The sequence below is a fragment of the Antechinus flavipes genome, chromosome 5 (assembly GCF_016432865.1).
Source record: "Antechinus flavipes isolate AdamAnt ecotype Samford, QLD, Australia chromosome 5, AdamAnt_v2, whole genome shotgun sequence".
In the NCBI taxonomy this organism is placed as follows: Eukaryota; Metazoa; Chordata; class Mammalia; order Dasyuromorphia; family Dasyuridae; genus Antechinus; species Antechinus flavipes.
Window position 1 is genome coordinate 1,557,481 of NC_067402.1, and position 142,282 is coordinate 1,699,762.

Consider the following 142,282-nt stretch of genomic DNA (forward strand, 5'->3'; position numbering starts at 1 on the left):
TAAACCAGGAGTCCATGTGGGCTCTCCCAGGCACCTCCTGTCAGGTCATCCAGGTTCTCTCTAGTGTCATCCACAGGGAGAAGTTGCATCCACCAAGCAAGTTAATGGCATCTGACTCCCATTAGATGTATGTACTGTTTCTACATATATATATATATATATATACACACACACACATAAAATTGAGTTTCTCTCCAATTTTTCATGGCCATTGCTGCTTTTATTCAGGCTGGAAGCTGTGGTCGTTGTGTGCAAGATCATTTCATCTTGCTTGTAATTAGCTCCTCCTTGGACCTTTGACCCAGCCATCTGAAGATTTCTGCATGACGCCCAATTCTGACAAGACTCTCCCGTTGGCTCCAGTTGTTTCCGCCGTCTTCGGGGAGAGTGATCATTGGACGGTGCTAAAAGGTGTTGATCAAGCCCAGCCTTTCCCGCTCTCTCCTTGACTTGTTGTATCTCTAAATAAGCCCCCGGCCAGCTGCTTCGCCTCTCTCCAGGCCACGTTTTCCACTGTCGCGTTGCTCCCTTCCCCGGGACCCATTTTCACATGGAAGATGCATCTGGGTTAAAGTGATTCATGGGATCTTGCCAAGGTCTTCAGCGTTCTCCTTCGTCCTCCTTTTGTGGGGACACAAGGTATCGCGCTCTCTCCCGAAGCGGGTTGGTTCGCCGCCCTCAGGAGTGCTGGGAGACGTGTCCGGGGGAGTGATTTTGTCGCCATCCCCATGCGTCCCCTCCCATTCTGACCTCTCTGAAGAGACTTGGGGAAACCCCCTTTCTGCAGATGCTACTCTGTGATGTACCTCGGCTCATTTTTGCCAAAATGCCAAATGGAGACGGGAGTCCCTGTCCGGACTGTGGCTCCTCCCCGCTCCGGCCCGAGCAGACATCGCATCAAGCGGACCGCATTGACGTTTATGTTTCCGATGAATGCTTAGCTGCAAATGCCCCGTGTTCCGCCACTTCCCTTCTGGCCCGGGGCCGCAGCAGGAAACCACACGAGACCCGGTTCATGGTGTATTTTCATCTATCGTTTCAGGGTCACCCGTGCGCGGGTTTTACAAAGTGAGGGCTCACCAGCCTCCACCATCTGTGAAAAGGGAAGGAAATCAGCCCCGACCTACAAGCACTGTCTCATCTGATCCCCTTGACAAACCTGAGAAGCTGCTGCTTTTACGGCCATTTTTCAGTCGGAGGAACTTGGATAGCGAGCTGGGCAGTTCTGAGGCTGATGCGAACCCGGATCTTCTCACCCCAGACCCTGCGCTCTCTCCACTGCCCCACCCGCTGCCCCCAAAGAAACACAAAAGGGCACTCAGCCTGCGAGCCGGCCTCTGCCGGAGGTCCAGGAGAGAGCAGGGCGGGCCCAGGTGGCCGAGAGGGCACGGGGAGGAGAGCCGATGTCTCCATCCCATGGTCTCCGGAGCCTCCTCCAGCCAAGACCCTGCAATGCAAAGACCCTGGCTGACAGCCAGGTTTCCAGGCTTGGTGATGGCTCTGGAGCTGATGCTCCATGGAGATCCTGAGCCTGGCCAGGCACAAGGAGGGCTGGGGTGGGCACCTTCCACAAAGACTAAGGAGCTCCCTGGTGACCTTGGGGATATGATATAGGTGCACACACACACTCACAGACACATAGATACACAGATACACACCCTCACACTCTCACACACAGACACACTCCTACACACACAGACACACTCACTCATACAGACACACACTCTCACACACATTCACACACAGATACACACACAGACACAAACACACTCACACTCTCACACGCAGACACACACACACAGAAACACACACAGATAGACACTCACACATTTACTCACACACACAGACACACACTCACACTCACACAGATACACTCACACACTAACACACACTCACATACACACACACTCACTCACACGGACACACATTCACAGATACACACTCACACACAGACACATTCACACTCACACACAGACACACTCACACACACTCACATACACACACTCACACACAGACACTCACACAGACACACACACACAGACACACACACTCACACTCACACAAATACGATCCAAGTCCCTTCTTGCTGGCATCATACTGCCTTTGCTCAGTGTTCTGGGATAGGCCTGAAGTTGCTCCCTTACCCTGTGTCTGCCTCTGTGCCCATGTTAAATCCACGTTGAACTGGAGGAAGATGAATGACTGTCAGTGAGTGATGAGGGGACGAGTTACAATCTCCCTTGTCCTGGAGCACGTGGGGCTCGGGGGCAGCAGTTCCCTGGTTCACAGCTCAGGGCAGAAAGAGGAGGTGTTCAGGATACCCGATTTCCCAAAAGCTCAGAAGCCAGTGGGCCTTGGCCCAGTGTCAACCAAGGTGATGGGGAGAAGGTGAGGACCCCTGACTTTTGGTTCCAGCATAGACAGTCCGAGCAGGGGAGCCGGAGCGGATCGTCTCCTCCTGTAAATGGAAGGGGTTAGACCCAGTGGCCCCTGAAGTCTGAGCCACATTTGTGACCTATGGGGGGCGTCAAGCTGGAGAGCCGGGAGAACATTACCCTTCCCTAAAGTTGCCCTTTCAGATGTCCAGCAGGTATGTCTGGAGCTCCTTCCTTTTCAACCACCTCAAAATAACTAATTAAAAGCAAGGGAAGTGTGAAACCTTAGGGATTTAGGGCCATGATACCTGCATTGGACTGATAAGGTAAAAGAACCTACCTCAGAGGCCTCTTCCTTTTTATAAAGGAGGAGAACTGGGCCAGATGCAGCACTTGCCACGGTCCTGGATGGACCTCCCTGGGGGAATTTGAACTCAGGTCCCCTGACTCAGAAGCTGCCAAGCTTTTCCTGTGCAACCCTGTCACCCAATGTGGAGTCAGGGCACTGGGAGAGAGATTTTAGTGTAAAGAGGCTTTAGCTGAGGGGTCCAAGAAAGGGGGGGTGTCAAGGGCACGGCGAGGTGGGGATCTCAGCGTCACGGGCACAGAGAGCTGGAGATCTCAGCACCGTGGGTACAGTGAGATAAGGAATCTCAGTGTCACAGGCACAGCAAGGCGGGGATCTCAGCGACATGGGCACAGAGAGCTGGAGATCTCAGCATCATGGGTACGGTGAGATAAGGATCTCAGTGTCACAGGCACAGCAAGGCGGGGATCTCAGTGTCACGGGCACAGCCAGCCAAGGATCTCAGTGTCACGGGCACAGCAAGGCGGGGATCTCAGTGTCACAGGCACAGCAAGGCGGGTACCTCAGTGTCACGGGCACAGCCAGCCAAGGATCTCAGTGTCACGGGCACAGCCAGCCAAGGATCTCAGTGTCATGGGCACAGCAAGGCAGGGATCTCAGCATCACGGGCACAGAGAGCTGGAGATCTCTGCATCATGGGTACAGTGAGATAAGGATCTCAGTGTCACAGGCACAGCAAGATGGGGATCTCAGTGACACGGGCACAAAGAGCTGGAGATCTCAGCATCATGGGTACGGTGAGATAAGGAATCTCAGTGTCACAGGCACAGCAAGGCGGGGATCTCAGCGACATGGGCACAGAGAGCTGGAGATCTCAGCATCATGGGTACGGTGAGATAAGGATCTCAGTGTCACAGGCACAGCAAGGCGGGGATCTCAGCGACATGGGCACAGCCAGCTAAGGATCTCAGTGTCACGGGCACAGCAAGGCGGGGATCTCAGCAACATGGGCACAGAGAGCTGGAGATCTCAGCATCGTGGGTACGGTGACATAAGGATCTCAGTGTCACGGGCACAGCAAGGCGGGTACCTCAGTGTCATGGGCACAGCTAGCCAAGGATCTCAGTGTCATGGGCACAACAAGGCGGGGATCTCAGTATCATGGGCACAGCAAGGCGGGGATCTCAGTGTCACAGGCACAGCAAGGCGGGGATCTCAGCGACATGGGCACAGCCAGCTAAGGATCTCAGTGTCACGGGCACAGCAAGGCGGGGATCTCAGCGACACGGGCACAGCCAGCCAAGGCTCTCAGGGCAGTGGGAGCAACCACCTTCTCCCTCCAGGCACCATCACCTACGACCTGACCTTGTCCAAAGGCCCTCCCCCCGCCGAGCCCCTGGGCGCGCTCCTCCTGCCGAAGCCTCACTGTCAGCCTCCATTCCATCTCTTGGGTCGGCCCCGGCCGCTTCCTGGGCACTGCCTGGCTGGGCATTGGCCAGTCTCCGGAACAAGAAACCTGAGCCACACAGTAATCTGGGGTGTCTGAGACCAGAGGGCGAGAGGAGTAGGTGGGACCCGGGAACCAAGAATTCAGCATTGAAGAGGGCAGGAAGAGCATGGAGGCAGCTTGGGATTTGCATGTGGCTCTGGAACTGGTTAAAACAGAATCGATTGGAACCAGATGGGGTTTTCTGGTCTGATTTGTAAGTTCTTGTTACTGTGAGGACCCTGAGCCCATGGGAAGGGCTCAGCAGGAAGGGGCATCTGCACCAGCCTTCCTGGCACCCCAAAGTCACCTTCCTCAAAGCTCAGACACTGGAGGCTGCCGTTCCCTGCTCCCCTGGCCCATGCAATGCCCTGTAATGTGGCATGGCTTCGTGGGGCTACACAGGCCCCCACAGGGGAGCAGCACTTCCCAGGACGTGGGCAGGGCCATGTCCAATCTCAGGAATCCGAGACTTGTGGGAGAGAAGGTCCTTCTCCTAGGGGAAAGCCCTCCCACATCAGCTGGGGCCTTACGGTGCAGCAGCCACCTTTCTGGCAGATTCTTCCCCCAAATCCCTTTCTTTCAGGTGTGGGAGCCCAAGCACATTCGGAGTCCCTGGGGCCCCTTCAAGTCATTTGTGGACCTGCTTATTGTATGTGCATGTGTATATAAAGTCCTACGGGACTGGTGGGGCTCTCCTAGTGGGAGCTGAGCTCAGAGCCCTCGGCCTCCTCTCCCCCGATCCTTAGTCTTGCGGCCTTTACAGCAGAAAGCTGGCCCGTCTCAGAAGCAGACCCACCTGTGGAGCGCTGCACGCAATGAGTTAATTCCATACCGAAGCAATAAGTTAATAACCGGTGCCCTCCTCAGCCTGGGCAGAAGATTAACGAGGACCCGCGTTCCCATCCCAGGCTGAGGTGACAACAGTCCCATGGAGTTCCTGGGGATATCTGACTCACTTTTCTTAAGGAAGGCCGTGGGGCAGACACAGAAAGCCTGGGATTAGGCTTTTGGCCCCTTCATGTCGCTGGAACACGGACGAAGAGAGCCAGGATTCTGGACCCAAGGAGGGTCGATGCTTGTCTGGAACCCAGCTCTGTTCTCCTCTGGCCACAGGAGGCTTATGACGGAACAGGATTAACCCCATCATCTCTTTGTCCTCCTCCCCTTGAGCACGCCTTCTTCCTTCCGCACTGTGCCTTGCTTTTCCTTCCCTCAAATGATCAAACCCAGCACTCTGGCTAGTTGGGAGGAGAAGAAAGGGCCCTCGATGGAAAGAGCAGGAAGGTGTCTCAGTCCTCCCACTTCTATTTGCGTGTTTATATCAAGAAATCAGGGAAAGAGAGAAAAACAGGGCAAGAGTCAGTAACAAAGGAAGTAGTTTGGCTCAGGAAGCCACTGAAGGAAAAAACAATAGAAAATTAGGAGGAAAAGGAGATGGGAGATCATCAGACCAGTCCTGGGTCAGAAGGATAGAGAAGGAAAGAATGGGGACAGCTTCTCCTGTGCGCCTCTGACCACCAGGTTAGCTGATGCTGCACCCAGAAACTGAGAGCTTTCCTTCAGTACCATGTCTCTCATGGGGCCAAGTTCTCCTAAGACTTTGTTTGAATTGACACTGAGAATAGAATGGTGGTTGTCGTCAGGGAAACAATCAACATAATTAGTGACACTAAAAACAACAACATCCCAAATCACTTGGTCATCCCAATAAAGGCGAGGAGGGGAGAAAGCCTTTGACAAAGTACAGCACTCTTTTATGCTAAAAACCCACAAAATATAGGTGTGTTGTTGTTGTTCAGTCATGTCTCTGTGTGACTCCATTTGGGGTTCTCTTGAGAAAGATTCTGGGATAGTTTTGCCATTTCCTGTTTTAGCCAATTTTAAAGGTGTGGAAACGGATTTAAAAAGGTGAAGTGACTTGTCCAAAATCACGTAGCTAATAAGTATCTGAGCCCAGATTTTAACTCATAAAGATCAGTGTTCTTGATTCCATATCCAGTGCTCTGTTCCCTGTAGAGCAACCTAGCTGTTGTATATAAAGGCAGAGAGAAACTAGAGGGGTGTGTGTGTGTGTGTGTGTGTGTGTGTGTGTGTGTGTATCCCCTAATAAACAATGGGATAAAGCAAGAATGCCCGCTCTTTTCACTGTTACCTGATATAGTTACATTGATAGAGATATACTAGCAACACTAAGACAAGAAAAAGACATTGAAGGTGTGAGGAGAGGCAAAGAGAAGATAAACCGATCTGCTGGTGATAAAACGATCTACTTGGAAAATCCTTGGGAATCAGCAAAGATACTGAGATAATGAAAAGCTTCAACAAAGTTTCAGGCTACAAGATAAATCCTGAAAAACAAACACCATTTCTAGACTATAATAATAACGATAATAACGAAACAAAAAAAAAACAAAAATTGAAAGGCTAATTCATGTGAATAATCACAACGTATATTAAATATATGGGAACTGCCCTATGAAAGCATACAAAAGACATTTAGTTTTCAAATACTTTTAAAATAAAGAAAGAACCACCTAAATAGCTAGAGGAATATTTAGTACTCATGGCTGGGCCATGCCAATATAATTAAAATGACCATCATTGGCAGTGGGGATCCTTTATAGAGTCAGATTTGATAAAATAATAACAAAATTCATTTGGGAGAGCCACGGATATGAAATACCAAGTGAAATGATAAAGGAAAGTAAAGATGAATGGAACATAGCACTTCCAGATCTCAAACCATATTGTACAGCAGCAGTCATCAAAACCATCTGGTACTGGTTAAAAATGGAGAAATGGATCAGTAGAATAGGGCAGATGAGGGAGAATTAGAAATAATGCACTGCAACAATCCAGTCTTTGATAAAGTGGAAAACATAAATTATCTAAGAAAAATCTCTTTATTTGATAAAAATTTCTGGAAAAACTGGAAAGTAGTCTGGCAGAAAGTAGGCATAGGCCAATACCTTACACTCTACTCCACAACATACTCTAAATGAATACAGTTTTTTGATATTTTATTTTTCCAAATGCATGCAAAGATAGTTTTCAACATCATCTTTGCAAAATCTTGTTTTCCAAATTTTTCTCCCTCTTCTTCCCTCTCTTCCCCCTCCCCAAGATAGCAAGCAATCCAATATAGGTTAAACATGTGCTATTATTCTAAGCATATTTCTATATTCTTCATGCTGAGAAAAAAAAGGATCAAAAAGAAAAAAATAAGTGGAAAAAAAGGAAAAAGCAAGCAAAAACAATAAAAAGGTAAAAATACCTTGCTTTAATACAGATTCAGTCTCCATAGTTCTCTCTGTGGATGTAGATGAAAGCTTCCATCCCAAGTCTATTGGAACTGCCTTGAAGCACCAAATTGTTGAGAAAAGCTGAGTCTATTATAGTGGATTATCACATAATCTTGTTACTGTGTACCATTTTCTCTTGGTCCTAATCACTTCACTCAGCCTCTGTTTATATAAGTCTTTCCAGGCTTTTCTGAAATCAGCCCATTCACCACTTCTTATAGAATAATAATAATGAATACACAGTCTTAAGAGGAAAGATTATGCTATAAAAATAATTAGAAGAGAAGCAAATCATTTGTCTTTCACAGCTCTGAGTAAGAAATGGATTCTTGACCAAGCCAGTGATTACAATAGATAACATTTTTAAAAACTCTTTGATCACATGAACTGGAGAAGCTTCTCTACAGACAGAATTAAAGTTCTTAGGATAAGCAATAAAGCAGTCAAATGAGGAAAAAATCTTTGCATCCATTTTCTTAGAGAAGGGCTTGAAATCTAAAACTAGAAATACTGAATAACCATGTAAGACTAATAGCCATTCCCCAACAGATAAGTGGTTAAAGAGATGATCAAACAGCTCTCAAAAGAATTACAAAGTACTCACAACCATATGAAGTAATTGTTCAAGTCACTAACATAAGACAAACGCAAACAACCAATGATGAGATTTTACCTCATACTCTGAAAGGCACAGCTGATAAAAATGGCACTAGTCCGTGTTACAGAAGTTGTGAGTTACAGACACACTAACACATTGTTGGTGAAGCTGTGACATGATACAACGAATTTGGAGTGCACTCTGGGAGTTTGCCGTTAAGGGGAGCAAGCTATCTTTGCCGTGGAGATTCCACTGTGAGAGCATACCTTTGATAAGAAAGTGGTCCCCATATACGCCAAAGTATTTTCAGTAGTCTTTTTGTGAGAACTAAGAATTAGAAACAAAACAAGTGTCTATTAAGGCTGAACAAATTGTGATACATGAATGTCATGGAATATGACTTCACTGTAAGAATATGAACAGAGATGCATGGATTGATCTGTATGAACTGGTGCGAAGGAAAGATGGCAGAGCCAAGGAAACCATCTACCCACGGATTGCAGCCGGGTAATTGGAAGTAAATGTAACCAAATCATGAAGTTTCAACAGGACTCAAATGAAAAGAGATGAGAGGACCTCCCCCCTCCCCCCCTCCACCCCCCAACCCTCCACCCCCACCCCAGTCCAGCCCTTGAGGAGGCCCCCAGGGGTCACACCTGGCACATGCTCTCAGATTTTTCATGTATTAATTGGTTGTGCTTTTTTCCTTCATTTTTTTGTCTTAAAAAAACACCCTTTGTCATAGGGAATGGCTTTGTAGGAGGGGGAGGGATGCTTGGGATAACTGTGCAAGAAACAGAAGACATCAGCACAAACTTAGTTATAAAGAAAAAAGGGAGAAGGATCCTCAGGCCGGCTGCTGTTCCCTGGACTGACTTCCAGACTTCTGAGGGAGCAGAGCCTTGTTCTTCTCAAGATGTGTGCAATTTTCGTGACTTGGATCTGGGGGTGACCTTTGAAATTCCAGAATTATTTCCTCTCCTCCCCAGGTGCCCTGACGTGACCTAGGAGTGCAAACATCTGAGGGACCTCTGGGCATCTGGACATCTGGGGGCCATGACAGGTGGGGAGCTCAGGGAAGAGGCTCTCGGGGCTGCAGAGAACGGACAGAAATCCCTGCTGATCCAAAGGCAGTCTGGCTGTCTGGAGAAGCTTCACAGAAAGGTACCGGCCTAGGCCACCCACGGAGTCTGAGTCAGTCTGGAATGGATCTCCAGACTCTGGGATTTACAGCCATTACTTCTCAAGACAATGGAGGCTCGAGGCTCCCCCTGCACCCCGACAAGGGCAGCCCGGCTCTCCTCAGTTCCCTGGTCACTGGCCAAGAATCCAACGGCCTCATCTCCCCTTTGCTTCCTCTGCATCTCTGACCTGCCGACCACTCTCTTCTGGAGAATACTCCCTCCTCCCTGAGTTTTCCTGAAGGCTCCTTCTCAATCTTCTTTGCTGGATCTTCATCTGCATGACTACTTGACCTTCACCAAGCTGGCCCAGCCCCAAAGCTTTGTCCTGGGTCCCTTCCCTTGGTAATCTCATCCGTTCCCATGGTTTCAATTCCTGCTTTACACAGACACTTCAGCAGCTCTCTCTATCTAGCCCCAACCTTTCTCCTGAACCCAGTGTCCAATGGTATCTCAAGTTCAACGTATCCAAAACTGATCTGCCTGCCTGTTTCTCATCTGTGTATGTCTGTCTGTCTGTCCCTCTGTCTGCCAGCTTGTCTTCTTGTCTGTTTATCCATTTGTCTGTCTACCTATCAGTTTGTCTGCCTGCTTTCCTTTCTGTCTACCTGCCAGTCTATGTCTGTCTGTCTGTATATCTGTCTGCCTACTTGCTTCTCTGTCTATCTGCCTATCTGTTCCCCAACTTGTCTATTTGTCTGTCTGCAAATCTTCCTTCCTTTATTTATTTTATTCTAAACTTAAGAAATGAAACAAGAATTTCCATAACAAAGTAGGTTAGAAAACAAAGGATTGCAGCTGAAATTTTAGGGCCATTATGTACAACTTGCTATTCCTTTCAACTGTACCACAAAGGCATCATGTGACTTTCTTTTTTCCCTCTCCCCAACTTTGAGATGACTACCATTAGACATAAATCTGTGTGTACGTATTTCTATACATACATATGACATTTATGTCAGTTCTTTTCCTGACATTCAGACAGACAGGAAAACCTCATCCTCATGGCATCTTTGAAGTTAATCTGGGTATTTTTTAATAATCAAAATGACGTGGTCGCTCAGACTTGTTCTTAAAACGAAACTGCTATTAATGTAGGCCATCTTCTCTTGGTTCTGTTCCTTTCACTCTTCATTATTTTGTGGAGGTCTCTCCATGCTTTTCTAAAATCAATTCTTATAGAAGAGTAATATTCTATCACTGACATAGCCCACAATGTGTTTAGCCATTCCCCAACTGACAGGCCTCCCTGCAATTTCCAAGTCTTTGCCACCAAAGAAACCTGCTACAAATATTTGCAAACATGTGGGTTCTGTTCATTTTTCCCTAATCATCTTGGGAAACACACCCAGTAGAAATGTTGCTGGGTCAAAAGGTGTAGCCAGCAGAGTAACTCTTTAGGTGTAATTCCAAATCTCTCTCCAAACTGGATGGATCAGCTCACAGACCCACCAACCATGAATCAGTGTCCCAATTTTTCTACATTCTCTCCAACATTTATTGCCTTCCCCTTTCTACAAGATGCTTCCCAGTTTCCCCAACAATTTTTTACCAAATAATGAATTCTTATTCCCCAAACTTCAGTCTTTACATTTGTCCAACATTAGGTTACGATATTCCTGATATACTTTGTGTCTTTCTGCCTTCCTATCAGTCTCCCAGCCTATCTATCTATCTGCCTGTCTGCCTATTTGCCAACTTGCTTGTCTTTCTTCCTGTCTGTTTGTCCTCTTGCCTGTTTGTTTGTCTGCTTGCCTGTTTATCAATTTTTCTATCCATCTGCTTGTCCATCTTTTTGTCTGCCTCTCTGTTGCCCTATTTGTCTATCTGTCCATCTGTCTGTCTCCTTGTTTATTTATCTGTCTGCTTGCCTGTCTGTCACCCTGTCTTTGTCAGCCTGTCTGTCTATCTATCTATCTACCTATCTGTCCATCTGTCTGTCTCCTTTCTCATCTATCTTTCTGCTTGCCTGCCTGTCTGTTGCCCTGTCTATTTATTAGCCTGTTTGCCTGCTTATCTATCTGCCTCTATCTGTCTGTCTGTCAGTCTGTCTCTGCTTATCTGTCTGCTTGTCTGTCTGTCACCCTGTCTAGTTGTCTGCCTGCCTATCTATCTGTCTGTCCATCCATCCATCCATCCATTCATCCATCCATCCATCCGTCTTTCTGTCTGACTTAGTCTCATTCTTTTTTTTTAACCCAATGTAAACAAATTCAGAGCTTTCGTGCCTTTCTGGAATCTTGAGGACTAAGTATTCTTTTTCTCTTTCCCTCAGGCCCCCATTGTACATTTTCAGGCTAATTTCTCCCTGGCTCTTGGGGTTCAGAAGCCTTTAAATACTGCTTGGAAAGGAAATGACTGGTGATGCTTCCTGCATTTCTTCGGTGCCTTTAAACCCTGTCACTTTCTCCACGTGTGAACAAGACGGCGGCTCACACACTCACCCACTGAGCAGCTCGGCAACAAATCGGCTTCCCAAAATGTGTTTTTCTCACTGTCCTCGGCGCGCATCTTTATTTTTAGATAAAGGCCCGGGCCGCCCCTTTCCCATAGAACGCCGCACCCTCCGGGCGACACTCTGCCCGCCACCCCTCGCCTGCCCAGTGTATGATTTTTGCATTACACAGATCAGTTCTTCTTACTAACATGGCTAAGTAGGTGCTCGCCGATGCCCTTCTTCTTGCTGTATTTTAAATCCTGAGGAAAGAGGAGAAGACAAAGCTGTCTTTTAAAGCCGAGTCTCCTTTGGGAGGCAGGAGGCCGCCCTGCTGCTCTCAGAGGCCATTCCAAGGAGAGCCCTGAGAAAGCCGAGCAGCCTAATGGACATGGCTCTGACTCTTGCTTTCCTTTCTTCCTCAGCCCACGCAGACATGGGAGCCTTCCTACCAGAGGCTCTGCCTGGCCATCGACGTCATGGAAGCCTTGGGAAGCACCTGCGCAGCCAGGAGCCCTCACGCCATCGGCTAAGAGCCCTCCGCATCCCGGACCACGGTTTCAGAACAAGATGGGCCCGAGATGACTCCCGAGGGTGCTGTCTGCATCACGTTGGCGCTGCTTAACTGGTGTTTTTTCTTAGTATAATATAAACCAAGTCAAATTGTTAATGACTTCTCTGGGACAGCAAGAAGAATTTATGATTCGGAGCAAGAGTTGATTCCAAGGGAGTCTTTTCCTTGGAAACCTGAGTTCAAACCCAGCCTCAGATACCCATTAGCTGTGTGATCTTGGGCAAGTCAGCTAATTTTAGTTTGCCTCAGTTTCCTCATCTGTAAAATAAAGATACCAGCCGTTCCCTCCAGTTGTTGTGGGATCCTACGAGTCACTGTAAAGCACTTAGCACATGCGGGACACTAGTGCTGTATAAACGTCAGTGCTCCTCCTTCCTAGGTACGGTTCCGCGTGTGGGACCCACAGAATGCTCCTTAATGGTCGCGTCTCAGCTGGAAAGGAGGCGCCCAGGGCTGCGCCCAGGGGATCCGCGCTCAGCCTTGTGCCAGTGAACGTTTTTGTCAGAGAGGGAGGCGGAGACGGCGGTCTTACCAGGTTTGCAGGGAGAGGTTCAAAAGATCAGAAAGACTAAGGTCGGGAGAAGCTGGAGCGTCGGGCTGAGTCTACTAGGAAAACTTGCCATAGGGACAAGGGCAGCTGGGGGAGGCGTGCTGCCCAGAGGCCTGAGCTCTGAATCCAGGGGACTCATCTTCTTGAGTTCAAATCCGGCCCCAAATCTCCAGCTGCGGGACCTGAGAAAGTACTTTCACCCTGTTCACCTCAATTTTCCCCAGCTCCGAGCGTCTGGGGGCAAGGACAGCGTTTGGCCCCCACCCTGGCCCGAGCACGGAACATTCTCTCTCTGGGGGAAGGGAACTGGTACCAGCCTAGACTGGCGATAACACTGGGGGCCTGGCCTTGGCCGGTTGGACACAATCAGCCGAGCTTCCTTTCCTCTTAGAAATAACCCTGAGGCATTACCCAGGTGGCACAGTTCTCGAAAATGAGCTCGGGGCGCATCCTTCACAAGGGAATGAAAATGGCAGTTCAGGGAAAGCTTCTCGCCCTGCCGGCCTCGGCTCAGAGGTCAGCCCACGAGTTAGGTGAGAAACGGGGAGGGGCCCTGGGCTCCCCACCGCTGGTCTGACTACCCGTGCCCGCTTCTCAAGGCCTTGTGGGAGCTTGGGGGGCTGGGGCACCCCAAGCACTGGCAACTTGCCCTGGGAGAGCATGCAGGAGCCTGGCAAGGTGCAAGGAACATTATAGCCCTGGTATGATGGTCTCTCTGGGGGAAGGGAACCGCTCCCCGCTGCGATGAATGGCTCCGCTGGACCCCTCAAGGCTTGGGCCAGAACCTGCCTTGGCCCCCGGCCCTGCCCAGGCCCAAAGCAGAAGGCTGCTCCTCCCCAGGAGGTCCCACCGCAGGGTGTGGGCGCTTCCCCTTCCAGCTCCGAAGGGCCCGGGGTGCCGCTTGGTGGGGAGAAGGAGCAGAGGCTGAGCTGGAAGCACCGCGGGGGGAACGTGCCCAGGGCCCCAGGAACAGTCTGGGAAAGAGGCAGCCCCAGAGATGCTCTTGCGGTTGCTCCTGAGAGTCCCTGCGGCACGAGCTGCCGAGGCCGGGCTCTGCCGTGATTCTTTCTAATTGTGCGTGAAATCCGGGCCCTACCTCCCGGAAACGCTAATTTCTCAATTTCCATCTTGGAAATGCAGCCGCCCATGAGCTCCCAGGCCCCTGCTCTTAATCTGCGCGGCCGATATGCAAGCCCCGCTGTGATTGATGGACAGTATCGTTAAAGCATTACCGGAGCCACCGGCCTTCTCAAGGAGGCCCCCGCCAAGGCCGGCCGCTCACCACGGCGCCTCAGAGAGCTTTCATCCCTGGGAGAGAAGATGGAGCCATCGGCTGCCCCGCCTCCGGGGGAAGAGGGAACCGGTCCCAAGCCAGCCTGCCGCACCCCTTGGCGAAGGCCCCAAGCACCCACAGGTGCCCCAACCAGCCCCTAGCCAGGCCAGAGGAAGCACAGCAAGAGGCGGTGGGAGGGGTAGGGACCTCCCAGGCTTCTGTTCCTCCCATTACTGGCTTCCATGGAGCACTTGGGGCTGGACAGGCCAGAAGGACAGCCCCAGGTGGCCTCTGTGCACCACAGCATCCGAGAACATGAAGGGACCCCCAAAGGCCAAGCCTTCTGCCTCCTCCGCCAGCTCCAGGCTTCAGGGTCTGCTGCAGGTGCCCCGGTTGGTTCCCCCAAGAGCCAGGGGGCCCCAGCTGTCGGCCGTCCTGCTCTATCCTGCTCCTGATGTGTAAACTTTTGCCATCTTCTAGCTCAGAAGCCAGGGCCATGGAGGGAACAGAAAGGCCAGCCCCAGGCCGCCAGGGCCGAAGGCCAGTGGAAATGTGGTCGGAGCTCCTGGGAACGCTTTGTAAACGGGGACATGCTTTGCAAACCCTGGGGAGCCAGGCCAACAGCGACCACTCTGTGAATGTGGCTGCCACATGTCAGTCTCGCCCTCCCGGCATTGCCAGAGTTTAAGTCTGGGCTCTGGCCCTTCCCAAACACCAAATCAAGATGTGGGGCCTGATGGGGCAGCGCTTCCCCCCTCCAGGCCAGCACCCTCCCCCACCAGGCTCCACCTCTCCCCTCCGAGGCTGAAGCAGCCCAGCTTGCAAGAAGCAGAAAGTTCCAAAAAGGTGTCACTGTGCAGACCCTCTGACCCAGCAGTTTCTACTGGGCTTATACCCCATAGAGATCTTAAAGGAGGGAAAGGGACCTGCAGGTGCTAAAATGTTTGTAGTGGCCAGAAACTGGAAACTGAGGGGATGCCCCTCGCCTGGAGAAGGGCTGAACAAGTTATGGCACATGAATGTGATGGGATATTATTGTTCTGTAAGAAACGATCAGCAGGAGGATTTCAGAGAGGCCGGGAGAGACCTACATGATGCTGAGGGAAGTGAGCGGGGCCCGAAGATCCTCGTGCAAGGCAACAACAAGATTATGTGATGATCAGCTGCGATGGACAAGCTCTTTTCAACAATGAGGTGATTCAAGACAGTTCCAATAGACTTGTGACGGAAGGTTCCATCCGCATCCAGAGAGAGAGCTCTGAAGACTGAATATGGATCAAAGCGTACTATTTTCACCTTTTTGTTGTTTGTTTGCTTGTTTTTTTTTCTTTCTCCTGTTTTCTTTTTTCCCTTTTAATCGGATTTTTCTTGCACAGCATGATGAATATAAAAATATAGTTAGAAGAATTGCACTGACCTAGATTGAATTACTTGCTGTATAGGGAAGGGGGGAGGGACAAGGGAAGGAAAAGATTTGGGGACACAAATCTTTTTTGCAAAGGTGAATGCTGGAAACTATTTTTGCATATATTGGAAAGATTAAAAGTTATTGTTGAAAAGAAAAAAAAAAGGATATCAGATCAAGGTTAAAGATAGCATTCTCAGCACAGGTGGGAGCTCACGGCAAAATTCACGCAAACCATGGCTCTAAAACTGGTGAGAAGGGCACTAGTGCCAAACATGACCATGGTTTAGGAAGGGCTGGCTGCCCCTCCACCTGTGCCTGGTCCTTTAGGTGAAGAGGATCAGGTTAGTGACTAGCAGCTCCACCTGGTGGCTAAATCAAAATGAACAATTGATAGACGCTCTTGCAAAGTACATCCCTCCTCTTGTATTTTGGGGATTCCCCAAAGCCTCTCCATAGAGATCACAATAACTACCCCATCCAGGACTGCAAGGGAAAAATGGTTTTCTCAAGAAACAAAGGCGCGGGCTTGATTTAGGGTTCTTACTGTTCTTGATCTGCCTTCTCTAGCGTACCGATAACATAAATCGATCAATATTTATTGAGTCCACAGCATGTGCCAGGCAGTAGGCTAAGAGCAGATTCCTTCCTGGAATCTCCCAGTGGGGTTCAGGGAGCTCCCAAAGTGGGGCCGTATCAAGGGAGAGGAATGCTGAGCTCTCTCACCCAGACTCTCTGAATTCTGCAAACTATGAAGGTATAGGGAGCTTCTAGACCCAAAGAGCATACTGGGAAACTGCCCTTTTCTTCCTTGGCTTCAAAAACTCAAATGAGAAGTCAGGACAAGGAGAAAAGGAACCCCCCAAGGCCCATCCCTCCATTTCCTTTCCCGGGTCTAGGGCAGTCACTCTGCAGTCTTTTTGTCAATATGACAGAAAGAATATTTTCTCAAACTCTCATCTTTACTTTGAAACCCTGTGGCTCTTATTTTGTTGGTAAAAAGCCCGCCAAGCCTCTTCTCTGACCCCGTGCAGAGTCCTGTAATCTCAGCTCACTTGGGGCACATGAACCTTTTAGGCCATCAAGACTAAAATTGGTTCTGGAAAAGAAAATCACATCTCTGGGAAAAAGCCAGAGTCTTACAGGAAATTGTGTGAGGGGGATGCAGTTAGCAGGGAAGGAGAGAGGTGTGTGTGTGTGTGTGTGTGTGTGTGTGTGTGTGTGTGTGTGTGAGCGTGCTGTGGTGCTTGCTGCGGAAGGCTAACTCTGAGCTCCTCGCCCAACCTCTCCTCTGGTGGCTCACATGAAGATCACTAAGGAATCGAGCCTTTGAAAGCCCCCTTAGATCCCAGCACCTCTGAGGTGTCAGCTCACGCACACGGGGCCCTGAGCTTCAGTGAGTGGGTGCTCCATCAGCAGCAACATGAGCAAACTGGGGCTCCCAGAAAGTAGAAGAGCAAACAATGCCTTTGGGAGCTGCTGAAACATAAAAATACAGCTTTGGCAGAAGCACCGATGCCAGACTTTCCCATCCCTTTCCCCTTCTGTCTCCTGAAAGGGGCCCAGAGCACTGGATGACCGCTGAATATCGTGTCTGGCGGTTTGCATGTTTTCTCCCTCATTAGGCTGGGTGCTCCCTAAAGAAGGGAATGCTTTTGACTTTCGGAGAATTTCTATTGCCAACTATATGTCTGGCACACAGTAGGCACTTAATAAGTGCCTATTGACTTGCTGCCGTGGTTCCCAGGTCACCAAGCCCTAGTGACACCTCTCCATAGATGGCTGAAAAATAAAAACTCCTCCATTTGTCATTTCTATTATTTACAGGTCTGGTTGAGTTTAGAGCCCTTGGAAACCTTCGTAAGCAGGACCCACCGACAGATCATGGCAGGGACTTGAAAGTCTACACAGAACATTCCCGTCTCATTTCATTTAAGCCTCATAATGAGCCCGTGAAGGAGGCCCCGTGGATTGGTGGCTCCCATTTTGCACGTAGCTTGTCTTTTGGAAACCATGGCCTAAAGTTAAAAGAGAGTCACATCAGCCTGTCAGTAGGAGCCCCTAGAAACATGAAGGCTGTCATTGCCTTAAAAACCAGATTGTTCATCCTGTCCCCGAGTGAGAAAAAGGCTGGGAGCGGGCACCATTTGAACTTGAGTTTTGCTTTTATTTTAACAAGTGGACCAAAGGGCATTCAAGCAGTGGTGAGTGAGGCTTAGAGGTGGCAGTGGTCTCTGGGAAGTCATCTCTGCCCACTCAGAATCAGGTGGGACTGGCCTGGCCCACCAGGTGGAAGACAGATCTAATGGTTCCCCTCAAGAGAAGCGAGGCAGACCAGGAAGCAACTGTCCCTCTTTCCTCTGTGTCTGAGGAAGTTGATCCCAAAGTTTTCCTGAGCTTTAAATTTATCCTGTAGTTTCTTTTTAAATTCATTCTAATGCAGGCTCGCTCTAGATAAGGATTTAATCCATCACCTTGGTTTGTGTGCTGCATTACGTATGAATAGGGAACGATGGAGTCAAGGTGGTCATGTCACGGAGCAAAGCGATGGAGAACAGCCTCTTTCGGAAGCATTGCTCATCCCCTGGCTGGGGGTTTGAAGAGAGGCTCTCTTTGGTATCGATTTTCTATATAACCCCTGCTGGCAAGGGACCAGTTGGCCATGAAGTCACTGAGATTTGAGCTTGAGAATACAATAATCTAAGACAAATCCAGCTCTTTGAGGAGAGGGGAAGGAGGAAGAAAAGGGCTTAGAGGGCAAGGGAAGAGGGGAAACGAACAGAGAGGGGAGAGATGCCAGGCGTCCCCTGGGAGTGGCTCAAGACCAGAGCTCAGTGAGTGTCGACCAAACCTGCAATCTCTTCTATAAGACCATGAGAGATGACCTCCATCTGAAAGGACAAGAGAGCAGGTGTCTGTGACTGATTCTAAGAAACAAACCCTAGAAAGAGACAGGGAAGCCCTCAGCCTTCCATCTGTTTTTCTTAAATCTGTTAAAGAATACATTTGCCCAATTTAATATTATTTCTCATAAATCCTGCGGTCGACCCTGCCCTTGTTGCCAGATGTTCCTTTGTTGTGGAATGAGAACGTGAGGAAGCCACACAAGAGAGAGGGATCTTTCCTCTCATGAGTCTGGGAGCTTCCCAGGTCTAATACATATCCCTGCCCCTATAAACCCTATGATGTGGGTGCTGTTATCATCCCCATCTCACAAATGAGGAAAGTGAGTTGTATTGAAGGAAAGCGTTTTGTCAAAGGCCCCCCAGCTGGCAAGGGGAAGACCATTTCCCATCTTTTCTTCCTGTTGCCCTGGGCTCTCCCCAAGACCTTCTTCCAGGGAGGCCTCCATTTGGGAGAGGGCCCCACATACTTCTCTAATCTGTGTGTGATTTTTAAGCGAGAGTGTATCGAGGGCTGTTGGTCACTGTTCATATAGATTCAGGAAGAAAAGAAAAGAAAAGAAAAAAGTTCCTCATATGAGGCTAGCAGGAGTCTTGTTGGTTCTGGGATTTTGTATATAATAATAATTATAATAATGGTGATGATGTCTGAAGAACAAAAATCCCTGTCTCTTAGAGATGTCAAAACAACGAGCATTGAAAGAGCCGGTAAGTATTGTTTTCCCTATCGTTGTTCCTGGCATTTTCCATTTACTATTTATTTCTTTAGTCATATTATTTAAAAGTAGTCTTGCCGTGGGTTCCAAGTTTTAAAATACAATCTCTAGCATGTACATACTTCCATTACACCTAAAGAGACCACATCTCTGGGCGTCCCCGGAGCACTAACTCCAGTGTTCTGAGAAATGAAGGGGAGAAAAGACTTCAAGTTGGCTTCTGTGATCTCACCCTCATGCATTTCCTCATTCATTCCCTTGTAAGCACCTACTGGGTGCTGACAGGAAAGGATATGTTTTTGAGGGATACATTTCAAAATATCAGCAAGAGGGAAGGAAAAAATGACACACTTTCTCTAACCCAAAAGGCAAACAAACTAATAGCAGTCATTACTTCTCACAGGAGAGAATATTCCCTTCTCTCCTGACCCAAAGATGGTCTGCATCTTCTCCTCCAAGCCTCATTGAGAAAGGACAGCCAGCACCCAGAGGAAGGGTCTCTTTCCGTAGCTCTAAGAAGGGTTTTGCCAACAGAAGACTACAAGATTTCAGCCACAAGACTCTCCCTTGAGCCTTCTGAATACTGACCATAAAGATAGCACTAACCCCAGCAGAGAGAAGTGCTAGATCATAGGCTGTGCTCCAGAAAAAAATGCCTCACAGACATTGGCCAATATTACCCAAGAGTCCTGAAAGATATACGGACAACGAGAATGTGTCCAACTGCTCTCGGATCATTGCTGTTGGACAAGTCATCAAGCAGAGAGAGGTACGGTCCCCAAAGGTACTTCTATAACCTCCACTGACATGGAATATGGGCAATTTGGAGGCCAAGGAATCCAAGGGGAAGGGGACTCCCTAAAATAAAAATATCCAGTAGCTGAAGGTGGAAAAGGCGGCAGCTCCACACTGAAGTTCACTGGGCCAACCTCTCCAGAAAGATGCTGTACCTTGGGGAGAGTCCAGGAACCCATCAGCCTGCCTGACCTCCTCCATAGCATCAGGCCTGGTGATGAGTGAGCACAGCTGCCAAGTGATCCAGTACAGCCCAGGATGGGTCCTGTCAAGGAAAGAATTCACACTGTGAGAGAGGGTCAGGCCAGCCAGGACACTTGGCCCACCAAGACTCCATGCCCTGCAAAGAACCAGCCCACCAGTCTTGGGTCTGGGCTCTTATTCTGGAACTACATCGATGGGGGCTCAGCTCTGGGCTCCTATTCTGGCACTACATCGATGGGGGCCCAGCTCTGGGTTCCTCTGCTGGCACTACATTTATAGGGTTCGGCTCTGGGCTTCTGTAAGTAAAGTCTGCTTATGGGTGTCCCAGGGCTCCACACCCATTCCTTCATGACAATAATTTGCTCTCTTGATCCAAGTTGGGCTGAGGTTTCCTGGGCCATGTCGAAACATAGAGCCTCCTTCCCTTTCTGGCAGGCTGCCATCAGGGAATGCTACCTGCAGCAGGGGAGAGGTGGATTAAGCACCCCATTCCAGAAAGCAGGATCCTGGGCCCCTCTTTGGTCTCAGCAGCAGAGATAGAAGCCCACAGCCAAGGACCCGGCACCAGCATCCCTGTCACCTCCATAGATGGCATCGTGAGCGCTAAGCTGGCAGAGTTACCAGAGGCCCCAGGCCCGGCTGCTTAGAAGAGCCACATGCAGTGTTGCCAAATTCTGGTGTTGCCCAAGTTAAACCAGAGCTTGGAACTCACCTGGTTCAAAGCTGTCACTGTGACCTAAGTATTTAAAATGAATAACATTGGTTTTCATTGGGACCATCCCACTGGCCCTCCAAGCCCTCTGGATTTTCAGCGCCCACTGGGTCTAAACTGTGCCACAGAAAGGAGGGCTGTTCCCACTCTCTTCTTCCTTGACAGACTCTGGAGACTTTTACTTCCTTTTATGCGCCATTGGTTCCATCAGGTGCTCACTCCAAGTAGATGACTCCTTCTGTGTCTGCTCCTGAAGTTGGGCATGGTTGAGAGCTCTGACCCTGGAGGATGTTGGGAATGTAGCTCTTGCAGACTCTGGGGTCTGTCTTGTCTGGCTCTCGCTCATTGTCTCGCTCCCCTCTTTACTTCTTTCTTCCTCTCCTTCTCTCTCTGTTCTTCCCCTCCCTCTCCTCCCTCTCTCATTTCTATCCTCCTTCTATTTCTCTTCCTCTTCTTCTTCTTTGATTCTTTCTCCCTTTCCTTCTGTTTCTCTATCTCAGTCTCCCTTTCCCCCCCTTTTCTCTCTTTTTCTCTGACTCTTTTGTGTGTACAGGTGTGTGCATGCACACGCGCGTGCGCACACACACACACACACACACACAGAGCTTCAATGAAGCCTGCCCATCCATGCGTCCAGCAGTTCATCCATCCATCTGTCCACCTAGTGGTTCATCCATCCATCTGTCCATCCAGTAGTCCATCCATCTGCTCATCTAGCGGTCCATCCATCCACCTGCCCCTCTGTCCATCCAAAAGTCCATCCATCCAGCATCTTGGGCGGAGGCTCGGCCTTCTGGCCGCCCAGTGGGGCGGGGGCAGCCTGACACTGCCCTGGCCTGGTGAGCGGGTGCGAGTGGAGCCAGGGTGTCTGGCTGCAGTCACCTCCGGCTTTCTTCTTGCCAGAGAAGCCCAGCGAAGGCGCCGCCCTGCTATTATTCTCCAGTCTGGATGGGCCTGCTGCCCATGGGGGGCGGGGAGGTGCATTTATGTGAAACTGTGTCGGGGGGTGTGGCTCAAGCCACCCACTCTGCCCGTAAATTTGGGGGAAGAGAGCCCTTTTGCCTCTAGGAGTTCAAGAGCTACCCAGCGGCCTTGCTGACAGAAAGGAATGGCCAACAGCCGTGACCGTTCAGGACCCTTTGCTGGGGAACCCAGGGAGCCAGCAGTGGGTGCGCTGCCTACTCACCCTGGGGACCCTTCTCCAAATGGCCTGGCCTGAGACAGAGGGTGTCGGAAGCCCGAGGTAGAGAGTGTTGGGAGCTTGAGAGAGCGAGAGGGAGCTGGGAGGTCCTCAGTGGGGGAGGCCTTCAGTGGAGGCCTCTTTGCCAACTTCCCATTACCAGAACTGTGCCCAGGGAGTCTCCAGGAATGGGCATCCAGGGAGCCAAGCCCAGGGAGCCAAGCCCAGGCTCTTCCTTTTCTGCATCATCTTGTTCTTGAGACTTTCCTGAGGGATGGACCCTGATGGTCTAATTCTGACGGGGAGAGCCAGACCCACCTCCAAGGGCCCCAAGCAAACCTTTTACCTATCTGCCCACGTGGCCGAAGCCACTGGATCTCACATCCATTTCTCAGCTTTGTCCCAGCCAGGTCTCAGCTCATGTTGGTGCTTTCTAATGCCGCCTCCTGGAAGCTTTGAGCAAACTTATCTAGGGCTCTAAAGTGTGCCAGTGGGTCCAGAGACTCCTTGGGAGAGTGCTGGTCTGCTCTCCTCTGTCCACAGACACCCTTCCTCTCCCAGCACACACGCGCGCGCGCACACACACACACACACACACACACACGTGTACATGCAGAGATTTCTCTCCTCCTGAAACTGGATACTTCTCCAGCCTGTCTCCTCTTCGCCAGAGTCTATACCACCCTTGGGGATGCCTCCTAGAGAAGGGGACCAGAAGCCTTGACAGCCATCGCCATGATTAAAACCCCCCTGGGAAGAAAATGGGAAGCCAACAAAAAGTTGTAACTCAGGCTGGATGATCAAGCTGTCCCATGGTGACTCCCCAAAGGCCCTTTCCTTATTTCTGTGGCTCCTTTCCTTTACATTCACCAGTTTTATGGTGGGGGGAGGTCACTCCAAGGAGCTGATTGGCAGTTAGGGGCAGTAAGGTGAGACAGAGGGGCAGGGAGGAGGGGCTACTGGCTCTTCTGTGTCCTGGCCTGTGGTAGGATCATAGAAAAGCATCCAGGGTTCCTTCCAATGACCCCAATTAAATCACCACCTTAAAGGCTAGAGAAGAGTGACAGGATGCACGTGGGGTTCTCCTCATTCCATCCCACCTTCAGGACTCTGCCCTGGCTCCTCCCAGGCTGATGGAGAGATGGAAAGAATAAAGGCAGGAGAGATGCATGGAAGGAAGGAAGAAAGGAAGGAAGGAAGGAATGAAAGAAGGGAAGGAGGGAGGGAGGGAGGAAGAAAGGAAGAAAGGATGGATGGATAGAAGGATGGAAGGAAGGATGGATAGATGGAAGGATGGATGGATAGATGAATGGATGGATAGATGGAAGAATATGGGTGTAGTTGTAGGCAGCAGGAAATAACAGGCAAGGAAAGATTAAAGATCAGTGAAAGTAAAGATGGTGGAAGAGATATTAATATGGAGGGGTGAGCCTTGGCAAGAAGGGCCACCTGATCATGGGAGAGGCAAAGACAGAGATGGTGGTAGAAGGCATCTGAGGGATAGGAGATAAAGAAAAGGGGAGGAGAAGGGGCTCATGGCCTCCATTTTCTGAAAACTATGAATTAACATTCTCAGCTGAGAAGGGGGCAAGTCTACACGATCAACCGTAAGGTAAAGAAATGCAAGAACTGAGCAAAGCCCATCAGATTTGGTAATGGAGAAATCATTGTCATCAGCAAAGCTAATGAAATCAGAAGTGAGATTGCAAATGATGAAAGAATAAGTGAAAGAAAAGGAAGAGGAGGCAGCGGCTGGAGATGACTTTTTCAAGAAGAGATAGGAGATGATAATCTGATGGGATTGGAGGGTTGATTGCAGCTTTCTTAAGGATGGGGGAGCTGTGGGCACGTGGGGAGGCAGTAAGAAAAGGACCAGCAGAAGGATAGAAGGTTCAGGGTCCCGGTCCGAGGCTGGGAATCAAAAGGGTGAGAATCCGAATTTCCAAGGGGCAAAGGGAATTAATTCTCTTTTTCCTTCCTGTTCTGTCTCTCAGACCAACTTCTGGTGAACAGGCAGAGAAAAAGGAAGCAATCAGTTAATCAATTTATCAAGTATTTGCTGTGTGCCAGGCACTGTGCTAAGGGCTGAGGATACAAAACAAAGGTAAGAGAAAGTCTCTTGTGAAAGGGCTTATGATCTAAGGGGGGCGATGACTCAAAAACAAATGGATAGGAAGCAGATGATGCAAGGATGCAAGGTGAGGAAGCAAAGCCTCTCAGGCAAGGGGGCGGGTCAGAGAAAATACTTGGCTCCAGGAGATGACTTGTCCAGTGTCACAGGATCCAAAGGGATGTGTTGGGGATGAAGAAGTGGGACATGGGGGGAAGCAGCAGCAAATGATGGGGGGGGTGTCTCTTGGGCCTGCAAAAGCCTCTCACAAGAGCTGAGGCTTCTCTAGAACTCCGTGGGATGGGGCTGCCCAGAGGTGCTCCTGTGAGTCTGGGGACAGGAGTGGTCTGCCGCCCGGTTTGGTGCCAGTGTGTGCTGGCGGCCACGGCTTTCCCCAGCTCATCTTCCCTTCTCTAAGATGGCAGCCGGCTCCATCCCTACTACAGTGATTTTCCCTTCCCTTCATCTCCTTCCTGATTGCCTCTTTCCTGCCCTGACTCTTGTCCTTCCTCCCCAGCCTCTGGATCGAGTCTCTCTATGGCTTGGTCTCAGGGTCAGGTGGAAGCACCAGAATGAGGGTGGGCCTCTCAGAAGTCTTCCTAGGAGCCAGAGCCCCTCTGGTCACATCTCAAACTCTCCAGAAGGCCCAGAGCCTTGTCCAAGGAGGAACCTCCTGACTCCTTCTCAGAGAAAGCACCAGGACGAGGGTGGACCTCTCAGAAGTCTCTGCTTCCTAGGAGCCAGAGCCTCAATGGTCACATCTCAAACCCCCCAGAAGGCCCAGAACCTTGTCCAAGGAGGAACCTCCCTACGGCCTCCTCGGAGAAAGCCCTTGAAAGAGTGATTTAGCCTTGAGAAAGCAAAGTTTCTGCTCAGGTTGTTTAAAAGCTTTTAGAGCCCAAATTGATTCTCCCGGCAGCCAATCTGCTGACCTCCCCTTCTTTTATCCCATCTAATCCTCTAATCTCTCTGGGATGAGAGCTCCTGCACGCCCTGAGCCCCATAATGGCCGCAGTCAGACCGAGTGGTCTCGAGGGACAGAGAAGCGGCCGGCTGCCATAATTGACAACAACGATGGGAGCTGGACGCTGTGACCGGGCCTGCGGGTCACCTTTTACTCTTGCCTTGCTGCTGGGCTTGGAGTAAGGGCGAGGCTGGGACAGCAATATCCCTGTAGTGGTCTATCCTTGTTAAATGGGTCATGTGTAGACAGCAGAGCCTGGGCCCAAACCTGCCAGAAGAAGAGGGGAGAATCGCCCCCAAGCCTTTCTCCCTAGAGGAGGGAGCTATTGCTCCTGAGGTCCCTCCCCCAGCCAAGACACACACACACACACACACACACACACACACATACACACACACAACATACATACATATAACATACACATACACAAATCTATGCACATATACACACAAACACACACAATACATACACAGACACACAATGTATGCACACACATATACACTACATACATATACACATATACATGCAAACATACATATACACAATGATACAAATATACACACATACACATAAACACAAATGTACAACACACACACACACAGAGTTTCTATCCTTAGAACTCCAGGCTCATTTCATTGGATAGCAGACTCTCAGAGCTGGCCAACCCCTTGGAGACTCTGTAGCTCCCTTCTCTCCCACCCCTCATTTTATAGCTAAGTAGATGGAAACCCGGCATTCAGAGTCAGTCCATAGTTACCCAGGTTGCCAAGGACACAGAGCCAGAACCAATGGCTCCAGGGTCCACTCCTTTTCCCACCCCCAGCTCCTGGTCACATCCCCAGCATCCCTGCCTGCCCAGCCCCCATTCACAGCATCCTGGCCAGCCCAGACTCTCAGCTTAGGCACCTTCCTAATAACAGTCCTGAAGCTGTCCTTTCCTGGAAGTCCCAAAGAGCTTCCTCTGCATATCCTGACTAGGCCAGGCCAGGGACATCCCCAGGAAGGGTTCTGGATAATTTTCAGAAACAAAGTTGCCAAGTTCTGGGTAACTTTCAGAAACAAAGTTACCAGATTCTGGGTAACTTTTGGAAACAAAGTTGCCAGGATCTAGGTAACTTTGAGAAACAAAGTTGCCAGGATCTAGCTAACTTTGAGAAACAAAGTTGCCAGGATCTAGCTAACTTTGAGAAACAAAGTTGCCAGGCTGCACCCTGAACATGTAATGTCTCACCACTGGCTCTACCAGGGTGTTGAGTCTGGGCAGGGCTGTTGCTCAAGCTGGAGTTGGCAGGAAGGGGGCTCCTTCCTTTCACCATGCAAAGAGCTCAGAGAGAGCTGGCCCACATGCAGGGAGACTCAGCAGGATGGGGCGGCTCATGGTCCCTGCAGAGGAGATCCAGCCGGTGGGGATGACAGTCAGTTGAGGCCGTATGCTGCAAGTAGAGCAAGAGTTGGCCTTGAAGTCAGAAGGACAGTAATAGTACTAATAATAGTAGTTCCCATTGCTGTAGTGGTAACTGAGTGTCAGAAGCTGTGCTGATCTTTGCAATTCTTATCTCATGTGACAGTTCCAGCAATCCTGGGAAACAGGCATTCCTAGCAGCCACATTTTACAGATGAGAAAACTGAGGAAAACAGAAGTTAAGTGACTTGCCCAGCATCTGAGGTCAAATTTGGATTCGGCTCTTCCTGGTTCCGGGCCTAGTGCTCTGATCATTGCACCACTAGAAGACAGTTCAAATGCTGAAGAAGGGCTAGACTTTCCCTTGCTCAGGGTTGCTCAGGTTTAACATCATCCTCCAGAGCTCTGGCCTGACGCTGGCCTCTCTGAAGCCTGAATCCCAGAAATGGCTTTCCTTGCTTCATTGGCCAAGCTACCAAAGCCACTCCCCTCAGGAGTTCACACACTCGCTTGAAGTCAGTGGGAAGGAGCATCCCTGCAGCCCAGAAGGGGCCAACAGAAGGTGGTGGGCCCCACAGCCGCCCACGGAAGCAGCCAGCATTCCCTGCATTGACTGTCCAGCCCCAACCCCTTCTCTGGAATCTTTGCTTATTCTCTCCACAACAGCAAGTCAAGGCTCTAGCCAGACCAATTGTCCATGACAGGCAGTTCCTGTGCACCCCGATTCGGGGAGCAAGGTATCCATTACCTACTTGGGTTTGAAGGTGGATGGCAAAGGCTTGGCCTGCTAAAGTCTCTAGGGAGATCAGGACATTTCTGGGTGGCACCTGGGCATTCTGGGGGTCCATCCCCTGGGGGGAAAGCTGGGATTCAAACCTGCATTTGCTGAGGGCTACCACCTAGTCCCCTGTGGAGCCGTCTCTAACAGGAATCCTCTACCTCACTTGCTGAGAAATCGAAAGAAGAAAACAAGGCGTTTGTTTTTATGAACCTTTGCAGGAGACCTGGGGCCATTTTCAAGCCACGTTCAAGCCAAGAACACTTGTGACCCATCAATCACATGCACGACATTACCAGCTAGGCAGAATACCCCCCTGAGGTTCATGCCCATTTTACAGATGAGACACAAAGGGGACAAATGGGGAGGCTCAAGGGTCTGCCTCTCTTCGCTTTGAACCAGGACTTTCTTAGCCCTTTATTCAGAGCTAGTTCAGACTGAGAAACGGCTGCCCCTTCTTTCCTTGGGGGTGGGGGGTAGGAACCATTAGCTTCTTGGGGTTTGCTCTGTGGAGAAGAAACCCTTCTGGGGCCCTGCCTGGGAGAACCACCCCGCCTGGGGAGGCACATTTCTTCTTGCTCCCGGCAGCCCCTCTGGCTTGTGGTCTCCGCCTTGGAGCGGGCTCCGAGGTTTGGGAAGCAGTCCTGAAGGAATGGAGAGGGCCGGCCTGGCAGCTCCAGCCCCGACCCTGAAGCCAGCAGCCGGCCTGCGGGCAGAAAGTCAGGCCCCAGGCTGGGCCTGGAGGAGGGGCGGGAGGTCAGCCCCAGACTCGGAAGCCAGGGCTAAGCCCGGGCCAGCAGACATTGGCCTGGCAGCGGCTCACCGAGGAAGTGGGAGGCTGGCCTCGCTTCTCGGGGAGGAAGGGGGGCCCTTGTCTCGGAGAGCTGGCCCTTGTCTCCGGTGCCGGCCCTCGGGAGAAGCACCCGGCCACATCCACACAGGGTGGCACTGCAAGCTTCCTGAGGGTGGGGTTGCAAGCTCCCTGAGGGTGGGGCCTCGGCACAGTGCTCCCCCACAGGCAATCAGTGACTAATATTATCGAATGAATGACCCCACTGGAGGCAAAGCCTGGAGCGATCAGCCCCTCCCTCAGGGGGCTTAGCTTCCATCACATGCAGACCAGGTACACTGGAGGGGGGACCCCCGGGGCTGAGCCCGGAAGGCTCCTGGTGGGGAAGTCCACCAGGCCTGGGGACTATTAGCACAGACAGGAGCCCGGAATCTGGTGCCTCCCCACATTGTGGCGGGCGCCCAGCGGGCCCTGGCCGGCCAGACCTGGGCTGGCAGGGGTGAACACCGTAAGGGGGAGAGCTGAGCCTTTCTGGAAGCGCCTCCCGCCCTACCCCCCCACCCCCCCACCACCCCCCACCCTGAACAGAGGAAGCTCATTCCATGGCTCCTTTCTTCTTTCTTTCCCCCAGAAGCTGGGGAAGTTTGCAGAGGCCTTAGAAGTCGGAGCGCCCTCTCCCTTGGGACCCAGGACGCAGACCTTTGGGTGCCAATCGGGGGGGGGGGGGGCACCCCCAGGGAGGCCCCCTTCCCAGCCCGGCGTGCAGAAGCTCTGGCCCTAGCTCTCCCCCTGCCAAGCGCGGGAGACTCCCGGCCTCAGGCTGCGTCAGGCCCGGGACGGCCTCCCTGCCTCCCTGCTTCTCCCGGCTTTCTGTTACTTCATGTTGAAGCTTGGCCAATCTTGTCAACTCGGTGACAACGCAAAAATGAGTCTGTTAATAGGATTATATGACTGGGGAGGAGAACGCTGCTGCCCGTGATTTATTCTGAAAGTTGATTTCATTTTAGGGAAAGCGACTCCCGGGCCCTGCGGCTGCCAGACGCAATCAGCGGCCCCTGCGAGACGGCGCTTCTGGCCCGGAAAGCCCCAAGTCGGGGGGGGGTGGGGGGGGCACCGTCCCTGCCGCGAAGCTGCGAAGCCGCGAAGCCCCTCCGGCCGGGCTGCTCCCCTGCCCTGACAGTGTCCAGAGCTCTGCCCGGCCGCCTCCCACAGTAGCTTTACATCGTCCCCCGCCCGCTTCTGTTACGCCTTTGAAATCAGCTAGAGCTGAAAACCAAAATAAACACGGGGAGGCCGGAGAGCCCCAGGCACGTGCGAGTCCGCTCAGGATGCTCCCCAGCCGGGAGGGGCGGAAAGGCGCCTTCTCTGGGCACCCACCAGCCCAGGGCCGTCTAGCATCCCTGCGGCCTCCACCGCCGGGTCCTTCCACCTCCCGGGAAGCAATTTGGCGAGCTCCAAAATTGCTGGGCTCTTTGGACGTAGGGGGAGTGGGGGGAAGGGCGTGGCCTGTTCTAAAGCCCTCCCCCAAGATTTGGGGTGGGGGGAGCTGCTGGAACTATGGGGGAGGGATCTGGTGAGCCTCTACCGCCATTCCCGGGGAAAAGGGCCTAGGGAATATGGAGGAGCATTTGGGTCTGAAAGAAGCCCGGTTTCCTCATTTTCCAGAGGAGGAAGCTGAGAAAGTGCAGAGAAGGCAAGAGCTCTCTTCAGTCCACACAGCTACCCGGGGGAAAAGCTGGGATTCAAACCCGCATTTGCCGAGGGCTACCACCTAGCCCCCTGGGAGCCAACCGGCTCTAACAGGAATCGTCTACCTCACTTGCTGAGAAATCGAAAGAAGAAAACGAAACGTTTGTTTTTATGAACCTTTGCCAGGAGACCCGGGGCCATTTTTAAGCCACGTTCAAGCCAAGAACACTCGTGACCGACCAATCACATGCACGACATTATCAGCTAGGCAGAATACCCCTCTGAGGTTCATGCCCATTTTACAGATGAGACACAAAGGGCCCCGCCATGCTCACCTGGCCCATAACTGCTACGATATTCTATTATCCCCAGAATCCCCGAGGCCTTCGGGAAGTTGAGATGAATCCAGGCAATCCAGAGGGCAGCCCTCTCCAGGGAGCCTTCAGCCTGGGGTCCTTAGAGGGGCAAGTGATGGCTATTCCTTTGGGGATTGGAGGAATCACAGCGAGGGATGAGGGTTCCGAGCCCCCAACAGCTGTTCCCTATGTTCAATCAACCACGGAACATTGTTAGCTTTTAGAAAAAGGGTTTACTGGAACAGGTGTTAGAAAAAAGCTCCCCTCCATAGGAGCTTCCGTCTCAGGGCTTAAACTCACATTGTAGAGACACGATGGGGCACATGTGTGCTAAAAGGTCTCAGAGCGATTCTCTTCTAGCAAAACGTTGGAAACTGGGGGGTTCCCATCAGCTGCGGGACAGCCGACTAAGTGGTGGAGGGGATTTCGAAGGAATGCTACCGTTCTCCCAGAACAACCTGGAAAGTCTTCCCGGAATCAAGCAAAAGGAAACGTTCTGCGTACAGAGAGCAACCCTGGAGAGGGATCGGCTAGGAGTCACTTTGCTCCTCTCAGCCACACGACGGATCCCCAAGGACTCTGAAGAACCCGCGATGACAAACGCTATCCGTGCCCAGAGAAGAAATTCTGCAGGGTTTTTTTGGGGGAGGTTCACGTCTATTTTCTCTCACAGCATAACTTCACATGGAGGGAGGAGGGGAATTCCAAGTTTTAAAAACAAATGTTAAAAGATCGTAACTTAAAGGATATAAACGATTTTCAGATGAAGGAATGAAGCCAGCTTATATGGAAAATCACTATTGATTAGAGAAATGCAAATTAAAATAACTCTGAGGGAGCACCTCACCTCTCAGATGGACCAAGATGAAGGAAAAGATAAATGTTGGAGGGGAGATGGAAAAACTGGACGCTGATACATTGTTGGTGGAGTTGTGGATGGATCCAACCATTCTGGAGAGCAGTTTGGAACTCTGACCAAAGGACCATCAAACTTGGGCACACCCTTTGATCCAGCAGAGTCTCTACTGGGTCTGTATTTACACTTAGCTGCTCTTTTGTTGCGGCAAAGAATTGGAAAATGAGTAGATGCCCATCGATTGGGGAAGTGACTTAACAAGTTATGGTATACAAAAGTAATGGGATATTCTTCTTCTATCAAAATGAGGAACAAGCTGATTTTAAGAGGGCCTGGAAACTGATGCCGAACGAAACCAGCAGAACCGGGAAAACATTGTACACCGTAACAGCAAGATTGGGTGACGAGCTACTATCAGAGAACTGGATCACTGACCCAAGGCAATCCCAATAAACTTTGGATGGAAGACGCCGTCTGCATCCGGAGAGAGAATCGTGGAGTCGGAATATAAATCAGCGCATGTAGCTTCACTCTTTTCTGCTTTTTTTCCTCTCATGGCTTTTCTCTTTTGTTCTGACTTTTCTCTCCCAACATGATTCATAAGATGTGTGTGTGTGTGTGTGTGTGTGTGTGTGTGTGTGTTTAATGAATGTACATGTACAACCAGAAAAAAATAAGAAAGAAAGAAATTTTTAAAAGAGAGAAAAATTGTAACTGGGGGAAAATCAAAATATGAAACAAATAGAAGACATGCTCCATCTCAAGTCCTGGCTTGGGGAGTCCTTTCTGCCCTTTGTGAAGCTCTCCTTGAAGGCAGCCATCTTCCAGGTTCTGTCGCCGGTTTAATCTGAGGTTATTGGAGCTGAAGACAGCGCCATTGCCAGATGATCATCTGCCTCCACCTGGAGGGCTTACTTTGTTCTGGGGAGCCCCCTCTCCCCCACATCTGTCCAAATTCCTTTTACCAGGCTTGGCGGCTGCTGGCCCAGCTCTCCCAGGTCCCCCAGCTCCCCTAGCTCACCCCAGCTCACTCTGGCTCCCCCAGCTCGCTCCAGCTCACTCCAGCTCGTCCCATTGCTTCCTAGAATCTCTTCAGCCCTTGCAGTGCTCCTGAGGTCGCTGTCTGCCCACAAACACGGCAGTCTTGCTGTCCCATCACCTCCGACTGTGGCTGGCCCTGGGGGGCTCGGTGCTCTCTCTGTTGCTCCCACGGGTCTGGACTCACAAGGGCATCTGGACCCAGAGTTGGGAAAGTCCTTCACCCGGTCTCAGGAAAGCCCCAGCATGCATCACACGGCACAAACATGCATTCACAATGCACACACGTGTGCACATACAGCCAGATGCACACTTGACCCTGAATCTGTGAACAGTGGAGCTGGGTGAGGGCACAGCGACTCACGGTGAGCTCACTCCTGAGGAAGAGGAAATGGGAGCTTCCCAGAGGCACCTCCCGCAGGCACGGGGAGCCTGGGTTTCTTCTTCCAGCTCCCCAGAAGGTTTTTCATCCCCCGCGGTGCCAGCCCTCGGTCGTGGCCGGGAGCCCGCTCTGCCAGCCTTCTGTGTGGTCCGTGCCCCTCCGGGCCTTCCTCGGCAGTAGTGTGACAATACGGGCGGTGACATGGCCCTTGGGGGCTCCTCCCCGCTCCTGACCGGGAGGAGGCAGAGGCTGGAGCCTGGGGTTCAGGGGCCACGGGGGGGTCACGCAAGTGCTGAAGGAGCCAGCCTGTCCAGCTGCCCTCTGGATGCCTCCGCGGCGAGTCCCTGTGTGCTGGGGGGGCTCGGAGCCCAGCGGCGGCTGCTCCTGCTGGGCCCCTTCTTGGGTTTCTGTGGTCGCTAAGACGGTGCATTCTACACAAGAGCCAAGATGGCTCCAAACCAGCCTCCGGAGCTCGGAAGAGAGCACCCCCCTCCGAAATGGGAACCGCCCTCCAGAGGAGCCCAGAGCCTTGAGGAGGGTCTGGCCATGGAGCTCATGGGCCCAGAGAAGCCCATTGGGTCTGCTCCACACCGGGGCAGAGCCGGGCAGAGGGGGCCACATGGGCCTTCTCCCCCCCAAGAGCTCCCAGGGCACCGTGACCCAAGGGCTGGGCCAGGCCTGGGGTTTGGAAAGAGGGAAACTGAGCTGCCTGTGGTTTGTTGTGAGATGCTGGGAAGGGCCAGCGCCAGCCCCCATCAGCCCTCTCCCTCCCGGCCGCACCCCTGGCCCTGGAACCCTTTGGCCTTTGTTTGCACAGCAGCAGCTTGGAGGGCTGGCGAAGCCCCCGAGCTCGGGCCCCGTGGGGCACGGCCCAGGCCGGCCGCTGGCCTCCCGCCACCACCTTTCACTGAGGCCGTGTTCCTGAGAGGGAGGCCAGTGTTTCTGGGCCAGAGCCTTGGCCAAGCTTGGAATAGCCTTGGCGCCCACTCCAAGGGGGCGGAATGGGGGGGGGGGTGAGCTGCTGCTGCTGCCCACACACACGTACACACACTCACACACTCTCACACATACACAATCACACACTCACACACTCTCACTCACACACACACAATCACACACTGTCACACACACACATGCGCACACACACATACAATCACACACACACTCACACACACTCTCACACATACACACAGTCACACAAACACTCACAATCACACACACTCATACTCACAGCTCACATACTCACACTCATACATGCACACTCACACACACTCACACTTTCACACATACACACTCACTCTCATACACACTCTCACAAATACACTCACACACACTCACACATGAACAGACTCACACACACTCACGTACTCACTCTCATGCACACTCACACATATACAACCACACACATTCATACTCACACACATACACACTCACACACTCACACACTCTCTCACACAATCACATGCAATCACACTCACACACACACAATCACACACACTCACACACTCTTACACATACACAATCACACTCACACACTCACATACTCACTCTCATACACTCACACATACACAATCACACATACTCATACTCACACACACTCACATACACACACTCACATACTCTCACACACTCATACACTCACACACAATCACATGCAATCACACACTCACACACACTCTCACATATACAATCACACACTCACACACATACACACTCACACACTCACACACACACTCACTCTCTCACACAATCACATGCAATCACACACACACACACACACACACACACACACACACACACACACACAGCTCGCCAGCCCCTATTTACCCTGGCTCGGGGCCACTGTTTGTCCAAGGCTCCGGCTCTCCTCAGCGCGCTCCCATTGGAAGGAGAATCAGTGCCAGCATTTTCCGGCCCGTTTTGCTGGGCTCAGCAGAACGGCCCGGCCTTGGGCAGACAACCACCACAGCGGCATTTCCATGCACAGGAGCCACAGCAAAGGAGGCCTGGGCAGCCCCTCTGTCTGGCCCAAACCCACGGGAGGCTCTGCTCTCCACAGCCTGCGTCCCAGCCCCAGCAGGAGGGCTCCCTCCCGCCCGCCCTCCCTCCCCGCTCTGGGGTTCACCGCCACAGTCCCGCGCTCTTGCCCTTGGCTCGTGCAGAGCACAGGGACGCCTTCTGGGGCCCGGATGGGGGCCTGGCGAGGTCAGAGCCTCGAAGCCACAGCTGAACTAGGAGCAGCTGGACAACTGAAGACCTCAGAAAACATCGTGTGACCTTTGGGGTCAAGAGCAGCCTGGAAGGATCTTGAGAGGCCTGTCTCGGAACAGGACAGATCGAGGTCTTCCTCCCTGGATGTGGCTGAGCCAGGAAGGGCCAGGGGAGGCACTGAGAAGGGATGAAAAGGAGAACAGGGGAGGACCGGGAGAGGGAGAGGAGACAGGGTAAAGGAGAGAGGAATGGGAAAGCTGGGAACGGTCAAAGGAGGAAAGGGGCAGGGAAGGGCAGGACAAGGGGAGGGCCAGCAAAAGTCCTGGGGAGGGTGGGAAGGGGAAGGGAAGGAAAGGGAGAGGCAGGGGAGGGAGATAGAAAAGGGGAGGGGGAAAGGAGAGACGGCATGTGGGTGCTAGGGAAGGGCCTATGGAGGGAATGGGGGGGCAGGGAAGGAGAGGACAAGGGGAGGGCCAGGAGAAGCTCCGGGGAGGGAGGGGAGGGTTGTCCCAGAGCCCAGCAGAGGGGTCCTGATTATTTTTTGGTACCATTCACACCTGAGGGCAATAACTTCACCCTGGTCGGGTGCCAGGCTGAGGGCCTGAGGGCAAGCAGCCCCTGCATCTTCTTGGCCCTGGCTGGCAGCTGCTCTCAGTGGCATTTTGGGGAAGGAAGGAGAAAAGAGCTTCCTTGGAAACTCAGGTAGCTGGAATGTGGGTCTCCCCAAAGGGATGAATCGTTTCTGGGCTGGAGAGGAGAGACTTCTGCCAAGGGCAACTCTGCCTCAGTCTCCCTTGAGGCCCTGGAACAAGGCTGCCTCCTTTGGGAGGATAAAGCCAGATGACATTGGAATCCACCTCCCCATGCCCCCCAATGGCAGGAGGGCACGGCTGGGATGGCTCCAGGTGGGTCTGCGGGCATCTCCAAGGTGGGTCTGCGGGCATCTCTGAGTGGGTCTGCGGGCATCTCCGAGGTGGGTCTGCGGGCATCTCTGAGGTGGGCAGCCCACTAAGGGCCCAGGTAAGAACGTGGCGGCTCCATCGTCCTGACGTGTTTGGTGCTTTCTGGCTTCTACCCCCAGTATCTGCTTTTCATTTGGCTAAATCAGTCCCGTCTGGAGATTGTATATTTTTGGTTGCCTCACCCAGGCAGGCAGGGCTCGGTGTGACAGCAGGGCCCTGGGTGCCAGAGATGGGCAGGCTGGGGCTCGGGCCCTGACTGTGAGCCACAGGGGCGCAGACGGTGGCCACCGCCTGGGCCCCTCCGGGCTGGGACAGAGGCCTGGAGGGGGGCACGAGGTGGGGCCTCCCCAGGGGGAGGGAGGAAGCCACACAGCTCTTCTGTCTCCTCCTCAGGGCCCTAGAAGTGCCCTCTGGGGCCAACAGGCCCTGCTGCTGCCCTGAGAAATGAGCTTCAGGGCCAGACAGCTCACGAGAGCTGGGACACAAGGTGAGAAGGCAAACAACCCATAATGGAAGGGAGTGTGAGTGTGTGTGTGTGTGTGTGTGTGTGTGTGTGTGTGTGATCAAGAGAGAGGGAAAGGGAAAGAGAGACACGCAGAGAGACAGAGACAGAGACAGAGAAGAGACAGAGACAGAAACAGAAACAGAAACAGACAGGCAGAGGGAGAGACAGAGACAGAGAAGGATAGAAACACAGAGAGAAACAGAGATGGAAAGAGATAGAGACAGAAACAAAGAGAAAGAGACAAAGAAAGAGACAGAGACAGAGAAGCAAACAGAGAGCCAGAGACACAGAGACAGAGCAAGAAAGACAAAAAGAAGGACGGAGACAGAGTTGTGCTGGCAACAGTCCAAAGAGAGCCTTCTGACCGGGCCCTCAGGGCCCTGGGCAGCCCCCTGGAAGAGCCCCCTCAGGCCCTGCTACAAGTCTGGGAAGAGCCTGTCCCTTCCCTGCCCCCCCATCCGGGGCCCGCAGGAAGAGGAAGACCTGGCCAGCAGGGGCTCTCCCTGTCCTGGGCACCCTGGGACCATCCTCCTCTTGGATCCAGCCCTGGTCAAGGCCCCCTCCCCAGGGAGAGGGCAGCAGGGTTGCCAAGCAAGGGCACTGCCTCCCAGACGGAACTGGCTCAGACCAGGCAGGGTCCCAGGGTGGGATCCGCAGGAGCTTCGAGGGCTCTCTCCCCCAAACGGCTCGCCCTGACCTCTGCCCCCTTCACTGGCTATTCTATAGTCAAGACATTCTTTGCTTTGAGGCAGCCAGGAGGCCTCAGGGGTACCAGGTTGGTTCTCAAATACTCAGGACAAGGTTTCGAGTTCCAATCCAGCCTCAGGCACTTCTTATCTGAGTGACTGAAGAAGTCACTGAACCAGAATCTGCCTCACTTTATCATCAATAAAATGGGATGGAAATCCCTCCCAGGGTGGTTGTGAGGATAAAAGGAGACCATATTTGTAAAGCATCTGAGCCTCTCATGTCCAGTCTGGCCTTCCGTCCACTATTCTGTGCCATGTCTGTGAAAAAGAAAAAGATGATCCTCCCGAGTTCCGGACCCCTGGTGCCGGGAACGCTCTCTTGCCTGCAGCAGAGCGTGGATCATGCTCCTTTGGGCTGCAACATCCATTTTAATCACTCCTTTTCTTATTTTGAGTTCCAAAATCTCCCCCTCCCGAACCTCTCCCATTCACTCAGATCCCCTCCCCCTGCTCTTCTCCCATTCACTGAGAAGATGCTCAGGACAATATTGGTCAGCCTCATGGAGTCTCAAGCGCTCCCTATTTCCCTATTAGCCGCGTGTCCTTCTGCCCGGAGGCCCACGTCCTCTCAGCTTCCTGGGGTGGAGGAATAGAGTGAGGAAAAGACAGAGGGATGGTGGCTCAGGGGAGCAGGACTGGGGAAGCTGACCCACTTCACGAGTGGGATGTCACGAGTGGGGCAACGATAGCTTTTCCATGGCAGATCGCACCTAGAACAAGTCCAGATTGTTTCTGTTCATGTCACATTGGGCCTGGAAGCAGGAAGCTTTGGAATCAGATCTAGAATGATTCCATATCTGAGCAACAACTAGGATTCCTGTGGCACACCTAGAAAAAGAACCAGGGAAGGCTAGGACTGGACTCTTGGTAACCTTCATGGTTCTGGGAGGACCTGAGAAATTAGAGGCACTTCGCAAGGGTTATTCCTCAAGAAAGAAAGAAGGAAAGAGAAAATGAAGAAAAGAAGGAAGGAAGAAAGGAAGGAAGGAAGGAAGGAAGGAAGGAAGGAAGGAAGGAAGGAAGGAAGGAAGGGAGGAAGGGAAGGAGGAAAGGAGGGAGGGAGGGAGGGAGGAGGAAGAGAAGTAGAAAAGAGGGTCATTGGGGCATTTTTCTGATGCCCAGAAAAGAACACAAAGTCAGTCAACAAGAAATGCAGAGAGGCAAGACAGCTCTGAAAGTCACAAGCTAAATTTCTGATATTCTGGAAAAAAATAACCAGCCATGTGCACAGAACAGAAATCTCCAGTTTCGTACGTGACTCACATGTTCTATTACATCTATGGAGGGGTCCATTGTATTTAGTAATTATTTAAAAAGCAGAATAAAATGCATTTTTACAGATTAAAAAAAAAACCACAAAAACTATGTCCTAACAAAATGCTTCCCTCTGGTTTTGTTAGGGTCCTTCAGAGTACCTGAACTGAGAAAACTGAGAAAAACAAATCCTTCCATTTCTGTTCTGGGATCTAGAGTAAGAAAATTGGAAGAAATAACAGTTTTAATTCAATAATCCATCATTTATCAAACACCTACTAGGCCCACAGCCTCCAAATAGTGGGAGATGAGAAATGCCCGTAGGGCGGAGGGCAGGCCTGAGGTGAGTCTGCCGGCCACAGCAGCACACATAGGCAAGAGGCCAGAGAACGGCCGGTTCCATGGAGGGACTAATGGTGCCATCAGCATCAGGGAGACGGTCCTCCACGTGGGCCAGGCCACATAGGGAGGACTTATGGAAGGAAAGGGCAGTTGGGGCAGGACGAGCAGCCTGCCCTTGACGGGCTGTGATGCTTGTCACCCGAGGGTAGAGGCCCACAGGAGATGGGAGTCACTAATTCACCGAGCGGGCAGGGCACTGAGGGGCCACAGTCAGCCCACAGAGGCACCTTCCAAACAAGTCGACACAAGACAAGGAGCCTGAATATCGCTGGGAAGGCCCTTGAAGAATTCCTTGACCTTTGCCTGAGACGTGGGTGTGTTCCCCAAGTGCAACAGGTACCAATTTTCTCCCCAAATTTCATCCCCTCCTTCTTCAAAGATGATGCAAGGGTCCAAGCCCAGGCCTGTCAGGCAGGGATGATGCTTCCTGAGATGGAGGGTGTGGCCCTCCTGCCTGGACATCCAGGAGGAGCAGCATCTCTCCCCTAGCTCGGCCCTCTCCAACTGGGGGAGTTTGCCATCTATTCAAGCAACTCCACTGGGCCCTAAGAGCAGAGGGAGGAGGGGTGTGTACTCCCCTCAGGTACAGACATTGGGAACCCAGGTCCCTGTCCTTGATAGAAAATGCCAGGGGCTTAGAATGAATAGAAATGGGATCCAAGTGAATAATTAGCCTAGTGGATGCCCCATCGTGCCCATTGTGAGGAGCCCTCCCAAATGCCTCCCCTTGGACGTGTCCAGGAGGGAGCTGGGATCTGCCCAGGTTTTCCTTCTCTGCCATGGATCCCCATCTCTCAGGGGTCCAAACAGTTCAGCCCCCTTACCCACCTCTACAGAGCTGCTCCTCTGACAAACAGCCCATGGCCCATCCTCAGGCTCGGGCCAAATGTCCTGCCTGCCTTGGGGGCGGCCTCTGGAAACCCAGAATCACCCCAACATGATGAGAACTGAGATAACAAATGGCAGTCTGTCATTTATTCTGAGAGGTAAGAAGCACTGGCTCACTAAGGTGTTGGGGAACATCATGGAGAGTGTCCCAAAGAGCTTCCAAAAGAACTATTCACTGTCTCTTACTGTCTCTTCATTCACATTCATCTCTATTTATTCAAAGGGGACCAGCCTAACCATTCACACTGTAAAAGCAAAGTGGATGAAAATACCTGTCATCTTGTTGCTGACATTTGGGTTCTTGGCAACGTATTGAGTCAGTCCATCAACACTGACATTAGGCAGGCTCCAGAGAGGGACAGTGGATGAATCCTACTTGACCAAATGGCCCTAATCTGCTCACCACCCCCAAGTCTACCTCCTACTGAAGAGAGATCTATGAGTGGTGGGATCTGAGGCTCTCAGGAGAATCCATGCGTGAAGGACCAAAAGGGCAATGGGATTAAAACGGTTCCACCTGTCACAAAAGAGACTGAGGCAGACTTCACTGGGACTTCAGCATAGGGTCCATGGTCCCCTCCAATCTTCCCCATGATCTGAGGGGTCTCGGTAGTTGGCAAACCCTGCTCTTGAAGTTCAACACTGACCAGTCAGCAGGGAATCACAGATTGGGTGAAGCATGGGGCGTTCTGCGGTCTAAGTGGCCATAAGATGGCCCACTGCTGACCGCGAGTGGTCCAAAGGCACAAAAATGAATGAGGGGATTTTCCATGGAGACGAGCCGCCTTTGTCACGGGGGCTTGGGCACCACGACAAGGAAAAACAAGGCCGGAGGGCCTCGGCTGGCTTTGGGTGATGAAGCACGTGAGTCTGTCATCTGCAGCTCTCAGCTCTGGGCCTAATAGACAGAAGTTATAGCACTTCTGAATTATATCAAATGGATTAATGCTGCTCGGAATAGAGCAGGGTCCAAATGAATTATTTCTCCCACTGGGAGGACGCCTAGTGAAGGTGAGCTGGCTGTTCAGGCAGCATAGTGGCCTTCAGACCTCCAGGGAACAGGGACAGAAATGGCATCATCAAGAGCAAGAGCAAAGAGGAGAAACATCTGGTCACAGGGCAACGAGATGCAGAGGAAGCCTCCCTCCTTCTGCCTCTACCTCTCAGCCTTCCCCTAGATTCAGATTCCGCTAGAAACTGTCCTGCCCAGGACTCCAAGGAAAGAGAAGGTCATGGCAAGGCCGTGGAGATGGCCAACTTCCTCCTTGATCCTGAGGGGAAGGTGGCCCAGAGCTCACAAGGCATTCTGACACTTTAAAATGAAGCAAAAAGCCTCCAACAAACATTGATTAAGTACTTATAATGTACCAGGCCCTATGCTAAGCTCTGGGTGTACAAAAAAGCAAAAGATAACCCCTGGCCATCATCACTGCTATTATTCAACATTGTACTAGAAATATTAGCTTTAACAATGAGAAAAGGAAAAGAAATTAAAGGAATTAGAAGAGGCGATGAGGAAATAAAATTTACTCTTTGCAGATGCTATGATGATATACTTAGAGAATCCTAGAAAATCATCCAAAAAGCACCTGGAAACAATTAAGATCTTTAGCAAAGTTGCAGGATATAAAATAAACTCACACAAATCATCAGCATTTCTACATATTACTGACAAAGACTATCAGCATTTGAGATAGAAGAGATAGAGATAGAAAGAGAAATTCCATTTAAAATTACTATAGACAAAATAAAATACTTGAAGGTCTACCTGCCGAGACAAATCCAAGAACTATATGAACACAACTACAAAACATTTTTCATACAAATAAAGTCAGATCTAAACAATTGGAAAAATATCAATTGCTCATGGGTAGGCTTGGTCTGCTTGTTCAATGCCATACCAATCAAACTGCCAAAAAATAATTTTCTAGAACTAGAAAAAATAATAACAAAATTCATCTGGAAGAACAAAAGGTCAAGAATATCTAGTGAATTAGTGGAAAAAATACAAATGATGGTGGTTTAGCAGTACCAAACCTAAAACTATATTATAAAGCCGCAGTCATCAAAACCACTTGGTACTGGCTAAGAAATAGAGTGGCTGGATCAGTAAAATAGATTAGAAACACACAACATAATAATCAAGATGTATAGTAATCTAGTAGTTGATAAATCCCCAAACTCCAGCTTCTGGAATAAGAGCTCATTATTTGACAAAAATTGCCAGGAAAACTGGAAAATAATACGTCAGAAACTCGGCATTGACCTACATCTCACACTTCATACAAAATAAGATCAAAATGCACACATGATTTGGGCATAAAGAATGATACCATAAACAAATTAAGAGAACAAGAGATCGTTTTTTTTTTTGGAGAAGGAAGAAATTTATGACCAAAGAACTAGAGGACACTATGAAAGGCAAAATGGACAACTTTGATTACAAAAAATTTAAAAGGTTTTGCACACAAAAAAATCCCAACAGAAACAAGATTAAAAGGGAAATACAAAGCTGGGGGAAAATCTTTACAGCCAATGTTTTCTGATAAAGGTCTCATTTCTAAAATATTTAAAGAACTTGTCAAATTTATAAGAATACAGGATATTCCCCAAATGGTAAATGGTCAAAGGATATGAACAGACAATTTTCAGATGACAAAATTAAAGCCATCTATAGTCATATTAAAAAAAATGCTCTAAATCACTATTAGGGAAATGCAAATTAAAACAACTCTAAGGTACCACCTCATACTTCTCAGATTGGCTAAGAGCAATCTGGAACAATGCCCAGTGCATTCCCTTTGACCCAGCAGTGCCATTACTGGATCTGTATCCCAAGGAAATCGTAAAGGAGGGAAAGGATTCACATGTGCAAAAATGTTTCTAGCAACTCTTTTTGTAGTGGCAAAGAATTGGAAGATGGGTAGATGCCCAAGAATTGGAGAATGATTGAATAAGTTGTGGTACATGAAGGTAATGGAGTATTATTGTTCCCTGAAAATTGATGAACAAGCTGATTTTAGAAAGACCAGGAAATATTTACACTCTGAGTGAAACAAGCAGAACCAGGATTTCATTGTGCACAATAACAGTAAGAAGGTACAATTATCAACTTGGAAAGGCTTGATTCTTCTCAGTGGTTCAGAGATCCAAGGCAATCCCAATAGACTTTGGATGGAAAATGCTGGGGAAAAAACTGTGGAGACTGAATGTAAATCAATACGTGCTATGTTCATTTCTTTTTTCTGTTTTTTTTTTTTTAATCTCCCATGAATTTTTTCCTTTTGCTCTGTTTTTTCTCTCCCAATATGATTGATTCATAAAGCAATGTATATTAAAAATAAACAAATTTGCTAGAATAAAAAAGATAACCCCTTCCCTCTAGGAGCTTACCATCTAATGCAGGAGCCAACATGCAAATGGAGCACTAGACAGGATAACGCTTACCTGTGGCTCCATGGAGAGGCTACACCGAGTACCATCAGGGCAGATGGGCTACAGCAGATTGAACATGACTGATGGACTCATAACCCCCTACTGAGCTAGGAGGCTACCCCAAACCTGTGAAGACTTTATTATTATTATTATTATTATTATTAAAGCTTTTGTGCTGACTTTTGTCCTATCACTGGCCTTCCTTGATACTGAGAGAATGAGGCCGGTGAATGTGTACAGTCCTGCTTCACTTAAAGCCACTTCACTCAGAAGTCAAGATGGCATCCTGTCCTTTTAGAAAGTGACAACAGGCAGGATGAAGAGGAGACCAAAGCAAGGCCGACAGGAAGAGGGCTGGGAAAGTGACCCCCCCAAGGCAGCCTCAGCCAAGACGAGCAGACGTCCTGTTGCATGGACAGAGGCATTCAGCACATTTTCAAACCAAGATAAATGTATTGGACATTAGCACTTGATCGTTAGACAGGCCCATGATTTACTGGGTTATCTAATTAGCCCCCTCCTTACATAAGCCTTCTGCAGAAAGAAGAATAAAGAAGAGAGCTGATGGTGAGGGATGCCGGGAGCAGCAACGTGGGAGAGCTGGGAGAGGTGAATCCCCAGAAGGAAGAGCCATGAAAAGAATAATATTAGGAATCCAGAGAGCAGAGAAAACAGCCAAGGGGAGGGCGAAGACTAAAGCCCTCATGGCGAAAATGAGTGGGAAACGGCGTGGGATGCGGTGAGCGATGCGCGTGGAAACAAGGAGCCAAACGTGCCGATGGGTGGGCACGGCAGATGAGGAGCACGGAGGCCCTCTCGCTGCTCCTGGCATAGAAGCAGCACTAATTAGCTTAATGAAGGGCTCCGTGGGGAAATAGCCAGCCTGGCCTGGAAAGGCTATTCCTTTCGACAGGAATGCTGTTTCAAGGGGCTCAGAAGCCATGTGTCAAAGGTGATTGGGGTTGATGATGTTCAGAGCAGCTCGACTTGGGGGAAAGGGATGACATCGCTGAAACACCGCAGAGTAAAACTTCACTTTTCTTTTCGATAAAATGATTAATTACTCAATTTGCTCCAAAATCCACTAGAGATTCTGGACATTTCCATGTTCCCACCCTCTGGACACAGCCTGTTCCTACCCTGAAGGCTTCCCCCCCCAGCCCTGCTGCTCCCATAGCCTCCACTGCCACCCCAACAAAGGTGTCCAGCCACTGATTTCCTTATCTTTGGCAAAATCAAACTCTGGTCATCTGCTCTGGAGAAAGTCAGGTTCTGCTGGGCAACTAGCACCTGCCTCCTAAATTTGGGATCTCCAGAGGTTGCTGTTGTGACAGGTGTGTGTTGTGGGGGGAGGGGGGGAGGAGCCACCCATAAGACAGGGACTCCAACTTCTTACTCTGAACTTGTGAGCACTTCTCATTGCGGGATGGCTTGCCCACTCCCACCTGCCCTCAAACTGCCGGGTCTACATTCTCAGAGAATCACGCTCATGGTTACATTCAGTGGCTATGGTCTTAGAAGATAACCCTGTGGTGGGAGAATGCGCTCTCTCTCTACTCCAGCTCTTGAGTCCCTACCAGTTGCTAATATTTAAACCAAATCGGCAATGTGGCACCACATTGAAACTTTAGGTCCTAAATATAACCATTTCTTTAATAATAAGACTAAAAATGATCTCACAGGCATTCACCTACAAAAACAAAAGCAGGGATAATCAGTACCTTGCAATTCTCACATAAATCCTGGTCATGCTCTCCCACAGTGTACTCGGTATCTGAGAGAAGTCACACACTCCTGGCAAGGAGAACACGAGGGAGGAAAACCTATGGAATTCACAACTCTGGGATTATAAGATTTGTTTGCTACACAGCAGTAGGCTCACTGGGGCATGGATGGGGAAACTTTAGTCCTCTTCTGCAGGAAAACATGGGAATTTTGCAAGAAAAGATTAAAGTCTTCCTATCCACGCACCAGTGATTCTAATGCTGGCCATGTGTACCAAATAGGTTTAAGACAGCAAGAAACGTTTCAGACAAACCACAACGTACAGAGTAGCAAATAGCACGTCAGATTTTTTCAATGTATTTATTGTGTTGATCTTTTTTTCCTCTCTCAAAAGTATTGTTATATGGGAGGAGGAAGGGAAGGAATACTTGGAATACTATGATGATGTAAGAAACAGAAAATATCAATAAAATCTTATTTTATTTTAAAAATGTTCAATAGTATTTTATTTTCCCAAATACGTGTAAAGATAGTTTTCAATATTCGTTTTTATAAGACTTTGTGTTCCACATTTTTCTCCCTCCCTCCCTTACTTAACCCCTCCACAAGACAGCAAGTATCTGATATTGGTTAAATATGTGTAATTCTTTTAAATATATTTTCATATTTGTCACGTTCTATAAGAAAATTCAGACCAAAAGGAAAAAAAAAAAACACGAGAAAGAAAAAAACAATTATGTAGGTGAAAATACTATGCTTTGATCCATATTCGGTCTCCGTAGTTCTCTCTGCGGATGCAGATGCTCTTTCCATCCCAAATCTATTGGAATTGCCTTGAATCACCTTATTGTTGAAAAGAGCCACATCCCACTGCAGCTGATCATGTGTACAATGCTCTCTTGCTGTGTACCATGTTCTCCTGGTTCTGCTCACTTCACTCAGCTTCAGCTCATGTGAGTCTCTCCAGGCCTCTCTGAAATCCTCCTGCCGGTCATTTCTTACAGAACAATAATCTTCAATAACATTCACAGACTGTAACTTAGCCATTCCCCACTGCTGGGCAGCCACGCAGTTTCCAGTTCCTTGCCACTTCAAAAAGGGCTGCCCCAAACATTTGTGCACACGCGGGCCCTTTTCCCTTTTTATGATCTTTGGGATCCAGGCCCAGTAGAGACACTGCTGCATCAAAGGGTATGCTCAGTAATAAAATTTCCTTAAAAAAATAAAGATGGTCTGTGTCAGGGGAGGGAAAAAGGAATAACTGTGAGGACTCCAATACTTAACACTTATTACTGTGTGTTTCTGGGCAAGTCACAATCCCAATGTCTTGTGGGGGTTTGGGGGGAAAAGACACAGAGAGACAGAATGACAAAGAGATAGAGAGACAGAGAAACAGAGACAGAGAGGATGAGAGAGAAAAGAGGCAGGGGAAGGAAGGGTCTTCATCCCAAAGCGCTTTCCTTCCAGTTCTGATTACAGCTAGCTCCCCACTTGTCTCTGCTTCTTTGCCCATTGAGGACCATGGGGCCATGAATCTCTGCCCCTCATCCCTGCAATGAGTATCCTGTTCTTGGGGTGCACTATCCCCCAGCCTGTGGCTCCTGGCCCACTTCCCCCACTCCCAGGGAAAACTGGCATCCTTGGGGCTTGGCGTCTCCACCCCTGGCTGCCAGCCACGGCCTGGCAAGCCCAGAAGGGCTGAGGCAGAAGCAGAGCAGGGCCCGGGCCCTGCCCCGCCGTTGTCCTAGGAGGGCCCCGTGGCCCACACCTCCTTCCCCGTCCTCCCAGAAGTGCACGTTGAGTCCCAGGCGTTTCTGGACTTCTTTCCCGGAGCCTCCTCAGAGAAAGTGCGCCAAGGAGGCTGAGGGTGAAGGCGAGCATCCTGGATGTGTTCCTGTCCTTTCCCACCAAGCCCTTCCATTGCATCTGGGCCCCTCGGGCTCCCCGTCGCTCCCTTCAGGGCGGGGGAGTCTGAGGACAGCGGGGCCCCGCTGAGGCTCCCTCCTGGCCCCAAGGTGGCAGCTGCCCCAGGGATGGCGCCTCCCCCAGATCCCTGCCTGGGCCGTGTCTTCGTTTTGTTCCCCGAGCCCCTCCAGCTGAGTCGTTCTCACGATTCCCCCATGGGAACATGCTTTTATTTCGCGGAGGACGTTCCTCTTCTCTCTGTCGCCCACTCAGCAGCTTCCCGGCTGCCTCTTTTTCCCTCTCCTGCTCGGCCCGAGCTCATTTTCTCTTCCTGCTGAGGGGGGGGAGATGAAATCTGACACCGAGTCTCCTCCTACTTCTTTATTAAAATTTTTACATCAACATACAACTTCAAGGAAAAACTGTGGGTTCCCAATTCCCCTAATAATTCCCAAACGCTTCTCAGCCAGAAGAAAGCTCTCCGCTGCCTTTCCCTTCAATCGGCCTCTTTGTTCTATAGACGGGAAGGGGGAGCAGCCTCACCTGAGACACCCCCAGTCAGCGCCAGCTGCTCACCTTTCCCCTGCATTTTGCGCCCGGGATTCCTCCGCTCCGGGAGGCTTGTGAAAATCTTCTAATTCACCGGCTAAGTGGGGGGGGGGGGAGGAAGGGGAGCTCCTCTCCCAGTGCTCTTTGCTCCCAGGCCTGAAGGAAGCCCTCCCCCATCCCTCCCGGTGGGAAGTCGTTCCCAGTGGAGCTGGCCCCATCTCTCCTCCCCTGGCCCAGCAGTGACCTGCCCAGCCTCGTGTCCGTGCGCTCAGAGACAGACCAGCTCAGAGCAGAGTTCTGAGTTCTCTCATCCCCTTCATTCTGTGCCATGTTCACGTCATCTCTCTCCTTCTTTCTCCCCTTTCTGGATCCCTTCACAAGGTTTAGTCATTCTCCCGATTCCTCCAGCCTGAGTATCCCATCATGGAGGTCTCTGATGGAAGGCTCTTCCGCACCCTCGCCCCTCCCCCCTCTCGTTCTGCATGTGATCACTCAGCTTTCTCCCCAAAGAAAGATGAGAGCTGTCTGGGCAGTGGGAGCCACCAATCCTGAGAGCCACTTAAGGGATCTCAATTTTTGTGGATTGGGGGAGTGAGATCCCTTTCCCCTCAGCCACTCATGGCACTTGAGCCCCAGAGCTTGCCTGAACTAACGCCAAACTCTCTCCCTTACTCAAGAACAACGCCGCGAAGGGACCTGGAATGCACTGACCACAAGACTATTGAAACTTTAGCCAGTTCGGATTTTTCAATCTTGGCGCCCCTTCTGTCTGACCAACCTCCCCATTAAACTGCAAGAAAACCACGAGATCTTCCAACAGGTTGGGAAGGGGAGCCCAGGAGGGCTAACCCCCAGACTGTGTCTGCTCCAGTCACTGGGAGGGAGCAGAAGCAGGACATAGAGGCAGATGCTTCTCACCAAGGTTATGGGACCTCAAGCACCCAGAGGAAGGTGGGAGCATTCTGTCAGCCCCTGCAGGACTGCGCCCCCCACGCCGAGCGTCGGCACCCCAGGTGCTGCTGCCTCACAGACACCCAACAACCGCCTGCCGGTGCGCGGTCTGGGCATGTAGGGGGGCCATGCCCGTCCTGCTGCTAGCCCTCCCGTCTCAGCTTTCTCACACCTAGTGGTCCTGGCACCTCTCCAGGCACCTCCCCTGTGAGAGACTAGCTGGACTTGCTCCAAGATCTTTTCAGTTGACTTTCTCTCTTTGGTTTTGACTTCTCTCTATGTGTTACTTTCCCCCAATAGGATGGAAGCTCTTTGAGGGCAGAGACTGTCTGGTTTTGTCTTGGAATCTCCAGCAGTGCCTGGCACAGAGTGGGCCGTCAAATGTTTATTAAAAAGGTGAAGAATGACTAGATGATGAAATGGGTGAGGGTGATGGGAAGGGTGAACACCCAGCAGGCCATTCCAGGACTTCTTGGGCTTCAGTCCAAGGACCAAGGACAGATTTAGGGGGTCTACATTTCCATTCTTAGCTTGTCTTACGGGTGGTGGAGGCTTGCATTATTAAGAGTCAATAGGAATCAACTATAACATTTAAAGAAACTCAACACCGGGTATGCAGGAAATGGTTTTGCAGAGTCTGTGCCCCTCGATTATTACTCAGTCATTCGGTGAGCCAAGCCCTGTGTTAGGCACTCAAGAGGCAATGAGGGAAAAATGGAGGTTTCTGCCTTCAAGGAATTCCCATTCTCTCTGGGCATACAAGAGATGTCTGTGTAGGGATGTGCACAAAAACTCTGTAAATATATATGAAATAAATATAAGTGAACCTGGGGAAGAAGCTAATAGCTGTGTGTGAGAGAGAGGGAGCAGTGTCCCAGAAGGTCCTTTGTCATTCCTTGCTCCTCAGCTGTGGACACGTAGGGAACAATCACCCAGGCTTCTCATTGCCTGAACACTTCTTGTTCTTGGTGGACTGAGATCCAATCATGTTATTGGCTGAGGCAGATCTGGCTTTAAAGGATCTTGAGTGAAAGTTCTTTGGAGCCTTCCTGGAAAAGCCTTTTTGTACTACTAGCACGCTATAAAAGAGAAACAGGCTCTAAAGGGAAGGAGTAATTCTTCCACTGCTGTAATTCATCTTCTGGCTTCTCACTTTTATGTGCCCAAATCCTCTTCTTCCTTCAAGGTTCAGCTCAGGAGCCACATCCTTCATGAAACCATTAACTCAGAAATACTATGATTAGGTCTATGCACCAAAGAGATCCAAGAAAGAAGGAATCTTAATAAAAAATGGTCATAGCAATTCTTTTTTTTAAAGAAAGGAATTGTAAAATGAGGAGTACTGAGAGGTGTGTAATGGTATCTCAGAGTTGTCTTAATTTGCATTTCTCTGATTATCAATAAATGTTTCAAATTTATGTATCTATTTTGTATATCTATATAAGCAGAGTCATGCAAAAATTTCTTGGGCTTTTGAAAAAGGATTGTGAGTGGGAAAAGTTTTAGAAGCCTTGACTTAGAGAATGTCTGACCAAATCACAACATATGTCTACAATGGGATATTGTATTGAAAAGAACTATTTTAGAGAAACCCAGGAAGACATTTATGAAGCAGAATGAAATGAAACAGAACCAAGACAACAATGTATACAGTAGCAACAACTTTGTAAAAAACAGATGGAAAAACTTGAGAATGTTAATTCAGTAACCACTTATACCTCTCGAGGATTGACAACAAAAAGGTGATGGACTCAGGGTCCAGAGTGAAGCGTGCTCTGGGACATGGTCAATTGGGGCATTTATTTTTCTTGACTATATTTATTTGTTAAAAGGATTGATTGTTTGTAAAGACCAAATTAGCCCCCTTAGAATCAACCGGAATCAGGATAAGCAAAAGTCCTTGGTCTTTATTCTTGATCTTTAGGGGGAGAAGTGAATTAGATGGACGCAGGATCTCCACGACCTTCCTTCTCTTTGGCTACCGACAAAGAGCCTCTGACTAGTCTTACTCCATCCCCTAATCCCTCCAACAATTCTGTAAACACCAATTATCTAGCCAACACAGAATAGTGGGAAGGGCCATTTTCCAAGCATATGCTAATAGGTATTGTCCAATCAGTAATTAGCCTTAAGTGCTCAGTTATCCCACCTTGGTGCATCAACTCAAGAGTTTCAGCCCTTTACACTTGTAAACATTTTCATGTTTCCTGTTAGTTTGCTTGCATTTTGTTTTCCTTCTCAGGTTTTTTTTTTTTCTTTCTAGATCTCATTTTTCTTGTGCAGCAAGATAACTGTATAAACATGTATACATATATTGGGTTTAACATGTATTTTAACATATTTAATATGTATTGAACTACCTGCCATCTGGGGGAGGAGGTGGGGGAGAGGAGGGAAAAATTTGGAAGAGGAAGTTTTGCAAGAGTCAGTGTTGAAAAATTACCTATGCATTTGTTTTTGTTTTTTTTTCCCATTTATTTATTTTAAATTTTATTTTTTTAAAATAACTTTTTATTGACAGAACCCATGCCTGGGTAATTTTTTACAGCATTATCCCTTGCACTCACTTCTGTTCCGATTTTCCCCTCCCTCTCTCCACCCCCTCCCCCAGATTGCAAGCAGTCCTATACATGTTAAATATGTCACAGTATATCTTAGATACAGAAGGTAGAAATAACCCGGGAAGAAAAACAAAAAATATGCATATGTTTTGTAAATAAAAAAACTTTAATAATAATAATAAAGGATTGGTTCTTGTTGTCCTTGTTTTGCTTATTGGGGGAAGAAATTGGGGAGGAGTGAAAGGTTGATTAATGATAGAGTTTCAACAACAAAGAGGGAGGAACATGAGAAGGAAAAAGAAGAAATAGTAGTAATAATAGTAATGGTAATAGTAGTAGTAGTAGTAATTGTTCTTGTTTGAGAAGAAGAACAAGAATAGCAAGAAGAAAGAGAGTAAGTTCAATGAAATATTTTTGAAAAGACGAAAAGGAAACACAAACCAATGGGACAACTTTAAAAGTAAGATGTTGGATTTATTATATTCTTTTTATAAGCTTCCTGTACATAAAAATGATTTGTGTTTCCACACATGGTCCTTTTTTTTTCTTTTTTATTTCATATGTGGAAATGTTCTTTTTGGCATTTGTTAAATGCAGAATACAGCTGCTCAATTAAATCAAAGTAAATGGAAACAGAAACCATTATCCTGACTGTTCCAAGCAAAGCAAGCAATGCTGGAACCCTATGCACAGATCAGTTTGGTTCCTCTGAGTGTCTCTGGAGCCCAGCGTGTCTGTAGCTCCCACTTATTGTCCCAGAATTTCCCCCAACCTTGGGAGTAGCTTCCCCCTAGCATCAAGCTCAATAAACCCTAGAGTAAGCTGAGATGCTCAGGGTAGGTGTGTGGTCAGTGTTGCTGTTTTGATCCCTGAAACATAAGATGGGAGGAACTACCCAAAGAAAAACAGAAAGGGGGAAGTCAGTGAAGACCCCAAGGCTAACTCTCTGTAGTTTGCTTCCCTGGAAGAGGGTCGCCCAGCCTGCAGCTCAGTGGATACCTCGGCAGCATCCAAGGGGACGTAATTCAGCACAGAGTGTAAAGGACAGACTTCTCCAGATCAGTTCCTCATCCATCTCCTCTCCTGTCACTGGGAAAGGAAGCCCATCGAGATGCTGTAGAAATGGTGCCGTGGGCATATCATTAGTCCAAACGGATTCAGCAAGAGACCAGATTCTTCCTGACTGCTGTGCTCTCCCGTGTTCTTGTACAAATGTTCACTCTGGGGAGTGAGATCTGGACCTGCCGGTGAGGAAACAGAAGGAGGCGATGAGTTAAAAGGCAGATTCTACATCTTCTTGGCATGGGCTTGTGCCAGATTTCTGGGGACAGTCTCTGATGCTGCAGCCTGTCTGCCCAAAGCATCCTGTCACTGCTCATGTATTAGTCAAAACTCATACAGTATCTTAGTCTTTTTCACCATGCTAATTAAAAAATAAAAAAGATCTAATTGGATCTAATTCTAACTAAAGTGGAAATGATTAATAGGCTTAACCCCTCCCCTCTCCCCTCCCCATCCCAAGTGGTTTGCATTCTAGAAAGGATACTCATTTAAAAAAAAAAAACTAATTAGTGAAGTGTAGGAGGTAAAGACCTTAAATGGCCCATAACCCCAAGCCTTTTTAATACAAGTACCTTCCCACACTTTCTCCCACAAGCCAGAAGGGCAGGACTCAGCAGCTGATAGTTAACTTTCTCTCATAGGACGTAGAGAGTGCAGCTGAGAGCACTCCCCCAATCCACAGGAAAGTGAATGGTCCAAGCTCCCATCTCCTCAGCCCCGGAATATTCAATAGCCTGCAGGTTGGTGGACCTGCCCCAGATCTTTCTAGCTTGCAGAGTGTTCTTAAGGTGCAGATTCAAGCCTGCCCTCCATCTCCTGCAGGCTCATCCAGTAAACTCCAGGACCCCCCTTCCCGTGACCTCTGAGGTCAAATCTCAAAGATACCCATCTCCTACTTTCTAGTCTCCTTATACCTTCCTCTTCCTCCCTCGCCCCCCCCCCCCAAACCACACATCCCGTGATGCTGGCCTAAGAACACTCTTGTTCAAGGAGTCCCTTGACTGGGTGCCTTTCCAGGGGCTGTCCCTCATCCGTGCCCAGAATTCTCCTCCTCCTCCCTTCGGCTTCATAGTTCCTCTAGCTCCCTCTAAGCATCATCTAAATTCCAATTGTCTGCAAGACACCAGAGGCAGCCAGGAGATGTGGGGCTTAGAATGAGGAAGTCCCGAGTTCGAATGTAGCCTCATATCCTTAGCAGCTCTATAAGTCATTTCACCTTTGTCTGCTTCTGATTCCTCAATTGTAAAATGGAGATAATTGTAGGACCTACTTCCCAGGGTTGTTGTGATGATCAAGAGAGATCCAGAAGTGCCTGGTACACAGTAGGTGCTACATAAATGCTCATTCACTTTCCTGATCTGCCCCGATGCTACTTCAATGCCCCGAGATAATATTTGTCAAGTATGTCAAGAACAGTACATCCATCCATCCACGTGTGTTTCCAGATATGTCACATATATATAATGTAATTGTCTGCACATCGCCTCTTCCATTAGACTTTGAGCTCCTCCAAAGCGGAGATCCGTTTGTTTGTTTTCTGCCTTTCTCTGTTTCCCCAGCCTGAGCACGGTGCCCGACACCTGGTAGGTGCTGCATAAATTTTAGCGGTGACGACGATGATGATGACGACGACCACGTAATTGTTGAGTTACTGTTGGAAATGTGGGAAAGCATGGGAAACAGAAGGGGTACGGGGGAGGGGGCGAGGGGGGGTGAGAATTCCTACACCCAGACATTTTGGATAGGGTCTCCAAGAAGGAGGCCAAGGGAAAGCAAAGGTGCTGGGCGGGCTAGGAGTGGGGAGGAACACTGGGCTCAGGAGCGTGGCCACTCCTCAAAGCTGCCCCGGGGTAGGAGGGGTAGCCTTCCAACAGGTAGCCCCTGCCCGAGAGTTGGGAGTCATGAGTTTAGTTGAGCAGGAATAACAATAATAAAAAAGGAGGAGGAAGAGAAGGAGAAGGAGAAGGAGGAGAAACAGGAGGAGAAGAGGAAGAGGAGGGGGAGGAGGAAAAGGAGACATGTCCACAGAATATTATAGAATGCCGAACACTTTACATTATCTCCTTTCATTTATACAATGACCTTGCAAGACGAGAAAGTGCTACTATCGTGTCCATTTTACTGAGGAGGAAATTGAGGCCCTGAGCTGGGGTCGCAGGATGTGGGAAGCAGGATTTGAATCCAGGCTTTTCTGACTAATAGCCAGCTGGACCAGCCGGAGGCAAATGAGAAGTAGATGGTCAGGCGAGGCCGCGGGAGTCTGCCGGCACATCCTGTAACTCTCAGGGAAGGCACAGCCCCGAAGCTGCTGGTATTCGGTGCCCGCGGATGTCTCTGTGCCTGCCCCCGGTGTCTCTGTGCCTGCTGCGGGTGTCTCTGTGCCTGCCGCGGGTGTCTCTGTGCCTGCCGCGGGTGTCTCTGTGCCTGCCCCCCGTGTCTCTGTGCCTGCCCCCGTGTCTCTGTCTGCCCCAGACCCGACCCCAAGGCTCCAGGGCTGTAGGGAGAGGAAAGGCCTGAAAGGGGACACCGGGAAGGAGCAGCGAAGGCGGCTTGGCCAGGGCCTCCTGCTCCAACCAGAGAGAGCCTGTGGTCTCTGGCACCAGCTCAGAGGCCCCTGCGAAATGCGGGAGCTCCTCGCTCGCAAGGAATGCGAGCTCCCCAGACTCAACGCCTTTATTTATGTCTAGAAAGCGAGGGCGGGGTGAGCGCGGCTCCCAGAGACCCCCTCCCGCGGGCTGCACCCCCAGCCTCCCGGTCTGGCGGCTGACCCAGGCCGGTTCCTATTCCCGGGGTGCTTTCACCCCCCCCCTCAGCCCAGGGTCCTGCGGCCTCCATCCCTCAGTCCTCTGGGGGTGGAGGGGAGGGGGAAGGGCTGGGGCTGAGGCTGGGAGAAGCCCGCGCCACGTGAGCAGCGGTGGCCGCTCTGTACAAGGCCCGGCACAACTTCAGAAGGACAAACGACCCGGAAGGTTAAACATTTGAACGGGCGCGTCCCCGGCCGCGATTCCGGCCCAGCGCGGAAGCCGGGGAGATCGTTCACTAAAGCATTAGTCTGATAAATGGCACGAAACCATGTACGCCCGGTGGGCTCTCCCGCCGCCTGGTCCAGCGACCTCGGGGGAAGAAATCCCTCGCTGGAAGCTGGAGCGAGAGGGACTCTGGGAAGAGGGAGGCAGGAGCCTCGACCGCTGAGGGAGAGGGTGGGAGCGGGCGGAGGGATCCAGAGCTGAGCTCAGAGGCCGAAGGGGGCAAGCCTGTCCCTGGAGAAGGGGGGACCCGGAAAATCCATGAGAAAGCCGTCAGGCAAGGAAGGGAAGGCAGGCTGTCCCCTAGGAAGGCCCAGGGTCTCAGCAGGAGGCGGGCAGGGACAAAGGAGAGCATTCTCAGCCGGGCAGAGGGAAAGTCCGAGCAGCCAGGACACGGAAACAAGCCCGCCAAGGGTGGGAAAGCGGGGCAAGGTGGGAAAGCGGGGCAAGGGGCGAAGAGGACAAATAACGGACCAACCCCCAAGCCGCAGCCTCCGGGGAGCATTTGGAAGGAGTCGGGCAGCTGGTCCAAGTTTGGGCAAGGAGCTGCTTGTGGAGACAGGGAAGGGATGAGTTTCAGGGACGGAGGAAGGAAAAGATGACAGAATTCTGGAATATTCCGAGGCTGCAAACTGAGTTTACATTCTGGGAGAAGGAGCGAGCGCCGCTGCCGCCCAGCCGAGAGCCAAAGATAACCCCACAGCCGCATTCCTGGGAGATGAGGAGGGTAATGGAGTTAGCAGAAACCCCCAGCAAGAGGAAGATGCGGGTCCCGGGCAGATCCCGGCCCGGCCGCAGCCCTCAAGGCGACTAAACGCAGTATGGGGAGGGAGGGGGACCCACAAGAGGCAGAGGCCCTAGCTGGAGGAGCCCCCTCCCCCGAGACCCCGCTAACAGTGAGAGACTGGGGGGGATGGTCAGAGACTCAGGCCGCAGACATCTGGGGGAAGGCGGGAGCCCTCCATCTCCCCGATCGGGTCCTGCTGCCCATGGCCCCGGCGTCGGGCCAGACTGATCAGGACACGGGTGAGCAAGAGGAGCACGTGTGGGCCCCGGAGGCCGTGGGGGACAGGCAGACTGGAAGGTCTCCCAGAGTGCCTCCCAGACGGCTGCTGGCCCAAGCCAAGGGGAGAGCGGCTCCTTCCGCAGACAGGCTCATCCTCTGGCAGGCTCAGGAGGAGAGAGCCCCGGAAGACCCTGAGCTGCCTGGGGAAGGGGAGGCGCTCCCACCCACACGAGCGATAGGAGTGCCCAGGGCACGAGCAAGTGGCAAGGGAGAGCCATTCTTGGACCTCAGCCACACCCTGGGTCCCCCTTTCTCCGGGCAGTGAGTATCAGACTGCCTCAAGCTGTTGGTGCATGTGTCTGACAGATGCTTCTTTTTAGATTTTAACTTTCAGGAGAGCAGGGACCGGCCTTAGCTGCAATTGCCCAGAATCCTTGTAGTCACAGTAGGTGCATAATACATTTTGATTGGATTTTAAGGGACTAGATAGCAGATTGATGGAAAGTCACCCCAAATTAAGTGCCGAGAAACCCGAATGAGTCCCTTGCTTACAAAACAGCCTGCAGAATGGCCAGGGATCTGTAAGGACAAAATATCAAAATCCTCTACTGTCTACTGGGGAATTGGTCCAAATTCCTGAAGAGTGAGTGGAAAGTAAAGATTCAGCTAAGCAGAATCTGAGGAGAAAAGCATACAGTCTACTGCAATAGTCTGCAAGACCTCCAGCATGCTCACCATAGTAGAATTCGGTGCTTGGACCTGGGGGAGGGAAGGGGAAGGAAAGCCTTATCAGCTTCCAGGGGGCATTTTGCCCCAGAAAGCTGAGCACCTGTCCCTGTCCCTGGGGCTGAGACTTCTAGAAGAATAGAATAGAGAGCGTCTTCTGGTCCAACAGGAAGTGATTCCACTCATCCTGAAAGATGGTAGACCATTGTGAAGCTGAGCTGAAAACTCTGAAGACAGAAATGAGAATAGCTAGTGAGAGGTAGGATCTGTTGGCAGCTTCCGGCAGAGAGAGACCCAAGGCACAGCCGGGCCAAGGCCGGTGGCAGCTGACCCAGGACATTGGACACTGAAAAGACGTCCAACTCCTCACAGTAAAGGCAGAAAAGGAGACATGGACACTTTATCCACCAGCCCGCACTGGAAAAGATCTGTCCACAGTCATCAGAAAGTTTACGATTTCCTTGGCGTAAAGCCCACATCGTGGACCGATCCCAATTAATCCGTTGTGGACATTGATTCTAATATATTGTGTAATACATGCTCTCCTAGGCTCCCTGCCCTCGAGGAGCTTCCCCCAAACTTTTTGTTTGTGGCCAGTCGACCCCAGCCGGTGGCCAGCCTCCTGGGCATGCGTGCAGGGCCCACTTATTTCTGTTACCACGTTTGAGACAGAAGAGCTAGGTTTCCTTGGGAAATGACTCACATGGCACAGTTAGCTCAGACAAGTTAACCAGCCAGAAATGGCCTCCCAAGGACTCTTCGGAGGAGCTGAATCTGAAACAATGACACTGGAGTCAAGAGGGTAAATGGGAAGAAGGGGGAGTCATTGATCGGGTACAAGACAGGGGATGAGGCAGCCAAGAGGATCTGAGTTATGTGGCTGAAGGAGACTCAGTGTTGGGGATGGGGCCTTCCAAAGTGTTTAAGGGCATCTGCCCTTGGTCACTTGTTCAACTGCCACAGACTAGCTGGGAATAAAGCTGCCTGATATGTTTTATGTCCTTAGGGACCACTAGATCTCCAAATAGCTCGTGGCTCTGCAAGGAAACCAGTACTCCCCAAGTTCAGGTACCAGTAAGATATCAGAATGGTTCTTGCATCTGTCAGAAATGAAAAACACAATCCAGGCAGAAACACCCCTGAAGCATCTGGTTTTCACACATATGCACAAGAACGCAGACCACATCCTGTATCTCACTTTCTGGAATAAGCGTCATTTCTTTCTTAGAAGCAAGTAGGGCTTCCTAGGCAGCTAACAGTGATGAAAGGAAGTCAACTGCACAGTGTGAGCTGGATACCAAATAGTCCTAAGCTTCCATCCTGATGCACAGTGTTGCTTGAGTCTTTATCACTCGATACAAATAACTGGATTCAGAAAGGAGCTCAAGGACAGGCAGCTTCGGGCACAGACAGCGAAGGAAATATGAGAAAAGGTCGGACCTAGTGCTGCTACTGACAATGGGTACCCTTGGAAGGGCAGCTAGAAAACCACCACAGGGTTTACAGAAAGACGGCAGAACATGGCAAATAGGGCTCTTTCCCAAAGAGTAGGGAAGGATGGTAGTATCAAAAGGCACCATTAAATTTCAAGACCTGATAGCAACTCTTTTGTATTCCTAGGGTTGGAAGTTCTGACTAACCACGGAAGTTATGTAGAAATTTTACTGAGTATACATTTACATATAATTCTGCCTCATAGCATCTCTTTTTTAAATAATAGTTTTTCCAATTACATTTTTAACATTCATTTAAAAGTTTTTTACATTTCAAATTATGTCCCTCCTTTTCCCACCACCCCCTCCTTGAGATGATTAGCAATTTAATGTAGGTTATGTGTATGATGTCTTGTAAAAACATTTTTTTCCATATTACTCACAGAAGTAAAAGAAGAAACAGACCAAAAGAAAAGAATCACCAAAAAATAAAGTAAAAATAATATGGTTCACTTTGCATTTGGACTCAATCAGTTCTTTTTCTGGATGTAGATAGAATGTGGATAGCATGAGTACTTTAGAATTGTTTGGAATCATTATATTGCTGAGAAGAGCTAAATCATTCGTAGTTGATCAATACACAACACTGCTCTGTGTACATTATTCTCCTGGTTCTGCTCCTTTCACTTTGCATCAATTCATATAAGTCTTTTCAGGATTTTCTGAAATCCATCTGATCATAATTTTTATAGCACAATAATATTATTCAGTATATATATCATTATATTATACAATGATAATTCATTACATTATATTACATTTTTCAGTCATTCCACAGTTGATAGGCATCCCCTCAATTTCCAATTATTTGTCCCCACAAAAAAGAGCTGCTATGAATATTTGTGTACATGTGAGCCTTTTCCCTTTTTTATGATCCCCTTGGCATACAGATATAGTAGTGGTATTGCTAAATCAAATGGTATGAAATGTTTTATAGCCCTTGGGTATAGTTCTAAATTGCTCCACAGAATGGTGAGACCATTCTCCACAACTTCATCCACAATGTATTAGTGTCCCAATTTTCCCGCATGCCCTCCAACATTTGTCATTTTACTTCTCTGTCATGTTAGCCAATCTGATAGGTATGAAGCGGTAACTTAAAGTTGTTTTAATTTGCATTTTTGTAATCAATAGTGATTTAGAACATTTTTTCATATGATTCTATATAGTCTGATTTCTTCATCTGAAAATTATCTGTTACTATTTTAAATGATTTAACAATTGAGGAATAGCTTGTATTTTGAGAAATTTGACTCAGATCTTTATGTATCTGAAAAATTAGGCCTTTATCAGAGATACTTGCCATAAAAATTGTTTCCCAACTTTCTGCTTTCCTTCTTATTATCTTGGGTACATTGGTTTTGTTTGTCCAAAACCTTTTTAATTTAATATAATCAAAATTATCCATTTTACATTTCAAAATGCCCTCTATATCTCTAATATTTGGTCACTTATTCTTTCCTTCTCCATAGATCTGACAGGTAAACCATTTCTTGCTCTCCTAATTTGTTTATGGTATCATGCTTTATGTATAAATCATGTACCCATTTTAACCTTATCTTGGTATATGGTATAAAATTTTGCATTAGTGTCCCAATTTTCCTATATCCCTACCAACATTTATCATTTTATTTTTCTGTAAAATTAGCCAATGTGATAGATCTGAGATGATAACATAAAGTTATTTTAATTTGCATTTCTCTAATCAATAGTGATTAAAAGCATTTTTTTCATGTGATTCTATATAGCTTTGATTTCTTCATTTGAAAACTGCCTGTTAATATCTTTTGATGATTTATGGTTTTTCAGGTTTTCCAGAAGTCACACTATTTTTGTCAAATAGTGATTTATTTTTCAAGAAACTGGAATCTTTGAGTTTATCATAAATTAGATTATTATGGTCATTAATAACTGTGTTTTGTATATCTAATCTATTCCACTGAAGCATCACTATATTTCTTAGTTGAGACTTTTGATGGTTACCACTTTATAATATAATTTGATATCTAGTACAACTAGGCCACTTTCCTTTGTATAACCGTGAATGTGAATGGGATGAACTCTCCAATAAAAAAGAAGCACATAGCAGTGGATTAAATACCAGAGTACTACAATATGCTATTTACAAAAAAAACATACAAGCAGCTGAGAGACACACAGAGTAAAACAGTAAGGGGCTGGAGCAGAATCTATTTTTCTTCAGCTGTATTTAAAAAAAATTAAAGCAGGGGTAGTAATTATGATCTCAGATAAAGAAAAAGCAAAAATAGATCTAATTGAAAGAGAAAAGGAAAGAAACTGAATTTTGTTAAAGTGATTAGACAATGAAGTGATATCAAGAGTAAACACATATGCATCAAATGGAATGGCATACATATTTTTAAAGGAGAAGTTAAGGAGGAAATAGTAAAAACCATACTATTAGGGGGTTTCCCCTCTCAGAACCAGATAAATATAACCAATAATCAGAAAACAACTTAAGAAAGTGAATAGAATTTTAGGAAAGTTAGAAATGACAGACCCCTAGGGATACAAAAGAATATACTTTTTGCTCAGTGGTCTGTGGAACCTACAAATAAAATTTACTAAGTGTTAAAGTATAAAAACTTCAAAATTAAATGTAGAAAGGTAAAAATATTAAAAGTATCCTTTTCAGATCATGATGCAATAAAATTGCATTCAACAAAGAGAACTAAAAAGATAGACTTAAAATTAATTGAAAACTAAATGATTAATCCTAAAAATCCTAAAAAAATATATATCCTAAAATCCTAAAAAATGAATCCTAAAGATTAAGTGGATCAAAGAACAAATCATGGATCATAGATATCCCAAAAGAACATGACGAACAAAAATTACAAAGGCCATGATGCAAGAAATAATTCAAAGGAACTACCAAGAACCTCAGAATACAAAAAATGAAATACCAACTTAGAGAATTTATAGGTAGCTTGTAGAAACAAACTGGAAACAAACTCCAAGATACACAGTGGTTAAATAATAAAAAATTATACAAATGACCAGGAAAAATACCTTCAAATACAAAGAAAAAGAAATTCAAATAACTAAGCTCATTCCAAACACATTACAAAACACAGGAGAAAATGGAATTATGTACTCTGAACAGCATGGCATTAAGGATACAATTCAGAGTTTACAATTCAGGGTTACCCACCTGCAAAGCTGAGGTTAACCTGAAAAAAATGGACATTCACTATTAAAGAGTTGTATGAAACATTCTTGAAAATATGAAATTATTTGCTTTTTACCCCAGATAATAGGAATGGAACTGCAAAAAACTGTTTTCTAAATGCACATAAGGCTACAGGGGTTATGGTAGAAGTCAGATGGAGGTATCAGTGAAGAAGTGGGTAAGGAGCATTTTACAGAACTTGGAGACTTCTTGCCTTCAGTTAAACTGATGTCTTGTGGGGCTACATTACAAAATAGGAGGCTGAATGAAAAAACAGGAGGATTCAGGGGGAGAGAGGGAATTGTGTGGTGTGCCCAAGTCAAACCAAGAGTTGGCAATGAGGAGAAGGTGACTTCTGTGGTCACTCAGGAAGAAAAGAGCTTAAGGGAATAAGTAAAAAAGGGAAGAAGATAATGAAGGAAAATGGAAGCCTTGTTTTGGTGGTGAGAGGCAGTTCCACTGATAAATGTTTATATGGGTGGAGAGATGAGGATCTTGTTCTGTTTGTTGTCTGGGGGATTTGCTACTTGGAAAGATCATTTATTCTATCTTAGGAGGAATGAGTTAGAATTCCAAGAGCAACTGGCACCTGAGGGGGAGGGGTATTAGAGAGTGTGGATCCGGAGAGATTTTGAGATAGAGAAAGTTAGCATAGTGAAGGTATAGATCAATGATGGGCTGCATAAGTAGGGATATAAGGCAATGCTTTCTTTGCAGGGATTAGCATTTTTCTAGGACTGAAACACTTTAGAAAAGTGGAGTCTGGGGGCAAGGGCCACAAGGCAGTGCCTAGAGAGGAGAGCTCGGAATAGATATCTCAAAAATTTTCATTACATGAGGAATGCAGAAATTAGGCAATCTTGAGAGTCATGAACCAGATAATGATGGTCTAGAGTAGACAAAACGAGAAGATTGATAATGAAAAAGATGAGAAAACCCTTTCTGGAAAGGGGTACCAAAAACAAAAATCTTAATGAACAGAATGAGTCGAAGAGAAGGAGAGGAAGGCAGAATCTATTTGATTAACAGAAAAGAGAAAAAGAGGGGAGAAATTAAATAACCAGACAATGGCAGGAAAGAAAAAAGAATGTATAACTAAAACTGCAAAGGAAAAGAGGTAACAAAAGGGGATCGGGGTGAAGGAAAAAGAGTCAATGGGAATAAGAACACCTTTAAAAAGATAAAACTAAAATAACTGAAGAGATAAAGTGCTGTGCTTTCAGTAGAAGAGGGAAAAATCATAACTTGAAAAAAAAAGTTCAATATTAGAGACAAACGGGGGAATCTAATTTCTCATAACTTTACATGTAAATGGATTAAACAGTCTAACAAAACAAAAAAAGAATAAATTTAAAAAACCAAAAACTTAGTTAAAGAAAAACTAAGAGGGGGGAAAGATTTTTATGCATCAAGTGAATCCCAAAAGTTAGGCATTACAATTATAAAGCAAAAACAAACATCCAAAAGGTACAAAGAAGATAAACAACAAAACCTCATGTTCTGAAAGTAGCTATGGATGACAGTATCAGTAATAACACTCTAAATGCTTTGGCATCCAAGTGTCTATAGTATTCAAATTCATAAAAGAAACATTAACTAAGGTACAAGAAGACATAGCTAATAACACAGTAGTGAAAGGAGATTTCAATATTCCCCTTTAACAGAAAGAAAAATAAAAGGGAAAATATGAAACTGAACAAATTGCTGGAGAAACTAGAGCTACAAGAAACATTTTCAGGTTATTATTTCACCCCTCTTTTACTGAAAACATAGCATTTCATCTCATTATTTTAGTTAAATCTTTTTTAAAGTGTTCCTATTCCCACTGACTCTCCTTCAACCCTTTTATCTTAGTCTTCTCTGTAAGTCTAGTAGATTCCTCCTTCCTCTCCTACTCTTCAATTCATTCTGTTCATTAGGTTTTTTGTTTGTATCATTTTTGATACCTTTTCTAAATGGGACTGCAAAATAACTTATTACATGTGTAGATATGTAACTATACATAGGTATACACATGTATACATACATACATATGTATATACACATCAACTCCACGTGGAACTTTTATAAAAACTGATCATCTATTAGGGCACAGCGAATTATAACAAATGTTAAAAAGGTAGAAATAGATCCTTTACAAACCATAAAAATAAGTCATTGGTTCAGGGACAGCAAACAAAATATATAAACCCAAATGGAGACACAGCAATGAAATCCTAAATAATGAATGAATCAAAGAACAAATCATAGAAGCAATAGTAATTATGTGGAGGAAAATGATAATGATGAAACAACATACCAAAATTTCTGGGATTCAGAAAATCCTTAGGGGAAAAATCAGAGTGCTACAAACACATATTAACAAAATAGAAAAAGAATGGATTATTGAACTGAATATGTACATAAAATGTGAAAAAACAGCCAACAAATGAAGAAACTTAAAATAACTCAAAGGAGAGGATATTAAAATTTGAAGGAGAAATGTATAAATGGGAAACAAATTATCTTCAAAAATGACAGATAAAATTAATAACTGGTTCTTTTAAAGGACTAAAACATTTGATAAACTTTTAGCTAATCTACTTGAAAATGAGAGTACAGTTGAAAATCATATCAATAAAATAGCAATTTAGCAAAGTGAAATCACAACAAAACCATGAGAAATAAAAATAATAACCAGATCATATTATGTAGTTATATGTACTGTAACTGAACACAAAAATAGACGAATACCCTTTAAAAATATAAAATACCCCAACTATCAGAAGACCAAATAGAGATCTTAAATTATCCAATCTCAGAAAAAAGAAACAAATCTTGCTATAAAAAAACTACCAAAGGAAAAAACAAAAACAAAAATAAAACTCCTGAATCTGATGAATTCACAGGAGAATTATATCAAACTTGTAGACAACAGTTAGTGCTCATCCTTTACAGATTGCTCTCAAAAATAAAGAAAGCATTCTACCAGAGTCCTTTTATAATTCAAATATAGTTTTAATATCTAAAACCAGGGAAAGATAAAATACAGAAAGAAAACTATAGGTCAATATCATTAATGAATATTGATTCAGAAATTTTAAACAAAATTCTGTCAGGCAAGCTTCAGTGATTTATCCAAGAAACCTTTCATTAGAATCAAATAGATTAATACCAGGGATTCAAAAAAGGTTCAGCATTAGGAAAACAATCAACATGATCATATTAAAAACAAATACATGCTAAACTACATGGCTTTCTCAATGGTTGCAGGAAAAGTCTTTAACAAAATACAGCACTCAATTATGCTATTTTAAAAAGCCCTACAAGGTATAAGCATAAAGAGACCTTTTTAAAATTTCATTAAAAGCTTCTATCTAAAGCCAAAAGCAAGCTTCATATGCAATGGGAATACATTAGAACCTTTTTCAATAAATGCAAGAGTGAAGCAAGGATGACCATTCTCCCCACTATTATTTGATGTAGTTCTGGAAGTGTAAGCGACAGGAATAAGACAAGCAAAATTAAAGATATAAATATAGATAAAGAGGAGATAAAACTACTCATATTGGCTGATGATATAATAGTATACTTGGAAAATCCTGAGGGATCAGCAAAGAAACCAACTGAGACCATTTAATAGCTTCAGCAAAGTTGCAGGCTACAAAATAAACCCTCAAAAATCAACTGTACTTCAATATAATAATAACAAAACACAAGAAACAATAAAGAAATTTAATTCAAATAAGGACAGAATGCAGAAAATACCTGGGGATCTACTTCCTAAACACAACATCCTTGCATAAATTCAATTTTTAAAACACTCCTTGAAGCAGTAAAGACACAATTTCAATAGGTGGGGGAATATGCAGGACTCACGGCTAGGCCACGCCCACATAATAAACCAACAATACTAACAAGTTAATTTGCATTTTAAATATCATACCAATCAAATTAGCAAACGGATATTTTTTAAAAATCAGTAAAACAACAAAATCATTTGGAAAAACAAAAGATATAAAATATCTAGGAAAGTGAAAAAGAGAAGAAGGGATGAAGGAGAACTAGCACTTCCAGCCCCCAAGCCATATTATAAAGCCACAATCATCAAAACCATCTGGGATTGGTTAAAAAACAGAGAGTGAGAGAGAGATCAATGGAATAGACCAAACTGAACCAGAAACAGTGGAACTCACTAATCCAGGGTTTGATAAAGTGAGAAATATAAATTTCTTGCAAAAACTCCCCATTTGAAGGAAAACAACAGCAGCAGCAGCTGGGTAAGCGAGAAAGCAGTCTGGCTTCGGCTTCGGCCGATACCTCATACCGTATTCCACAATACATTCTAAGGAGATACGCAGCTTTCTCATTAATCATCAGATTATTTAAAAATTAGAAGAGAAGCAGACTGTCTGCCTTTCGTACTTATGAGTAAGAGATGCATTCTTAAGCAAATGAGAGATAGAGAATTGTTCTTGTTCTTCAGTCATGTCCGATGCAGCATGACTCCATTTGGGATTTTCTTGGCAAAGATACTAGAGAATTTTGTCATTTCCTTCTCCAGCTCATTTTACAGATGAGAAAACTGAGGCACACAAGTTTTAAGTGATTTGCAGCATCCCACAGCTAGTCAGTGTCTGAGGCTGGATCTGAACTTGTGAACATGACTCTTGCCCATTGCTCTATTTGCTGCCACTCCAGAGAGACTATTACAAAAGAGTAAATTGATAACTTTGATTATTTGAAAGTGAAAACATTCTGCACAAACAACATGAATGCATCTGGGTTCAAAAAAGAATTGAGGACAAAAATCTTTGTATCAGCTTTACTATGGTAAGTATTTGGTGTTCAAGATGTAAAGCAATTAACAGACATACAAGACTCACAGCTGTCCCCAAAGAGAGAAGTAGACAATGCACGTGAACAAGGAGTTCTCGAAAGAATTACAAAGTATTCACAGCTGAATGAAGGGAGGTCCCAAACCCCCCAAACTCAGAGAAATCCATCTCCAAACAACTCCGACGCTGCCCCTCGTGCTGACGCCACTGAAAGCCAGGCAAACCCCTTCCCCTCCTCAGTTAAGTTCCAGGGGACATGGAGGGAGCTCCTCAGCCTGATGTGTCTCAGGACCTCGGCACTTGGGAGCATCTGAGGGAAGAAGTCTGTGACCTCCTCGAAATCATTGTCTGCTGCCCTCGTTTCCCTCTGGATGTGAGAAGCCTGTCCAGGGGGTTATGGGAACGAAGCAATCCCCAAGGGCTTCAGTGTCCAGAGAACTAAGAAACCCTGAGTTCGAAGCTCTGCAAATGCTGTTTGGCCATGGACAAGTGTCTTCCCTCAGTGCTCTGGAAACTCCAGCAGCCGATTCCTATGCGCCAGATTAAGTGTTTCCGTGTTAAATTAATTCATTTCTTTATTGCTTTTCTTGTCAAAATGTGCACAGTAAACTCTAAAATGTAGTCCCTTTCACAGGGTCTGAGAGGTACAGGAAGGTTTCCTGAAAGCCCGGGGAACCCAAAGGGAAGCCCCTGGTGAAACAGTCAACAAAGCAGGCTTGTGGAACTGGGAGACCCCGAATCTCAGGCTCAGCTTGGAGCATCCCCGAACCCAGCGGCACCAGTGCCCTGACGCTGGACGGCCACGTTCCCTGCTGCCTTCAGCATGAATCTGAGTGGGGGGAGGAGGGCGACTGACACAAAGAGGAAGCTCTGGACTTGGGATTTTTGAGCTTGGCTCAGCATCCTTATGCTACGTTGGGCACTTCTATCCAAGCCAGGATCTCCCTCCGGAGATGGGCCTATCCTGGGCCTCCAGCCTCCCCCTTACTCTCATTCCCATCCGCTTCAGCCTGGCCTCCTCCCAGGCCTTAACATGCTCCGCCTTCCTCTGTCATGGAACCCTGGAGAGCCCCTATTCTCTCAGTAACCAGCTTCCCTTTGTTCTAAATGCCTCTGCCTTCCATTCCTCCTTCCTGACCCCCCAGGAAACCCTGCTTCCTGGCTATCTTCTGAGGTTACTCCGTGTCCCCAAGCCTTGCTGGGCCAAGGGACACCCTCCTTCCTCACGGCCATTGTCAGACCCTCCTTCTCCTGCTCCTCCTCCTCTCTCCCCGTGGAGCACCGGCCCCTAGGGAGCAGGCAGGGTTGTTTTTGTCTCCGCGTTCCCCGCACCTAGAGGAGCACCTGGTTCCCAGGAATTGTCCAAAAAGAGTCTTTAGAATTCTCTGAAATCCACATCATGACCGACCGTTGTTGCAGAGAATGGAGGATTAAGAATCCAGCCTCTTTTTGTCTTCCCGGGCTCTGCTCAACGCCTGGCACGTAGTAGGCACTTCCTGCATGCTTGCTGACTGACAGATGCCCGCGTCCTTAGAGGGAGCTGTGGGGGCTGCGCAAAGACGAGGACTCTCTTTTTTGACGGGGATCAGAAAGGAATTTGTTTTGCTTGACTCTACAAATTGGGCATAAGGCCTTGGTTCCCCACTTTTTAATGAAGGGTTGGAAGTGGGAAGGAGAAAAAAAGACATTTGTTTATTGAAAAATTAAGTAAAGAAATGCTTATTGAATGAAAAGATTCATCTACAGGTGTGTCTTCCTCACGGGTGGGGCCCCTTCAGCTTTCCCAAGGCTGGGCCCTCAAATACCCTGATGTCCCATTCATCAGCCTCCACCCCTATGACCTCCAGCTCTTCTCCAGTTCCTCTACTCAGACACTGTCACACTTCTGAGCTCATCTCACCCGTAGCTTCTCGGCCTCCATCTTCTGGGACCCACCAGTTCCTGTCTAACCATAACCTGCTGCCGACCCCTAAGCTTGCCTCTAATTCTGGCCTTCATCCCACTGCCATCCCATGTCCCCACACTCCCCTTTGTTCTCCCAATCCATCTACCTTCTCCAGCCCCTCTTTCCTCTCGTTATAGTCTGAAGTTTATAATTAACCAGCTATTCTCTGCCCTCTGCCTCTTGATTCCTCAGCCCCCGGGGCTCTACTGCTACTCCCTCTCTCTGTTTCCCCCTCACCACCCACCTTCTCTGCTCCTCCATGTTTGAAGCCACAAACTGGACCAGCTGGATCCACCACAAGTGTATCTTCCCTAATCTCACCCATCCTCTCGGGGTAAGGCTTTCCCTCTTCCCTGATTGATCTTATCCCGTCTCACAGATTGGCTATTCCAAACCCTCCTCCTCCCCTCCTTATTAGCAGAGGTCCTCCCACTTTATTTGAGGGAGAAGACATAAGTAACTCACCCCTCCACTCCCTCTTCACTCCTCCTTACCTCCTCTGTAGAAGGGAAGGAGGGGTGAGACTGCTTTCTTCTGGGGCATGGGAGAGATGGGCAGGGAAGTCAAGCCCAGGTCCAGGGCATGTGCCTACAAATGCACAAGCCATGTGTGATCCCAGCGCCACTCTGCATAGGGGTGTGTGTATGTGTGTGTGTGTGTGTATGAGAAAGACAGAGACAGAGAGAGACAGACAAAGACACAGAGAGAGAGAGACAGAGAGACAGAGAGACAGAGAGAGACACACACACAGATACAGAGAGAAAGAGAGAGACAGAGACAGTCAGACACACACACACACACACACAGAGACAGACAGACAGACAGAGACAGAGAGAGCGAGAGAGACAGAGCCAGAGAGACAGAGACAGTCACACACACACACACACACACACACACACAGTCAGAGAGAGAAAAAGAAAGAGAGAGGTGGGGTTGGTGGCGGGGAAAGGAGATTTATGAGTGTGGGGAGTATATGTGGGTATATGTGTATGCATGGAGTGTGTGTACATGTGAGCCACAAACACACGTGAGAGTGTGTATTTACTTGTACGATGTGTACATGGGAGCCATTTCTCGCCCATCTGCCTGCCCTAAGACAGCCTTCTTCCAAATGGCCCTCAGCATCCTCTTCCTTTGAATCTTTCCTGCAGCATCCAGTGCTTAAATCCTGGAGCAGGAGCTGAGGAGCACAATGTGGGAAGCAGAATGGAGCTAGAGAGATAGGAAATGATCTAATTCACTAGAAAATTACTACCCTCCACAAGTTGTGCGCACTTTAATTAAAGAAGCCTGCCCACAGGAGCAGGGGCTCGTCTCCCTCCCGGCTCACACCCTGGGCTGGGGGAGTACCTGAACCGGGGGAGATGACATCTTTACAGCCGTGCCAAAGCTAGTTTAAACTTGAGCATGGAATCCTTGGCCTGGGGCCAAGGCCAAGCACCCACACTGTGGGTCCTCTTCCCCCAAGCACCACATGTTGGCAAGCGGCAGGCTTGGTACGGAAGGATACGAGGGAAGCGAAGGCTCAGCCATCACCAACTGGACCGAAGCCACGGCAGTGTGCCTGGGACCCCTGGTTTCTAAGACTCCTCTCCGACCAGGAGGAAGATGGATGGAGAAAACCCAGCTGTCCAATTCAGCACAGGACCTGAACACTGGACAAATGTTCCCAGACCTAATTTATGTTTACTAAAGGAAAGTCTTTCTATAAGGTCTTATCATCAGAATCTCTCTCTCACACACACACACACATACCCCATCTCCCTGAAAAAGTACTATCATAATATAAATTGTAAGTATAGATTTGAAGAAGAGCCTCCCGATTCTTATCTTCCATGCTTAAACTCGTGTTCAGTCTTCTGCAGCAAACTTCAGTCCTGAGCCTACTATAATGAAACCCAGTTCTAGAAGAGAAGCCTTTCCTATACCTCTCATAACCATGAGGAGGAGATGGATGCTCAACCAGCCAAAAATAGTGTTTGCTCAAACAAAATCAATGCATGTACAATAATAAGGAAAGTGGTTGAATGGGAGAAAAAATTTGTAAAATTTCTTGGGTAGGAATTTGGCATTCAAGATTTGTAATTAATTAACAGAAGTATGCAAGACTGAAAACCCAAATATAAAGGGGGCTGAAGGACATTTTTTAAAATAACCTCTCAAAGGAAGGATAGACAATCACTAGGCACAATAAGAAGGAATGCTCTAAATCACTAATGAAAAGAAAAATATAAAGCAAAACAAAGTCTCACCTCTACCCAGCAAATTGGCAAAGGACAAAAGAGATCATCGGTTTTGAATGGGTTTGTGACAAAATAGGCATATGAAAGCATCATTGGGGGAGTTATGGATTAGAAAAACCATTTTGGAATGAAATTTGGAATTTTAAATAAAGCGACTAATATGCCCATATCTATTATCCCAGAGATCTTGCTACTAGATTCGTGCTCCAAAAATGTCACTAGTTTTTTTTTTTTTTTTTTTTGGTTTGTTTGGTTGGTTTTTTTTGTTTTTTTTTGTTTTTAAGGCAGCTAGGTGGCGTAGTGGATAGAGCAGCAGCCCTGAAGTCAGGAGACCTGAGTTCAAATGTGACCTCAGAGACTTAATACTTCCAGCTGTGTGACCCTGGGCAAGTCGCTTAACCTCAATTGTCTCAGAAAAAAAAAAAAAAGTTCCTTTATACACCAAAAACATTATAATAGCATCTTCTCCCCCCCCCCTTCCCATCTCCCCATGGAAAGAACAACAACCAAACCAGCAGAAAACCCAGTGTTGTGAAACTACAAATGACAGGTCTGGCACCAAAGAAGTATGGAAGGATGATGCTCAACCTACTTTTTGGTAGAGGTGGAAAATCTACAATGATGGGACCCTGCATTTGTTCAGATTTTTTTGATGTGTTGGTGGGTTTTGCTGATTTATCTCTTCTTTTTTTCTTTTTCTTTTTTCTTCTTTCTTCTCCTTTTCCCTTTTCTCCTTTTCTTCTTCTTTTTATTCCTTCATTTTTTTCTTCTTCCTTCTTCTTTTAATAATTTGTTATATGGGAAGTGTCTCAGGAAGAGAAGAGGGAAAAGGAACTCTAATTCTGAGAGTGTAAACAAAATTTATCAATTAAAATGTAGTGGGAGGGAAATAAAGAGAAACAGCTATCTTTCTATCCATCTGTTTATCATCTTTCTAATAATGCAGCCCAGTGAGATTGCAACAAAGATAAAAGTGTGGGAAGAAGTGACAAGTGACACTCAAATGTAAAGTTCTTCAGCTGTACAACAAACATGCTATCTCAAGAAAGTTCGGAGTCACAATCAGCTCAACTGCATAAGAAGAGGCCTGCGAAACAAGCGATTCACTTCTAGGGCACTTCCAGGGCAAATGTCCTGAGACCTTTGTATCTAAAAGCCTTCATTGAACCTGTGACCCTAACAGAAGCATGACTGGCCTTGTCCCACAGCAGGAACCCACCCAGAAGCTGGATACACTGTCAGACGGGAGAGGCAGCTCTCCCTCGCCTCCTGCCTGGGGGTGGCAAGCAGAGGTGATGAGACAGAGAGAGAGGGGCTTCCGGCAGTGCTCGGGGAAGATTGTTGCCCCAGCTAAGAAAGCCTGGGAGTTCTCCAACTCAAGGGAGTTGTCACAATCCAGTCAAAGAGCGTGAAGCACCCACCACCCATCCTGGGCCCCGGCTAGAAAAGGAAGACGGGACCAGGGAGTCCAAAGGGCTGACTCACAGCAGAAACCCCAAACACGGACAAGCCACGAGGAGCACGGTCCTGCCCCGTCCAGCCCAACAGCAGCTGAAGCAGATGAGCTCAGCCGCAGATGAATCTGCTTAACTCCAAACAGCTGCAGAGCCACCCATCCAATGAGACAGCCCTAGCCCAGGAGGAGTCAGACCAGTTGAGCATTGGAGTGATTAGCAACCATAAATACCAAAATTCATGGTGAGCATGGGGAGACTCACCGGAGCACGGACATTTGCCCTCCGGCTCCAGCTCCGGAGTCGGGGGGTTGCTTTGGCCACGTTTGGCCACATATATTCCTTACCACCCTTGTATTTTCTCAACCTTGTTCTTTAAATTTATGCCCTCTCCTCTCTCTCCGCCTTCACCACTGCTATATGTATTTGCAGGGAAGTGCAGCCCAGCTTAGGGGAGGACGATTTGTAACTACCGTACCTGCCATGACCTTTGAATCAATACCTTTGCTAAAAACGGATTCCACTGGCTAGTTATTAAAGGGGATCCCCTTTCCCTGGTGGTAGTGGGGCTCCTGATCCCTTAGTGTTACATGGACAGCCACATAGAGTTAGCCTAGAAATGTGAATGTAGTAGCAGCCACCCCTATGGGAAGCCCATGGGCCCGTGCCATAGAAGGCAGGGGAGAGAACCCAAGACTGACGCTCGCTGCCTCTGTCACTTAGGTGCTGGTGCCGACTCTTACTGACAAGAGAGAGTAGTTGTCAGATTTTCAATGCCAGCACTAATCCTTCAGAAATTGCAAAATGGCACAAATTAGGGCTTGATTTATTATTTGTCAGTTGTCCAACCAACAAATGAAGAAAGCGCTAATAATGAAGAAGAAATGTACAAGTCTGTCATGGGCACACTTCTTTTTCCTGAGGAGCCTCTTCTTAAACACCGGCCAGGGCACACACTAGTGCATATAGCATCTTGTAAGCACTGCCATGTGCCAAGCGCCAGGGCACAGAGGCAAAGAAAAGTCAGCCTTCCTCCTCAAGGACCTTACAGGTGACAAAACAGCCCACATATGGGAGGCAATATGGTTTGGGAGGTCTCCTGAAGATGGGGAGAGGAGCACAGGGGAGGTGACTGGCTTGTCCTTCCCCAGCATAGTGACAATGTTGATCTCATCACACTAACTAGAGTGAGGGGTGAAGAGGAGGGGCCATTTCTCAAGTGAGCAACTGGAAGCAAGGTATAGCGACTGGAGCCCGGCTGGAAAGAAGGGGGTATAGAAGGTTGGACCTATTGTTTGTCAGCCATTTCAAATGCTTCATGGCTCCATTGGGGATTTTCTGGACAAAAATATTGAAGGGCTTTGTCATTTCCTTCTCCAGCTCATTTTTTGAATAAGGAATGGAGGCAAAAAGGTGTTAAGTGACTTGCCTAGGCTCACACAGCTAGTAACTATCTGAGGCTAGCTTTGAATTCAAGGAGATGAAATGTCCTGATTCCAGGAGCAGCATTCCCTCCACCAGGTCACCTAGCTGCCCCAAAGCTGATGATGTTGGCTGACAGATTGGGGCAGCTTAGCCCCAGGGGGATGGCCAAAGCTTCTCTGTACTGACACGTGCATTTGGATGTAACCTGAATCAACTCTACTAAGTAGTTCTACTAGAATGATTGGTTATTAGCAGAACCAGAGTTCTGGTGTGTGTGTGTGTGTGTGTGTGTGTGTGTGTGTGTGTGTGTGTGTGTGCCAACAAGTGTGATGGTTGGGTTTTGTTGTGTGTACAAATCCCCAGCCTGGCAAGGCTCCGATACACTTCACTCCTGTTGGTTTTGTTTTGTTTTTGACTTCTGAACTCTTTTGGAGAAAGTTAACCTGGGAACACCACCCTTTGGGAATAGTTCTCCGGGCGTCTGTCATCTCTTCCTAAAATCACAGGCCTATGGATTAGGCGGTCAGTGAGGGAGTTGGGGTCATCTAGTTTTAGCCCCTGCTTTTACAGAAAATAAAATTGAGGCTCAGAATGGAGAGGAGAGAGCTTGTCCAAAGTCACTCAGAGAGCAATTGGAAGATGTAGAATTGAAAGGCAGATCCTAAAGCTCCAGAGGCAATGCTCTCCAGATCTTCCAGGCTCTCCCCAAATCTCCCAGGCTCTCTCCAGATCTCCCAAGCTCTTCCCAGATTCCCCAGGTTGGCCCCCGTGTAGCCTCTGTGTGTGGCTGCCCAGTGCTCTGATGTCCAAGCGGGGTTTAGGCTTTGAAATCCGTCCTGCTTCCAGGCCCCCTTACCTTAGACCTGGGTACCGGAAAAGCAGGGGCCAGAGTGGGCAAAGGGGACGGTAGCTGGCTCCCTGTGGGGAAAGAGGGAGCAGGACACAGAACTAGGGAGCCACTCTTCTGAGGCTTTTTCTCGGGGGTGAGAGCTGAGACCCAGATACCTGAGGGTGGGCTAGAGAGACATTGAGTCTCATCTCCTGTTTCCAGGCTTCTGCTTTGTGTTAAATGACTACTGACTGTAGCTTGGGTCTGGAGGCCTGGGTACTGGACAGAAGGGGCTAGTGCCTTGGGCTGGAGATGAGGCTGGGGGACTCCATGGAAAGGTCCTTAAAGCCTGCCTGGTGTTGTTCTGATGAGCTCTCACACGGAGCCCCCCTTTCAACAGGGCATGAAACAAGTTTCCAAGACGAGGGTCTTTCTCTGGACTGGCCTTTGCTGGACCCTCCCCCTCCCAGGCTGGGGCGGGGGAGGGAGAGACTTCAGGAAGGGGAAGAGGAGGGCAGAACTGAGTCATTAAGAGGTTTCCCAGAGGGCAACGATGTTGGGCATTTCAGCCCCTTTACCATCTACGCCAGAGGTCTCCCCTCCAGCCGGCTTGGCAGAGCTGGAAGTCAGGTTCCTTCGGGGACCAGTATTCCTCCTTCCCAGACACATGGGGGAGCCAGGAGAATTAGGGGAAACCAAGGCAGGACTAGCCGCGGGTCCCAGAGCAAAATATTGAGGAATGAGTGGGGTGGCTCTGGCCTGGGCTTCCCACCTGCTCACTTCACTATCATACTGTACACACAAGCAAACGCACTGGGGCCTGTTCCTTCCCAGCAATCTCTGATCCGGGCAAAACGTCAGAAGTATTGGGAGCCACAGACTGCCCAGTGGCCACGAGGCGCTATGTGTATGAGGAATGGTGGGTGCGAAATGGGGGAGAGGGTCACTCACCCAATGTCTGGTAACTGTTGCCAGCCCTCAGCTCTGAACCCCGCTTTTCTTCCCCAACCCCCCTCCGACTGGAAGCCCTGGCCCACGCAGAAACCATCCCAATTTGCCAGAGCCCCGAGCGGAGTTGAAAGGAATGTGTTGGCGTGGGTACCCCAGCTACGTTGGGGAAGGGGAGGTGCAGGGAGGGGGAAGGACAGGCTCCTGTCTGGTCCATTTCACCTAGGTCTCAGTGACAGGGACATCAACTGAAAGGCATCATTTCTGCTTTCAAAGGGCCAGAGCAGATCAGGACCAAATGGCCAGACCACCCCCTTGGCCTTGACAAGAGACACCTGCTTTCCGCACTGCCCAGCCTTCTGTCCCAGAGCCCCCAATGCTGCTTAGCGGGGGACTGGATCTCAAAATGCCAAGTCCTCATGATGGGTGGAAGATTAAGACATTGCCCACTCTTTGGCCTCAGGGCCCCCAAGGAGGGAACCAGCAACGAGAGCGGACTCCCAGTATAATCCTGCTCCTTCTGGGGGCCCAGGAAGCCTTCCAACTGGAGGGGGACACTGGAACAGTCACCCCACAGGAAAGCTGTAAGGGGGGAATTGTAGGCTAAGAAGGTAATGGGAGTTTTACTGGCTTTGTAGACACAAAGCAACAGCACTGCCTAGAATTCAGAAAATGAGGGGAAAGCCCCAGACTATCATAAAATAGTCTCAAAGCAGGACGAAGCTCGGCAAGATGAAGTTCTTCTCAGAGAGGCTTGTGGGAGCCCTAGATTTACTGTGTCTGGGTATGTGCCTCACTGAAATCCCTGGGTGTGCCCTCAGTCAGGAGTGTGAGCATGCCTTATGGCTGAGTGTGTGTGCGTGGTGTGTGCACTCGAATACCCAGCAAGCTGCCTTTGTGTGTCAGGAACCAGGATGGGGAGATAACACTCTTCTTTTCAGATGTTGAGCATCAAAATAAATCTCTCTTTGGCTCACAACCTTCTCAAGTAGTCCCTATTCTGGGAAACAGGAGAAAAAAGAAAAGAAGGGAAGGGAAGGAAGGAAAGAAAAAAAGAAAGAAAGAGAGAGAGAGAAAGGAGAGAAAGAAAAAAGAAAAATGAAGGAAGAAAGAAAAAAGAAAGGAAGGAAGGAATGGAGGGAGGGAGGGAAGGAGGAAGGAAAGAATGAAGAGAGAAAGAGAGAAAGAAAGAGAGAGAGAAAGAAAGGAGAGAAAGAAAAAAAATGAAAGAAGGGAGGAAGAAAAAAGAAAGGAAGGAAGGAAGAAAAGAAAGAAAGGAGGGAAGGAAGGAAGAAAGAAAAAAAGAAAGAAAGAGAAAGAAAGAAAGGATGGTGGATGGATGGAAAAGAAAGGATGAAGGCAGATGGGAAGGATAGAAGGAAGGGAGAAGGAAGATAGGAGGGAAAGAAGAAGGGGGAGTACTGGAGCCCGGTGTTCTCTCATTTGTTTATTGCCAGCTTCTCCCCCTCTCTGCAAATCCATTTGAATAGCTTTCAAGCCGGAAAATGGAGCCGGGCTCCTGCCCCCTATTTCGGCGGCGGCCGCGTCCTGGCAACAACGCAATTTTCTATCATCAAGGATAAATGGCATCGAACAGAACATTCTGATAAAAAAGAAAAAAACTCTCTGCAGCCGGAGGAGCGCGCCGTGATTGCTGGCCTTCCTGTCTGTCATCCCTTTACAAAATCCGCTGCTCAGCCCTGAGCCGCTGCTGTCAGGGCTAATGATGTCTCTTCTAGAGGGGGCGCCTGGGAGGGGGGAATGAGGGGGACAGGGCGGAGGAGGGAGGCCTGGGGCTGGGGGGTGGCGCGCCCAGCCTAGCGCACAATGGGCCCTTTGGGAAACCCGGGGCTGCTGGGAACATAGCAAATATCTTTGTTTGCTTCCCTGCGAATTAAACCGAGCCAAGGAAGTTGGGACACAGGTTGCAGGGTGGGGGGTGGGGAGTCAGGACAAGGAGATGCTCTGGCTCCCTGTGACGGGGTGGGAAGGACAGGAGAAGAGAACTGGGAGGGTCTAGATCCCACTCTTCCAGTTTCAACTGCCCCAGTGCGAAGTAGGGGGAGAAAGAGAGCCAGAGTAAACAGCTGAGAGCTTGTGGGTTCCGTGGTGTGTCCTGCTCTGGAGCTCATCTGCCTCCCGGGGGCCAAGGGACCAAGGCTATGAAAGTCCAGCTTCCGCCCCCCAGGGAGCTGATAGAGGCTCAGAGGCCTCCTTTCTCTGGGCCCTCTGCCAGAGTCTCCAGACTGAAGTTCTAGGAACTTCTGCGCCTCTGACTGGGCTGGAATTGGAGCTGCTAGGCAAGGGGAACTTCCCCCTTCAGAAAAAGAGAGGATCAGGGAAAGAGGGGAAAGCAAATTAGAGAGAGAAAACAGCTTCAGAGGAGGACACCGGGGGTGGGGTGAGAGAATGGGCCTCCATGGCCTGGAGAAAGCCTGCTTCAGTATCACTCTAGGGCCAAGTTGGGGTCCAGGAAGTCAGGGGTAGGGGCAGGACTGTGGAGCTGTCAGGCACAAGAGGAAGAGCCATTCCCAGGAGCCATGGGGGGAGCTCCCTAGGGGAGCAGGGGGCAGACAAACACCTGGGTAGGACAAATCTTTGACTGCAGGTGGAAATTCAACAGCCTTAGGTCCAGCCTCCAGCTCTCCTCCCAACATACAATGAAGGTGACTCTCTGTGACCCTGAGGAAGCCAGTCCCCAAGAGCAGGCCTGGACTACCCATAATGCTCCCCCCCAGCGGCCTCTAGCAGGGCCCTAGGGCTCAGGCAGTGCATCCAGCCCCCTTCTGGCACCACACTCCGTCCCACTCCTCCGTGCTGACTGCCCTCCCTTTGCAGTTCTCCGGGTTAAAAAAGAAACTTGGAGTCAGTCAGCTTCCAACCTCCCCAAGGAGATTTCTGCAGGAAACGGGTATGTTAGATAAACAGGCCCTGGCAGAAAAGCGCCAGAGACTTTTCGTACAAAGCTACGACTTCCAAAATTCACAAAGGGAAAGGGGGGGGGGGACTCGCTGTCCATTGCAATCAGTCCCTTCGGAAAGCTTTTATGGAGTGCCTTCTCTGTTCCCGGCGCAGCGCGGGGCTCTCAGGACTCAGACAAAAGGGAAAGTCGCTGCCCTCAAAGAGCTCAGCTTGGGGGAGGGGGGCGACACCAAAGATCCACATAAAGCGCCAGAAGCAATGCCCATCGGCAGTGGGGGAGGGCAGGGAGATGGCACCCGAGCTGAGCCTCTCCGGGCAGCTTCGGGGCAGCCCAAGAGCCTCCAAAGAAGGTTGCGTGAAGGCCCTAAGATGGCAATGGGATGGGCTGTTCGGGGAAGAGCTGGCAGGCCTGCAGGGCCAAACCCAGCCTGGCCTTCCTGGGATTTACTGTGGTTTTGAGAGGGGGAGAAAAATGATTCCCGATGTGAGCAATTGAGCCATCAGAGCTCTGCTGCGAACATGGCTTCCTTTGGAGTCCTCAAAAAGGAAAGTGACCAGTGTGCATGAGGAAGGGGAGACATAAACCACGAGCAGCACCCCCGCCCCCAATAATTGAAGGTGCCCAAGGAGACCTGATTTCCAAGAGCAACAGAGGGCAGCAGACCTGGGTTTCAGCTGGCTTCCTGAACTCTTGTGAGCCTCTGAGAAGTCAGGAGGGGGGGCTCCCCTCTGAACCTCCCTGAAATAAGAATACATGTGGAGTAGCAACAGACCAGATTTTCAGAAAATAGCATCCTACTGTAGGAAATAAGAAACAGCCTTCCTCTGGAAATCAGGGCTCCGAGGAGCAATCTCCAGTCTCCCCTTTACACTGAACCCTGTGTAAGACAACTTGCTGCCTTGCCAAGAACCTGGATCCGCAGAAAAGACCTGGCTTCAAACCCCAGCTCTGCCACTTACTAAGCTGTGGAACCCTGGAAACCTTCATCCTCTCAGGTTCTCCTGAATGAGAGGGGAGGGGAGAGGGCTGGCAGAGCCTTCTGGGAACCCCAAAAGCTCAGCCCAAGAAGCTGCACACAAATCTAAAAAGGGGAGATCTGGTCCTCCCCCCTTCCACTTCTGCTCTTTAGATCATGATAAGAAAGACTTGACCTGCAAGAGACAGAGATGCGGGAAAAACAGGTCGCTTAGAGACGGAAGCACGTTCCCCGGCTCCCTTAACCGAACGAGCCCCGTTTTAATGATGGCTAAGACCGGCTTGCACTCTGTCCTCTCCCGGCCAGGAGGAATTTAATTGCAATTTCCCGCCCTCCCCTCCCCCCACCTCTAGGCCGGCCGAGAGACTTGCAGCTTTGAGTAGGAATTGGGTCTTCGATTTGGGCTGGGGCTGGGGAGCTCCACGCTCCCTCCTCCTAGCCCGGAGTTGCGTTCTCGGGGCCCCCAAGTTGGCGGAAGCCGGCTTAGGCTCCCCGGGGAGAAGTCGAGAAAGCAGAAGCACCCCGCTCGGCGGCCGCCGCAGGCCCGGGGGCGGCAGCCCCTGCCTCGGAGCGCGGCTGAGGGACGGCCCCGCTCTCCTTGGGCTCCCGGGGCTGCGGGCGGCTGGAGGATGGAAACAAGTTCCCTGGCTTCTGCACGGGCTGGGGGAGGGGGTGCTTCCTTGGCCTTGGCCTGGGCACAAATCGCTTGTGGGAGATGAACTAAGGCAGAGGGTGGGATTTAAAGGGAGAACAGAAAGGCTGCAGGCGGGGAGAAGGGGCTGCCGGGCCTCGCTAGCCTCCGCTCAATACACCGGCGATTTGCCCGGAAGGAATGAGTCAAAGCTCCTATCCCTGCGCGCACCAAGAGGAGGAGATGCGGGGCAAGGGGATGCTGGGGTCCCTGTCGGCGGCCTGGGGGTGAGGGTGGGCTGAGTCCAGAGGTTTCCACGCTTTCCGCGTTACGCAGATCCGCCTGACTGCCCAGGAAGGCCAGCCAGCGAACCTGGACACTGAGTCAGGAGCCCCCAGACAGATGGCAGGGAAAACCGAGTCAGGCCCGTTTCCCTCTGCGTCCCTCCCCTGGTCCCTTTTCCTTCTTCCGGGATGGTCATCTTTGGAAGTCCAGGCCGCAGTCGGCCTTGGATCGGGGGACCGAACCCTGGAAGGGGCAGCTCGTACGGCTCCGCTCAGCGCCAGACCTCTGCCTGGCTCCCCTGTGCGCTCGGTCCCCGGCCAGAGAGCAGGAAGCGAGGGAGCCATAGTAGGCTCGAGCAGGGGCCGCGGATCCCGCAGAGCCGGAGTTACTACCTACTCTGAAAGCACGGTTGCCCCATTCACCACCAAACTCTGCTTTGGGGGGGGGCTGGCTTGTGGGGGGGGGGGTGGCCTGGCTCAAGCCTCTCAGTGGCAGCTGAAATTCGTTTCTGGGAGAGTGCGGAACAGGGCGCTAGCCCGAAAGAGCGAAGGGTGCCGCAAGGGCTCAGCCCGGGCCGGGGAGGAGAGGCGCCTCTGCGCAGGCGGGTGGTCTCTAACTGACCCGCTCCGGAGACCTCACCGGAGGTCGAGTTCATCGATAGAACGGGTCTCTTTTCGACTGTCTCCCTGCCCAGCCGGTGGGGACTTGCCTTCTCTCTCCTTGGCCTCCTGAAGAGAAATCTCAGAGCATCGCCCAGTCTCCTCCTTTCCTTTTGCTCCCCTAGCCAGAGGAGGAGGGAAGAGAGAGACAGACAGAGCCAGAGAGAGGCAGAGAGACAGAGGGACAGAGAAACAGAGAGACCGAGACGGAGAGACAGAGACAATTCGAGGCAATCGAAGGACAGACAGCCGAAGAAAGCCTCCGAGGCCGCGATGGAGGCAGACAGATGCAGATTTGGTTTTTGGGATTGCAGTAAAGCAGAGGCTGGGGCTGGGCGCTCCCAACAGCCCTGCTGGAAGCCTGCCTGCTCGGCTCGGCCAAACAAGTGCGTCTTATTCCGACATCCCCAGAGCCTCCCTTTGCAGGCAGCATTAGTCCCAGAGATGCTTCTCCCCTGGAGCCGGGGGAGGAAGAAGTGCCTGGGCCCACCTTGCCTCCTGCCCCCCAGTACTCCCTGCCGTGGGCGTCCTGGAGTTCGTGGGAGCAGGGCTCTTGTCCCTGATGAGTCTAAGCTCAGCGTCTGGATAATACGCTTTTCCCCCAATGCCTCTTGCAGGCTTTCATCCTGGTAGCCCAAAGACCTCTTGTGTGCCCCTGGAGGTGGGGGGAGAGGAGCCAGAAGACCCATTGAGACAGGGAGCGCCCTTCTCAAATATTCCTGACAATGGCACTAGTGCGACCTGGAAAGGAGGAGAATTATTTTCCCAGCGTCCCTTCCAAGAAAGGGAGAGCAGCTTTTTGCTTTGCTGCACGGGGGAGTCAAGGGGAAGAATCCTTCCCCTTCCTTGGGCGCGGCCCCAAACATCAGAGAGAAAAGGAAGGGACTGCGGAGCCCCGAGCCCTGCTTTCCCCGGCCCCAGGCAGGCGCGAGTACCCTGGCCTCAAGCTTCTGAGAGTCCTTTCTGAACCTATACGAGTGGGCTGGCTTCTCTCCTCTCCTCACTTTTTTTTTTTCGTTTCTCATCCTTGCATGTCTCTTCTTAACAGTTTATTTAGCATGGAGGAACTGAACCGATAGTCGGAGAAAAATGAATGATGGTGAACTAGAGAGGGAAGGAGGGAGGAAGGGAGGAAGGAACGAAGAGGGAAGGAAAAAATGGAAACAGGGAGGAAGAGAAAGAGTGAGAAAGGGAGCAAACAAGGAAAGAAGCAAGCAAGGAAGGAAGTGGGTGCTGGTAGCAAGCAGTCTGTGACCTCAGACTCAGAGGATGCAAAAGGCTCCGACCCGACCACGGCCGGCGGCCAGTCGCAGCGTCCAGGCGATGAGAGCTCCACACTTTGACGTTTCTCTAGCTGTGGATGTTTGTCGCCAGTCTGCGCCACGAGCCCAGTCCGGTCTGGCGGCCCCACTGGAAATAGGCCCCGGAGAAAACGAGCGCCTTCCTACCCTTATCATCACCCCCCCCCCCAAATCCAAGAAAGAAGTGCGGGATGGAGGAGGGGAGCAGACGGGCAGCCCAGGCCCAGTTTCCTGGAGACAGGCGCCCCAACAGCCACCAGCATTTTCAAGCGGGCAACGCCTTCTGATGTGGCCAAGTGCGGGAAGGGAGAGGAAGGTGGCGGGCGGGGGGTGGGGCAGGTTAGGGCGCACAACTTCCCCCAGTCTGTACACCAGGGGCCCTCCAGACAGGCGGCCAGCAGACCGGGAACACACAACAGTGGGAAATTGCTTCAAGATCAGGCCTCCTCTCCCCCGCCTCCCCTCGCCTTCTGTTCCTTGTCTAACCCAGCCTCTCCACAGCACTGAATGTGAGGCGGGAGGGGAGAACGCGGAGCCTGGAGCCGCCCACCCCCGACCCCACCGGTTAGCCTCGGGCGCCCACAAGGGCAGCGCATGCCCGCAGCGCCGCGGCTCTCCCGGGCCTTCCCGGCTCAGCCGCGACTCTGGCCCGACTCCTCCAGCGGCCGTCCTGAAGGCGCGGTTCTGCCCCTCAGCCGGTCCAGCCCCGGGAATCCTGGCTAACGCCACCGGCTTAGTCTTAGCCCTAATTCAATTGTGAAGCGGATTTTTACTATTAAAAACACTGACGAGCCACACACTGAACGAATCTGGGTGAACGGTTTTAATTAGAGCGAGGGCTTCCCTACAAATCTGTACAAGACAGTGGCTGGCTCTGGAGGCCTCTGCCTTGGGAATGGGCTGACAGGAGCCGGCCTGCCTCCCAGCCCTGCCTTGGCGGGCGGAGAAGGGAAGTCCAGGAAGGGGCAGGAGAAGGCAGAGTCCCCTCCCGCCCTCCCCAGCTCGATCGCTGGCTTTTCCTCTCCAGCTCTCTGGCTCGGCCCCGGGTTCGGGCTCGGCCTCGGGTTCGGGCTCTTGCTGTTTCTTTCCCTCTGCCGCTGTGCGTCTGTCTCTAATATAGACACACGAATGCGTTCTGTGTGTGCGGGTGTGAGTGCAGATAATGGGATCGTGAATACACATGTGTGCACGACGTGGGTTCTCATCCTGCTGCTCGCTCAGCCCCACGCCCCGCTCCTCCTCCCCGCTATGACCCGAGCTGGCGGGGCTGGGACAAACAGGTAGAGAACGAAGGAAAGCGGGGAGCCCAGCGGGGGTGGGGAAGGGTGCTCTGGACTGAGGGGAGTCAGAGAGCGCCGAGGGAGGCCCGGGGACGCTTCCCCTAGACCGGCCTGTCTCGCCCTCCAGGGCCTGGCGAACTGTCACCGGTGTTAGCAAAGTCTGCTAGCGGCCAGTGTCTGCGTAGGTCATGACAGCTAACTCGGGTACTGGAGTAAATAAAGGGAGGCCAGGTCTGGCTGCAACAGCAATAGCAACCGCCGTCCTCTCCTTTCCTCTCTCCTTTTTCCTTCTCCTCTTCTTTTTTCCTCTCCTCTCCTTTTCCCCTTTCCTTTCCTTTTTTCTTCTCCTCTCCTCTCTTTTCCCCTTTCCTCTCCTTTTTTCCCTCTCCTCTCCTCTTTTTTCCTCTCCTCTACCTTTACCAACTCTGCTCTGCTCCGCTCCTCTCCTCCCTTTCCTCTCGTCTCTTCTCTCTTTTTCCCTCTCTTCTCTTCTCCTTTGCCCTCTCTCTCTCTCTCCTTCCCTTTCTCTCCCTTCCCCCTCCTCCTTCCTCTCCCAACCTTTCTCTCCCACCGCACCACCTCTCCGTATTTTCTCTTTGCTCTTTCTCCTCCCTCAGCGCCTCCTTTCCCAACAGAGTTGACCCACTAGAAGGGTCTCTCTCTTAGCGGGACAGCAGTTCAAAATTTCTGGGAAACGAGAGGCCGGAGGTAGCTACCCGGCTGCAAGGCCCCAAGAGGTTAGCAAGCATCGTAGGCTTCCCTCTGACCCTGCATTATGCTGCCTTTGCAAAGGTGAAGGAGAGGGGCTTCAGACGCACAGGGCTGAGCTACTTTTTCGCCCGTTCGTTACAGCTCCCCCTTCTTTCTCTATCCCCCAAATCCTAGGGCCAGAAGGGTGCCAGACAAGGGGCATGGGGTAGAGGCTGGAGCTTTGTCGGGTTGAAACGGAAGAAAAGAATCGGGCTCTAAAACTCGTGAGGAGCCGCACTCCACGAACCCGGGGAGCTCCGTAGTGGGCTTCCCGAGCGCTTTGGGCCGAAAACACTTGCCCGCTAGCTCCAGAGCATGCCCAAGTGCGGCAAGCGCTTGGGCCCAAAACCGCCCTCACCCTCGGGGGATATTTCCACCGAAGATCAGGCCGGGGAAAGCTGAATCTGCCTCATTGCTCGGATGGGATCAGGAAGCTGAAGCGGAGCCCGGGCTTCAGCCTCCGAGGGCCGTGATATAGCTCCCCGACACCTCTGGGGTCCGAAAGACTGGGGAGTACGGGGAGGGGCAGGGAGCCTTTGTTGTTCTCGCTCGGCGGCGGCTGAAGAACTTGCGCGGAGCCGAAGATGCTGCGAGGCATTTAGGAAGCCGCTGGACTTGTTCTATTAACTCCTTATTACAGACTAAATATAGGTAGCCGCTTCCTGTTGCTGTCAGTCTGGTCCTTCCACGGTCTGCCCGTGGCCAGACAGAAAGGGCTGAACCCAGAAGCCCTCTGGGGGAAAGCTGGGGGCTCTACTCCACCCTCGGGCCACCACCCTCGCGGACCCGTTTCTTAGCCCAAACAGCGCAGGCTTCTGGCTACGGAAGTCCGGGCTACACAAAATCTAAGGGGCCTCGCCAGCGCCCTTGGGTCTGGGGGTGAATCCCGGGGAACGCGGTGGGTGCAGACCGTGGGGGCGGGGCGGGAAGCGTGCGCCTAAAAACCAAATAAAAAGCCGCGACGGCCGTGGGAGCCGCGAAGATTAGTCTGGATTCCACATCGCTTGTTTTTCTGGCGAACTAATTCCTCTCCTCTGCTAGCTGTCACTGGGGGGTTTGGCCCAGCGGAGGAGGAAGGGCCCCCAGCGGAGGAGGAAGAGCCCCCAACGGCTCCCTTCCTCATAAACCGGGATGCTGCGTTCTCAGCAATAACCCCCTTCTCCTGGGCCTCCTAGGCTGGGAAGTCCAGGCCTCCTCCACAGCCCAGTGACATCGGGGATGTCACTCCGGGAACCTTTTTTCAGCATTAGAAAAAAAAAAAAAAGAAAAAGAATCTTAGGTGAAGCAAGACCCCCACACCAACAATCGCTGCCCTCGGCTACTGGACAGGGGACCCGGAAAACACCGCAGGCGTTGCAGCTGTCGCAGAGCTGGGCCAGGAGGGCCCAGGGGCACCTACAGAGCGCATTGCTGGAGACTTCACTTGATTCACCAAGTCCCCCATTCCCCCATTTTGCCGCCCCCCCCCCCAAGAAAAAACGCCAGCCCAGTCCCGGGCGGGAAGGAGAGTTAGGAACTTTGCAGACGCTTGTTTACCATCTCTAGAGCAAAAAGATGCCAACATAATGCCAGCCTTCCAGTCGGAGCTGGAGCTGATTTCTCTCCCCCCCCCCAGTTCGCTGATCCGCTTTCACTAGCCCGGCCCCAAGGTCTCCTGACTTCAATTTGAGATGGCACGTGGATGATGGGGCCCAATGCCCACGTTCATCCACATCCACGAGTGAACTGAGTGCATGTATGCACGGAGCCCTGGCTCCCGAAACCCAGGGTGGAGAGAGGGAACCCAGCGCTGGCCGACAAAGGCCTGGCCTGTGAAGCAACTTCCAAGTGTGTGTTTAATCCAAGGCGATTTATACAGGTGGGATTTCGTTAGAAGCAGTGCAGTAGGCAAGCCGGACAGCCAAAGGCAGCCTGGCTTCTGAGCAGCGCCCGATTCCAGGGCCTGCTGTGGTGCCCGGGAACAGGGGTTCTGGGGGAATGCACACCTCACTCACTGCCAGGCACTCTCCTTTGCCTCTAACCTCAGTTTCCCTGTCAGCCCCCTCCCCCTCTCACACTCACAAACCCGAGCAGATCACAGAAGTGACTGGATGCTCCTGGGGATAGCAGTGTCTCCCCTGGTGTTACTTCTAAAACACCACCTGCCTCCCCTCCTGATGGCCTTGGACCTTCCTGAGCTGACGCTATCCTGGAGTCTCCCTGGCAAGCCCGGAACCTTCAGATGTCTTTGAAGGACCCGGAGCCTTTTTGGCTGAGCAGTCTGCCAGGGGGCACAGAACAGTTAGCAGCCACTAGGCCTCCTGCAGGGCAGGGACACCAGCTATTGGCCAGTGACTTGCTTGTGCAGCCCCCTGGCTTTCGGGCCTTCCAGAGGCCAGCTTCTATGCTCCAGAAGCTAGGTCCTCCAGGTCCTCACTGGGGCTAGTTCCTCAGAGCCCGCAAGGCTCCCGGAACCTCTGGACCAGGTCCAAGCTGGCAAGAGCACTTGGGCCTTGGGAAGGGCTAGCATCCGACCTGGATAGCTCCGTCTTCCCAATGGCTTAGGAGGAAAAAAACAAACTTGTGTCTGGCCTTGCAGCTTGCAGGCAACGTCTGAACAGAGGGGGTGGGGGTGGGGAGGCACCTGGCCAAGGCCACTAGCTTGTTGTGTTCCTCACCACCACTACCCCCTTGACACAGTCACTGAAACCTCCTCCCCAAACCCCCAATGCTGCGGGCTGAGTGTGGGTGGGATCAAGTCTTCCTCCCCTCTCCGCCCCTCCCCCAACGCCTTGCTGAGGTCTTGCTTCTGAATGGGTTGGGAGGAAAGGGGGACTCAGAGCAGGCGGCAAAGCTTCGGAGCTACACCTGCTGAGGGGAAAAACCACAGGGAGGAAGCGCCTGGGCGGGTTAAGAGCCCACTTCTGGGCTTGAGGCAACGAACGCGCCTGCTCCAAGTGTAGCCGCCCTGGCCGGTCCACGGCTAACCCCTCGGAATACCCGCCAACCTGAAGAGGGAAGCTGACATCCTTTTCTCCCACCGTCGTCTTTCTCTCTCCCTTTCTCCCCACCCCCACCCCCTTCTCCCCAACCCGCAGGCTGCCCTGAGAGGTCTAGTCACAGCAGGTTTGAAGCGAGTGGATCAGATTACCCTCTCGCGTGTTAAAGCAGAACCCCTGAGCAAAGCGGCCAAACAAGGCCGATTGAATTCGGAGGCGCGGACGGGGAGGAGGGGGAGGGGGTAGGAAGAAAGCATCATCCCAGAAACCCTGGGAGAAAATCAAATGGACACAACTCTGCTTTAGAGGAGAGACGGAGAGAGGGAGGGAGGGAAGGAGGGAAGGAAGGAAGGAAGGAAGGAAGGAAGGAAGGAAGGAAGGAAGGAAGGAAGGAAGGAAGGAAGGAAGGAAGGAAGGAAGGAAGGAAGGAGAGAGGGAGGGAGGAAGGAAGGAAGGAAGGAAGAAGAGAGGGAGGGAGGGAGGGAAAAAGGAAGGAAGGAAGCAAAAGGAAGGAAGAGGAAAGAATGAAGGAAGGAAGGAAGGGGGGGGGAAAGGGGAAGGAAGGAAGGAAGACGGGAATGAAAGTCCAAGGAGCTCGCAGAGCTGTAGCTCAGTGGGAAGCCTGGAGCTCTGGGCCTGGCCGCTAAGTACCAGTTGGCTGGACTCGGGTGGCTAGCCCACTAAACAAAAAGAAATGCAAACGGCGTCCCAGGTTTGTGCCAGTTCAGGAGGCAAAGTGAAAGAGATCTGGAAAGCCTCCCCCACGCTGCAATATCCACTCGGCCAAGGGCTGGCTCCAGGGGGCCAGGACGACTGCAGAAGCCCCCTTCCTTTCTCCGAAGCCCGCCTGGGGCTGCGGAGTCCTCCCACGGGCACGCACACAAGCACACACGCTCTCCCACATTTTTCGAGGGCCTCCAGAGCTCTCTCTGCGGAGTCCGAAGGTAGGGACCCCAGACGCTCCCCTGGGCCGAGTGAAGTACGCGGGCCCTGGAGCTGTCTGCCTTCTTGTGTGTACGGCGCGGCCCAGTCGGGCCTGGAAGCTTGAGCTCTCCTCTACACACACACACACACACACACACACACACACACACACACACACACTCCTTCACACCACACACATGTCCACACACAGTACGAGCCCTTCCACCCCGTGCGCTCGGCAGGAGCCTGCAAATGGGACCGAAGGGCGCTGGTCGCCTCCGCACCTAGTTGCCTCGCCAGGTGGATCCCTCAGTCCGCTTTCTCGATCAGCCTACCTGGTCGCTTCCACGGGGCCCGAAGCTGGGAGCTCGGCTGGACTCAAGCGGGTCTGGAGCCGGGAATGAGAGGCACGGAGAGAAAGGGAGAGAGAGATGGGTGTGGGGGGAGTGGGGGTGGGGAGGGAGAAGCAGAGGGGGAGAGCGGAGAAGGAGAAAGAGGGAGAGGGAGGACAGGAGGAAGAGAGAGAGAGCGAGCCAGCGAGGATGGCAAGCCCCAGGCTCCTAGAAGCGCCCGGCCGCTGCTCCTGCGGCGGCGGCGGCGGCGGTGGCCGCGGCAGAAGCGCGGGGCGGGCAGGGAGCTCCCCAGCCCGTCTCTTCCCCGAGTCCGTCCATCTTTGCAGAGGGAGTGCGCCTACCACCACCTGGATGTTCCCCTATAAATCCCCTGGCAAATAATAAATGGACTAATAATAACAAGGTATGAAGTTCTTTTTATAGAAAAAAAAGGAGAGAATTGAAACTAAATGCGGCGGGGAGACAAGCATTTGATAAGAGGATAATTGAGGCGACAGCAGCGTATAATTAGAGGATAATTTATGCTATATCCACTTTTATTCCACCTCCCAAAATAAACCCAGTCCATAATCATTACAGGGAAATTGTTCGGAATTGTGCGGCTCCCATTCGAACCAAGTGCCGCAGTTAATCACGGCTCCTGATTACAGCCCTAATTGCCTCCTTCCCCCAAGTAAAAATAACTGCAAACAATAAGTGGCGCGCGCGGCTCCAGTTTTGCCATTAACGATGTTGATGATAAAATACAATCAATCGGAATTGGGATCGGAGGCGCGGCGGGGACGCGGCTGGACGGGGCCGAGGACGGACCGGGCCGGGCCGGGGCGGTACTGGGACCACGACGGGGGCCGGGACGGGAACGGGCCGAGACCGGGGGGGACCGCGACGCGGCCGAGGACGGGAAGAGGCCGGAGCCGGGACGGCAAACGGGGAAGGAGACGGCCACGGTCCCAGGCCCAGGCCAGAGCCAGGACGATGGCGCTCGGATCGGCTCGGCCCCCCTAGGCTCGGGAGGGGAAGATGGGAGGGAAGGAGCCAGTTGAGGGCATTTGTAATCAGCATTGCCAAACCACTAACCACACGGATCATTTGCATATATTTGAAAGCATTACAGCGGCTTCTGTTTTCAATAGGAAAAAATGCATTAGTGTCAGGCCTGCGTGGGGCGCTGGGGACGCGAGGAGGGGTTCTGCTCAGAGCCGGGGCTCTCCCCACCCGGAGGGAGCTCGGGATTGTTTTTTCTGTGTGTTTGTTTTGGTCCCCAGGAGGAGGGTGGGGAGGGTCTGCAGCCCCAGAACTTGTCCATTCCGCCTGCTAGGCTGCCAGGCCACCCTGGGCTCGGGGGGCTCCCTTTCCTCGCCCCTCGGGGTGCGAGAGAGGCCGACTGAGGCGGGCAAAGCTTGGAGGAGCGGATGGGAGCACCGTGAAGGGCTGGGGCCGGGGGCCGGGGATCCGGGAGCCCGGGAGGCCAAGCCTCGCTGAGCATCTACTCTCCGCTGAGGGAGGGCGGGGGCCGAGGCGGGCGGGCTAAGGAAGCTGGTGAGGCCCTCGGCCGGGGAGGGGCGAGGCCGGGGAGTGGCCCGGTTGCGTTCTTTCTCTCGCGCGGGCTGCGGGGCTCAGCTAAGGGCGCGGGCCGAGGCGCGGGGGCTCGGCGGCGCCACGCCAGCCTCCGCGGAGGGTAGCAGAGCGCCCCACACCGAGGTGCGCCCAGGGGCCGCTCTCGCTGGCGCTGGGCTGGCGGAAGGTAGGCTAAGAACTCAGAGGCACAGGCGCCAGTAGAAGCCGTGCGCTTGTGACGTCAGGGGTTGAATGACCAATGGGAAGGCGCTGCCCTTTGGAGACAAACCATTCGACTCGTGGCGTCTGCATGAAGTCTGATAGCAGAAGCGCAACTTTCGCAGAATCCACCTTAAAATCTCTGCCTTAAACGGCACCAGCCCCCGAAAAGCCAAGGGGGGAAACGGGGGAGCGCAGGCCCCCTCCCCCTCGCCTCTGCGCTCCTCTGCCAGCCCTCCCCCTCCTCCCTGCTAGTTAACAAGGCCCCGCTCACTAGATCTCTTTCTATTAAAAAAAATCGAGGGGAGCGAGAGAAAGGGAGAGAGGGGGAGAGAGAGGGGGAGAGAGGGGGGAGAGAGAAGGAGAGAGGAAAGGAGCGAGCGAGCGAGGGAGCGAGAGAGAGGAGGCCAGAGCACAGGAGAGAGCGCCGGAGAGAGGCCGAGCGGGGCCGAGGCCCAGGGAAGGCGAGCGGAGGGAGAGCACCCCGCGCCCCGCGGCCGCCGCCGCCCCCCGACCCCACCTCTGCAAGGATCCCCACGCGAAGGTGGCTGGAGAGGCGAGAGCAACGAGCGCCGCCGCTGCCGCCGCCGCCCGGGGGGGCCGGGCCCAGGCCGAGGCGGCCGCCGCCGGGGAGGAGAGCGCTCCCTCCGGCCGCCAAAGTTTTCATGATGACCATGACCACGATGGCTGATGGCTTGGACACCCAGGACTCGTCCAAGTCGGCTTTCATGGAGTTCGGGCAGCAGCAGCAACAGCAGCAGCAGCAGCAGCCCCAGCCGCCTCAGGCGCCCCCGCAGGCGCCCCCGCCGCCGCAGCCGCAGCCCCCGCCGCCGCCGCCGCCGCCGCCGCCGGTGCCCGGGCAGCCGCACTCGGCGGCACAGCAGCCGCCCAACTCGCCGGCTATGGCGGGCGCCCACTACCCGCTGCACTGCCTGCATTCGGCGGCCGCCGCCGCGGCGGCAGCGGCGGCGGCCGCGGGCTCCCACCACCACCACCACCACCACCACCACCATCAGCACCACGGAGCGCCCTACTCGTCGGGGGCGGGCGGCGGCGGCGGCGGCGGCGGGGGCGGCGGGGGCGCCTACAGCCACCGCTCGCTGGCCGCCGCCTACCCCTATATGAGCCACTCGCAGCACAGCCCCTACCTCCAGGCCTATCACAACAGCGGCTCGGCCGGCCCGACGCGGCCCGACGACCCAGGTGAGCCCGGCGTCCCGGACGCCTCCCCGAGCTCTTCGCGTCCGCCTGCCTTCCTGCCCCGCCTGCCCCTCGCCTACCTGCTTGCCCGCCTGCCCGCCCTGCGGTCTGCGGCCTCTCTGCCCGTGGGCCTTTCCGAGCCCCAGATCTCTCCGGTTCTCCCGGGATGCCGCCTCTGGCCTCTCCCCTGTTCGGGCGGGTCCTCTAGGGTCTCACCGGCGCTTCTCCGGGGCCTGGCACAGACGTGTTTGTGAGCAAACCCGTGCCTCTGCGGGGGCTGCGGGCTCCGAGGCTCGGTGCAGACACGCACCCTCAGTCACTTCCCCCCCTCCCCCCACGGACACGCTCTCGGTCCGGCCCGGGGCCCCTTTCGGTTCCTGCCGGTCCTCTCGCCGTCTCGCCCTTCGTGCTTGCCTTCCTCCGTGCTCCCGATGTCATAGCCGCTACTAGAGAGAGGGCTTCCCGCAGGGCGCCAGAGCCGGCCTGGCTGCTCCGCGGGGCCGCGGGCGGCCAGGATCGTTTGGTTCGTCTGCGGAGCCCGGCCGCCAGCCTACCCGGAAGACAACGAGAAGGGAAGACCCGGGCTGGGAAGGGTACTCGGGCCCGATTCTTGTGCCAGGCGGCACTGGGGAAAGTTCCCACGGGCTCGCTGGCGATCTCGCTGGCCCCCAGGTGGGGCACACTCGGCGGTCTTTGTTAGCCCCTGACCGCAGGAGGTGAGCTAGCAGCCTCGGCCGCAGCGTTTCCGAGGCGGCTGGAAGGCGGGCTCGGCGGGCAAGTCGGCCGGTGCTGCCCACCCTCGGCCCCTCAGCGCAGCCGGGCAGCACCTCGGGCTCGGGGTAGACCCTCTAGCCGACGGGGGGGAGGGTGTGGTCTGCGTGTTTGGAGGCAAGGCGGGTGCTGCGTCTTCCGCCGGCCTGAGCCCAGACTCGGAGAGACCGAGCAGAATCCCTGGGGGCAGCTCCCAAACACCGAGCACCCGACTGGGGGGCGAGGAGGGAAAGGGCCGTGTTGGCCCTCAACCGTGCTCGCATCTTCTCCGCCGGCGACCTGAGCAGCCTCGGGCGCGCGCCCCCCACCCCTGCGGCGGCCTGGATGCGGCCACCTCCCCGGCCCGGCCTTGGTCTAGCCGGAGGGGCTCGGCAGTGGGCAGCGCCCGGGCTCCCCGGGGCTGCAAGGATGCAGCCGACCAAAGCACTAGAGCTCTTGCAGCCCGGCTGTGGCTCTGGGAGACCTCGGGAGGGAGAGCGAGGTCTCTGGGGACGGCCCGTACTGGCTCCCGAGGATCACTCCCATAGGTCGCTCCCTCCGGTTTTTGCTTACAGATCAACAGAAAACCACGGTCATTGAAAACGGAGAGATTCGGTTCAACGGCAAAGGCAAGAAAATTCGGAAGCCTCGGACCATTTACTCGAGTCTCCAGCTGCAGGCTCTGAACCACCGTTTCCAGCAGACCCAGTACCTGGCGCTGCCCGAGCGAGCGGAGCTCGCGGCTTCCCTGGGCCTGACTCAAACTCAGGTAATTCCGCCCCGGGAAGCCCTCTCGGCCGCCCGCGGGCGGCCTCCTGGGAGAAGACCGGTTGGGGAGGGATGTGGCTGGGGCCGCCGCATGCCGCCTGGCGGCCGGGGTGCAAGGGAAGATTTAGGGGGTGTAGACAACCGAAGAGCACTGGAGAGAGAGCCTGGCCCGGCCTGGTGTGCGCCCTCTCCCCCGTCCGCCACTTCACTCCCAGCGTCCAGGTCTGCACCGCCGCCTCCCACCCCCAGCCAGCGCCGAGAGATGTGACAAAGCTCGAGTGGCGGGTGGCAGTGGAGAGCGGGCGATGGCGCCCAAGGCAGAGCGGAGGGAAGCCGGGAGGCGGCCTGAGAAGGCGCCGCTTTGCCTCCCGAAGTGAGCCATCCCCGTACGGAGCTGGGCAAAACCAAAGCCTCAACCAGCCTGCTCCCTGGCAGATGGAGGGGATCGGGCAAAGCTAACGAGGCTCCGCTCCGAGCCCTCGCGCCCAGCTGTGGCACCGATTCCCCTTTTCAAGAGAGAGAGGCCGGCGAGCACCCTCGCGGCAGCTCCTGGACCCCCGCTGTCCCGCGGGGAGGCTCCCGGGCGCCGGCCCTCGCACTGGGCGGACTTCTCAATTTGGATCCCGAGGATCCGGGAGGAAAGGGAGGACTGCCTTGGCGGGAGAGCCAGGCACGGGTATCCGGGAGCTCTTGGACTGAGGAGACTCCGAGAGCTGCCTAGAAGGCGGCCAAGCCGGCTAGTAAGAAGCGGGCAGCGCGGCGCCATCGGAATGGGCGGGTGTCGGGCAGGGGGCTCCGAGGGCCGCACCTAGCGCGAGGCCGCCGGGAGGCTTTGCAGAAGCCGGTGTGGAACCGCCTTGGGCCGGCTGAGGCCTAGGCCAGGAGGGCGCAGCGGCCAGTCTGCCTCCCCACTTGGGGCAATTGGCTCGGCTTTGCCAGCCAGGGAAAAGCCCCACTTGTTGCGAGATGGCCAGTCCAGAGGCTGAGTGTGTGTGCATTTGGTACCCATGTTCGGGCATATTGGGAGTGTCCGTGTTGTGTGCAGGGGTGCCTAGTGTGTGGATGTGTGCTGGCTTTAAATCCCCACAGCCCAGCGTGTGCGTGTGTGTCTGTATAATTGTGGGCATCTACAGATGCTTTGTGCGCCTTGTGTCCCTAGGCACACACATCCATATATTTTCACATACGCACAGGTACACACACACACACACATATACACATTATATACGTGTAATATAAAGGCCTAGCCTTTAGGCTCTCCAAGGCAGGGGATCAGAGAGGCCCTTTGCTCCTTTCCCCAGGGGGCTAGACTTGAGCTCCCTGCTCAGCCAGTCCTGTCACTCTTGGATGGGCGATCAGAGGCTGTCCCAGCCAGTGAGCGAAGCCCCTCAGGCGCTGACTCACCGTGAGCCCACCTATCTGTCCCCAAAGACCCCGTCCTCAGAATCCCAGGGAAGGCCTGTGCTGTCAGGGCTCACGGATGCTTGGGCACTGTGCACAGACAATGCACGTGGGGGCAAGGAGAGCAGAGCCGGGGAGGGAGATCAGAGCAGCGGAAGGAGCTCAGCTGAGCAAGCGGCCCCCAAAGGCCGGGACCCTCAGACCGCAGTGCTCGCTCGCTGTCTCTGCCCTCTCCCTGTCTGGGCTTGGCCAGGTCGCGAGGGGCCCCTGGGTTTGGGCCGCGGCTCTGAGGCCCGAGCCTCTGCTCTGGGGATGGAGGGCTGGCCCGGCCTTTGCTCTTCACCTCCTGGCTGACTCCTGCCTTTTGCTTCCAGGTGAAGATATGGTTTCAGAACAAACGCTCCAAGTTCAAGAAGTTGCTAAAACAGGGGAGCAATCCGCACGAGAGCGAGCCCCTGGCGGGCTCCGCCGCCCTGTCTCCTCGCTCGCCGGCCCTGCCTCCCGTATGGGACGTTTCCGCTTCGGCCAAGGGAGTCAATATGCCCCCCAGCAGCTACATGCCGGGCTACTCTCCCTGGTATTCTTCTCCCCACCAAGACACAATGCAGAGACCTCAGATGATGTGACCCCGAGGCGCCGCCTTGAGCTGGCAAAGGAGCCACCCTCGCCGGGGCTGGGGAGCTCCCGGCCCTCGGTCCCCTAACCGGCAAGCAGGCCAGGCGGGGACCGGGAGGCCTGTCGGGCTTTCCTGCTTGGCTTTTCTTCCTCCCCCCCTTCTCCTCCCCTCGCCCGGTGCAGTAGCCTCACTGAAGGGGCTGGAGCCTTGGGGAGACCCCAGGTCTCCACACAGTTCCCAGGGACTCCCACGCGGTCTGCCTGGCTGCCTCTTGGGGCACTCCGCTGGGCTCTGCCGGCCGAAACTGGTTCCGGACTTTCTAGCCTCTTGGAGAGTCCTTGGCCCCGGCGCGGGGCCGTCACTGGGTTCCGGAGTTTAGAAGCCCGCCCCCCGTCGAAAAACGAGAAAAAACAAAAAGCTGCTTGCACTCCTCCTGCGAGTGGATTTTGTGAATCCCGGACAGGCGCTAGCAACCTCCCTCTCCCTGCCCTCCTCCCCTTCCTGCCTGGAGAGAGATGCTCTGAGCCTGTCAGTCCCATTGGAGCGGCCCGACACGGGGGAGATGCATGTGCTCCAAGGGGCCTGAGCAGGACCGGCCAGACAGAGCTGCCGTCCGTCCCCAGACCTTGGCTCCCTAGGCCCGTCCCCGCTCCCTTCCCAACCCTGAACTCGAGAGCAAAGGCGGAGGGCAGCGCACCGACACCCCCTGCCGACCCGTGACTTGGCCAGGCTCAGTCCGTGAGGCGGCCGCGGCGCCCCCATTCCTGGAGCAGCGCGCTGGGGCGCTCGGAACGAGAAACTTTCTGTATATATTGTTGAATTTTAGCTGTACAGAGACTTTGTATGTTTTTGTCTTCTTTCATATATGGAGTAAAAGCCACAAAAATGCCGAGGAGTAGCCTTTTTTTTTTCCTCGTCTCTCTCTTCTTTCTCTTTCCTTTTTCTCTCTCGCTCCCTCTCGCTCTCCCTCCTCCTCCTCCTTCCTCATCCTCCCTCCCCCCTCCCTCTCTTCCCTCTTCCCCCATCCCGCCCCCACATTCTATTTTCTTCCCCATTTAAAAAAAGACCTCCCTATTATCTCCATTAAGAGAAACTAGTTTTCTGTATAACAAATAAAACAAAACAAAAACAAAAAAGCAAAACAGGCGCCCGAAAGGGGACGTGGTGGGGGACCACTGCTTCCTCGGAACGGCCTCGGTACCCACCCTGCCCTTCCCCCCTTTTCCTCGCTCCCTTTCATTCTTCGGTCCCCCATCCGTTTCTACCTTTGAAAATCAGGAGCCATACTTAAATCAGGCACGCGACTGTATCTAACAGGGAAGGAGAGGAGCAGAGAGGTGGTCGCCTCCCCCTCCTCCGTCCCTGCCTTTTCCCCTTCCCTCCCTCCCTCCCCCAAGCGCCCACTCTCCGACTCCCCCCCCCCCCAAACAGCTTCTTGTGTGTTTAAAATCAAACGAGTGGAAGCCGAGAATTGGCTCGGGCAGGTCTACACTCTCCCGGGCCGAGAGCCCTTGACCATTAAGCAGCCGGCCTGGGGCGGGGGGAGGGGAGTCACGCTGTCCGGCCAGGCTGAGTTGAGGCTCTTTGGGGGTCCGGAGCAGAGGGTGGGAAGCTCTCGAGGCAAGGGCACTGCAAAGGCCTTGGTCTGCAGAGCCGACCGCCAGCCCCATACTGCGAGAATGAATGGCTCCGGCAGCCCTGGGCGGCCTGCAAACCCTGAGCCTTGAATGCCGGGCGCCATTGATCAGGAGTCAATGGGCCGTTCGCTCTCTCCCAGGCTCCCCCCAGGCTAATGACAACCGCCGCCGCCGCCGCCGCCGCCGCGCAAAAGGACAGTCCCTATAATTAGGCACAAAGCAAAGACTACTTACCCAGAGACCCGCTCCCTTTTTGTTGCGGAACTTCCCCGCGCAGTCAGGCTTCAGAATGGTTTAAAACCGATCAGTCTCGTCATTTTCTACCGTTCGCATTGTTCCATTAGGAAAACTGTTTTCTTTTCTTTTCCCCCCTTCCCACTGTGAAACTTTGGGCTCTGCGCTCCCCAGGATCACGGCGGAACAAAGCCTCCAGCTGCAGTGCCATCCAATTTGAGGCAGACATTGGGGACAATTTAAGGGTTTTATCCACAAGAAGGTTTTTTTCCATTCTCTTAAATGCAGCCATAATTAGAGTAATTTTTCATGTAGCCCGCTGATTACAGCGTTTTTACCGTCAAAGATAATTACCTGTAATTTCCCCCCACTTTTAATACTAAAAAGCCATCTTTATTTAGATTCAGGAACAGGAAAGGCGAAACAAAAGAGGGAAATTATTCTGTTATTCATACACAAATTGCAGAGACGTAGGACCTAAAATTGAAAATTAACCAAAATTATAATGCTGAAAAGAATGGAAGAGGCTGCAGAAGTACAGCTGCTAGTGGGCTTTTACTGAATTATTCAAATTACGTTCAAGAGAAAGCTAGCTACCATACATGAAACCAACAGGAGCCCCGTGCCAAACCACTGTGAGCGCCTGGCATCCCGGACCCCGGTGAGCTCCTGGGAGCTCCAAGGACCTGGTCCTCTGAAACCTTCCCTGCCTCTTTTCTCCCTCCCTTCCTCCTGCCTTCCTTTTTCTTCCCTCCATCTTTCCTTCTCTCTCTGCCTTCCTCCTCCCTTCTGTTTCCTTCTTGCTCTGAGTCCTTGCTTCCTCCTCCTTTTCTTCTCCCCTCCCTGCTTCTTTTCTTCCTTCACCAACGGTTTATATCACAACGGTTGCTGCTCTCTTGGAGTGGAATGACTGGAGATGGGTGGCGGGTGGGAGGGATCTGTCCTCTGGGGGTCTGTAGTCTCAACCCAAGAATGGAGAGGACCCGGCCCTGGACTCCTTGAACCTCATGAGTTATCAGGGGACTGGGATGAATGACTAATTCCTTGGAAAGCCCTTGACGGTGAGGTCCAGGATGGCGAGGAAGATGTAAGCCTGGCTAACCCTGGTACCCAGAGGCAGCGGCCCTCCTGGCCTTGGTTGAAAGAGGACCTTCGGTCTCCAACAGCAGGTCACTTTAAAAAGCTGATGGCCTTGTGTGGGGAGGAGAGAAGGGCCTCCCTGGCCTGCTACCCCAAACCTCCGTCGGGCTCACTGTCTCTTGACACAGCTTGGTCAAAAAGGCCAAGGAGAAGGCCACTATACATTGGCTTCCGGGGGCAAGATCTCTTGGCTTCCCAGGAGCTCGCTGCTCTCCCATCCCTTTCCCTTCGTTAGCTGCGGGCTGGAACCAAGGAAAGCGACCCAGAGCCCGGGGAAATAGCGTCATCTATGGACAGCTGGGAGCAGCTCTTCCAACCTCTACACAGCTGGGGGGAGGGGGAGGGAGACACTTTGGCTGTGGCCTGGGGCAGTGCACTAACAGGAACGTCCACCCGTCTAAAAGACCAGCTTGTGACCTATCCCTGTGGCAGGCCTCAAGCAGCGACCTGGAAAGAGGGGGGGTGGGAGGAAGTGGGGAGCAGGCTTTCGCCAAAGAAATGGGTGCTTTTTAAGAACAGCCCCTGCACTGGGAGCCAGCCGGGAGACGGAAGTCAAACTGTACGGATGGGAGGGGCTCCGTTGGAGGTCTCTAGCCTTTGGGGCGAGAATAAAGGAGATCCAGGAATCTAGCAGACACGGCCCTCAGGAGCGGCTCCCGGTGGCCGCCCAGTCACAACCGAGTAGGCCAGAGCGGCAGCCTTAACCTGGCCAGGCAGAGAAACCCCGATCTGCCTTCGGAGCCAGCTGTCCAGCCCGAAGTGCCCAATCAGCAGCGGTTCCCTGTTCCACTACCACATGCACCAGAGGCCCCCAGACTATCAGCCAGTCATTCATCACACATCCAGTCTCGACAGAAAGAAAAAAGGGTTTGGGGGGTTGGATGAGTGAGAAGGCTGAGAGGCTGAGATGGAGAACGAGACAGAGAGAGGGACAGAGATGGAGAAGAGAGACCGAGACAGATATGAGAGAGACAGACAGACACACAGACAGACACAGACATAGACAGAGGTAGAGACAGAGACACACACACAGAGAGTGGTTGCACCTTGTGCAGAAGGTCCGGCCTTCCTTGCCTCCACGATCCCTGCCTCAGTGTCCTCATCCCGTTCCTTACCCCACCCCCACTACTTCCCCTCTGGTTTTCAGGGCCGCGGTTAGGGGCGGAGGCCTGGGATAGATCGGAAGCTCTTAAAGGACTTGGAGGCTCCCGAGGCCGAGCCCTCCGGCCTCGGAGGCTAGCTGGAAGGACGCGAGAAGGGCGCACTTACCCCGGGGCCAGAGCCTGCGGCGCTTAGGCGGCGCGGCTCGGGGTCGCTAGCGCGGAGCTGGCGGAGTAGCCGAGCACTCGGGGCTGCGGCTCCTCCGGGCGCAGCTCTCGCTCCCTCCATCCTTGGTTGAGTGAGCACAGCCAGGTGTGAACTTGTTCGCACAGCCCAGCACCTCTTATATCGCCAGCGAAATTAGCGGTTATTACTGTCACTGTTTAGTGATGGTTAGCTTGATAAAAACACACACACACTGCTGTAATCAGGACCTGGTGCATCTTTGCAAATTACAGATAATTGGAAACGTCCAGATTATGATAATAGCATCCTAATCCAGCCCGCGAGGTAATGATTCCGGAGTGTTACATGGGAAACTGTCCAGTAGGGCCGATTCAGCCATTGTTGAGACCCTCGTTGGCTCCACGAATGGGCTGTGAGAGCTGCTCACGGCTGCCGCCGGCCGCTTCTCATTTCCTGGGCACTCGAGGAGGCCCGGAGTGGGAGTGGGGGGTGGGAAGGAAGGAGCCGCGCCCGCCCCGGGGGAGGGAGGGGACCGGGGGCAGGCAGGGGGAATGGCCGGACAAAGGGCTCTGGGATTCCCCGCAGCGGCCCGGAGAGGCACTGAGGGTCCAGCCTTAGCTCCGGGCTCCCGGACTCCCTCTCGGGATCTCGCATGCCTTCTCGGGTTCAGCCTTGACGGTCGGGCTCCGGGTTCTTTTCCTGGGCTCCCTGGCTCCTTCCCTGGGAAGCTGAGCCCTGGCCGTGCAGCACCTGCCCTCCACCCCGGCCCGCCCGGCCACTTGGAATAGGGCCCGCTTGCTGCTCTGGCCTTCCCAGCGGCCCTTCTGTCCGGCCAGCCCTTTGGGACTTTCAAAGCAGAAACTCTCCCCCTCTCCTGCTCCAGGCCAAACCCTAGGCTGGCTGGTCATTTGGCAGACCCTTCAGTCAGGGACCTTTTCAGTGTTTGGGGCCCCTGTGGAATTGCCAATGGCATTAACAGGTGGGGCCGCTGGGTCTGTGCCCCTCCTTCCCACACTTTTCCCCTTCCCATAGGTCCTGAAAGACCCAAATGGAAAAATAAGGTTTTCACTAAGGTAGAGTCTGAACACAGAATCTCGGAGAGGTGGGCTGGCTGCCGAGCCCCTGGTGCCCTTCCTTCAGGGGCTCTCCCAGCCAAGGCGGCAGAGCTCCCTCCCCCACGGTTCTCAGCTAGGACCTTCAGGGGCTCTGATTACTAGGAAAGGGGAAGGCCTACGCCTGGCTTAGAATGATACCTGGGGGGGGGGAGGGTCAGCGGGAGGTGTGAGGCTCTTCCCTCCTTCCTCACAAGAGACCATCCCCACTGCGGAGGGGGCCTCCTCAGTGTGGGGCAGTCAGGCTCAGCCTGAGCCAGTGTAGGAGAAGAGGGCACTCTACTGCTTGAAACCAACCAGGCAGACCCTCGACCCTGGCAGATCCACCCAGGAAGTAGTCAGAGGCTTTTAAGGTAAATGTCATAAGGATCTGGGAAGGCACCCCCTCCCTCTCCATCAGGGCCCCTCCACCTCCACCGGGGACAAGAACACTAATGCATTCTGGTGCTTCTGCAGAGGGAGGCCACTGGAGTGGAAAGCTCTCCTCTGGCATGGTGCAGGCAGAGCTCCTGAGGCCATTGGCTGGCCTTGTCTGGGCACCCCAAGTACCACCCTACCTCCTTATAGCAAAAGACACAGCAGTCAGAGACATAGCCCCCATATCCCTACCCCAGCAGCCTCTACAACCGGTCTTCTTAGGATAGGACATGGGAGCAAGGAGCATTGAAAATTGATCTCAAGAGTCAACTGTTTGCCTTTGCCAGAGCACACCTGTGGCCTATTTCTGGGACTTCCACTGTTCTGGGTACTGTGTCCCTGTGCAATCTAGGAGGGAGGTTCAGCTGAGGGTAGACAACTGAGGGTGGGGACGGCTGCACCTGGGACCGACGGAGCCAGCCTCCCAGGGCGTCAGCTACAGACTTTTGGGTGGCTTTGACACCAGAAGAAAATTGTTTCAGGAAGCTGGAAGAAGCTCCCCAGCTCTAAGTAAATCAGAAGCTCTGGAGAACAAAGGCCAGGAAAGAAAATTGTTGAAATCCTGGGCAGCCTGGGGCTCCTTCCCAGGCCCCAGTCAATGCCATCTAACTTCCAGGAGCCTTCTTCTTGGCCCCTAGCCTGTACAGCAGCTTCCCACTTTCTGGGAGATCCTCCCATATGATGGAAAGAGAGGACTATCCTTTTCCCCTCTTTCTGCTCCCTCCTCCTTTCCCTCTACTTCTCTCTCTCTCTCTCCTTCTTCCCTTCCCTCCCTATCCACCTCCTTGTTCTAGGTACCTCCCTTTCCCTCTTCCTTCTGCTTCCCTACTTTTCCCTCCCCCTCCTCAAACTTCCTTTGCCTCCCTTCCTCCTTTTTCTTTCTCCTCCCTCCCTCTCTTCCCTTTCCTCCTCTTTTCCCCCTCTCCCTCTTTCTCTCTCCCTCCTTTCCTCTCCTTCTGTGTCTCCTTCCATCTTCTTCCCTCCCTCTCTCCTCCCTCACTCCCTCTCTTCATCTCCTTCCCCTACCTCTTCCTTTTCTCCTGTCCTTCTTTTCCTTCCCTCTTTCATTTTCCCCATAGTTATACAAAGAGACAGACTTTCTGGAGCCCACTAACATAGTCCCAACCCCCTCAAATTAGGTGGAGTGGAGGTAGGCTAGGAATATTATTTTGGAGAAATGTTAGAGAAAGGCCGGGTCAGGCTCTCCCCTTCCTCCCACTCTCCCCTTCCTCCCACTTTTTTGTGAGCCCTCCTGGACTTGAGGGGAGGACGTGGTGATCAAGGAATTGGGACTGTTCCTGTCAAGTCCATGCTCAGGTCCCGAGATGCCCCATCTCAGAAACTCCTTGAGAGGGGAATGGGGGGGGGGGAGCTGGAAGCAGACCAAATTCCCAAGGACCCAGGAAATGCCTTTCTTCCACCCCACAGCTCCCTCCTTCACTCCCGGCAAGTCTCTTGACTAAGGCTAAGTGGCCTCGGCCAGTCCCGTTGTCCACTGTGTAGGGAATGGAAACTGCTGAGGGCCCTCCCTCACCCTAAACAGAAGTAGGGCTGGATGGGGGTGCGGGGACACCACAAGTAGATGTCTACTGACACCCCAAAGCCCTGGCTCAGACAGCAGGGGAGATCTAAATGCGAGAAGGGAAGAGGGGGCCCAGGTCGACCTCCCTCATTGGCTGGATGACCTTCGGGGTTACTGGCTGGAAGTGGTGAGAGCCGGAAGGCATCTCGGGATCAGAGGTACCAGAAGTGGTGAGCTGGCATCTGAGGCTAAGTGAGGGGGGAGCACTATCTGGGGAGGGGGTGGAATTGGGACCAGCTGGGGAGTGGGAAGAAAAGAGAAAGAAAAGAGAGCCACTGGGCTTTTGGTTTGAAATTGGACTCGTGTTTGACCCGATGTATGAGCGTGCGAGAAACACAGACAGAGACAGAGACAGAGACAGAGACAGAGACAGAGGGACAAAGACAGGCAAACACCGAGACCGAGGGAGGGCCCGAGGAACCGAAACGGACCGAAACAAAGGGACGGAGAACCAGAAAAACAGGGAGCGAGGCAAAGAGAAGGAGCGCCGGGACAGGGGGCGGAGGGGGGGGCTCGGATCCAGCCTCGCGTCCCGGGGGCGAGGTCTGTGCCAAACGGGGTGCCTCTCCAGGGGCGGCTGCCGGCAGCTGGGAGGGCAGCAGCGAGCCCGGCGCGGAGGCCGAGGCCAGGGTGGGGGGCTGTGCTCGGGGCCTGCGGCTCAGCCCTGGAGCCGCCTGGCACCCGCAGGAATGCGGCTCCTCTCCGTTCCCTGGGCTGCCCCGGCTCCATTCGGAGGGAGCCGAGGCGGACGCGGGCGGGGAAGGGGGGGCGGAGGAGGGAAGCAGAATGAAGCGCAGCAAGAGAAAGGAAGCCGGAATGAGTCCGGCCCAGCCCAGCCTGCCCGGGGAGGAACGAACAAAAGGAGTTCATCCGATCCCCGCCCGCGAGATTTGGGGGGTCGGGGCTAATCCCCTCCGGCTTGCTCGGCCCTGCGGGGCTCGGCTCGGCTCCTTCTGGGCCTCCTGCTCCCCCTTTTCAATGAAAGAAGGCCGGGGAGAAGGGGAGGGGGGCTTTCTGCGCCCCCTTCTGCGGGGAGACTGGAAAGAGGAGCAGGATGGAGTGGGCAGGGGCGGTCGCCCCCCCTCTCGGCGGGGTCGGTACTAGGCGTCCCAGCCAGCCCCTAGCCGCAGGTGGGGACAGCCACGGCATGACTGGGCTTCTCTCCCCCTCACAGTGTCAACCTCAACCCACAGCGACGTGAGCTGGCGAGCAACGAGATCCCTTCAGACAGGCTGGAAGGGAGAAGGGGAGATAATGAAAGAGATCGGGAGAGACCCGAGAAAGCGAAAGAGACAAAGGACGCGGACGCAGAGAGACCGAGACACCCCGAGACAGAGACGGAGGGAATGAGACAGGGCTCCACACACACGGGCCCTGCTGGGGAAGCCACATCCTGGCGATATTTTGGGAAGAAGCCTTTGCCGCCACCGGGTTATTTTTAGTCTAGTTGCTGGAGACTCCAGGGGCCCCGGGGCCTCCCGGAGAAGCCTCATTGTCCCCGCTGTCTCCGGGGGCCGGTCTCCCGGCGCTTCTGCCGGAGTATTTTTGTAACCCATTCGCGGACCGTGCCAAAAAACTGGGGGCGGGGGGGAGCGACAAAAAGGAGATCAGAGAAGGAAATCAGAACAAACTCCAACGAACTAGCCCAACCCCCCACACCTGCAGGGCCGCGAAGGAGCCCCGCGCACTCCTCGGCCAAGTCCGAGCAGGGGAGGGCCGCCGCGACCTGGTTCCCGGGAGCTGGCAGGGCCCGCGCGGCCGGCCAGCTCCCGACGAACCGCGGTCCCCTCGACTCTCGCTCGCTCAGGGTCACGCAGAAGCGCCAGCTTGGGCTAAGAAACGCACCCCCTCCCGGCCCTCCCCTTTCTTTGTGCTCCTGGAGAGCCCCGAGCAGGGGGCGTTGAGCCCAAGAGCAAGAAGAGAAGGGAAGGGGAGGCGGCAGAAGGGGAGGCTGAGCGTATGGAGGGGAGGGTGGGGACCAGAACGGAAAATCTGGTGTCCAAAGAGACAACGGAAAGCGGTTGGTCACACCAGTAAGGGCGAGGTGTGTGTTTCACGCGGGAACACCACCCGCACCGTCGCACCCTTGCACGGTTGGAGCAGACAACACAGAGCGGGAGGGACTTCGGGTCCCCAGTCAGTCCGGAGAGAAAAATGGGCTTCCACCTGCCCCTGTGCCATAGAAATTCCCTCCAGCCTTCCCCGGCGGTGGGGGAGGACAGTCCGCGTGTCCTTCCTCCCGCTTTCTGAGTGTTGCCAAATCAGGTCCGAGCTTGGCCCGGGCCAGGGCGTCAACGAGTCACTTGAGTTCTGAGGAACCAAGGAGGGAGCAGCTCCTGTATGCCCGGGCAACGAAGAGTGAGGGGAGAAGGTGGCCCTCGGGCTTTGTGAACGGACTTCAGTGAGCCCTCCTTCTGACTGTTCTGCCAGGGCCTCCAAGCTTCCTGTTCTCCTGCCCAAGTCGCTAAAAGGGCTGATGTCCGTAATAATACGCGACTAAAAAAAAGGCAAAGCGAAACAAAGCTAGATAAATCCCAACTGGAGAGCTCTGTAGCTTTTGCTTAAACCAGGTTGGGCCAGGAGCAAAACGGAGAGAGACTGAGTCAGAAAGTGGCCACGAGGGCAGAGGCAGGGCCCGAAGCAACAGGGCTTGGAGGGTGAGCAAGTAGGAGGTGAGGGCTTTGGCACTGGGACCCATCATCATCCAGGCCCAAGCCAGTCTTTCAGGACCTGCTTTCCCATTTGGGAGAAACCCAAAGGGGGGATGGAGATGTTTGTGCAAGCCTCATCTCAACTATCTCCGTCACCACCAAGAGTCACCATCACCCACAACCAGCCAATCAACCAAGGACAGCTACCCCTGCCAGCCCTTGCCGCCCAGGGACTGGCTGACTGCTTTCACCTCTGCCATGGCGACTTTGGAGCTGCAAGTCTCTTTTGCTAGCAGGGAAACCCAGGTGGCAGGATGGGAGACGGCTGGTGCCAGGCCCAGGTAGAGACTGGGAAATAGTGGGCTGTGCAGCCGCTAGAGTCAGAGCCACACACAGTAAAAACAGATCAAGACGGACAGGCAGGCAGAAAAAAACGGGCAAAGAGAAAGGAACGAATAAAGATAGCCGACAAGCAGAAGCAGACAGACAGACAAAACCCGACAAAGACAGAAGGAGCAGGGGCACAGGCATGGGGCCCACACTGACCCCATTTCCAGCCAAGCTTTTGCTTCGGGGGCATCTGCTTTTCCAAAGCGCTGGGCAAGCTCCAAGCTGCCTATTTCTTAACGAATCAGTCATAAAAAGGACTTCAGCCTTACCTATATTATTCTATCCTTAATAATGACAACTCTGGAGTGCCCTGATTCAGTTGCCCAGCCACCTCAGCTGTGAATTCGGGGAAATGTTGCTCTCCTCGTTGGAGAGAGAGCTCCTCCAATTCCTCTCCAATGAGGGTCTGCCAAAAGTGTTCCCTCGGATACCCAATGTCGTAGCCGGAGCACTGCCGGGACAACTGGCCTAGATGAGATACCGGGAGACCTGAGAAATATTGGTCCCAGCTGTCCCCTCCCATTGTCTGAAAGAGCTCCTGCACAGCGTTGTTATTAATATTACCAGTAATGTAATAATGTGATCATTAAAAATAAAACATTAAGAATACTTGAAGCCTCTTATTTCGTTTTCTTCTTCTTGTTGTTCTTCTTCCTCCTTCTTCTCCTCTTCCTCCTCCTCCTTTTCCTCCTCTTCCCCCTTCTCCTCATCTTTCCAGGCAGAGACAAAGTAGTCCTTCACCTTTATTCTTTGCTCGGCTCTCGAGCTCGTTTGGGGCCTCGCGTAATCTGCCTAATTGCTCTGGTTGCCTCCGTCTCTGCGGTGCTCATTGTGCTGAGTCCCGAGTTCCGGAGGGCTCAACGGCCGCCAGCGCAGCCCCGCTGGGGGGACTGCGGGAGGGAAGGGAGAATTACAGCTTCCGAACTTCCCTTCAGTAGAGCTAGTTCGAGGTTAAGCTCGACAAGATCTGTCGGGATCATGTGGCCAGATCTCTAAACCCCATTAAGCTCCTCTCTGTTTGTACGTGTTATGCGGCAGAAATTAAAACACACACACACACACACACACACACACACACACACACACACACACAAAAAAAAAAAACAAAACCCAGCGCAATGTCCCAACGAAGTTATAGACGGCGGAACCCGTGGCCTCTACACTAGACAGATCTCTGTGTTCCAGGACCCAAATGGGCCGGATATTTCCCAGGGGCGCTTCCAGGACTCTCAGAATTCTCTCCCGCCTCCTCCCCCCACTCCAGCCTACAATTGCTTTCATGAATATTTCTAGACAATTATCGGGAAGTCAGAAAGAATATTTCCCCAGACATTGTGTTCATGGTGGAAATAATTTTATTTGTCCAGAATATACAGTTTAATTCCTCTATCTACACCTATTTACATGGTTAAAATAACATTGAAAAAAGTCTTTTGAAAAGTTGAGGTCATAGATTTCAAGGCACCATTGATAGTGTCCACGGATGCGCAAAAAGTTTGTCTATAAAAAAAGGGAGGGGGTCCTTTGAAATGCAATAACTTACATGCACAAGCTTTACACACGAATCGGGGCTCCGGCTGCTGGCTTTTAAACACTTCCCCACACGCATTCCTTTCTTTAATATTCCTAAAACAGCAAAACACGGACGTCCGGGAAAGAGACAGAGCGGCTGGCACGCTGGCAGGGGTCTGCTTCGGCTCTCGTCTCTCTAGTAAAGCGTCCCGGAGGTGAGCGCCAGCGGATGCTGTAGGGAGCCGTGCGGCTGGAGGTGGGAATTCAGGGAACCGGCCCCGGGGTACCAGGACGCCGAGTTCTCCAGGTAGTTTGAGGCGGGGGACGGATTGGAAGCTGCAGGGTGGCCGTGAGGGTGGTGGCCCAGGGAGCGAGCTGCTGCCCCGCTGCCCGGAGGCTCCCACACAGCCGGAGACTGCGGAGAGTTACACGCCATGGGGTCGCTGGAGCTGGGACTGTGCTCTGGAGGCATCTCACCATTCTTCATGATCTTCTTAATCTTGGACCTTTTGTTCTGAAACCAGATTTTCACCTGGAAGGGGGAACAAGTGCAGCAATGACGAGGGGCTCTAGGAGCGTCCTGAGGTCTGTGGTGAGCCTTTGCCAAACACCCCAGTCCTGCCTCCCCTTCCCTCCCATCCGCCAGCCGGGGCGGTGTGCCTCCGCCTCTGCCCCCACTCCCACTCCCACTCCCCTTCCTACTCCTCCTTCCTCAGCCCAGCCAGAGCCCGCGTCGTACAAAGCTAGGGGTTGGGAGCCAGAGCGTCATTATTGCCTCTCTCCCTGCCTCTCCCCCTTTCTCCCGGTCTTTTTTATTCTCTCTGGCCTCGGTAGCTTCAGGACACCTGGCTCTGTAGGCCTACTTCTGGCGCTCCACCCGGGCTCCACTTGTTTCCCGGGTGCGTCAGCTTCCCGGCTCGGGCAAATGCTACAGGTCGAGACCTAGAAGCTCCTGGATCCCGCTCCTCCTCCCTTCGGACTCAGACAGTCCCTCCCGTTGATCCCCGGGGTTCCTCCTCCCACCCAAGTCCCGGGCAGGAAAAGAAGCCAGAGAGCAAAAAAGGGGGAAACGGCCTCTTTTCTGCTGGCTGCCGGTGCGGGTAGGTGGATTTCCGTGTGCGTGGGAAAGCGGAGGGAGCGGATTAAAAGAAAAAAGGCAATCGATTTGCAGAAAGTCACCAAAATGACTGGGGGAGAGAGAGGAAAGGAGAAAACAAGCGCCAGGAGGCTGCACGGAGCCGGTTCTGGGTCCGGAAAACCCCAGGGGAAAAGAACCCGGGCACTGAGGGGTCAGGTTCTGAGGAGGAGAGGGGAGCAAGAGGGTAGAGGGACAAAAGGACACGTGGGGCAGGAGATGGGCGGCAGTCAGCTGCCTCTGCCCAGCCCCCGGTAAGGAGCGCTAGGAACTGTCTTCGTCCTTCAGCGGGGCGGTGTCAGGAGGTGGTCTGAGCCTCAAAGACCCCAGTGTCCCCACGCTCCTTCTCCCAGCAGCTAGGAAGCCCGACTAGCTCCAGCTCAGGGCTGTTCCTTTGTTTCTGCACCCACACAGTGAGCCGCCCCCCCCCCCCCCCCAGGTCCGGGTCCGCTCCACCAGACTGTTCGAGTCCCGCCAGCTGCAGGGGAGGAGGGCCCCTTCGTTTAGAGCTGGGGTGGGGAACCGCCAGGAGGTGGGATGAGCCCCCAGCAGCATTGCCATCGCCCTGCAAAGGCTTCGGAAGCCACAGAGATGGCCCAGAGGTGCCAGCCGGGTGAGCAGAGGCAGGGTGCAGCGCCTGGGCTCTCACCGCTCTGCCCTCGGTCCAGCTGTGGACCTAAGTCGGGGCTGGGGAGAGGGAGGGCGGCGGCTCGAGGTCAGAGGTCAGGAGCCCGGGCTTGGGATCCCAGGCGCTTTACCTGCGTCTGCGTGAGGCCCAAAGAGGCCGCCAGCTCGGCGCGTTCGGGCAGAGCGAGGTACTGGGTCTTCTGAAACCGCCTCTGCAGGGCAGCCAGCTGAAAACTGGAGTAAATCGTCCGGGGCTTGCGAACCTTCTTGGGCTTGCCATTCACCATCCTCACCTCCGGCTCCGTGGCGTCTTTGTCTAAACCGTCAAAAGCAGAGCGGGTTAAGGCCCCGCCGGGCAAGGAGGCAGCTTCCTGTGCGCCGCTTGGCCTCCTCTTCCCGAGCCTGGAGGGAAAGGGGCGCCGCGGGGCCCCGCCAGAGCCTCCCGGGCCCAGAGCCGAAGCTTCTCTTCCCGACATTCCCCACTCCCCTGACCCCCTTTAAGTGGCAGGGAGGCCGGGGCAGGCCCGAGGGATCACGGGCCGCCTCCCCTTTGTCTCCTTGCCCAGTCCGGAGAACCTGGGGTCTCCCGGGCCTTGTCCACCCACTGCCAGGAGTTCTTTGGTGACCTTCTCGGTTTCTACCCCTCATGTGGCCGGGACGGCCGGAGCCGGGCGGGCCACCGTAGGACACGGGTCCAGAACTTGGCGTGGCCTCCGCTGCCGCCGCCCTGGGAGCCAACACTCGCTGACCCAGAGGCGGCGAGCCGAGGTTTACCGAGTTCACAGAGCCGCAAGCGAGCACTCGGGGTTCCTTCTCGGAGCTGGACGGCCCCAGACAGAGGGCCGATTATCCCAGGCCCATAATCTCCCTGCAGATCTGCTAGGACACAGATGCGTCTGGTTTCTTTTACAAATAGACTTAATAAGCCCTTGGCCAAAAAAAAAAAAGCGGGGGGCGGGAATCGTTCATTTAATGAACGAAACAGAGAGTCAGTGAAAGAAAACGAGCCTGGCTGACTCCTCGGCGCTCAGTAAAGGGCAGCAAAAAGCGGGGGGTGGGGAAGAGCAGGCCGGGCCGACGGGCCGGGCCCCCCCAGCTCGCCGGCTGCAAAGAACGTGGAGTCTTCGTTAGAAAAGGGAACTGAGAGAAGGCCGGGAAAATAAACAACAAAACCCTCTGGGGCGTCTTGAGATCTGCCGAGTGTTCAACGCCAGAAACGAGGGGTGGGGAGAAGGCACCGGGAGACAAAGAGCCCCCTCTGCGAAGGAAGCAGAGCCCCTCCCGCCCCCGAGAAATAAGCTTCTCCGCGGTCCCATCCTCAGCTTGGGAGGGACCTAACTCACGTGCGGCAGGTATGTGTGCGGTGGCCGCTGTGGCCGTGCACGGACACATCCGTGTGTGCATACGTTCGGTGTGCTGTGTGTGCATGTATTTGTATAGGGTGTGTGTGGTATATGCACTCGGCACAGCTCCTGGGGGGGGGGGGGAAGGGAGGTGCTGGAGGGCGAGCGAAGGCTGTGGTTTGCTTCTGCCAGCTCAGGGGATGCTAATATTAGAAGGATTATTCATGTGCTGAGGGTGGAAAGAGCTCAAAACCCAGAAGAAAAACCTCCCCACAAAGACCCCCCACTTCTAACTGCAGAGCCGCCGCCCAAACTCCCGAGCCCGCAAACTCTGCAGCCAGATTAGGAGGGAGGAAAGGAGAGTGGGAGGGGGGCGGGGGGGCCCCGAACGCTACCTCCTCGGCCGGACACACACACCTCGGTTAGATGGCTTCTCAAGAGGCTGGGCTCAAAAAGTCAACTGCGTCCTCGGAGCTCCTGCGCCCCACTAACTGGCCTTTGCCGGGTAGATGGAGTCGGGCGCGCCCCGGGCGCAAGAGGAAAGTGCTGGGCGCCCGCAGCGGTCGGATACCCGCCCGAGGCCCAGCTGGCGCTCTCCTTGGAGCGCACTGCCCCCAGGGCAGCGGAGTTTCTCACCGCCCCCCTCCCCCAGCGCCAGCCTTCCTTACTCAAAGTTGCCGGGATTAGGATTCTTTCTGGCCAAGTCCCCCGGGGCAACCACCGTGGAGCGGGGAGCCACCTTCTCCCCAAAGGCTGGGGGCTAGCCATAGATGCATCCCACGAGCAGAAGCCCTCGGCCGCTGGCGGCTCCGTCTGGGGGCTGCCCTCTCCTCGGCTGTCATCCCGTTGCGCACCTCCTTCTCTCCCGGCGGTCTTTCTTGGGCCGCCTCGTGCTCCCTCCCCAGCCCCCGCCCGTTCCCAGGCTGTCCCCCCGTTCGGCCCGGTCCTCACCTGACTGGCCCGAGGAGCTCTGCGCCCGGCCGTAAGCCCCGCTGTACTGGGGATGGTAGGAGCCGGCGTAGCCGTAGTCCGCGTACGCTTTGGCGGGGTAGGTGCCCGGCGGCGGCCCGGCCGAGGCCCCGCTCACGCCGTGGTAGGGATACTGGTAGGGATGCAACGCCTTGCCGTAGGAGGCGGCCGGGGGCGAGCAGTAGCCGTGCGGAGCCCCCCCCGCCGGGCTGTAATAGTCGGCGTCCGTGGCCGAGGACTCCGGCAGAGTGGGCGACTCCTGGCACGGGTGGTGCATGGCCGCGGCCGTCTGGAAGGGAGCGGGGAACTCGCTGGAGCGGATGCTGGGGCCCCTCCGGTCAAATACCCCGGTCATAGTGCGGGCGCCGACGGCGGGGAGGAGGAGGCGGCTGCGGCCGCGGGGGCGGAGGCTCGGCACTGCTCGGGAGGAGGAAGCGGCGGCACTGGCGAAGGCTCCAGTTCGCTCTTGGGGCTGCTTCGGTCTAAGCAGACATGGCTGTGGGAGAGGAGGAGACAGAGGAGGAGGAGGCAGAGGAGGAGGCGGGGGTACAGGAGGAGGAGGAGGAGGAGGAGAAGGAGGAGGAGGACGAGGCGGGAGTGCAGGGGGGGGGGGCGGGAGTGCAAAAGGGGGAGGAAGAGGAGGAGGAAGAGGAGGAAGAAAAGGAGGAGGAGGAAGAAAAGAGGCGGCGGCGGCGGCGGCGGCGGCAAGGAGGCTGGGAGCCTCGGAGTCTCGGACTCCGGCAGACTGCTGGCGGGACGCAGCCTAGCCTTGGTTAAATCCTTAATTGAGCGCTTACGCACAGCGGGGTGGATCGGGTTCCATTGGCCAGAGCAGTCGGGAGCAGCGACACTAGAACTCACCCAACCCGTTCAGCTCCTTGACAAAGCTGGGCTTTAAAAAAAAAAAAAGAAAGAAAAGAAAAAAATGTGTGTGTGTGTGTGTGTGTGTGTGTGTGTGTGTTTGCGTGTGGAAGACACACTCAGAGACTCAGAGAGACAAAGAGAGACAGAGAGATTCAGAGAGTGACGATGAGAGACCCAGAGAGAGATGTGTTCCACATGCAGTGTTAGGGGGCCTTCCCTGAGGGACTGGCAGGAGCTTGTCCCCCACCCCCACCCTCACGCCCTCGTTCTCGGCTCTCTCAGACGCCCACTGGAACGCAGGCTCACTCCCGGACACTGCCTCGCACTGGAAGGCTGGCTCAGGGTTTAAGGCGCCAGTTTGGGGGGGGGGGGCGCAGGAGCTTGGGGGCTGGCGTGGAGAGGCCTAGGCCTTCCAGTTGAGAACAGCAAAGTTTTTCATTTCCCGGAGAGAGGGTGGTCAGTGGGGATCGCCACATGTCGGGGAGCTCACGGGGAAGCTAAAGAGCAAACATTTCCTTCTCAGAGACCAACGTGGCTACGAGGTCCACGCTGGGCAGTGGGCGGGAGCCCACGAGGCAGCCCCTTCGTGGGGTCACAGCCCGGGGGGCACACCCATCCCACTCCTTGGGCCACACAATGTCCTCAGCGGCTGAGGACAGCAGTGCGGGAAAGAACCCCGAGCCAGTCTCGGAGGAGCCCCTCTTTCCTCCTCTACCTCCGGCTCCATGTCTCTCGTCTGTCCCCGGCTCCCTGGGCTCCCACGGCTCCCACAAGCCCACCTTCTGAAGCCCTCCGACCTAAAACGCACTTTCAGAAGGCAAATCCAAAAGGGAAGCAAGACCCAGGCCTCTGGTCCTTCCATTTGCATCAAGAGAAAATGTGAAGGAACCAGAGACTCCGAGCCCTGGGACAGCGGGAGGGCCAACGCTCCATCCTCCCGTATCTGGCGCCACAGGGGCCTCACTATGTCCTTGGGCCAGGGGTCTTCCCATTCCTCGGGTCCCCGAAAAGACTCCGGGCTTTCCAGAACTCCTGGCTCCTGCCTCAGTCCATGGCCCAGGGCCTCTTTGTTGGGGATCTTCACTACTGTCCCTGAATATTTCCCGGCTTCCTCCCCTTTGCCCCTCTTCCCCTGCCTCCTCCCAGTTCATTTCTTAAAACCTGATAGAGTTAGAACTCTGAAGGGAGGGAGGGAAGGAGGGAAGGAAGGAGGGAGGGAAGGAGGGAGGGAGAGAAATACACGGACAGAGAGATAGAGAGGCAGAGAAAGAGAGAGAGAGAGATGGAAGGGGGGGTACTTAGTTTAAAAGGGATTTCGGATCTCTCTCTCTTTGGGCTGCACGCCCAGTCACAGCCTTTTCCTTCCCTGTTTTCCGTCCCCCTCCTCGCCCCAACAAAAAGCAGGGCCGAGAGCTGAAGGTGCAGAGGGTCCATTCCCAGCAGCTTCTCCCCGGCTAGCGCGCCTGTGTGTGAGGAGCTGGGCCCTCATTGTTTCCACGCACTAGGAGCCCCCAAAGAAGAAAAGACTCAGCGGCGAGGAAGGTGGGAGGAAAGGGAAAGGAGGCTGTGGAAGTTCTGCCTTTAAACCCAAAAGCAGACGCGGGAGACACTGGCAAGTTTGGTCCTCAGGCCGAGACCCGAGACCTCGTTGGCCTGGAACGCCTTCGTGTGAACTCCACTCGCCCAGCCCCGAAACCACAGCCGTGCCCCCCCCCACTCGTTGGTGCCTAGCGCCGACCCAATGTCTGGGGGAGCGAAAACGCTTGGGGGAGCGCCAAGGGGGCTGAGAGCGGGCTGGGGAGCCCCCAGCCTCCCGAGCCTCTACGGAAGCTATGGGACCTTTCTGCCGGGAGAGAAACTGGACTGAGCACGGCTCATGTGCAGAACCCGAGAGCTGACAGCGAGCTTCCCGCACCCCCGTGGGCCAAGCCCAATTGCAGTCTCTGCCAAAAGTGAAATCAGCTTCAGTCTCTCCCTTTCCCCCAATTCCTGCTGCTTCCTTTCATATTTTAATAACACTCTCTCTCTCTCTCTCTCTCTCTCTCTCTCTCTCTCTCTCTCTCTCTCTCTCTCTCTCCTCCCTCCCTCCCTCCCTCTCCCTCTCCTTTCTCTCCCTCTCTCTCCCCTCTCTTTCTCCCTCTCCCTCTCTCCGTGTGTCTCTGTGTCTGTGTCTGTGTCTCTCTCTCCCTTCCTCCCCCCTCTCCTCCCTCCCTTCCCTCTCCCTTCTTCCCACCCCACTCTTGCTCCCTCTCCCTTCCTCCCTCTGTCAGGGGGAGCTTCACGGACTCCACCCTCCCTCTACCATCGCCCAGACCCTCTTTCCTCCTTGCTGGCCCCGTGCCTCTGCCCCTCTTGCCCAGCAGTGACCATTGCCAGCCCCATCTCTGGCCTTCTTTCCCCTCCCTTTGGAGGCCTGCTCCTGCTCCCCATCCCTAGGTGAGTATGTTCTTGGCCCGTGACTTCGCACGTCATGCAGGGGCGGGGGCCCTCTGTCCTCTCTCCTCCGGGGTACGGTGGATGAGAGCCGGCAGGAGAGTCGGGGCCCCAGCTCGGACTCTCGATTCCCACTCAGTCCTGGCCGCCTCTTCCCTCAGGTTCTTGAATGGGCAAAGGGCGGATAGGTAACGCTGAGCAGACGCCTTTTCCTACAAAACCGGGCTCTTCTTCCCCCCAGGATCAGACCCTAGCGAACTCCAGGAGGTTGGGGAGAACCAGCCTGGACTCCCCAGCCCGACCCACCTCAAGCTTCGGGGTGGAAGAGGCTCGGAGGGAGCCGCCAGAGAGTACTTGGCTCTGCAGCCGGAGCCCAGGCGAATGCCTGGGCCACGTGCGCCACCTTGTGGCTAAGGCGAGCAGCTTTCAAGCGCAGGCCGTCTTTGGCTTGGATCCAAGAGAAGAGGGCGCCCAGCACTGACCTGTACCTGGCCATAGGGCTGCCAAATACTGCTAGACTGGAGCCCGTCTTCCTTTAAAGCAGTGGTTCTCAAACTATGGTCTAGAGACTCCTGGGGGTCTCTGAAACCCTTTAGAGGTTCTACAAATTCAAAAATAATTTTTCTTTCCAATATGGTAAATGTCTATAAACCGCTTTGGAGAGATCCTCATGATTTTTAATAGGATAAAGATACTGAAAAGAAAAGTTTGAGAACCACTGCTCTAAAGGATGAAGGCGCTCAGGCTGAAGAACGGAGAGCACTTTCCCAGAGGATGCAGCGTGGCTAGCACTCCCCCAGGCGCCTCTCCCTTATGCCCCCACATCTGCCTTCTGCCCCAGCTCCCAGGATTGCTGTAATCTCCTCCCTCCAAGAAGAGAATGGCTCTTCCCCCCTTCCCTAGAAGTTCACGCCGCCCCCTTCACTCACTGTCCATTCTCCCTGCAACGACACTAAGGACAATTCCAGGACTCCTTCCCCAGGGGTTGCTTCTGCCCTCAGGAAGCTGCAGGCTCTGCCCTCCTTCGAAGAGCAAAGTCTTTGCGCTTGTTTTCACTGCCCCTGGACAGAGCAGGCTGCTTTCCCCTGGCTGAGACCAGATTCGTCCCCCAATTCTCCACACACATATATCCATGTACACATTGCATTCTTCTGTGGGAGCCGCCCTTCCCAGATACAGACTAATAGCTCCCTCCCCACTAATGGATTGAGAGAGGACTTCAGAAATTATCAAGTTCACTTGCTTCCCATTTTACAGATGGGGAAACAGAGGCCCACAGAGTCAAGTGGCTTGTCAAAGGTCCCACAAGTAGTAATTAATAGCAGAGCCAGCTTGTCCGACTCCAAATGAAGTACTCCTCCTGAACCACAGCTGGGACATTGGGAAAGTAAATAACTTCTGTAAGATTACACAGGCCCTTTGTGTCAGACGCAGAATGTGGACGCAGGTCTTCTCATTTAAAAAAAGAGAGAGACTCCACCCGTCTCTTTCTGTCAAATCCCCTGGTAGAGTGCTAGGGGGAGACCCAGCTTAGAGGATTACTCCTCTCTTGCAGAAAGTCAGGAGATGCCTTTGTACTAGAAACAAGGAAGAAGATATTAATGTCGAAATCTGAGCACCACCAGGTATGGACAAGCATCAGGCGGCACGTCTGTCTAGTCAATCAAGCAAAGGCTTTAAATGATGGGACAAGATCCTTGATTGATGTAGAGATCTTTGCAAGGAAAGCTAGACTTTGGTCAGGGGGCGTGGTGTTGTCCATGTAGAAAATTAGTGAGTGAGTTGGCTTTGGGATGAGGGGCCCTACCAGGTCAGTGGTGAAGGCCCCCAGACCAAGCACAGTGAAGGAATGGAGTGGCTCAGAAGCCTGGGAGTGTGTGTGTGTGTGTGTGTGTGTGTGTGTGTCTGTGTGTGTGTGTGTGTGTGTGCGCCTTATTCTCTCTCACCTTGATCAGAGGAGCACCTGTGGACTTAGGGGGGTTACAGCCTGAGGAGTTTTATACTGGGGTCCCAGCAGCATCCTTGGGACAGAGCAGCAGTTAGCAGAAATGTCTACACTCCTCATCAGAAGATGAGGAAAAACTAGGCAGCTTTAGGACTATATGAGGAGCCTAATGGAGAACCTACGACATCTGGAAGGAAGGTCTTGGGGTTTTTAGGAAAAAACCAAACCAGCTGGAAACTGTTCTTCATCATGCATGCACTAGCGTCAGCCTACTTTCCTCTGGGGTTTTAGAGAGCAGCTAGGGGCCATAGTCCTTAGAGTGTTTGACTTGGAGTTTGGGAGAATTGAATTTGAATCTTGTCTCAGACACTAACTTGATGAGAGACCTCGAATGTCACTCAAACACCCTCAACCTTCATTTCCTCATCAATAAAATGGGGACAATAATCACACCTACTTCACAGAGGGTATTGTGAAGATCAAATGAAGTAATATGTAAAACACTTTGCAAACTTCGAAGCTCTTTATGTATGCTAGTAGTAGAAGCAACAGCAGTCGCGGCAGTAGTGGTAGTAGTGGTGGCAGCAGCAATAGTTGTAAGTGAGTGGTAGCAGCAGCAGCAGCAGTAGCAGTGGGGGCGGGAGTGTCCTAGTGGCAGAATATTGTGTCACAGACTTTGAAGGAGTTTTGTACCAATATCTCCTGGTAAATACCTGTTTCTTGAAGCTAATTAAATCTGCTTGGTTAATTGATGTCAACTGGTAACCATGGAATGAAACATGCTAGTAGGGATTATTCAGGGGTTCTACCTCCTAAAGCTCCCTCTGGAACCCCAAGAAGAACAAAAGCTCCTGATCTCTGGGGCTCCAGGCTGTTGAGTTAACACAACTTAGCTATTCTTGTCAAAGCATGAACTACAAAAAGAAATGGAGGATTTCCTGTCTTTACTCAATAAGAACATTGCCTTCTAAATCTCTGTCCCCCTAGTCCATACACAGACTTTGAATGGGATGGGTGCTTGATCAATGTTTAATCAATGCCGATCAATGAATAAATTCATTTCATTCATCTCCAGCAAATGGAGATGTGCAAGCGAGCTCAGGCCCGTCCAGGGTGAGACCAGGATTCTCTGCAAATCCACAGGAAGATAGCATCTGCTTCAGAGGGGAAGATAATAAATTCCTATTTCTTGTCATAGATTTTAAATTAGAACCACCTCTGAGGTCACCTAGTGTATGGCTGAGAGGTTAATTGAATTGTCCAGGTTCAAACAGGGAATAAATTAAGCGGCTGCAGTAGCATTTGAATTCGGGTCTCCTGACTCCGTGTCCAGCATTCTCTCTTCTGTTCAGTACTTTCTACAATCTTGCTTCCAGTATGGCTCCTCTAGCCACCGTCCAGAGAGCAAGCAAGTCTTGCCAACAGGGAGCCCACCCATCCTGCTGCCACCTGTACTAACTCTTGAATAGCTACCATTGAAAAACAGGTAAGCCCGGGAATAGAAGTCTTCACCTCATCTCCCATTACCTCCCAACTGATCCTGCCATCAGATTGGCCTCCAAAGCAACTTTTGTAGAGCAAGGAACTGGCTTCCACTTTAGCAAGGAAAATGCATTATCTGAAGATAATGAAGAAGCAGAAAACTCTTGCCTAAGTCTTTAGCAAGTTTTTAGATGATTGTTGCATGGGGTATTCAGAGAGAACTAGCAGCTCTGATATGAGGGCCACTTTAATCATATCATTTTAATACATTAAAACAGGCAGCCAAAAAAAAATCAATAGGAAACCATGAAACCTTCTCTTACCATTGTGACTACCATCATATCTCCTCCTTTCTCTTTTCTCTTCCTTTTTCTTTTCTTTCTCCTCCTTTTTCCTCTTCTTCTCTTTAGAAGTTTACAGCATTACTTTCCTATCACTCCACCATCTTGGGTGTTAAATTTAGAAAAATTGGTTGGGACCAGAGGAATTTTTGAAAGTTTCTGAGTCATGTGTGGTCAGCACACATAAATTAGAGAAATTGCTCAGCAGCAGTTCAAAGGTTGTATTGGGGACAATACCAGGACCAGTCAGGAATCGCAGTGTCATTTCGACCTTCTTCCTTCATATCTGTCTCCTTCTCCTCTCCCACCCGGCTACCACTCTAGTTCATCAGTTTCTTCCTGGGACTATTGGAATCACCTCCTAATTGGTGCAAAACTCTTCCAAATCCAGCCTCTGCTCTGCACAATCACTGAAGTGATTTTTCTAAAGTGCAGGTCATTTTCCTTCTTTAGGAAATCCAGAAGCTTCTTATTAATTACAAGAATCAAAGATTAACTCCTCCATTTGGCATTTTATGCCTTTTGCAACCTACACACCTTTTCAGTCTTCTTCCTTTTTCCCCTTTCCTTCGTTTCCCCCTTCCCCCTTTCCTTATCCTTTCCCTTCCCTTCTCTTCCTTCATGTTTTTCTTTTTCTTTTTTTTGAAATTAAAAAAAAATTTCCATTCCAAATTCTCTCCCTCCCTATAGTCCCTCTCTCAAATATCATGAAAGAAAGCAATAGGATAATCATTACACATATGAACTAATGCTAATCTTCATATCTGCCATCTTGTTGAAGATAGTAACAATAAAGAGAAAAAAATCTGCTTGAGTGTGCACTCAGAGGCCATCAGTGGTGAGTATTTTCCCCCCAAAATCCTTTGGAATTGACTGGTCATTGTATTGGTGGGAGTTCCCATTTCTCCCTATGGGCACTCCAATCTGGCCAAACTGGCATTTTTGCTGTTCTTGTACATGGCATTCCATCTCCCATTTCCATGTCTTTGCTTTTGCACCCACTTTCTGGAAAGTTCTCCCTCCTCTAATTTTCCTTAAAATTCCTAGTTTTCTTCAGAGCTCAGCTCAAGTGCTACCTTTGACAGGAAACTTTTCTTGATCTTGCAAATCAGCAATTCTTTCCCCAACAAATTGTCATGTACCTTTTAAAATATGTCACACATGCTACTATCTTTTGAACTAGCATTTTGGATCCTCAGAGCAAGACTATTATAGCTCTACCAGAGTTATAGAAGTAGACTGGAACAATTGGTTCCCTGCCCCCAAAATTGTTTATAGATCACAATCCTCACAAGTGTCCTTGCTCTGGGATTGCCAGTTGATATCATTCAATCCGATATAAAAATACCCCAAAAGAGCATTTCCATACATAGCAGAACACAAAAAGATGATTGACTGCATAGGAAATCTTGAATCTCCATTTCATATTACTTTATCAAAAAAGGACATCACAAATTCCACACCTGACTTTCAAAATTGTCCTAAATTTCCTTAATTTCTCTTCTGGACATTTAAAAAACATACCCAAGATTGTTTTGTTGGCATTGAGAATTAGCCACCCTCTCTCCTCCGGTTCCTAATTAAAAACTGAAAGGAAAAATTATGTAACAAGTGATGGTAGTTAAGTGATAGGAACCCAAACATTGAACATGTCTCCAAATGTGCATCTGTTTCTTCATTTTGAATACCCATATCTCTGTCAAGAAGGGATGAACAGGTTTCATCCTAGATCCTGAGGGGTGCAGCTGCTCTCTGTTATCAGAGCTCTCCAGTCTTTCCGAGCTAGTTTTCTTTACCATGCAGTTATTCTTTTATAAATAGTTCTGGTTGTGCTCACTTCACAAAACATTTCTCCATCTTCTCCAGCATTGTTGCCAATTTTCTCATCATTTCTTTTGGCAAAATCATATTTCATTATATCCCTATGGTAAAATTCCATTAAGCCCTTTCCAATAGAAAGGAGCTTCCTTAGATTCTACTTCTTTGCTTTTGAGTTTTTCCTTCTTTAGTTTTCTCTTCATTTCTTTTTCTTTGTTTCTTTTTTCTTTTCTTTTCTTTTTTCCCCATATCCAACTACTTGCCTTTGGAATGTCAAATTTTACAATATTGCCGGCACAGGATGTACTCTGATATTCATGTAACATCTGTTTCATTAGTCTCTCCCACACAGACTACAGATGCTGCTACTGTATCTTTAAGAAGCAAGTGCAATATTATGGAATAAGCAATTTAGATTTGTAGTTTTAACTCTCATTCTATGAGGTACTTCTTTCATTCAGTGGAGTCACTTAGTCAAAATCATTTCTCCATTGATAACTTCCAGATACATAAGGTTAATCTATGCACATGAATCAGTCATTAGATAAACTTTTCTTATGCTATTAGGCACCAGACATTATGCTAAGGGCTGGGAGATACAAAAAGAGGCAAAAGATGGTTAATGACCTCCATCTAATGGAGGAAACAATGACCAACAAGTAAGTACAAAGAAACTAGGTGCAAAATAAATAGGACACAATCAACAGCAGGAAGGCACTAGAATTAAGAAGGGTTAGGAAGGATTTCTGTAGAATGGGAGTTTTAATTAGGACTTGAAGGAAGCCAGAGAAGTCAGGAGGCAGAGATGAAGAGAAAGAACATTCATGGGGGACACCCAGAGAAAATGCCCAGAGCTGAGAGATGAAGGGTCTTATTCATAGAACTGCTGGGAGGTCACTGTCACTGATCAAAATACACGTGATGGGGAGTGAGGTGTATGAAGATCAGGAAAGTAACAGGGATCAAGATTATTATTGCTATTATTATTGTTGTTATTTATCCTTTTTCAGAGAGGACCAGTGAACTCAGGAAAGTGATGTCTTTTTTTGGAAATTTTTTTTTATGAAAGCTTTTTATTTACAAAATATATGCTTGGGTAATTTTTCAACATTGATCCTGCAAAGCCTCCTGTTCCAAATTTTTCCCTTCTTCCCCCCACCCCCTATGCTATGGCAGGTAGTCCAATACATGTTAAATATGTTAAAGTATATGTTAAATGCAATATATGTATACATATGTATAGTTATCTTGCTGCAAGAAGGAAGAAAAAAAACTTCAAAAGAAAGCAAAATGCAAGCAAACAACAACAAAGAGAGTGAGAATGCTATGTTGTGATCCACACCCAGTCCCCCCAGCTCTCTTTCTGGGGATACACGGCTCTCTTTATCACTGAAAAAGTGAAACTGGTTTGAATCCTCTCATTGTTGAAAAGAGCCATGTCCATCAGAATTGATCATTGTATAGTAGTCTTGTTGCCATGTATAATGATCTCCTGGTTCTGTTCATTTCACTCAGCATCAGTTCCTGTAGGTCTCTCCAGACCTCTCTGAAATCATCCTGCTGGTCGTTTCTTACTGAACAATATATTCCATAACCTTCATATACCATAACTTATTCAGCCATTCTCCAACTGATGGGCTCAGTTTACAGTTTCTACCTACTACAAAAAGGGCTGACACAAACATTTTTTGCACATGTGGGTCTCTTTCTCTCCTTTAAGATCTCTTTGGGATATAAACACTAGTAGAAACACCGCCGAGTCAAAGGATATGCACAGTTTGATAACTTTATGAGCATAGTTCCAGATTGCTTTCCAGAATGGTTGGATCCATTCACAATTCCACCAACAATGTATCAGTGTCCCAGTTTTCCCACATCCCCTCCAACATTCATCATCTTTTCCTGTCATCTTAGCCAATCTGAGATGTGTGTAGTAGTATCTCAGAGTTGTCTCAATTTGCATTTCTCTGATCAATAGTGATTTGGAGCACCTGGAAAGTGATGACTTGACTTGCAAGAGAATTGGAGTGAAGTGAGGGAAGATGGTACAAGTCAACAGCCTCATTCCCTCCTTCAGAGTCATCTGGTTTTAGTGGTCAGATAGAGATCAGGATGACTGGAGACGGTCCTGGATGCAGTAAGAGATTGGGCCTTGTGCCTCTGTCTAAGGCAACACCCATTCAATAATTAAAACTAGGTAAGAAAGAAACAAAAAAATGGCATCTTTTACCTAGTCCCCCAAAAACATTCTGGAAAAGAAGATCCTCAGGATTTCCAAAACAAAAACAATTGCTATATGCATTCATTTTGAGTCATCAAAACTCAAACAATGATCCAGTGAGGTTTGGGCTGTGGCCTATTGTTGGCTAGTCAGTGAAAGAGTCAATTGGCCTGGTTGTTTTTAATGGCAGAATGCATATAGTTATGTAGGGAAGGTTCAGTTCTTTCTCCTAATACTTTATGGCATCCATCAAATGAGAGGAATCAGTTCTGGTGCTCTTCAGAAATTATTCTCCTTGGAAGCTTGCATTTCCCTTTGTTGGGATAATGAGCTCAATTGAGGCATCAAGGTGGATCAGTGGGCAGAGTTATGGAGTTATAGTCCAGAGTTCGTTGGGCCTGGACTTAACCAGGTCTGAGTTCAACATTTCCCAGTTGTGTAACACTCGGTCCATCTTAGTTTCCTCAACTGTAAAATGGGAATAATGATATCATCTACCTCCCAGCATGACTATGAGTATCACATAAGAGATTTTTACTGCTGAGATTTCCTCCAAGAGTTGGGCTAGGAGGCTTTCCCCTCACAAAACTTTCCATGTCCTCTTTGCCCTTGTAAGTGACTGGGGAGCAATTAATGTTGGACCACAGAGCCAAGGAACAATGCAGATCTCAAATGAAAAAGGCTTCTCAGAAGCATGGTCTATTTTGGGCACGAAGATGATCATATCAGCCATTGGCAGAGGCGAATAAAGCTTGAGAGAACTGGCTGAAGCCTGTTAAAAAAAAAAAAAAAGACAATCGGACAATGCCCAGGTAGGTGGGGGTTGCTCGAGATCATCTGTCATAACAGACATTCCCCCAAATGGGGGCGTGTACTGGGGCAGCTTCCCTTCACTTTTGACAGTGCTATCTTTTCTTTGTAGACTCGTTTGACAGTATTTCAGCCTGACATCATGAGATCATCTCCTTTGACTTTCACCTGAAAGCCTCAGGAGTTGCCGGTGATGTTGTGATGCAGACGCCAGGAATGAGAGTGGAAAAATGAGCAAGTCAGGTGCTCCTTGTGGCACTTGGAAAGCAGCTCTCAGTCTACTGGATGCCCTGGACTCTTAGGGCATTTACTTAGCCTTCTTTGCTCCATGGGGTCTTAGACAATATCACAGGAGTTGACACTGGCCAATATTTCCTGACGAGGCTTTGTTTCTTGGCTCCTGCAGATTCTTTTAACAAATGTACAGTGAGTCAACACAACACTGAGTGCAAGGAAGTGAGATGGACGCTGGAGCTGCAATGATGAAAGTCCAATGGTTCCTGCCTTCAAGGAACTCACATTCTAAGTTCGCAAAGAACTAGAGTCTCCATAGTTTGTAAGAGAATAGAGCCTGACCTGATGTAGAACTGAAATGTTTTTGCTCTGCAAGAAATGATGCAAGAAGGGGCTGTCATTGAGCCACTTTAAGATGAAGTGAGTTGGACATTTAAAAACCCCTTGCTTCCATCATGTTCCTTTCAGATTATCTGGAAAAACCCATAACATCTGGGCCACCGGGAGCTGGCAATGGCAAATCATGCTTTTGCCATATTCCCTGGCAGAACGAGTCAGCAGAAGGGGCTGTTCCAGGATTTTGTGGCCAGTGGCAGTTTTCTATTCCTGAGAAGCCATGAATGGTCCCGTTGGTAGGGAACACTCAGATTTTCCAGGGCTCAGCTTTCCTTCCAGTTTGCATGTATTGCCTGAATAGGGCATCTTTCCAGTCATAAGGCTTATTATTTGATGGAATTTTTTGTTATTTTTTAAATCTGTTTTAATGTATTTTTAAAGTTTGAATTTTTCAAATACAAAACAATGATGATAACTAGCATTTATGTAAAGCTTTAAAGTTTGTAAAGTGCTTTAAAATATGATCTCACTTTATTCTTACAATCCTGGAAGATATGTGACATGTTATCCCCCATTTTATAAATGAGGAAATTAAAGCAGATGGGGGGGTATGGGACTTGCCCAGAGTCATACAACTTGTTAAGTGTCTGAGGCCAGATTTGAACTTGGCTCTTCCTGACTCCAGATTCAAAGCTCAATCCACTGCCAGGAGAACAGAAATGGAGACGTGTATGAGAAATCAACATTCTTTGGTTTTATCAACCTCAATCTTCATTTTAACTGTATCATGAGTTCAACGTGTAACTTTCAAAGTTGTCCTACTTATCAAAATTTCCTTTTAACCTTTCTTCTGTTCTCTCATATGGATTTAAAATGATGCTGCAGTGAGTTTCTTTACTTTTTATTTTTTAATAATTCCATCATTATCCTTGTTCCTCCTACATCCATCCCCCCAAATAAAAAAATCTTTTAAAAATAAGTACAGAGAGTTAAGCAAAACCTATCCCTGCATTAGCTGTGTCTCATGTTTCACTTGTGTCCATCAACTTTTTGGCAGGAGCCCAGTAGTTTGCTTCATTATTGGTCAAAGTCAAGTCAACAAGCATTTCTTTTTTTAATTTTAAATTTAATTTAATTTTTATTTTTAAAATTTTTTATTAAAGTTTTTTATATACAGAACACATGCATAGATAACCTTGTTACTTATCTTTGCAAAACCTTTTTTGTTCCAAATTTTCCCCTCCTTCCCCCCACCCCCCTCCCCTAGATGGCAGGTAATCCAATACATGTTAAATATGTTAAAATGTATTCAAAAAGCATTTCTTAAGCTCCTACTGTGTGCCAGGTACCTTGCTAAACACTGCAAATATGAAGAAAAGAAAAACCTGGGCTTTGATTTCAAGGAGTTCCTAGTCTCATGAGACTCTGCAATCATGGTTGGTTATGATGGTGATCAGAATCACTACCTTTCAAAGTTGTTTTTCTTGACCACATTGTTGTCTTTGTGTAAATTGTTCTCTATTCATTCTACTCTTCATCAGCTTAGACAAGTCTCAGCAGTTTTCTCTGAAATTCACACTTTCATCATTTTGTACATTGCAACAACATTCTGTTACATTGACATCATAATTTGTCATCCATACTTCAATTGGCTAGCATCCCCTTAGTTTGACTAGATACTTTTCTATTCCTTCTTTCCCCTGAGGCAATTGATATTAAGTGACTTATTAAGTGACTTTCCCAGGGTCACACAGCTAGGAAGTTTAAATGTCTGAGGTCAGATTTGAATTCAGGTCCTCCTCACTTCAGGGCTGGTGCTCCATCCACTGTGCCATTCAGCTGCCCCAACTGGATACTTTTCTAAACCATTCAGTAATGGAAAGGTCTGTTTCTTGTAAATTAATCAATCAGTTGAACAATCCATAAGTATTTATTAAATCATTGCTATGGGCTCAGTGCTGAGGATGCAAATGTCACCCATGTTCCACCACCACTCTACTAAGTGGTACTGGCAGGTTGGCTCCCAAGAGATTCTGAGGGAAACGTTCACATCTCTAATTATGTCAACAAAAGAGAGAATGAACTGATCATTAATTTGACCACACAACTAAAAAAAGCCCTAAGAAAACCAACACAATTTAAAATCTATAATTAAATACTAAAATAAGAGATCCTGAAAAGCAAAGAAAGATGAACAAAATTTAAGGGAAAACCCTATTGTTTTGGGTTAATTAGAAATTCGAAGACTTTTTTAAAAAGAAAAATCAGATAGATGAACTCTTAGAGATTTGGGTTTAGAAAAAAGAGAAACTCAATTATCCATAGAATTCACAACTTATGAAAAAGAAAAAAGGGAATGACTAAAAACTGTTTTACTCAACCATATGCCAAGAAAGGCAAGAACTTAAATCAAGTAGGTGAAGATTTATAAAAATATAAAATAGATTAACATAACAGGAAATAGAGGGTAGAAAAGATAAAAATCCAGAGAAGAAATTGAATATTGAATAGATGAAGTCCCAAAGGAAGAAAAACATGTGTTATAAGTGAATTTTATCACAAATTTAAAAAAAAATTTCAATATTACATAAATTATTTTGAAAACAGGTTAAGACGAATTCCCTACTAATGATATAAATGGATCTTGCTACCTAAACCAAAAAGAATTAGTTGGGTAAAAGAGAACGCTATTCAGATATCCCCCATGAATATCAACACAAACATGTTAAATAAACATTAGCATGGAACTTACAGCTCTACTCAACAGTAAGACCAACCAACAAGTTGGATTTTATCAAGAAGGCAGGACTGGTTCAGTATTTTTAAAACTATGAAGATGATTATTGTTGTTAAGTTGTATCTGACTCTCCTTAACCCCATTTAGGATTTTCTTGACAAAGATACAGGAGAAGTTTTTCCATTTTCTTCTCCAGCTCAATTTACAGATGAGGAAACTGAGGTGAGCAGGATAAGCAACTTGCCCACCCACTCAGCTAGTGTTCGAGGTCAGAGTTAAACTCACAAAGATGAGTCTCCCTGATACCAGGCCAAATGCTCTACCCATTGTACCATCTAGCTGCAACAGACCCTCTTAATAACAGAAACATAGAGCTCATGTGTTCATTCCATTAGAATTAAATGCCTAATTCTATTAAAACTTTGGAAAATACAGGAATAAGACTTTTTTCTTAATGTTAACTAGCATCCATCTAAGATGAAGAACCAGTGTTATCTGTAATGGGGATAAACAAAAGGCTTCCCCAATTAAACCAAGAACATGATTTTTATCAAGCTGATTTTTCCCCCCTGAGGCAATCAGGGTTAAGTGACTTGCCTAGGTCACACAGTTAGGAAGTATTAAGTCTGAGGCCAGATTTGAACTCAGGTCCTCCTGACTTCAGGGTGGGTGCTCTATGTACTGCACCACCTAGATGCCCCATCATGGTGACTTTGTGATATTTGATTAGAAGGACTGGTGATTGTAGCAAAAAGACAATTGAAGGAAAAATAGACCTTGGCAAAGAGGAAATAAATTTGGTGATTTTTAAAATATGGATTTCTGTTGCTGAACCTCTGGTAGCTCTTCCAGTGTTCTGAAACTGATAGTCTTACCCTCCTCCTTTCTACCTCTGATACACACTGCCTTAAGACCATGACAGAGAGAGAACTAATGAGCTATATGTTCATGGCCTGTGCTGACTGGGTAGGAGAGGGGCCCCTGTTTGGAGGCTTATAGCACTTCCTCCTATTCCTCCTTCTCTTCCTGCTCCTGCGTATTCTCCTCATTTCAAAGCTCAGAGAGAGACTTTATCTGCTCCATTATTGGTCTGTGCTCTCAGTTCTGGGTTAGCTACTAACCCAAAAATCTTGGACTCCAACTCTAAGAGCTGCCAGCAAGAACTTAGAGGTCTGTGTCTGCCCTGGTGGGGGGGGGGGACTATCCCACCAAGGACCAGCCATCACTCATTTCCAGAGGCTGACTCTAAGCCCTGCCATGCAGAAGACATTGTGCATGTGCCACGGCTGGAGATCCCATTGATTAGACCTTTGCTCCACTGCCATGCCCGTGCAACCCCTTGCCTGTTAGTGGTCACTTGCCTTTTAAACTCTCACTAACAGACTTGTTGCCTCTTCTTCCTTTTTTTTTCATAATTATAACTTTTTATTGACAGAACCCATGCCTGGGTAATTTTTTATAACATTATCCCTTGCACTCACTTCTGTTCCAACTTCTCCCCTCCCTCCCTTCACCCCCTTCCCCAGACGGCAAGCAGTCCTATATATTTTAAATATGTAACAGTATATCCTAGATACAATATATGTGTGCAGAACTGAACAATTCTTTTCTTGCACAGGGAGAATTGGATTCAGAAGGTAAAAATAACCCGAGAAGAAAAACAAAAATGCACTTTACACTCATTTCCCAGTGTTCTTTCTTTGGGTGTAGCTGCTTCTGTCCAGCATTAATCAACTGAAACTGAGTTAGATCTCTTTGCTGAAGAAATCCACTTTCATCAGAATACATCTTCATGCAGTATCGTTGTTGAGATATATAATGATCTCCTGGTTCTGTTCATTTCACTTAGCATCAGTTCGTGTAAGTCTCTCCAAGCCTCTCTGTATTCATCCTGCTGGTCATTTCTTACAGAACAATAATATCCATAACATTCATATACCACAATTTACTCAACCATTCTCCAACTGATGGGCATCCATTCAATTTCCAGCTTCTAGCCACTACAAACAGGGCTGACACAAACATTTTGGCATATACAGGTCCCTTTCCCTTCTTTAGTATCTCTTTGAGGTATAAGCCCAGTAGTAACACTGCTGGATCAAAGGGTATGCACAGTTTGATAGCTTTTTGAGCATAGTTCCAAATCGCTCTCCAAATCCAGCATCTCCATGGCTGGATGTGTTCACAATTCCACCAACAGTGTATCAGTGTCCTTGTTTTCCCACATCCCTTCCAACATTCCGCATTATCTTTCCCTGTCATTCGAGCCAATCTGAAGGTGTGGAGTGGTATCTCAGAGTTGTCTTAATTTGCATTTTTCTGATTAAGGACTCGGAGCATCTTTTCATATTTGCCTCTTCTTCCTGATCACTCAATGGACACTATACTCTCCAAAGTTACCAACCATCTCTTAATTACAAAACCGAATGGACTTTAAAAAATTTGTATCCTTGCTGGAAAGTTGGTTCCTCACAAGCCTGGAGGAATCCCTCCTTTGCCCACTCCTCCTGGCTTTCTTCAAGACTCAGTTAGATTCGAACTTTCTGGGTCCCCCTCCCATGTGCTCCTTACACTGCTAGGGAGTTAAACCCTAAACCCTAAACATGTTAAACATGATCTATAACTTGTATTCATGTAGCTGTCAACATGCTTCTTCCTTATTAGAATGCCTGTTCTGTGCTGGTAAGGACAGTGTCTTGTCTTCCATCGAATTCTCAGCACCTAGGACAGCACCTGGCACTGAGCAAATGCTTCATAAATACTTTTTGACTGACATAAGACACCAAGAACAAACATTCCTTGTCATGGAACCCATTGACTATCAGTCTATTAAAAGAATAAGGCTTTTAAAAACAAAATCAACAAACGGAAAAACAAATATACTGAAATACAACTATCAAGATGTTTAAAAATCTCAAGATTCATAGGCCCCTGAATTAGAAACCCCCATTTCAGAAGGCCTTCCATCCAGAAGCCCAACCTTCCCAGAACACTGTGAGGATAGCCCAGTCACCAGGCTTCCTTTCAATTCCATCTCTCAGTGGTGCAATGGATGGATCACTGGGTCTGGAGTCAGGAGGACAGCCCAAATCCACCCCTCAAATACTGATTAGCTATGTGACTCTGGGCAAGTCACCTCATCTATGTTTGCCTCAGCTTCCTCATCTGTACAAAGAGGATAAGAATAACACTTAACTCACAAAGTTGTGAGAATTGAATAGATACTAGAGAAATGCCTGGCACATGGTTAGGACAATATACATGCATATTCTCCTTCCCCTTGTTCCATATGATGCCAACTGCCTTGCCACCACATCACTACTCTTTCCTTCCCACATCCCCAGCTCTGTAACCATGAACCATGCCAGCTTGTCTATCTACTCTCCTCTGACTAAATGTTCCTCTGTGGTCCACATTGCTGTATTCGGGATCATTGGCCCATGTGCATTGTTTCCCTTTTAGAATGTAAGGACTGTCTTTGCTTTTGTATCCTTGGCATTTAGCCTCATGCTTAAGAAATGTTTTTCATTAATTATCTTACATCTGTGTTCTAAGGTAGTTGGATTTCTGGACATTTCCAATGCCTTATGGTGTCATGAACTTTGAAAAAAAATGCTATTCACTCTCCACGTTCTATCACTCTGAACTGAAGGGCACTCTTGAGTTCAGAGGAAATCAGTCCTTGCTCAGCTGAGTAACATCCAAGGAGCACTCCCATTGTCTCAAGCATTCAGGAAGATGGGATTCTTTCTTCAGCTACACATTCATTTCTATTTTTATATGGTGATGTTAAAAGCAGCTGACCATTATGGAGCACTTCAGATGCAAAGCAATGGACCATATCTTATTGGACTAACTTAGTAACATCATTGATGGCTGAATTAGAATTCAACATAGATCTCCAAAGCCCTTGGTTTGGTTCAGGGACAAGAAGATTCTAGGAAGGGAGATAAGCCTTGACCAAGGGGTCAGACCCTACTTCTCACGTCCCTTCTCTTCGTTCTGTATGTTGTAGACAGGTGATCATACCAGACTGTGGGAGCATTCAGAGAAACTCATTCCAAATTCAGCCCAAGATAAATCATCACGCAGTGTACATCTTCTGAAACAAGATTGTCCAGACTTTTGTTAAATTTATCTTTTAGTCTTTGAATTTGAGATGTTACATTTTAATTCAGATGAATGAAAATATGAAGGGATGAAAATATCCCTTCAAACTTCATTGTAGATAAGCAATTGCTCTTTTATAAAAGAGGATTTTCATTAAATTTAAAACTATTCCTACTGTTGGGTTTCTTTGTTTTGTTTTGAGTTGCTGTCGACAAAAAAACAACTTGTCTTTCTTAGAGCTTAAAGCTAGGATTAGTGCCAAATTCTTGAGTTTCTCTTGTTACCACATTTTAACCTCAAGTGGAAATAACCATCTAAATGACAAATATTATTCAATCACGTAAATTAGGGAAGCCTGAATATGATTTTCACTGAAACAGAAGAACCCAAACCAGCTCTTCTGACTGACTAGAACAATTCGGTGAATGAATGAGATGAGCACATTCCTCAAGTTTTCCCTATATGAAATGGGTGAATTTCTTGAGTTTAGTATTTATTACTTATAAAATACAATGACTAAAATTATGCCAATCTTTTAAAGTTACTTAACTTCCTGTCTACATAAAATATAGAGTTCTATGGGTTTTTAAATCAGTATAACTAGGCATATATATATATATACATACACACACACACACACACATACATATGTGTGTATATGGGGGGGAGGGTGGAAACGGAAAGATTCATGTTCTTGAGTTCAGATCTGTTCTCAGACATTCCCTAATTGCATGACCCTGAACAAGTCACTTACCCTTGTTTGCCTCAATTCCTCATCCTCCTGGAGAAGAAAATGGAAAATTACCCTAAGTCTATGAAGAAAACTCCAAATGGGACCAGAAGACCAAAAGTCCAAATGGGACTGCTGTAAAGTGATTGTATGGTAGTTACTGTATAGATTGTTTTCTTGGCTCTGCTCACTTTATTTGGCATCACTTTACAGGGTTCTTTTCAAGTCCAAAGTAGATTCTCACCCATTGAGGACTAAGTAAATTGTGGCACATGACTGTAATGGAATCTTATTATGCCAAAAGAAATTATGTGTGTATTGAATACAGAAGGACCAAGAGGACAAAAGTTCAAATGATATTCCCTTGAGAAGTGCAGAGCCTGAGGTGAACATAAAGATTGAAGTCAGTACATGAACTGATGCTGAGTGAAATGAGCAGAACCAGGAGATCATTATATATCTCAACAATGATACTGTTTGAGGATGTATTCTGATGGAAGTGGATCTCTTCGATAAAGAGGGCTAATTCAGTTTCAATTGATCAAAGATGGGCAGAAGCAGCTATACCCAAAGAAAGAACACTGGGAGATGAATATAAACTGCTTGCATTTTTGTTTTTCTTCCCGGATTATTTATACCTTCTGAATTCAATTTTCCCTATGCAACAAGAAAACTGTTTGGTTTTGTACACGTATATTATATCCAGGATATACATGTAAAGGATTGCTTGCCATCTGGGGGAGGGGGTGGAGGGAGGGAGGGGAAAAATCGGAACAGAAGTGAATGCAAGGGATAATGTAAAAATTACCCTGGTATGAGTTCTATCAATAAAAAGTTATTAAAAAAAAGATTGAAGTCAGGAAGCAAGACAAATAAATGATCAAATCAAAAACCACAGCATATTATGGTGACAGAGACATAAAATCAGAAGAAGAGAATGACTCTATGCACACACAAAGTATGTATATGCACACATATACACACATAGATGTATATATTGCTGTTCAGTCATCCAGTCACGTCTGACTTTCCATGACCCCACGGATCACAGCACTCCAGGTTCTTCTATCGACCACTGTCTCTTGAAGTCTGTCCACATTCATGCTCATTGTTTTCATGACACTATCCACCCCATCCTCTGTCCATTTCCTTTTCCTTTTCCCTTCTGTAATTCTCAACATTCATATTTTCCCAAAGAGTTCCATCTTCTTTTTATGCAGCTTCATATTTGACCTTCCAATGAATAGTCAATTAATTTCTCTAAATATTGACTGATTTGATTTCCTTACATTCCAAGGAATTTAAAAGTCAGCCCCAGCTCAATTCAAAAGCTTCAATTCTGCAGTTCTCAACTTTTCTTAGAGTCCAATTCTCACAGCTATCCATTGTTACTGGAAAAAATATAGCTTTGACTAAATGTACCTTTGTAAACAAGGTGATATTTCTGCTTTTTACTATGCTGTCCAGATTTGCCAAAACTTTCTTTCCAAAGAACAAATGGCTTTAAATTTCATGACTACTGTTGCCAGCTGCAGTGATCTCTGAGTCCAAGAGTAGAAAATTTGACACTGATTCAATTTCTTCTCCATTTTATAGAAATGAGGCAACCAGATGACACTATCTTAGTTTTTTTGTCAGAAGCAGAAGAGACATTCAAGAATATTTAGTTGACTCCCCTTTCATTTTTCTTTTATTTGCTTTAATAATATTTTATTTTCTCCCTAATTACATATAAAAAACATTTTTTAAAACATTCACTACTACAGCTTGTTCAATTATTTGCCAGTTAATGGGCATCCCTTCAGTTTTCTTTTACTTTAAAAAATATTTTATTTATTTAACATTTTCCACCAGTGACATTCAAAATGAAAAAAAAATTACATTTGTTTTAAATTTTTTATGAGTTTTAGGTTCTCTCTTTTATCCCCACCCACAATTAAGAAACCATATGTGAAGTTATGCAAAATATTTCCATAAAAGTCAGCTTGTGAAAGAAAATATAGATTTCCCACCCTAATGAAAGTAAAACCTTTAAGAAAAATTATTAGTTAAAAAGAAAGAGAAAGAGAAAAGGGGAGAATGCTTCCTTCTGTAAACAGACACAATCAGTTCCTTCTCTGGGAATGGAGAGCATTTTTCATCTCAAGTTCTTCAGAATAATTACAAATGATTATACTACTGAGAACAGCAAAGTCATTTACTGTTGGTCATACCAGAATGTTGCTATTACTTTTCACCTTAAGTTCAGAGAGGACTTTCCAGATGTTTTACTTTTCCTGAAAGCATTCTGCTCATTATTTCCCATAGAACAATAATATTCTATCACCGACTCATACCATAATTTATCAAGTCATTCTCCAATTGATTGTCCCCTCAGTTTTCAATTCTTAACCACCACAAAAGAGCTATTATTATATTTTTGTACAAATAGGATACCCCCCATTTAAAAAAATCTCTTCAGAATACAAAACTAATCGTGGTATTGCTGGATCAAAGGGTATTCACAGTCTCATGACCCTATGAGCACGGTTCCAAATTGCTCTCCAGAATAGCTGGATCCATTCACAGTTACACCAACAATGCATTAGTGTCCCAATTTCCCCACATCCCCTCCAACATTTGTAATTTTCCTTTTCTGTCATGTTAGTCAATCTGATGGGTATAAGGTAGTACCTCAGAGTTGTTTTAATTTGAATTTCTCTAGTCAGTAATTATTTAGAGCATTTTTTGGTATCCTCTGTATTCTTTTGACCATTTATTAATTGAATAATAACCTGCATTTTTATAAATGTCCCTATATATTTGAGAAATGAGGACTTTTATGTGACATGATTGATATAAGATTTCCCCCCAGTTTTCTGCTTTCCTTCTAATATTGGTTGCATTAGTTTTATTTGTACAAAGCATTTTTAATTTTATGTAAACAAAATTATCCATTTTATATTTGATAATACTTCCTATGTCATCTTTGGTCCTAAATTCTTCATCAGTCCATAGATTTGACAGTTAAACTATCCCATGCTCTAATTTGCTTATGCTATCACCCTTTATGTCTAAATCATGTATCTGTTTGACTTTATCTTGGTATATAGTGTGAGATGTTGGTCTATAGCGAGTTCTGCTATATTGTTTTCTAGTTCTCCCAGCCACTTTTGTCAAATAATGATTTTTTTGTCCCTAAAGCTTGGATCTTTGGATTTATCAAACACTAAATTACTTTGATCATTACCTAATGTGTATTGTGTACATAATCTAATCTACTGATCCACAACTTTATTTCTTAATCAATATGAGATTGTTCTGATAATTAAGATCCAGGCAGGGTTTTTTTTTTTATGTTGAACTTCAAGCCAGCTTTTACATTCTTCTCTTTTATTCTCATCAAAAAGTTTCTTAATTTTTCATTTTCTGCCATCAGGTGGCATCATTTACTTATCTGAGACTGTTGATATTTCTCTCGACAATCAATTCCAACTTTTGATTCCTCTAGCCTAGCATTTCACATGATGTACTCTTCAATAAGTTAAATAAATAAATAAGGTGACAATATAGAGTCTTGCCATATTTCTTTCCCAATCTTAAACCAATCAATTGTTCCATGTTTGGTTCTAACTGTTGCTTCTTGATTCACATACAGATTCCTCAGGAGACAAGTAATATGATCTAATAGTCTCCTCTGTATTATGATCTGATACTCTCTGCTCTTTGAAGACTTGCCACATTTTGTTATGATGCACACAGTCAAAGACTTTAGTAGAGAATGCAGCCGAAGTAGAATTTTTTTCTAGAACTTCATTGTTTTTTTCATAATCTAGTGAATGTTGGCAATTTGGTCTCTACTTCTTCTGCCTCTTCAAAAACCAGTCTGTTCTGGTAATTCTCAGTTCATATTTTCTTGAAGCCTAGCTTGCAGAAACTTAAGCATAACCTTGCTGGCATGTAAAATAAGCACAAGTGTCCAGTAATTCAAACATTCCTTGGTGTTACTCTTCATTAGGGTTGGGACATAAATTGATCTTTTCCAATCACCATTGAGTTTTCCCCATTTGCTAGTGCATTGATGGCAGCACTTGAACAAGTGTCAGCTTTTAGTGTTCTAAATAGCTCAGCTCGAATTCCATCACCTCCGCTAGCCTTATTCTTAGTAGTGCTTTCTAAGGCCCACTTGACCTCATTCTCCAAGTGGTTTGACTCCAGATCAGTAACCACACCACCAGAGTTATTGATAAAGTTAAGATCTTTCTTGGATAGGTCTTCTTTATATTCTTGACCCCTTTTCTCAATCTGCTTCTGTTAAGTAATTACAATTCTTTTGTCTTTTATAATGCCCATTTTTGCATGAAATATCCTCTCGATACCTCAAATTTTCTTGAAGAGATCTCTTGTCTTTCCCATTATATTGTTTTCTTCTATTTATTTACATTGCTTATTTATGAAAACCTTCCTTTTAAATAATAGCTTTTTATTTTTCAAAATACATGCAAAGGTAGTTTTCAACATTCACTTTTGCAAGACTTTGTGTTCCAAATTTTTCTCCCTTTCTCCTTACCTCCCCTCCACTCCCCTAGACAGCAAGCAATCCCACTTAGGTTAAACTTGTATAATACTTCTCAACATACTTCTAAAAACCTTCTTATCTGTCTTTGTAATCCTCTGGAATTCTACATTCAGCTGGATATGTTTTCCTTTATTCTTTTCCAATTCCTTCTTTGCTCATCTATTTGTAAAGCTTCATCAGCTTTCTTGCTCTTCTTTTTCTTTGCATTTTTATTGTTGTTGTCATTGCTGTCTCTACTACAATATTGCAAAACACTATTGGACAAAAATTGTTAAGAAAATTGGAAAGTAGTCTAGCAGAAAGAGTGGGTATGGACCAACACCTCATACCCTATCCCCAAAATATGATCCAAATGTGCATATGACTTAGACATAATGGGGGCATCAGAAACAGATTGAAAAAATAAAGAAGAAAATATCTGTCAAATCTATGAATAGGAGAAGAGTTTGCAATAAAGCAAGAGATAGAGAGAATCATAGAAGATGAAATGAGCTATTTTGATTATATAAAACTAAAAAGTTTTTGCATAAATAAAACCAGTATTTAAAATTAGAAGAGAAAAAGGTAAATGAGAAACAAATTGTAGCAAGCTTTTCTGATAAAAATCTTATTTTTAAGCTATATTGTGAACTAAAATTTATAAGAACAAGAACCATTCCCCATTTACTAACTGGTCAAAGGATATGAATAGTCAATTTTTAGAGGAAGGAAGTCAAGCTATAACAGTCTTATTAAAGGTGTTCTAAGTCACTCATCATTTCAGAAATGCAGTTATTTCAAAAAACTCTGAGGTTTCACTTTATACACATCAAATTGGCAAAGTTAACAAAAAGAGAAGAGACCCGTGCTGGCAGGGGGAGTAAATAATATACAGTACACTATTCCACTGTTGGTAGGGCTGTAAACTCAAGCCATTCTACAGAGCAATTGGGAACTATGCCCTAGAACTATTAAAATCTTCGTACCCATTGAACCAATGACGCTGCTTCTAAGAGATTAAAGAAAGAGGGGAAAGACCCATCTGTACAAAGGACACAGCACTTATTTTTTGATCTGTGAGAAACTTCAGTCTTCCAAGATTCTTAAACCAACAGCATCTCTGGAGGACTATTTTTACTGAAAAGCCAGCCAGCTTGGCAGGCCCTGGCAAGGCTCAGAGAGAGCCTGGAGATTCCGCCACCCCCATGGGCAGCCTCTAAACCAGGGAGTGGCAGAGGGCCGCCTGAGCTGGGGTCAAGGCCCCTCCTAATCCTCCATAGGACCCTGTGTGGCTCGTCTGAAGCCTGGCCTGTCCAGCTGCGCGGGAGGCTCTCCATGAGCTGGTCCCATCCTCCTGCCCTGAACAAATCTGTGCTCCTCTCCGTCCCAGCCACCTCTTCCGCTCAAATGGCGAACCTCTGCTGCCCGTGGGTCCTCCAGGCTCCTCCCCGTCGGTCCTCCAGGCTCCTCCCCGTCGGTCCTCCAGGCTCCTCCCCATCGGTCCTCCAGGCTCCTCCCTCTGTATCCTTGCCTGCTCCCGTCAGCCTGGTTTCTGTCTCCCGGCAGGTCTCACTTGAGTCCTCCCTGAAAAGCTCCAGAATTCTCCTAGTGCCCACGCCCGGGCGCCCGTCTGCCTCCAGGAGTCACAGTGCAGCTTTGCTCTTCAGAACCGGGGCCGTCCTGTGGGGGCCACGTCTCCAGCTCTTCCCACGCCTCCCTACCTGCAGGAGCAGCTCCAAGGCTGCAGCCCACGGGTGTTGGCTGAGGCACCGGAGCCACCGACAGTTGGAGGAAGAGCAGAGTTAGTAGCTGGCTGTGGAGGAATGATGGGTCCCTAACGGGAAAGGCCGGGCTCCCCTGCTGTCCCCGCAATGGCAGCAGAACGAGAAAGCTAGCCACGCAAGGTGGCCATGGACACAGTGTGGCTTAGCTGCAATTGGTACAGTGAGAGCTTGGGGCACAGAGGGAGTACCCTGGCCGCAAGGCAGTATGGGGCACCTCCGCCACATCCCTGGGACAATGGGCAGGCAGCAAGACCTCTCTCTGCCTCTATCTCTGTGTCTGTGTCTGTGTGTGTCTCATTCTTTGTCTCTGTCTGTCTCTCTGCCTCTGTCTCTGCCTTTCTCTTTTTCCCATGTCTCTCTCCCCTCCCCATATGGGGCAGAGCAGGGCAGAAGATCCCAGGTCCTCCCCCATTGGGTGCTGAGGTGGACTCCTGTAGTTCCCATCTCCTTGGATGCTGACCTTCCCCCATCTCCTTGGGGAGGGTGTCCTCCTGCCTGACAGAGATTGCCACACTCCACAACATGCATGCTGAGTATGAAATTATGGCTGCCAGTGTAAAATAATGCCCTTTTAAGCCCCCCCCCTTTTTAAAGAAAATCTCTACAGGAATTTGAATGAAAAATATTTAAAGACCCTCTCTCGTATCAATGCAAACACCAGCCAGTCAACACAATTTTAGTTACAATCCATCTGAAGGATTGAATTCTCTTCTGGGCACCAGGTTTTCAAAAAGACCAACATGTTGGTTTGAGTTCAGAGCCGCCGGCAAAAATGATGAAAGGTTTGGAAAATCAGCTCTGTGTATAAAGGTTTGGAGAAGCAGGCGTGTTCTGTGGGCAGAAAGGGGGCCTGAAAGAACTGTAAGGACTGTCCAAAATACATAAAAGGATGTTTTCCAGAGGAAAGGGACCGATTATCCTCATTAGTCAACAAAGACAGGACCAAGAGTAATGGGGCTTAAAGCTTCAGGGGAGGAGGAAAAAACAAGATTAAATATTATGAAAACCTTCCCTCCAGCGTAGACCTGGTTAGACTGCAGAAGGGCTGGGGGGACTTCTGCTCCTTTGCCAGGGCCAGCCCTGCAGGCTGATTGTCTGCAACAAGAGCCCACTGCACTGATGTCTTTGGAGCTCCATGAGCTCCACAGGTTGGAAGCTTCAAGACTTGCCTTCAATGTGGCGAGACCACCCGGCCCTCCCTGGGGACCTGTCTGACCACAGCCATTGGACACATGTTCCAAGAGTTTAATCAAGAATTTATTCCATGATGTATTATTGTTCTGTAAGGAACGACCAGCAGGATGAATACAGAGAGGACTGGCGAGACTGACATGAACTGATGCTGAGTGAAATGGGCAGAACCAGGAGATCATTATATACCTCAACAATGATACTGTTTGAGGATGTATTCTGATGGAAGTGGATTTCTTTGACAAAGGGAGCCTTAATTGATCAAAGATGGACAGAAGCAGCTACACCCAGAGAAAGAACACTGGAAATGAATATAAACTGCTTGCATTTTTGTTTTTCCTCCCGGGTTATTTATACCTTCTGAATTCAATTCTCCCTGTGCAACAAGAAAACTGTTTGGTTCTGCACACATATATTGTATCTAGGATATACTGCAACCCATTCAACATGTAAAGGACTCTTGCCATCTGGGGGGAAGGGGTGGAGGGAGGGAGGGGAAAAATCGGAACAGAAATGAATGCAAGGGATAATGCTGTAAAAAATTACCCTGGCATGCGTTCTATCAATAAAAAATTATTAAAAAAAAAAGAATTTATTCCATGATGGTGGAATTAAAGTAGAGAGCCCATTGGAGGGTCCTGGAATCTTCCTGAATGTTGCAGAGACTTCAGGCTCCCTTTTAGTAGCTAATAGGCTCAGAATCCCCCAAGTTGGGGTCCAACCCCTTGTGAACATGTCCCAGAAGCAGTCTGATCCAAGGAGAGGGAGGGGACACTGGGCTCCTTCCCCATGGAAGAGTGCTTCGGGGGGGCTGATGGAGTCCTGCATCCCAGAGGCTGACACCTCCTCTGGATCGTGGCTGGCCTTTCATTTCAGGGACCTGGGCACATCCAGGACTTTTAGCCCCAGCAGGGCCAGTCATCAGAGTACAGAGATTGAACCTGCATTATCTGGTGCTGAGATGACTTCTCCAGACCTTCCCAGGGAGCAGCAGCAGCAGCAGCAGCTCTGGAGAGAGAGCTTGGGCTCCCATAGGCCTGACAGAGTCTGAAGGACAGTGGCCAGGAGAGGAAGGGTCAGCCTCCTACGGGGCTTTTCAGATGGGCCTCTTCCTGAGAACAAACACTTCTCAGCCATACGGCTCTAAGGGGTGCTATCTATCTGTAAGTTTCCGGCAGAGTAGTGTGAGTGCTGCTCTTTCAGAAGTATGATGGGGAATGACCTTCTGAAAATAAGATGAATTGATGTCATGTCTTGTATTTTTACCCCACAGTCATTTCTGGATCTATTCTTCCCTCCCATCCCCACTCTGGAATTGAGAACTCCCTTGTAACAGAGAGAAAAAAAAGATTAATCCAAACCAAAATCAATACAAGAACTGAACCTGGCAGTGTGGGGGCTCCTTTGCTCTTGGAGTCAATAGCTGTAAAAGAAAAGGGGAAATGGCTTTTGACAAAGTCCAACTCTGATTTTTGTTTAGCTCCCCTCCAGAGGAATCTTTTTAGAAACGTGATCTAAAATGCACATCTCATAGGATGTGTCCGAGGGACCCCTGGAAGTTGTCTTAATAAATAGAAGGAAAGCAAAAATGATTCCCCTTCCTCACAATCAGGTATAGTTTGAGAAATGTTTTTGGTTATTCAGTCATTTCCAGTCATGCCCACCTCTCCGTGGCCCCATTTGGTGTTTTCTGGGCAAGAGATATTGTAGTAGTTTGTCCTTTCCTTCTCCAGCTCATTTTACAGATGAGGAAACTGAGGTAAACAAATTTAAGTGGTTTCCCCAGGGTCACACAGCTAATATATTACAGTCTGAAGATGGACTTGAACTCAGGCTGCAGGCCTGAGCTCTATCCAGTGTGCCCATTTAAGTGCCCTCTAGAAATGCCAGCAGCAGCAATGAAATAAGAGAAGAAAATTAAAGACATAAAGATGGGTAAAGAAAAAAGAAAAATTTCCCCATGTGCGACAATATGATGCTTTATTTAAAAAAAAAAAAAAAACTTAGGAGAACAGCAAAGAAGCCAAGTCAATGAATAACTCCAGCAAAATTTCAGCCTACAATAGAAAACTCCAATTTTTATATAATAACAAAATCCAGGGAGCAAAATCAGAAAGAATGCTACTTTCAAAATGACTACACAATGTGTAAAATAGCTGGGAGTCACTCTACAAAAGCAGACAAAAGAAACCAGTATAGATTCGGTTACAAAATGTTCCTTAAAGAAAGGAAAACCAATTTAAATAGCTGGAGGAATATTCAGCACTTATGCCTGGGACATGCCAACAAAATAAAAATGACAATATTACCAAAGCTAATTTCTAGATTTCGTGCTAGCAGCACACTAGCAAGATGTATATGGATGGACGGAAGATCTAGATATCAAGGGAATTAACAAAAAAAGAGCAATGAGGGGCCATTAGCTCTTCTAGACAGCAAATATGTTGTGAAACTTTTGTAAAGCTCCCTTGGAGCTCTCTTATACAAGTCACACTATCCCAGCAAGTTAGATCTCCAGAAGGGTAATGACTGCTCCTAACAGCTCACTCTCCTAAGGAGCCTCCATGGGGCGCTTCCTTTTAATAGTAAGCCAGCAGACCGTTTCTGTAGCAAAGGCACCACTTCTACCTGAGTTACAAAGTAGAACTTCAGAGGGCTCTGGAGGCAGAATTGCATTTCCGTGGACTTGGATAAGAAAAAAGACGTGCACATTTTGACTAATCTCTAATCAAATTGGAGCATTTGCTTTGATTAGGAATGTGGGGAACATTCTGAGAAGTCCACAGGCCTCACCTAACTGCCGAAGGGACCCATGCTATGAAAAAGGCTAAGAACCTTGCTACAGAGCACTTCCCCCAACACCAGGGGCGTCTCCTGGCAAACGCACTCAAAATCCAGGAGAATAACAGAACGGGCCCAAACTAAAGAACAACAAGCAAGTGGCCAAGCTGATACACAGCCCCAAACATCTAGGACCGCGCATCTGTCCTCGAAGGGCCCTCGGGTTCGCCGGGGTCCCTCCAGCTGCTCCTGTCGGAGGCTGGCTCCTTGGCCAGTCTTTGCTGGGCCAGGCAGGAGGCTCCCTCCCGCTGGGGAGGCTGGGCGGTACTGTGCTTGGTTCAGCTGCAGTGTTGCAGTAGCCCCTCGCTGGAGTCCCCAAAGCCCCTTCCCATGCGCTACAGCCCTTAGCTTGCTCAGGGTTAACAGACTCGGCTCTGAGGCGGTTTGGCACTTCCAGGCAGGAGCCGAGGAAGCACTTCGTCATCTCCTAAGGTTCTCTTTGACCCCAAAGTCCCTTCCTGCTCAGATTGCTTGGGGCGGGGGAGGAGGGAAGGGAAATGAATTTCAGGCCAGGCGCTTTCACCCGCCATAGTCCTTGGGAATGTTTAGTAACTGAGCTTTGAAAGGGAATAAATTCCACCTCCCACTCTGCTTCCAGAAAGATCTTCCGCCCAAGGCAGGGACGTTGCCCCAGGGCCCCCGCCTCTGGCTACGGCCCCACGCTGAGAAGCTGCCTCCGCCTGACTTTTCTGGTCCTTGATCCCCTCCGCACTCGGGCTCCCAGCTGTGGCCCCTCGTGTCTCCTGACTCGGCCGCCCCCCTCCTTGCTGGTGCCCCCCAGTGCTAAGGACTCAGCTCTCGGAGAACGCCCGAATTCCCGCGGACATCTCCTGTACATCTCGTCTCCGTGAGAGCAGGGCAGATCTCGGGTGTCTCCCATTTAGCCCAGGGCCTCACAGCGGGCGGGGCAGAGGTGTCAGGCCGCAGCTGGACCGCACACTCCTGGGTGCTGTGAAACCAGCGGAGGCGGAGGGAACAAGCGTTCAGGTCGGGAGAGGGGGCTAGCCTGAGACTCTGTCTGAAGAATTTTGGAATTGCTGGTGCCTCGTGGGAGGCACCGGCGCCGGATCGCCCCGCCTGGGGCACAACACCAAGCAAAGAAGGCGCTGAGCTCTGGGAGCCAAGCACAATAGAAGAAGCCCATCCAGAGGGGCCTTGCTCCCAGGAGGTCGTTTGTGTCCAACTCATGGAGGACACACTGTGCACTGACCCCAAAGCCCTGGTGTCATTTTAGTTCTCTCGTGCAGAAAGGATAAACCTCACCAACAGCACCTACTATGTGCAGGGCAGGCTCATTTGATTCTCACGGCAACCTTTCAAGGTAGGGGCTACCATTATCCCTGTTTTACAGCCCAGGAAACTGAGGCAGGCTTGGCTAGGGTCACACAGCTAATTAGCATCTGGGCCCATATTTGAATGTAAGTCTTTCTGACTCTAGGACCAGAGCGCTACTCAAAATACTATCATTTACCAGATTAAAATGTAATTAGGAAACATTTAACAAAATAAATAAAATAAGTAAAATTTTAAAAATTTAAATGGAAAATAAGAATGTAAAAGAAAACAGATAGTTTTCCAAGTATGTAGTTTTCCAACTCAATAGATAGAGCCATGAGATAGCCTGGAGTCAGGAA

General features: G+C 50.1%; 2 protein-coding genes and 1 long non-coding RNA gene across 3 annotated transcripts; 1 reads left to right on the forward strand and 2 right to left on the reverse strand.

Moving 5' to 3' along the window:
- Nucleotides 1-50,607: 50,607 nt before the first annotated feature.
- Nucleotides 50,608-97,554, reverse strand: LOC127564527 (uncharacterized). The gene is made up of 2 exons (XR_007954288.1): nt 96,070-97,554; nt 50,608-51,701 (listed from the first exon to the last, which is right to left on the reverse strand). It is a non-coding gene; the product is annotated as an uncharacterized LOC127564527 (long non-coding RNA).
- Nucleotides 89,807-95,087, forward strand: DLX6 (distal-less homeobox 6). Its single transcript, XM_052001108.1, has 3 exons — nt 89,807-90,666; nt 91,989-92,182; nt 93,957-95,087. The coding sequence occupies exons 1-3, from the start codon at nt 90,129-90,131 to the stop codon at nt 94,206-94,208; spliced, it is 984 nt and encodes a 327-aa protein (XP_051857068.1). The 5' UTR covers nt 89,807-90,128; the 3' UTR covers nt 94,209-95,087.
- An 8,426-nt stretch (nt 97,555-105,980) lies between the features above and the next one.
- On the reverse strand, nt 105,981-110,751 carry DLX5 (distal-less homeobox 5). Its single transcript, XM_052001628.1, has 3 exons — nt 110,217-110,751; nt 108,054-108,238; nt 105,981-106,692 (listed from the first exon to the last, which is right to left on the reverse strand). Exons 1-3 carry the CDS (start codon nt 110,587-110,589, stop codon nt 106,357-106,359), a joined length of 894 nt encoding a protein of 297 aa, XP_051857588.1. The 5' UTR covers nt 110,590-110,751; the 3' UTR covers nt 105,981-106,356.
- Between the last annotated feature and the right edge of the window lie 31,531 nt (nt 110,752-142,282).

Bases quoted from the DNA above. Each gene is read 5' to 3' on its own strand.
- DLX5 (XM_052001628.1), bottom strand. From the start codon at position 110,589: ATGACCGGGGTATTTGACCGGAGGGGCCCCAGCATCCGCTCCAGCGAG. The intron at 108,239-110,216 runs GTGAGGACCGGG...TTGACGGTTTAG, and splicing joins GAGCTCCTCGGGCCAGTCAG to ACAAAGACGCCACGGAGCCG. The intron at 106,693-108,053 runs GTAAAGCGCCTG...TCCCCCTTCCAG, and splicing joins TGGGCCTCACGCAGACGCAG to GTGAAAATCTGGTTTCAGAA.
- DLX6 (XM_052001108.1), top strand. From the start codon at position 90,129: ATGATGACCATGACCACGATGGCTGATGGCTTGGACACCCAGGACTCG. The intron at 90,667-91,988 runs GTGAGCCCGGCG...TTTTGCTTACAG, and splicing joins GACGCGGCCCGACGACCCAG to ATCAACAGAAAACCACGGTC. The intron at 92,183-93,956 runs GTAATTCCGCCC...TTTTGCTTCCAG, and splicing joins TGGGCCTGACTCAAACTCAG to GTGAAGATATGGTTTCAGAA.